Consider the following 144,179-nt stretch of genomic DNA (forward strand, 5'->3'; position numbering starts at 1 on the left):
AACGCTAAAAGAAAAAGGGTTCCAACCAAGAATCATGTATCCAGCGAAATTAAGCTTCAGAATTGAAGATGAAATAAAAATCTTCCACGATAAGTAAAAGTTAAAAGAATTTGCAGCTAGAAAACCAGCTCTTCAAAACATCCTTGGCAAAACATTACAGGAAGAGGAAATGAAAAATAACAATGAAAATCAATAACGGGAGGTAGTACAATAAAGGAAAAACTAAGCATAGAGGAAAAACAAATCATGTTAAGTATCGTACATAACCAAACATGGCTGGAAATACAAACCATATCTCAATAGTAACCCTAAATGTTAATGGCTTAAATGCACCAATCAAAAGACATAGGCTAGTAGAATGGATTAAAAAAAAAATCCAACAATATGCTGCCTACAGGAGACTCATCTGATAGGAAAAGACATACACAGACTGAAGGTGAAAGGTTGGGAAAAATCATATCACTAATACGGACCCCGGAAGCAAGCAGGGGTGTCCATACTTGTATCAAATAAAATAGACTTCAAGCCAAAGTTAATCAAAAGGGATAAAGAAGGACAATACATACTGCTCAAGGGAACCATACACCAACAAGACTTGACGATCATTAATATATATGCCCCAAACAATGGTGCAGCTACGTTCATCAAACAAACTCTTCTCAAGTTCAAGAGTCTAATAGACCACAACACAATAATCATGGGAGATTTTAACACACCTCTCTCACCAATGGACAGATCTTCCAAACAAAAATTGAATAAAGAAACCATAGAGCTCAATAATACAATTAATAACTTAGACTTAATTGATATATAAAGAATATACCACCCAACATCAAGCGGATACACTTTCTTCTCAGCAGCACATGGATACTTCTCAAAAATAGACCATATATTATGTCACAGGGCAAAGCTCAGCAATTACAAAGGAGTTGAGATACTACCATGCATTTTATCTGATCATAATGGAATGAAATTGGAAATCAACAATAAAATGAGAAAGGAAAAACCCTACATCACATGGAGATTAAACAATATGCTACTGAATGAACAAAGGGTTACAGAAGACATCAAAGAGGAAATTAAAAAATTCTTAGAGGTAAACAAAAACTCAGACACAACATATCGAAATCTTTGGGACACTATGAAAGCAGTACTAAGAGGAAAATTCATTTCATGGAGTTCATTCCTTAAAAGAAGGAAAAGCCAACAAATAAATGACCTCATACTACACCTTGAAGCCTTAGAAAAAGAAGAACAAATCAGCAGCAAATACAGTAGAAGGCAAGAAATAATTAAAATTAGAGCTGAAATCAATGAAATCGAAACAAAAGAAACAATCAAAAGATTGACAAAACTAAAAGTTGGTTCTTTGAAAAAATAAATAAGATTGATAGACCACTAGCCACGCTAACAAAGAGAAGAAGAGAGAGAACCCAAATTACTAGCTTACGGGATGAAAAAGGCAACATCACAACAGACAATTCAGAAATACAGACGATAATTAGAAATTATTTTGAAACCCTATACTCTAATAAAATAGAAGATAGTGAAGGCATAGATAAATTCCTTGAGACATATGAACTACCCAGATTGAATCAGGAAGATATAAACAACCTAAACAGATCAATATCAAGGGAGGAAATAGAAGAAGCCATCAAAAGACTACCAACCAAGAAGAGCCCAGGACCGGATGGATATACAGCAGAGTTTTACAAAACCTTTAAAGAGGAACTAATACCAATACTCCATAATCTATTTCAGGAGATAGAAAAAGAGGGAGAACTCCCAAATTCATTCTATGAGGCCAATATCACCCTGATTCCCAAACCAGAGAAGGACACCTCAAAGAAAGAAAACTACAGACCAATATCCCTAATGAATTTAGATGCAAAAATCCTCAATAAAATTCTGGCAAATCGTATACAAAAACATATCAAAAAGATTGTGCACCATGATCAAGTAGGATTCATCCCTGGGATGCAAGGCTGGTTCAATATACGAAAATCAATAAACGTTATTCACCACATCAATAGACTTAAAGATAAGAGCCATATGATCATCTCGATGGACGCAGAAAAAGCATTCGACAAAGTACAACATCCCTTTATGTTCAAAACATTAGAAAAACTAGGGATAACAGGAACTTACCTCAAAATTATAAAAGCTATATATGCTAAGCCTCACGCTAGCATCATTCTAAATGGAAAAGAACTGAAGGCATTCCCTCTAAAATCTGGAACAAGACAGGGATGCCCTCTCTCACCACTTCTATTCAATATAGTTCTCGAAACACTAACCAGAGCAATTAGACAGATGAAAGAAATTAAAGGCATAAAAATAGGAAAAGAAGAACTTAAATTATCACTATTTGCGGATGATATAATCCTATACCTAGAAGACACAAAAGGGTCTACAAAGAAACTACTAGAACTAATAAATGAATTCAGCAAAGTGGCAGGATATAAAATCAACACGCATAAATCAAAGGCATTCCTGTACATCAGCGACAAATCTTCTGAACTGGAATTGAGGAAATCTACCCCATTCACAATATCCTCAAAAAAAATAAAATACTTGGGAATCAACCTAACAAAAAAGGTGAAAGATTAATACAATGAAAACTACAGAACCCTAAAGAGAGAAATAGAAGAAGATCTTAGAAGATGGAAAAATATACCCTGTTGATGGATAGGCAGAACTAACATCATCAAAATGGCAATATTACCAAAAGTTCTCTATAGGTTCAATGCAATGCCAATCAAAATCCCAATGGCATTTCTTGTAGAAATAGATAAAGCAATCATGAAATTCATATGGAAAAATAAAAGACCCAGAATAGCAAAAGCAATTCTAAGCAGGAAGTGTGAATCAGGAGGTGTAGCAATACCAGATTTCAAAGTGTACTACAAAGCAATAGTAACAAAAATAGCATGGTACTGGTACCAAAACAGGCGGGTGGACCAATGGTATAGAATAGAGGACACAGAAACCAATCCACAAAATTACAACTATCTTATATTTGATAAAGGGCCTAAAAGCATGCAATGGAGGAAGGATAGCATCTTCAACAAATGGTGCTGGGAAAACTGGAAATCCATATGCAACAAAATGAAACTGAATCCCCTCCTCTCGCCATGCACAAAAGTTAATTCAAAATGGATCAAGGACCTTGATATCAAATCAGAGACTATGTGTCTGATAGATGAAAAGGTTGGCTCCGATCTACATATTGTGGAGTCGGGCTCCAAATTCCTTAATAGGACACCCATAGCACAAGAGTTAATAACAAGAATCAACAAATGGGACTTACTCAAACTAAAAAGTTTTTTCTCAGCAAGAGAAACAATAAGAGAGGTAAATAGGGAGCCTACATCATGGGAACAAATTTTTACTCCTCACACTTCAGATAGAGCCCTAATATCCAGAGTATACAAAGAACTCAAAAAATTAAACAATAAGAAAACAAATAACCCAATCAACAAATGGGCCAAAGACCTGAACAGACACTTCTCAGAGGAGGACATACAAACAATCAACAAGTACATGAAAAAATGCTCACCATCTCTAGCAGTCAGAGAAATGCAAATCAAAACCACCCTAAGATACCATCTCACTCCAGTAAGATTGGCAGCCATTATGAAGTCGAACAATAACAAGTGCTGGCGAGGATGTGGGGAAAAGGGTACTCTTGTACATTTCTGGTGGGACTGCAAAATGGTGAGGCCAATATGGAAAGCAGTATGGAGATTCCTGGGAAAGCTGGGAATGGAACCACCATTTGACCCAGCTATTGCCCTTCTTGGACTATTCCCTGAAGACCTTAAAAGAGCGTACTACAGGGATATTGCCACATCGATGTTCACAGCAGCATAATTCACAATAGCTAGACTGTGGAACCAACCCCGATGTCCCTCAATAGATGAATGGATAAAAAAAATGTGGCATTTATACACAAAGGAGTTCTACGCAGCACTAAGAAATGACAAAATCATGGAATTTGCAGGGAAATGGATGGCATTAGAGCAGATTATGCTAAGTGAAGCTGGCCAATCCCTAAAAAACAAATGCCAAATGTCTTCTTTGATATAATGAGAGCAACCAAGAACAGAGCACGGAGGAAGAGCAGGAGGAAAAGATTAACATTAAGCAGAGTCATGAAGTTGGAGGGAAAGGGAGAGAAAAGGGAAATTGCATGGAAATGGAAGGAGACCCTCATTGTTATACCAAATTACATATAAGAGGTTGTGAGGGGAATGGGAAAAAAAAACAAGGAGAGAAATGAATTACAGTAGATGGGGTAGAGAGAGAAGATGGGAGGGGAGGGGAGGGGGGATAATAGAGGATAGGAAAGGTAGCAGAATACAACAGTTACTATTATGGTATTATGTAAAAATGTGGATGTATAACTGATGTGACTCTTCAATCTTTGTAATGTTTTGAATAACCAATAAAAAAAAATTTTTAAAAAGCAAAAAAAATTACAAGGTATTATATATACACAGTAATTTATATAGTAATGTACAAATATATGTAGTAATGGAAAAAAATTATCTTTAAAATATCAATTAAAGGAAAAATGGTTAAAAGTCAAAACAAGTTCTAGTTTGAGTTAGTTAAGTTCTCCTACATAGAAATAAGTAAAAGAAAAAAAGAAAAAATCCAAACTGCATAAGTCATACAACACAAGATATGGTCTAAAGTTCCAGTTAGCCTGTGGCCAACAATCAATTGGACAGATGGGTATTTAGAAGATCCTTAGAAGCTTCAAAAGCATAAAAGTCATTCTTATAAATAATGACAGAAGCAAACCTGGGAAATGAAGGTTTGAAGGGGCTTTCCTAGGGTCTCATAATATAAATCTTCATGCTTCATGCAATGACCAAAGAGAAAATTTCCCATGAGGCCTGCTGTTAAGTTACTGAAAAACCTTAATTAGATTGGGTGTAATGGTGTACACCTATAATCACAGCGACTTGGGAGGCTGAGACAGGAGGATTCCAAGTTTGAGGCCAGTCTCAGTGACTTAGATAGACCCTAAGCAACTTAGCAAGATTATCTCAAAATAAAAATAAAAAGAGCTAGGGGTGTACCTCAGTGGTAGAGTACCCCTAGATTCAATCCCCAGTACCACAAAAAGAAAGAAGAAAACTAATTAGAAATTACAGAAAAGAAGAATATAATTATTGAAATAAATAATACAACAAATAGGGTGAATTTTAGACCAGGCATATTTGAAGAATAGTTAAATAAATTAGAAGCTAACACTGAGGACAGGGGGTATAGCTTAGTAGTAGAGTGCATGCTTAGTACCCACGAGGCCCTGGATTCAATCCCTAGCACCAGGGAAAAAAACTGGGTGCAGTGGCACAGCTTATAGTCTCAACTACTTGGAAAGCTGAGGAAGAACTGCTTGAGTCCAGGAGTTCAAGGGCAGCCAGGGCAACTCATTGAGACCCCTTCTCAGAAAAAGATAGAGGAGGTAGAGAAACAATATTTGAAGAAATAATTGCTGATAAATTTTCATATTTGAAAACAGATGTGGGTCTTACATAGGAAATGAAATGAAAATTGAGCAAGATAAATAACTATTCAACAAATCACAGAAAACTGGTAGAACAAGAATATAAAAGGAATTTAAAAGCTTCTAAGGAATAAGGACAGAGTATCTACAAAGGAAAGATAATTTGACTGACAGCAAACTATTCACAGGTAACAAAAAAAATGTTCAAATTCAATAGTATCATAGTATCATGCTTCAAAGTGCTAAGAGTAAACAACTTCTAATTGAGACTTTTTTTTTGTACTAGGGATTGAATCCAGGGGTGGTTTATCTGAGCTACATCCCTAGTCTTTTTATTTTTTTATTTATTTTTAATTTTTTTAAAAAAAATTTAGTTTTTGATGGACCTTTGTTTTACTCATTTATATGCAGTGCTGAGAATCAAACCCAGTGCCTCACACATTCTAAGCAAGCACTCTGCCACTCAGCCACAACCCCAGCCCCTTTTTAAATTTTCTTGAGAGGGTCTCATGAAGTTTCTGAGGGTCTTGATCACTTATTGAGGCTGGCCTTGAATTTGGGGTCCTCCTGCCTCAGTCTTCTGAGTTTCTGAAATTATAGACATGCACTACCATTCCTGGCCTAAGAAAGAATTTTATATTGAGCCAAACTATTGAGTGCAGCACATTCTAGAGTTAACAATCAATAGACCCTAACTTAAAAGAAATATTAAAGAAGTACTAAGAAAGGTGAACCCAGATGGAATATGCAGATAGAAGAAACAGAGGTAGGCACAAAAATTGAAAAAAATAAGTCAGTATATTAAATTAAGTATTCACTATTAAAAAAAAAAACAACTAATGAAAGAAAGAAAAAAATGAAACAAACAAACAAACAAACAACAAAAAAAAAACCCCACCCCATCCAAAGCTACCAAACTAGGAAAAAACCTTAAAGAAGAAAAGAAAACATCTTTGTTTTCTGTGGTTATAATAGAATGCCACAGAGTGAGTAATTTATAAGGAATAAAGGCTTATTCAGTTCACGATTCTTGGGGTTCATTCAAGGTTGAGGGCCTACCAGCTGGCAGGGACTTTGCTAAGTCCTGAGTTGGTGCAAGACACCATATGGCAAGAAAGAGCAAAAATCTAGTCTTTTTATTTATTTTTAAATTTTTTTAGTTGTTGATGTACCTTTGTTTTACTCATTTATATGCAGTGCTGAGAATCAAACCCAGTGCCACGATACCATCACGGGGACCTCACTCTGATGAGCTCATCTGATTCTAATTTTCTTCCAGAAGCCCCAACTCCAAATACCATTAACACACGGCTTTGGGGAGTAAGTTTCCAATACATGAAATCTGGGGGACACATTGAAACTGTGACTGAAAATGATACGGGAGCAGAAACTATCAAACTAAAAAACAAAAATACAACAGAGAGGTTCAATGGGATCAAAACTAAATACACTAGTTGAAAAGATTTGTTCTGCTGGGATTATGGCTCAGAGGTAGAGCGTATGCCTAATACATGCAAGGCATTGGGTTCGATTCTCAGTACCACATAAAATAAATAAAATGAAGGTATTATGTCCAACTACAAATATATATATATATATATATATAATTTACAATGGAATATTACTCAGTTTTATAAAGAAAATAAAATTATGGCATTTGTAGGTAAATGGATAAAGTTGGAGAATATCATGCTAAGAGAAATAAGCCAATCTCAAAAAATCAAAGGCCGAATGTTCTCTTTGATAAATGGATGCTAATCCATATAGGGGAGCATGGGATAAATGGAGGAACTTCAGAGAGGGCAAAAGGGAGGGCAGAGAGGGCAAATGAATAGCAAAGTCAGTGGAATGAGACAGGCATCATTACCTTGGGTACATGTATGCCGCAGTCTAGCTGGGTACAATTCAGGAGTCACTTGTCACACACGCCAAACAAAACAGCTCCTCAGGAAAACCTTCAGAGCCCAACTGCCACCACTGGCTTCCCACAGCCTCTCTCTCAACCACAAGCCTCTCCACCTCCCACAATCCTCCTTCTCTTGAGGCCGATTGGCTGGGTCGCATGGGTGGAGCCAAAAAAGTCCCCCAATGAGAAGCTCCGTGGCCTGAAAGGGCAGGGAAACAGCCCAATGAGCATCACCGCAGAGGAGCCAATCAGCTAGATGTTGCTGGGGCCGCTGTGAGCCAATCATCAGCTGGCAGTCTGAAAGTTTGCTGGGGCCCCTTCGGCTGTGGCTCTCAACACATGTATGATTGCACAAATGGTGTGACTCTACTTCATGCTTAACCAGAGAAATAAAAAATTCTGCTCCGTTTGAGTACAATGAATTGAAGAACTTTCTACTGACAAGTATAACTCATTAGAAATAATAAATAAATAAATTATACATATATATAATTTATTTATTTAGGAAGACCAATAATTATAAAAGTTTATCAGGAAGATTGCAAGTTTGAGAACAGCTTCAGCAACTTAGTGAGATCCTGTCTCAAAAAATTAAAGGACTGGCAGAATGGCAGTTAAAAAGAATATAAGAAATAACAAGTGTTGGTGAGGATATGGGGAAAAAGGCACACTCATATTTTGCTGGTGGGACTGCAAATCGGAACCACCACTTTGGAAAGCAGTATGGAGATTCCTCAGAAAACTTGAAATGGAATAATCATTTGACCCAGCTATTCCATTCCTAGGTTTATACCCAAAGGACTTTAAATCAGCATACTATAGTGAACAGCCACATCAATGCTTATACAACAGCTCAATTCACACTAGCTAAACTGTGGAACAATGTAGATGTCCATCAATAGATAAAGAAACAATGGAATATTATTCAGTATTAAAAGAGAACAAAATTATGGCATTTGCAGTTAAATGATTGAAACTGGAAAATATCATGCTAAGTGAAGTAAGCCAATCCCCCAAAACTAAAGCTGACTGTTTTCTCTGATTAGTAGATGCTGATCCATATTGAAGGTGGGAATGAGAATAATGGAGGAACTTTGAATTGGGTAAAGAGGAGGGTGGGGAGGGGTGTGGGCATGGGGCAGGAAAGATGGTGGAATGAGATGGACATCATTACCCTAGGTACATACATGATTGCACAAATGGTGAGACTATATTGTGTATAATCAGAGAATTGAAATGTTGTGCTCTGTTTGTATAAAATTAATTGAAATGTATTCTGCTGTCATGTGTATATAAGTAGAACAACAACAACAACAAAATGACTGGGATGTATGTAGCTCAGTAGTAAAAAGCACCCATGGGTTAAAAAAAAAAGGCCAAAAAATGCATAAATGTAAGGGCAAGGCTGATGGGCTGGGGATATATCTCTGTTGGTAGAGTGCTTCCCTTGTATGCACAAGCCCCTGGGTTCAGTCCCCACCACCACCACCACCACCACACACACATACACACACACACACACACACACAAAGATGAGGCTGATTTTTTTAAACTATAAGAGAATATTATACATGTTATCCAACAAGTACAAAACTTTTGATTCATATAAACTGTTAAATAAACAAACAGGCTGTTGTGTCATAGCTAGTCCAACTAGAAGGGGCAGTATATGAGAGTACATTATAGCTAAATATCTACATGCAAAATTCTTTTGTTTTTTCAGTGGGGGCGCTGGGGATATAACTCAGTTGGTAATATGCTTGCCTTAGATGCACAAGACCCTGGGTTCGATCCCCAGCATCACAAAACAACAACAACAACAAAACCACCTTAAATACTAGTAATTATAAGTAGACTTTAAAATATTCAATGTAATATTTATAAGGCTAGATTTGTATCAACCATTTGTTTCTTATTTGCCTCCTGCTTTTTTCTTTCTGTTTTACTGTCCTGTGTTTTCAAAAAAATGGTTATTTAAATATTTTTTAGAATTTTATTTCAGCTAAACTTCTTGTGCTTTTTATCTCATGATTGGTTGATACAAATCTAGCCTTATAAATATTACATTGAACATTTCAGAATAAACTCTACAAAAAAATAGAGATTATCAGAATAAATAAGACTCAGCTCTCTGCTACCTAAAATAAGTCCATTTTAAATATAAAGATACAGATAGGTTGAAGGTATATAGATGGGAAAATATATACTACGTAAACAATTAGCACAAGGAGATGGAAATTGCTGTATAATCAAATAACAGATTTTAAGAGAGAATTACCAGTTTAAAAAATGGGTATTGCATTATGACTAAAGGATAAATTCATCAGGAAGAGACAACAATCAAAATAATACACATGCTGGGAATTACTGCGCTTAAAATACATGAATCAAAAACAGAATTCAAGGGCTGGGGATGTGGCTCAAGCGGTAGGTAGCGTGCTCGCCTGGCATGCGTGGGGCTCAGGTTCGATCCTCAGCACCACATACAAACAAAGATGTTGTGTCCACCGAAAACTAAAAGATAAATATTAAAAAAAAAAATCTCTCTCTTAAAAAAAATTCAAGGGAGAAATAGACTCTAAAATCATGAAATTATTTTTTTTCTTCTCTTTCCCCTGTGCCCACTCTTTTTTTCTTTCTTTTTTTGGTATGGGGATTGAACCCAGAGGCCTCAACAATTAGATACATCTCCAGCCATTTTACTGTTGAGATAGGGTCTTGCTAAGTGGCCAAGGCTGGTCTCAAACTGGCTATCTTCCTGTTTCAGTCTCCCAAGTAACTGGAATTATAGGTGTGTACCACTGCACCTGGCTATGAAATTGATTTTAACAGCTTTATTTCAGCAACTAATAGCACCCCCCTGCCTCAAATCAACAAAGGTACATAAGTTCTAAATGATAACATTAACATTATATACAGAACACTTTTTGATCAACAAAGGCAGAATATACATTTTTTCCAAAAGCATATGGAAAGATTATCAAGAGATGCGATGCATTTATACATGAAACTGTATAAATGAAGGAAAATTAAGAAGATCTAAACAAATGCAATGATTTTTCATATCCACTGATGAGAAGACTCAATACAGTTAAGCTGATGATATTCCCCCAATTGATTTATAGATTCAATGTAACTGCAGTCAAAATTTTAACAGGATGTTTTGAAGAAAATGACATGATGATGAAAAGATGAAGGGCTCAGAAGAGTCAAAATTTTGAAAAAGAAGAGCATGGTTCAAATGGTTCTAGGTCTTACACTCCCTAATTTTAAGACTTTTTTTTGTGTGTGTGGTACTGGGGATTGAAACCAGGGGTGCCATACCACTGAGATACATCCCCAATCTTTTTTACTTTGAGATAGGGTCTTGCTAAATTGTCCAGGCTGGCCGTGAACCTCTGAACCTCATGCATCAACCTCCTGAATAGCTGACATTACAGTTGTGCACCACCATAGCTGGCTTAAGATTTCACTTAAAACTGTAGAAATGAAAATGTTGTGGTACCATTGTGAGCATAGATATATGGACCAACGTACAAGGAAGGAGTCTAGAAATAGACACATACTTATATGGTCAACTGATTTTCACAAAGGTGCCCATGTAATTCAAAAGGAAAACACTCTTCACAATGAATAGTATTGAACCAACAAAGTATGGAACCAAAACTTTGATCCTTGTGAGTACCACACAGAAAAAAAATAACTTGAATTAGACCATAAACATAAATATTAGCGCTAAAACCATTTAAAATGTAGGAAAAAATATAAAATACTTGTGACATTGGAGTGAGCAGAAATTTCTTAAAAAGATCACACAAAAGCACAACTATACAATTAAAAATTTTTGCTCTTTGAAAGACTGTTTAAAAAACATCAAGGGGCTAGGGGATGTAGCTCATTGGTAGAGTGCAGGTTTAGCATTAGATGGCCTTTGGTTTAATCCCTAGCACTCTCATTCACACTGCTTCCCAAAAGGCAAGACATAGACTGGGAGAAACTATTTACAAAACACCTCTGACAGTAAAAAAAAAAAAAAAAAAAAAAGAGAGAGATTCGGCAAGAATAAAACAAAACAAAACAAAACAACAACTACAACAAAAAAACACCTCTGACAAAGGACTTATATCCAGAATATAAAAAAGTTATTTCTACTCAGGTAGAAAACAACCCAATTAAAAACAATGGGTAGGCCAAGTGCGGTGTACATGACAGTAATCCCAGCAACTTGGAAAATTGGATTCCAAGTTTGAGGTCAGCCTGGGCAATTTGGTGAGACTCTGTCTCAGAAAACAAAAACAAAAAGCAACCCAACAACCTCTCCCACCCACCAAAAAATCCCCCAAAACAAAACCAACCAACCAAACAATAAAAACCCAAAGGGCTGAGGATCCAGTTCAGTGGTAGAGTGCTTCTGGGTTCGATTCTCCGTACCACAAAAACAAAACAGAACAAGGGGTAAAACATATGAAGACATTCACTAAAAAGTTTTACAAATGGCAAATAAACACGTGAAAAGATGCTCAAAATCATTAATCACTTGGAATGAAAATTAAAGCCACCATGAAATACCATTATAACCACTAGACTAGCTACAGTTAAAATGAATGATACATACTGCTGGTGATGGTGTGGAACAACTCAAATTCTCATTTGCTGTTGGTGGAAATACAAAATGGTTCAGCTAGTTTGGAAAACAATATCTAAAAAGTTAAGTATACATGATATCATTTGAATGTATGTCTCCTACAAAATTCATGTTGAAACTTAATTCCCAATGTGGTGACATTAAAAAGTAGGTAAATGATAAAGAGGGTTGTGCCCTCATGAGTCCATTAGCACCTAATGAAAAGGCTGAAGGATGCTGGCTTAGGTCCCCCCCTTTGTTTTGCCCTTCTGTCTCTTCTGCAATGTGAAGGCAATATTTATCCCCTCTGGAGAACACAGCAAAAAAGTGCTATCTTGGAAGGAGACACATAATCCTTCATCAGCCACCTGTGAGAAATAACTTTCTTTTGTTTCAGTACTGGATAGAATCACATGCTAGAAGGCCACTCTACTACTGAGTCAAATTTTTGTTCTTTATTAATTACTCTGTCTATAGGATTTTATTACAACAGCACAAATGGACTAAGAACAGCAATCTATTTTTTTAAGAATCAAAAAAAATATTTTTAGTTGTTGATAGTCCTTTATTTTATTTTGCTTATTTATATGTGGTGCTGGGAATCTAATGCAGTGCCTCATGTGTACAAGGCAAATGTTTACCACTGAGCTACAACTCCAGCCCCAAGAACAGGAATCTTATGACTCACAAATTTCATTCCTACTGTGTTAGTCAACTTTGTCTCTGTGACAAAATACCTGAGAAAGTCAATTTAAAGGAGGAGAAATTTGTTTTGGCTTATGGCTTCAGGGATTTCAGTCCACAGTTGGCTACTTTCATATTTTAGGCCTGTGGCAAGACAGAACACTATGGTGGGGTTCATGTGGTAGAACACAGCTGCTTACCTCATGGCAGCTGGGAAGCAAAGAGAGAGAGAGCTTTATAATGAAACTCATTTTTCTCTAAAATCCATTAAATAATGAATAATAGGTGGCACTGAAGGTACATGCCTATAATCCCAGCAGCTCAGGAGGCTCAGACAGGAGAATCATTAGTTCAAATCCAACCTCACCAATTTAGTGAGGCCCTCAGTAACTTAGGGAGACCCTATCTATAAATAAAATACAAAAATGGGCTGGGGATGTGGCTCAGTGGTTAAGTACCCCTGGCTTCAATGCCTGTTGAGGGCCACAGCCGAGTGGGGATGACGCATGGCATTTTTGCCAGAACGGAGTGCTTGAGAGGTGATGCCAGCAAGCCATTGAGTTGATGATGGTTATGTTAAGCTGTGTATTCAATTGTATATTATACCCCTGCTGTCTGCCTAGGCCTGCTACTTTGGAGTTCTCCTGGGGATTCCTGGGAAGTTCCTGTTGGTTGGGGAAGTGCTGGAGGTGGGATTTCCAGAGGAGGGATTTCCGGTTGGGGTGTGGTGTGTCCAGGGAGAAGTCCAGTGCCTGGCGTTCCTGGGAGTGAGAATAAAGGAGTTCCTGTTTTGAACCTAGGCTGTGTGGCAGCTCAGTTATTTTGTGCCCAGCCAGACTGCGGCAAATGCCTGGTAGCAAACCACCCCCCCCCAAACAAACAAACAAACAAAAACAAAACAAAACCCAAAAGCAAAACCATATAGATTAAGATGGATTAATCTATCCATGAGGTCAGGATCCCCATGATCCAATCACCTCCCAAAAGCCCCACTAAGAACACTGCTGCATTGGAGACTAAGACCAACACATGAGCTGCGGAGAGACATTTAAGATTTAAACCATAAGAACCTGGGTATCAATTCCAAAGAAGTGAAAATATTAAAAAAAAAATGAAAATATCTATACAAAGACTTATAAGTGAGTAGTCATAGCAGCAGTATTCATTATAGATTAAAAAACTAGAAGCTTACCTAGATATGCATCAACTGGTGAACAAATAATGACATATCCAGTCCATGGAATACTGCTCATCAATTAAAAACCCCCACTCTTAACACATGTAACAACAAATTTCATATTGGACAGTCAGAGTGTTTTACAGTCTCAGAAATTTGGGTACATTAAGCAAAGAAGGAAGTATACTGGAGTCAAGCCAGTTATGGAAGCAGCAGCTACAGTAGCACTGGATCATCACAGAGGGAGAACAGAGGGAAAAACAGATTTGGTACAGAAAAACCTGAAACCAAAAAAAAAGGCCTGAACTTAGCTGATCCAGCGGCTGCACTGTACACTTGAAATATGCTGTTTGCCAACTGGCCATGGAAAGCTGAGGAGGGTGTCATCTTGAAGTGAAAGAACTGCAGCTATTGCTGCAGGAGCTGGGAGATCATAGTAAACATTGCCACACTGTCCTGTCAAGTGCATTCTGTGTGAAAGAATGGGAATGAAACAGGCACAGAGAAGACTGTACCTAGGGGGATTAAAATCAGAAAAGAGAAGGAGAGCCCAACTCACTTCTTTGAGACTGGTGGCTCACATGATCAGCTAGAGCAGGTTGGGAATCTGAACAGGAGGGTGTGAATACTCACAGAAGCAAAGAATGGGAAGGCTTGAGTTCTTGGGTAGCAGAGTGTGTAAAGAATTGGCCCCCTTGTTCCACAAGTGGAATTTTTGGGAGGCTCCTGAGATCTAACCGCTGACAGAGATGGGAAACTGCCAGGCCCTAGGGGAGTGTTGATCTAATCTCTCCAGAGCGGACACTACCCAACAAAGCCCCCAAGGCCTGATTAGATCTAAGCCCCACTGGCAGGATCTCTCTCATAGAACTCTGCAGCAACCCCACCCAGGGAGTGCACCCACCTGGTCAGATCAAACAGAACTCCAACTGACAGTATATTCCACTCTGTCCTACTTCATATTGGTGAGAAGGGAAGCTGAGAATTTTTTCAACCAGTTTCAGACTTAGACCATTCCAAATGGCAGTTCAGAGAGCAACAGAAAAAAGGGTTAACAACCCACGGTCCTTGATTTCAGTACATAAGTCAAGAAGAAATGGAGAGACAGCTGGGCATAAGACAGTGACCATACATTCTTGTCAACTATTTCTACCACCTCAGTGGAGACAATTCCATATGTTTTTTTTTTCTTTTTTGGGGGGTAGGGGGCTACTGGGGATTGAATTCAGGGGGACTTGACCTCTAAGTCACATCCCCACTTTTTTTTCTTTTTTTTGTGTGGTGCTGGGGATTGAACCCAGGGCCTTGCGCATATGAGGCAAGCACTCTACCAACTGAGCTATATCCCCAGCCCATCCCCAGTCCTTTTTTGTAGTTTATTTAGGGATGGGGTGTTGAGAGCCACAGCCGAAGGGGCCCCAGCAAACTTCCGGCTGCCAGCAAATTTCCAGCTGCCAACTGATTGTCTCCTCTGTGGTGATGCTCATTGGGCTGTTTTCCCACCCTTTCAGACCACAGAGCTGCTCATTGGGGGACTATTTTTGGCTCCGCCCATGCGACTCAGCCAATCGGCCTCAAGAGCAGGAGGAGTGGGGGAGGTTGAGAGGATTGTGGGAAGCCGGTGGTGGCAGTTGGGCTCTGAGGGTTTTTCCTGAGGAGCTGTGAGGTGTGGTGTGTGTGTTCTAAAAACAAAGTTCATGGATTCCACCTCTTGGGTCCCCTTCTTCCTCCAGGAGAAGTCTTTTCTGCTGTCGTTTAATAAACTTCTAATTTCTACTCTGACCTTGCCTCAGCGTGCTTCTTTGGTGTTATTCTTCAACATCGGGGAAGCAAGGACTCGTCACCGGTCAACAGCAGTATCATATTGGAGGTCCCATACCGAGATTCTACACTGAGTTCCTTCCAGATCTCAGCCAGCACTTAAGTTGATATGCAAATAGAAGAAGCCTGCAGCTCAGCAGGAGATAGATCTGAGGTCCAAGGAAAAAAAAAGAGTAAAGGATAATGTCTCTTTAGCATCATTGCCAGAATTCCTATCTTCATCCCAGTGCCGGTGAACACAAAGATAAAACCAAACTACAGCTTCTATGATAGCTATCACAGTAAACTGTACAAACTGATGCATCAATGAATATAACTCAACAAGTAATGCTCAATCAAGAACTCGATTTACTTTGGGAGAAAATGGACATATTGATAGACTCCTCCACTTTGAACTGCTTGCAAAACTTGCCCAGACTATGTATCACTTGTATACATTTGAGCTATCGTTTGGTGCAGCGAATTGTGGTAGTGCTGGCATATCTTTGCTGATGGTGTCACCAGTGATGCAATTTTTCCCAAAGAGCCGTCAATTGGCTTGGTGTCGTGGCATTTCTGTATCCTCCTCCCTTCTGCTAGTGATGGTCTAAAATTTGGGGGCCAACAGAGGTGAGGCAAAGAACCTCACCCCCCCAACTGGCACCAAGGCCAAATTTGGGGGCCAACAGATGTGAGGCAAGAACCTCACCCACCCACTGGTGCATAGGCCTATCCACAAGTTTGGCTGTATGCTGGACCAGTAGTCAGTGACGGGTATGATCCAATTGCAGTGGTATCAACCTAAGACAGGAGGCTGACGCCTAGAGGTCAGTTTTTCCCATGACGGGTAAGAATCATATGTTGAATTGGACAACCTACCAGGCACGGTTCTTAAGTCACATTGCTTGTTGTTTAAATCAGAAGGGAGGAGATGCTGAGAGCCATTGCCAAGTAGGTATGACGCATGGCATGACCCAGGTCATTTGCAATGACATTGCATGAAAGGTGACCTTGCTCAAGGACCAGGGTGGATCCAGGTTTAGGGTGTATCCTGCTGGGATTAGGGAGTGTCCCGCTCCTTGGGTTTAGGGCGGTTCCAGGTTTAAGATGTACCCTGCTGGGAATAGGGCATATCCTGCTGCCTCAGGTGGGCTCGCTCCTCGAGTTCCCATTGAGTTATCCCAGGATTCAGAGAGTATTTTGGGATTCAGAGCCCAGGGGAGAGTGTGGATTTTGCCCAGAACGTGGATTTCCCCAGAACATGTGTAGAGTGCCGGTGTGAGTTTGGGAATAAAGAATTGCTGTTTGAATCTAAATAAATAAATAAATAAATAAAGTTTGTTTCTTTTGACAAGTGGCTTCTGAATTGTGCCCAGCCACACTGCGGCATTTGGTGGCTCACACGGGGAGTGACTGAGGGTAAGTGATAAGGTAAACTGCTCGCCCCTGAGGGCAGGGTGAGAGAATGGTAGCCATTTTAAGATTCTTCTTTTGTTTTGCTTCACTTTTGTTTGAAGTTGCCTGTCCCTGGAGATGTGTAAGATGGAAGAAAAACCGCTCACATCTGAGGAACAGATAGGGAGAAAGGATGGATGGACATTTCAGGAGGCTATTATAATGACTTTTTGTTGTTCCAATTTTGTTTCACTCTGTTTCAGTTTTGTTAGGCATTATCTTGTTGGGTTGTATTATAGTTATAGTAGAAAAATTCAAGTAAAAGAGAAGGTCTCTTGAGCTAGTCAGACAGAGGAAAAATTTCAAGTAAAAGAGAAGGTCTCTCGAGCTAGTCAGACAGAGGAAGAAAGTTTAGAGCAGAAAAAGCCATCAGGGGGAAAGTTACAACAGGAGACTGCTACTAACACCTTTCTATCACCAGAGGACGTAAGTGCCCAATCAACAAGGCCACCTCCATATGGAGGGAGGCCCCCAACCCCCCACAGTTGATAGATGGGATCCTGAGACAGGATCTCAAACATTAACATGCCCTGTATTTGAGGCAGGAAGGCAGCGAATTCACAATGCTTTAAATTTCAAAACAGTGAAGCAGCTAAAAGAGGCTGTAACAACCTATGGTCCTCAAGCACCCTTCACTGTAAGCACGGTCAAATCCATTAACAACTTGAACATGACGCCAGCAGATTGGGCTAATATGTGTAAAGCTGTGCTAAATGGAGGGCAATACCTGTTATGGAAGGTTGCCAATGAGGAATTTTGCAAGGAGACAGCTAGGCGAAATGCAGCAGCTGGTTATCCTCAGAGAAATCTAGATATGTTGTTAGGAAAGGGACCTTATGAGGATCAGCAGCAATAAATTGCATATGATCCTGGCATATACGCACAAATTGCTGCAGATGCAGTTAGGGCATTGAAGACTTCACAAGGACATGGAGGTTTACAAAGTCAATTATCTAAGGTAATACAAGGAGCTAATGAATCTTATGCTGAATTTATAGATAGGCTTATTCAAATAGCTACCAGAGTTTTTGGGAATACAGAACAAGCAATGCCATTAATAAAACAAATGGCTTATGAGCAAGTGAATTGTTGGTGCAGAGAAGTCATTAGACCATGGAAACATGAAGATTTAAACACATATATTAAATTATGTAGAGACATTAATGAACAAGGGCAAGTTGTGGCAGCTGCAGTACAACAGGCTTTAGATGCCAGGCCAAGAACATGCTACAATTGTGAACAAACAGGACATTTTAAAAGGAATTGCCCCATAGGAGGAGGGTTTAACAAAACTAGGTATCAAAGGAGTAGAATACCGGGTATTTCCCCACGATGTTGTAGAGGGAGACATTGGGCTAATGAATGCTGTTCTCAAACCACCATAGAGGGTACTCCATTATCAAAAAATGAACAAGGACCAGGTGTTTATCCACGAGGCATCACGCTCCGTTGCCAAAAAATGGACAGGGGGGCCCACATATATACAGAGCACTGGAGGAACCCAGCAACCCCATCAGGGTAGTGCCCAGGACACATTGTCCATTAGATCCCTCATCAGACAAACCAGAGGGAGTGCAGGGTTGGACATCTGCGCCTCTGCCAGAGCAGTACTAACTCCAGAGATGGGAGTTCAAATCATTCCCACAGGGGTAAAAAGACCTCTTCCCAAAGGAACAGTAGGCTTATTATTGGGACGCAGTTCTTCTACTCTAAAAGGACTTGATAAGTCCTGGGGTAATTGATCTCGATTATGAAGGTGAAATAAAAATTATAGCCAGTTCTCCAAAGGATATATCAGTAATTTCACCAGGAGATAGAATAGTACAGTTACTGTAGAAAGAGGTTCCAAGGGATTAGGCTCCACAGGTGTAGATTGGGCTATGCTGTCTTTAAATTTAGATTCTCACCCCATGATAAAACTAAATATTCAAGGACATGAATTTAATGGGCTACTGGATACAGGTGCAGACCTTAGCATCATCTCTCATCAAGAATGGCCAAAACATTGGCCATTACAACAAGCCACTCAAAAGCTTCGAGGCCTAGGAGTGGCGACTAGTCCCCATAGAAGTGCAATGGTATTAGATTGGAAGGATCCTGAAGGATATGAAGGAACTATACAGCCATATGTATTGGATCGTCTTCCCATAAATTTATGGGGATGAGATGTCCTAGATCAATTAGGTTTGATATTAACAAATAACATCAACCAAAATGCACCCACTATTATGACTAGACAAGGTTTTAGGAAAGGAAAAAGATTAGAAAAACAAGAACAAGGTATAGCAGCACCAATACAAATAGATCAAGGAATGGACAGACATGGGTTGGATTTCAGAAAGGGCCACTGAGACAATAAAAATTACTTGTAAATCAGAAAGACCAGTATGGGTTCCTTAGTGGCCCCTGACTAAAGAAAAGATACAAGCAGCCCATGACCTGCTCAAACAACACTTAGTGGAAGAACATATACAACCTCTGTATCTCCCCATAATACTCCCATTTTTGTCATCAAAAAGAAAACTGGTAAATGGATATTATTGCAAGATTTAAGAGCCATTAATAATGAGGTGTTTATTATGGGACCTGCTCAATCGGGGATTCCTCAATTGTCTGCTTTGCCAAAAACTTGGTATGTTTTAGTTATAGATATTAAAGATTTTTTTTTTCAATTCCAATTCATCCTGAGGATAGTCCACATTTTGCATTTACTATCCCTGCACTGAATCATGAAGGTCCTGATCAGAGATATGAATGGAAAGTACTCCCTCAAGAGATGGCTAACAGCCCAACTATGTGTCAAATTTATGTTAACAAAGTAATCCAGCCACTTAGAAATCAAAATCCTTAACTATAAACATTTCACTATATGGATGATGTATTATTAGCACACAAAGATCGAGTAGATAAACTGAAATCACTTAATGACTTTCAAAAGTTATTAGGAGACATAAATGAGATAAGGCCTTACCTAGGTATACCAACAGGAGAGTTGGGACCTTTATTTGATATCCTAAAAGGTCCATCAGATCCAAATTCACCCTGAATTTTAACGCCTGAAGCAAGAAAGGCACTAAAATTCATTGAAACATATATGGAAAATATGCATTTAAAAAGAATTGATATATGTTTGCCTTTTTTATTTATTGTACTACCAACAAAAAATATTCCTACAGGAGTATTTTGGCAAGAAGGTCCATTATTGTGGATACATTTATCTTATTCTCCTAACACTATTCTTACTAGGTATCCTGAGGCTTTAGGACAATTAATACTCAAAGGAATAAAAGCAGCAAAGGGAGTGTTTGGAATTTCTCCCAATAAAATTATTACTCCATATACTATGAATCAAATTGATGAGTTAGTTAATGAGTTAAATACTTGAGCAATAATCACGTGCAAATCTAATGTTTCATTTGATAACCACTTACCATCTAATCCTTTATTGTCTTTTTGGTCATCACATCCTGTAATTTTTCCAAAAATGACAGGAAAAACACCTATCATGAATGCTCCAAATATATTCACTGATAGTTCAAATAATGGTACAGCAGCAATAGTTACACCTGATCAAACTTTTACATTTTTAGTACCCAAACAATCAGCTCAAAAGGTAGAGCTTAATGCAGTATTACAAGCTTTTGTGATGTTTAAAGATTCTGTATTTAATTTATTTTCCGATAGTCAGTATATAGTTAATGCTATAGTATCCCTTGAAGATGCTGGTAGGATTTCCCCTTCCTCTACTATTTTCTCTTTGCTTTCCAATATACAAAGTCTAATCTGGGACAGAAAAGATCCGTTCTTTATAGGACATATCAGGGCACATACAGGATTGCCTGGGGCCCTTAGTTTGGGCAATGATTTAGCAGATAAAACTACACATGACATACATATTTTCTCTACACTAGAAGAAGCTACAAATTTTCATAAAAAGTTCCATGTCAATGTTAATACTTTACAAAAGCGTTTTAAAATAACTAAGGGAAAAGCTAGACAAATAATAAAACAATGTCAAAATTGTGTGACCTTTTTACCACACGTTAATCTTGGAGTCAATCCTAGAGGACTGATACCTAACCATATTTGGCAGATGGACATCACACACTTGCCAGAATATGGAAAATTAAAATATTTGCATGTTACACTTGACAGTTGATACTTCTTCTGGATTTTTGATGGGCTTGCTTCATGCCGGAGAAAAAACTAAAGATATTATAGCTCATTGCCTGCAAAATTTTGCCACTGTGGGCGTTCCAAAACAGTTAAAAACAGATAATGCCCCTGGTTATACTTCTACATCTTTTAAACAATTTTGCTCATCATTTGGCATTACTCATATAACAGGAATCCCATACAATCCACAGGGACAAGGCATAGTTGAAAGAGCTCATCAAACTATTAAAATGTACTTATTAAAGCAAAAAGAGGTAACTGGGAAGGGGTATATATTCCCCAGATAAACTTAAAATAACCCTTTTTACTCTAAACTTTTAAAATTTGGATTCATCAGGACTTAGTGCTGCGGAAAGGCATATGTGTCCAAAAAATGTACATAAACCCAAGGTACTTTGGAAGGATATTCTAACAGGACAATGTAAAGGTCCTGACCCAGTAATTGTCTGGAGTTGGGGGTCTGTTTGGGTGTTTCCACAGGGAGAACAGCAGCCAATTTGGATTCCACAGAGATTAACTAAGGTCCTGACTCAGTGATTGTCTGGAGTCGGGGGTCTGTTTGTATGTTTCCACAGGGGTGGTGGGGGGTGGGGGTGGGGGTGGTGACGAATAACTTGTGTTCGTTGATACAGCAGGGGTGGAAGCCGTTTATTGTAGGACAGGAGCAGTATATATACATTCCACACAGCCTATCTTAATTAGCATAAACTAGATACAGCAGTGAACCAATAAGGTATCTCCACACTTAATGGCTTGCTTTTGTTACTTCACAAACCACTCCCTCTGGCATTTTGCCAGGTGCCATCCAGACTTGTTTACAGACTCTAACACCTCCCCCCAGTACAGCCACCTAATCCCCAAGTCCCTTTCACTGAGTTGTTGGAATGGAGGGGCTGGGCTCTATTGCCCCTGCCACCTCAGATGGCACATTTGAGGAGCCCAGGGTCACATAGATGGTGAATGGCCATGCAGTCTCATTTGTGGTTGATAGTGGGGCAAGTCTTTTGCTCCTGAATAAATGGCATGGATTTACTTTTAAATCAAATATCCCAATTATGGGGGCTGGGGTTGTGGCTCAGAGGTAGGGCGCTTGTGTAGCATGTGAGGCACTGGGTTTGATCCTCAGCACCACATAAAAAATAAAATAAAGGTATTGTGTCCACATATAACCAAAAAAATAAATTCAAAAAAATCCCAATTATGGGAGTCTCAGGAACCCTGACATACCCACTGCAGACCCCCCTCCTTTTTGTATATTTGGATGCCTTTAATTATCCCATTCCTTTATAGTTTTACCAAGTTGCCCTGTCCCCCTATTGGATGGAGATCTCCTTCACAAATTAAAAGCCTCCATTATCAATCCTCCTTTAAAGTCCACTACCATCTTTTTAGTACATTCTGGCCCAGACCTGTCCCGGCATCCCCCTAAGCCTCCTAAAATGCCTCTTACTTGCTGTGACTAACCCCACAGTATGGAATTCTTCTCAACCCAAAATAGCAAGTCACCATTCTCAAGTTCATATCCAACTGAAAGACTCCACTCATTATGTAATCCTCCCCCAATATCCTTTAACCCCTTTAACCCTCAAAGATTTAAAGCCCATTGTTTATTACAGGCCAAACTCCTCATACCAACTCAATTGCCTCATAACTCCCCCATTCTCTATCATCCATAGCCCTCAGGAAAAGTTGAAAAGACAAGTAGGACCCTGAAGGCAACCTTAACCAAATTATCTATTGACAATCACTTGTATTGGATTAAGCTCCTCCCTTTTGCTTTCTGGATCTGAGCATTGCCCAAGAAGCCCCTTATGATCAGCCCCTTTGAACTTCTCTATGGATGACCCCTCCTCCCACCCACCATTCAACTACAGTCACCTAGCATTCCTCCTGATGTCCAGAAACCCCTCATAGCTCACCTCAGGACTACCCTCTGGAAGTATGCCCACATCCATCTTCCCCAGCCCTAATCTTCAGGCCCCCCCTCCTATTACTGCAGATTTAGTTTACCTCTCCCTTTCCCAACCTGTAGCCCCCTTATAAGAAAAGTGGACAGCTCTCCCCACCCACTTCAAGGTCATTTTAAGCACTCCCACAGCAGCCAAATTAGAAGGCCACTCCTCCTGGGTCCACCTAAGCAATTTAAAACTCATTCCTGCTAGTACATTCTGGCCCAGACCTGTCCCCAAATCCCCCCTAAGTTCTAACAGGCCCCACCCAACTTCCAGCCATTCCCAAGGAAGCTGCTGAGCCTTACACCTGAAGTTCCTAACAATACTTTATCAGGCCTCCTTTTCACTTTTCTTAATAGCCCTCAGAGACTAATTAAATTTATTATATTCACTCCTCCTTCATTTCTGTCCTCCTCAAGCATTAGACCTCATTTGGGATCTTTGGCTTCAAGGGATATTCATTGACTTAACCCCCACCCAAATCTCTTTCTTCAGTGTTTTCTGCATATCATCTTTAATTTCACAAACAGTGATCCTGGACCAGAAACAGTGGAAACAAAGATGGCTGAATGAAGTTTGGGACAATTTAACTTAAGTAATTTTTTTCTTTGAACCCTTTTAAATACTTTTCTATACATGTAACTGAATTATTACCTATAACTATATTGTTAAATTTTGTTTCTGTTCTTATTTTGCATAATTTGTCAAGAAGATTGGAGATTAAAGAACCAGAAACTAGGATTCCACAGTTAATCATGCTTGCTATGCTCCGAATAACCTACACTTCTGGAATCATAAATCTGAGTAGGGTTCATGTCCCTAACTAAGGACAATAGGGTCCCAATTGTATTACCTGCTGGAATTATTTTCTTAGTAATGTCAAATCAATTAATTGTCACCTTTCTTATAATTACCTGATTTCACCAAACTTACAATAACCTTTCCTCTGCCTATTATTGATTTCACATAGGAACAATATGCCCAGCTCCAGCTGCTTCTGACTCACTGAGACCATCTAAAGAACTTGGCTTTAGATGACCTCAAGGTGCCCTCCCCCACACCTCTCTCCACCAAGGTCTCCATGCTCTATTACAAAACTCTGTAAGGAGGGTTGCCCCCATTTTTCCTATTCTCAGTTGGAAGCAGCCAGATTGGACCAAAACCCAATTTCTTTATCCTTTCAATAACTGTGAAATTTTTAACAAGTTCATAATTCATGCTATGTCCCTCATTTGAATAATTACTTAAATATGCTTCAGTTGGATGCTTGACTTTAGCATTAACAGAACTAATTTTTTTTTCTTCAGTTTGCTGGTATTAAAGGTGTGTGCCACTATGCCCAGCAACACGGAATTCTTTCATAATTTTGAAAATAAAATGCCAATTAAATCCATAAGGGAGTAAATAACAAACAATAAGTAAATAAACAGAAAAAATAAACAATTTTGAGGGATATAAAATACCAAAATGTTTTACTACTGTTATGGACCAGGCTATACGGGCAATGACCAACAGACTCCATTTTACTCTGAGACTCCATATCATCTAAGAAATGCTTTTCCCATGGGAAAGTCCTGCCTCTGTACCCATTAATAGTTACTTAGCATAGCATACTTGGCAACACAAAATAGCAATTCTTTTATACAATGTTAAATTGGTCTCTTTGGTTTCCATTTTTCTTGGGCAATGTACCTTGTCAGAGATTGACTGTCTAGAGGTTAGTAACCATTCTCTAACTTGTGCTGAACTAGGGTCATTCTGACCCACTTCTCATCTGCTTGCTTGCTGCTATGCCATCCTGGAAAGTTCCATGGGAAATACCAATGTAACCATTGCATTGTCCCGCTACAACCAATTCAGCTTCCCTACCTGCTTGCTTGCAGCTATGTCAACCCTGATGTGGTTTTTGTCTTTAAATATCCTAAAATGCTCAAGCTTGGGCTGTTCCTTGCACAGACAGTTATGAATCCTGTGGGGAGCAGTTGCCAGCTAGCCGGCTAAATAAAGATTCTTCAATTTGGACACAACTGGGACTACAATTAAGAAAAGGAAAGAAAACCAAAAAATGAAGAGGTATATACCACATTTTGGGAGGCTAAAAAGAAGAAAATTTCAAGTCTTGTCACCTTTCTTAAAATTACCTGATTTCACCATACTTACAATAACCTTTCCTCTTGATAATTCAAATAAAAATCCCAGAATCAACATATAAAACAAACCCGCAAAACAATACTAGACGCTTACAGAAACACATTTTGTTAAAAAATCTAAAAACTTGGTGAAGCCATTGAATTCTTTTAGTAGTTACCTATATGGTAGGAGGAAACATAAGAAGCCTTAACTGTATACATAATTTCTTTTCCTTTTTCAAAAAACTGAAAATATTTGAGGCAAATAAGACAGTGTTAATATTCAACGAGGCTGCATGTTGAGAATAGGGTATTTTATCATGGTATAACCTGGCTGGCAAGTTTGAAATACTTCATAATATAAATAGATAAAAAGTTATTATTTTAATACTTCACAAATAATTTATTTTGAAAGAAGCTGTAATTATATGAAATTGAAAACACTGGCGTTAGGGCTATTATTATTGTATTATTTTAGGGTCTGAAAAATATAAAAATCAGCGGGTAGCAGTACATTTTATTTTTGGTGCCAATTAATTTATGAAACACTGTGAGGTGTTTACTATACTCAGGACACCCTGGTATGATATGAAAAAAAGATATAAAAATTGAGTTTGGGGCTGGGGATGTGGTTCAAGCAGTAGCACGCCTGGCACGTGTGCAGCCCAGGTTCGATCCTCAGCACCACATACAAACAAAGATGTTGTGTCCACCAAAAACTAAAAAAATAAATAAATATTAAAATTCTCTCTCTCAAAAAAAAAAAAAATTGAGTTTCTATTTTTCAAAGAGTTCTTGATCTAGATGGTGAAAAACAATGTAATGGGCAGTTGTTTATGGGCTAGTGGCAACTTCCCATCTTTTTGGCCTTCTTTTTTACTTGCATATTATTTTTTTCTTTATAAGAAATACTTGTATTACATTGTTTTCCTTTGTTTATGGTAAATTAGCACTGATACATATAATAACCTAGAAGATAACTGTTCCTAATTGTAATATTTACACAGCGATTTCTTTTTGGTGGGCAAGATGGAAGTGCATTTTATATATTGCAAACAAAAAAACCAGTTCTCATTGGTTTCTAAGCATTCACTTAAACTTATGGAGTATTTTTTTCTTTCACCGAAGTAAAAATGCCAGGAACAAGTTATAAATCAGAATGCCACAAAGTTACACAAACACAAACTTTAATTAGCTTTAAAATTTATTGAAATTCAGGCTTAGCATTTAACAATTTAATATAGCATTATTTTAATTATTTTCTAGCTAGTATTTTTACCCACTTTACATGATTTCTGGATATACCTTTTAAGAATTGATACTAATTTTTCATGAGATGCCAATTATATACTTGTTAAAATCTTGGGTATTTTTCTAATTGTTCTTAATGTCAAAAGTTAAAAAAGTAAGTTCAAATACTGAAAATTTAAGATGTTAATACTGGGGCCACTGTAATATAGAACAGAAAAAAATGTTCACAATCATAACTGTTTAAAACTCTTGTTAACATTTATTGTAGTAATGGAATATGATTTTTAATAAACTATATGAATTTCTTTTTAAAACATTCAAGCATTTCCTACTGAAGTATGTCTGAAGTTATAAAAATCTTCTGTTCTAAAGTAACCTATACTGAATTAATTAAAAAACAACTGTGGCACTTTAGATAAGACAATTATTCTATTGCATATTTTAAGTACCTAAGGTACAACCTGATCAATAGTAACTTCCTGAAAAGAGTAAGGAGAATGGTGGCTTTAAGGAGAGAGTCGTTTATGGTCACGAGGGAACATTGAGGTCTGACGCACATTATGCAGTCCCAAAAACAGCATAGTCACGCGTTCCAATCCTGAGGAAAACAATATTATGGTTAATTTCTTTCCTGAAAGACCTCTCAGGGTCTTACTTACTTAACTATAAATATAATATCACTGTTCAACTAAGTGCTTTTTCTTATAAGGAAAGAAAATAATATGTTAATTTGAGTTTATACAAAACTGAATGTTTTGGGTATTAATTCAGAAACAGAAATGTTGCTTGGGGTGATAGTCTCATGGAAATGAAAAGGAGACCAATAGAGGAGAGGAAAGAGAGCAGGGGGAGGGAGAGGAAAGGGGAAATAACTGGGGAACAATATGGACCAAATTATATTGTTATATAATCTCTATGTGTGACTATGTAGTAAATTCCACTATTATGTTGAATACAATGTACCAAGAAAAAACATGGGGAAAAAAAAAAAAGAAATAAAGATGCTGCAATATGGGTGAAAGACTAAATGAGATATCCTTAAGTGGCATGAAGTTTAACAAGTTCATACATAAATGAACAGAATCTATGATTTAATAATATAAACACTTAAGCAAACCACTTAATAAGCCAATATGTTTCAATGATATCAGATTCTGATTCTGCAGTTTAGGCAATGAGTATAAGAGTCATAAACCTGTTCAAAGAAGCATATCAAAGGAAGTACTAAAATATTTATTGTGATTTTATAGTCATTTAACATGGTGGTACTTAGCATAGAAGGGAACAGAGTACACAACTGAGTGTAGAAAAGATACTGATTTTTGGTCTATGACTTAATTTTTAAAATTTGATACTGGGGATTGAATCCAGGTATGCTTTATTTCCTGAACCATTTTTAATTTATTTTGAGACAGGGTCTTGCTTAAGTTGTCTAGTTGTAATTATGGGCATATGCTACTGTAGTTAACAGACATTGGCTTAAATATTACTGACACAAGTTAAGATCAAGTACAAACTCTGAAGCAGAGAAAAACCAACACATAAAACTTCTGAGGGCTGGGGATGTGGCTCAAGTGGTAGCGTGCTCGCCTGGCATGCGTGCGGCCTGGGTTTGATCCTCAGCACCACATACAAATGAAGATGTTGTGTCCGTCAAAAACTAAAAATAAATATTAAAATTCTCTCTCTCTCTTTAAAAAAACAAAAACAACTTCTTGAGTGCATTTTGATTCATTATTTAACTATTACTATTGAAGATTAACATAGCACACACACAAAGCAAAAGTCAAAAATTATTTTTATGTGGCAATGACTTTTCAAAGATTTTAAATAAATATCATAAATATAGCTGGATGTGATGCACATGTATGTAATCCCAACAACCTGGGAAGCTGAGGCAGGAGGATCAAGTTCCAGGTCAGCAGGAAGACTCTGTCTCAAAATAAAAAATAACAAAGGGGGTTGGGGCTGTAGCTCAGTGGCAGAGCATTGCCTAGCATGTGCAAGGAACTGGGTTCAATCAACAAATAAAGGCATTCTGTTTACAACTACAAAAAAAAAAAAAAAGAACAACAACAACAAAAAAGGTATGGGGATTAGTTCAGTGACAGGGCACCCCCGGGTTCAATTCCCAGGACTAGGTACACCCCAAAAATTATAAACATAAATGAGAGAACTAATGTTTCTAGTCATATTCTTTACCAAAAAACACCTGTAGACAAAAATTTGAGCCTTATATTATAGTGATACAGATTAACCTCAAACATGAAACAACATATTCCTTTTCCTTCTCAAATGTTAAGTTTTTTTTTTTTTTTTTGGCAGGAGGAGGGTACTGGAGATAGAACTTAGGGGTGTTCTACCACTGAGCTATATCCCCAGGCCTACATTTTAAGCTGAGACAGGGTCTTTCTAACATGATTAGGGTCACACTAAAGTTGCTGAGGGTGCTCTTGAACTTGTAATCCTTCTGTCTCAGCCGCCTGAGACTTTGGGATTACAGGCATGTGTGCCACATGCCTGGCTAAAAAACAGGTGATATTTTGATAATCATCAAGCATCTTCTTTTTAAAAAATACTTTTAGTTGTCAATTGATCTTTATTTTGTTTATTTATATGGGGTGCTGAGATTCGAACTCAGTGCTTCACACATACTAGGCAAGTGCTCTACCACTGAGCTACAACCCCAGCCCCATCAAGCATCCTTTTACATAATTTAGGTTAAAATTTACATTGCTTATCATTGTAGAAGTCTGAAAAAATTCATTCAAAATGCACATTACTGAATGAGAGAAAATAGCCATAATTTTCCCATTAAAATTTAGACTATATATTCAATGTAGCATTGTTTATAATAAGAAAAGTCTGGTAACAAACCTACAAGTTTGTCAATACAAAGCTGGTTAACAAGATTATGGTATAACCTTTCAATACATTCTATATAGAGATTTTAAAACAATGAAAATCTCTTAATTGATAAGGAACAGCTATAAAATATTATTATGTAAAAGATGCAAATTACTGAATGGTGTATGCAGTATGTTATGAAAAAAGTGTATGTGTTTGTTTGCATATGCAAAGAATATCTTTGCAAAGGTCAGCTGAAAACTAGAAACAATGGTTTCCCTTAGGGAGATGAATGTACACTATTTTGTGTCTTTCTTCCTTTTTAAGTATACAGTTCTGTGGTATTAACGCTCTTGTTCCATCACCTAGATGTGAAACAACATAAAAACTTAAATATTTAGTCTGTAATCTGTAACCTAATTATACAATATAATCACATAACAATAATATACAATTATAGTATAATTATAATATTTATTAATAATATATATAATCTCTAGCTTATGATTTTGAACATGTCTGAATTTATCTGTGTTAATTTCATTCAAATATTCACAGAACTGAAAATCTGAGATTTAATGGGTTAAATAAATACATTTATCACATTGTATAACCACCATCATCTCTATAACAATTTTTTTTTTTTTTTTGGTGGTACTGGGGATTGAATCCAAGTGTGCTCTACCACTGAACTATATCATTAGTCCTTTTATTTTGAGAGAAGGTCTCACCAAGTTGTGGAGCTTAGCTTTGAACTCTTGATTTTCCTGCCTGTTTCCCAAGTCACTGGGATTAAAGGTGAGTGCCACTGCTCCAGGATTTTCTCTTTTTTAAAAAAATTCTTATGATCTTTATTAATGCTATTTAATTATTTTTAATTTAAAAATTTTTTCTAGCTTTACTGGGTTATAAATGACCAAAAATTGTCTGTATTTTTAGAATACAATGTAATATTTTGAGATATGAAAACACTGGGAAATGATTAAAGCTAAATAAAATACCTCTCTCTCACACACACATACACACACACACAGAGCATCCCTATTCTGAAAGTTCAAAATTCTCAAAATTCTGAGACTTTGAGAATCCTGCAGCACCCCAAAATTTTCTGATTGAGTTTTTTTAAAAATGTTGAGTTTTAGTAATTTTATATTTCTTCAGGATAGTCATCTCTTAGCAAAGAATCTGCAAATATGTGTACCTATTATGTGAGTTGTACCTTTTTACTCTATCCCCATCCCTATAATGTTTTAGAAATATAAAAGTTAGCTGTTCATTTCCTACTTTGGAAATCAAATTTTTACTCAGTCATAACTCACTTAAAAATATTCTTATGGTTCAAATTTATATTACACTTAGTATTTATAGACTTATTTGTAAGCAATAACAGTATTACCAATGCCTCCACCAGCATGAGGAGTGGCTCCAAAATGGAAGGAATCAATGTAAGCCTTGATTTTCTCCAAATCTATAAAAATAAATAAAACAAAATTTATCATCTTATTTATCTTGAAAAATTAAAAATGCTGTTCAAGGAAGACTTAAAAAAAACTTTGAAAAGTCTTTTACAAGGATTTGTTTCAGAATAAATATTCTGCTAAATACATTTTAAATTATTTAACAATTCCATGATGTAAGGCTCTCTCTGTTAGCAGCTGAGGATCATGTATTCTTTGAGCTCCTGACAATATTTCTTCTCCTCTCATGAACATATCATAAGAGTTGGACTGTTTCTGTAGGAAAAGCAAACCACTCTTAAAAATATTATCATTTTTTCCATTATAAGTATGTAGAAAAAAAACTACACTGCATGAAAAGTCCATCATTTTCTACAATTAATGATGCAACTTTCTTTAAAAAATAAAATATAATGAGCTTCTTTTAACGTAGAGGTGCTGAAGGCTCAGTAATTTCTTTCTTACTTGTATCAGACTTAGCCTTCTCCTTCCACATACCCCAGCAACAAATCGGAGTTCCACATCTAAAATTAAGAAATGGTACAGATATTTTGGAGGGGTGGGGTAGGGTGGGTACTGGGATTTGAACTCAGGGGCACTCAACTACTGAGCCACATTCCCAACCATTTTTTTGTATTTTATTTAGAGACAGGGTCTTACTGAGTTGCTTAGGGCTTTGATAAGTTGCTGAGGCTGGCTTTCAACTCACAATCCTCCTGCCTCAGGCTCCTGAGCTGCTGGAAGAACAGGCGTGTGCCACTGTGACCAGCAATTTGACATGGTGATAATAAAGTTATTTTCTTCCCACAAACAGGCCATTTAAAACTAAATTACTTACAGGATTTCTTGGGTCAGGCATGGTATAGAAAGGACTTACAGCCAATGGATATTTATCAAGAATATAAAAATATGTATCATACTATAAAAAGAATAAAGGCAATTAAAATACGTTTTTAAAATAAACTTTTTTGTTAAATTAATATTTTTAAACATGTATATTTTTGCTCTTCAAAATTACTATATTTACATTATAAATATCTTGCTTTTTTGAAGTAACATTTACATCCTACAGCATTTTGTCATGTGTTATAAATAACTGCAGTACCTAATCTTTGGAAGCTATTTACCAGCTAAAATTTGAGCCATGGTTCAAAATTTGAATCAAAGTCCAATTTATTGCTTTTTTGAACATGTAATCTCTAATTGCTCCCCCATCATAAAATATATTTGAATAAACATCTTTGATTTTCAGTACTTTCCCTTTGTTATTCTAGCTTATCTCAACATTTCAGATATATTATATAAATTGTTAGGTTTTACAGAAAACAAGTTAAATCTATGGATTATTTTGGGAAAAAAACTGACATCTCTTACAGTATTAATCTTTTTTTATAAACTTTGGTTACCTTCTCAATTTTTAAAAGATATTTAAGTAAAGTTTAGTAGTTTTCTTCACATGAAAACTACAATAGAAAGGAATAAATAATTATTAACATAAAATGATGACATTTTTGTTAGAATATTTACTATGTGACTTAGATTTAATTTTAAAGGAACCCATTAAAAATCAATTATTTTTGACTTTAAACATTTTTGCTAAAACTGAAGAATAGAGAAAATGTCTACAGAGTTAACAAGCTAGAAGAATTTGCCCTGCTGAAAAAGCATTTTAAAGGTATAAATTCAATATTGTATGGTTTCAGAAATATCTGAGTTCTTTAGTAAGGTTAACCATGTTAAGTGCTATTATCTAGAGGAGTTCAAGGACTGTTTCATTTCATTAAATCATTGTCTTAATTCTTTTAGAAAGACCATAGTAAGTTTTAACTTTTATTCCATTTGTTGCTTTTAGTTTTAGAAGATGAGATAGTAAAGTAGCAGAAGAAAGCTCATTTATCTTCAAATCTCATAAGAGAGTAGGGATACTCAGGAAGACTTTAAAAAAACAAATGCAAATAATTTTGAAGTCCTTTCTAACTAATCTAACAATGACTTAGAAGAATTTTTTTTAAAAAGTACCATTCCCCTTTTATTTATTCTGGAAGGTTACCACTGTAGAAGAGTTTTAGAACCTTCTGCAACTATCCTCTTGTACAAAGATATTTCAGACAGAAAAAAAGTGCAGCATGCATAAGAGAGTCTTACCTTTTCCTTTACCAAACGACCCAATAGTTTTTCATTTGGTGTACTGAAAATGAAAGATGAAGTCAGGTATTTGAAGATTAAACAGCAACTTAAAAAGATTTTAAACTAGCCAGGCATAGGAGAGCACATGTCTTTAAACGCAGTGGCTCCAGAGGCAGAGGTAGGAGGAGATCAAGTTCAGTGCCAGAGAGGCCCTAAGCAACTCAGCAAAAGCCTCTCTCAAAATTAAAAATAAAGTAGGCTGGAGATGTGGCTCAGAGGTTCAGCATCCTTTGGTTCAATTTAAAATTAATATGGCACTCCTTCCTTTAAGTCCTTAAAGGACAAAAAATATGGCCCAAACAGTTGTTTATCATGTTGCTTTTCAAAAGGCAAGTACTACAGAAAACCATTTATGAATGAAACTTAGCATTTATAGGTGCTGCTCCAATAATTAGAACCAAAGAGATTTTAGAAATTAATTAATTAAGAAGCATCATGGAATAATTTTCTACAATTTCATATAATAAAACTTCACTAGACCAACGTAAACTAATCTTGACCTTAAATGGTCCCCTCTGCCTTTTTCCCCCCTGGTGGTGGGAAATTGAACCCAGGACCTCAGACATGTTGAGGACCCGTGTCTCCACTTTTTGGTATTCTTTATCAAAGGTCTGTAAAATAAAACTCAATATTTAAAAGTATTTAAAATGTAATAGTATCTACACAGATACATTAAATTTCTAAAGTCAAGAAGCAGTTTCTTTAGTGTCTAATTTAAGGGCAATTTCCAAAATCCTTAATATTGCCAATTTAGAATAATTATAAAACATATGGTTTGCCTTTAAATGTCATCAAGCAGTATAGGGGATGCCCAAACACACACACACACACACACACACACACACACACACACACACACACAATACATATAATAATTATAGATACACACATAATATACAAATACATTGTCTATAATTAAATGCATATTTCTTGTAAAGGAACAAAAATAAATAATGGGTTTTAAGTACAATTTACTTTAAAAAAAATAAAAATAAAAAATGCCAATAGTATCCTTTCTCTCCCACATGTGATATTGGTTGTGATAAGCTGATAGTAATTTTTAATTTTTACTAAACTACATAATTTGTTTCTAAATTACAAGTTGTATGATCTGGATTTAGATTACATAATATCATGCAATCAAATAAAAAACAGTATCTCCCTCCCCCATTCCAATACTAGGTATTGATCCAGGAGTTCTCTACCACAGAGATGAGCTACATCTCTGCCTATTTTATTTTTGACTTTGAGACAGGGGATTACTAAATTGCCCAGGCTGGCTTCAAATTGCAATTCTCCTGTCTCATTCTCTTGAGCAGCTGGGATTACAGATGTGCACCACCAAGCCCAGATAAAAATAATAATTTCTATAACTTTGGGAGATGTTAACATTTTTATGCCCTGATTTTGTATGAGGGTAGACTGGGACAGAAAACTAACATATTAGGTGATAAGATCAAAAGCAAAACTCCCTATCTCTTGAAAGGGATATAAATATGAGTGGGGGGAAATGATGTTTATGAACAAAATTTTAGAAGCTTATGCTTTCTATATTATAGTTTAAACATAATATTTTATTTCAGATTATACATTCATAAAATAGTATCATACTATAATACCAAAGTTAATAAAATTTATCAGGTGAGAAAAATAATTTGTTAATATGTTCATTCTCTTATATATTAAAACTAATTATTAAAGGTTTTGAAAATTCATAAAAACAAACCTCAGATCTTCTTCATCTCCCATTTCAACTCCAGCTTCTCTAAGCATAGCCAAAGCTTCACAATACTCTAGTCTTAAAGTTGGTTCCAAAAATTTGAAGGGTTCACAAGGAACTGTTTATTCACGGTTTGAATTTCAGTCTGAAACCTATATGTACAATGATTTAGTTAATAAAGCTTGTGAGATAAATGTTTTCCCCACAAGAGGTCACTGTGGCAATATAAAAAAAATCATTATTTGTATCAGTATACACACCAGGAAAATCATTATCAAATTATTAAATAATAAATTAATACTTAAAATACTTAGTAACACTTCTTGGTCTCATATTTTTGTAAGCAGAGAAGCATTAAAGGATTCAAATTTTCTTTTGTGACTCAATAATATTAAGTACTGTTAGAACATAAAATATCTATTTTTATGAAGCATTTAAAAAACTGACTTTTAAAACCCTTTAACAAGACCTTTATCTTCAAGGAAGACCAAATTAATGCATACTTGTTCTACCTATACCCTGCCTCAATTCCCATTATAATTTAGAAAATTCATTTAGGACAGTGCTAATTTCTTTTCTATTTTGATAATTCCCATAGTATATGCCTACCCTATATACCATAGGCCCAAGACAAATGTTAACTGAATTTCTGATGTGCAAGATGATATTTCATTAAGATTTAAAAAGCGCCAGGCACAATAGCACACACCTGTAATCCTAGCAGCTCAGGAGGCTGAGGCAGGAGGATCAGGAGGATCATGAGTTCAAAGCCAACCTCAGCAACAGTGAGGCGCTAACCAACTAACTCAGTGAGACTCTCTCTAAATAAAATACAAAACAGGGATGGGGATGTGATGTTCAGTGGTAGAGTACCCTGAGTTCAATTCCTGGTTCAAAAAAAGATTAAAAAAGCAAGCCAGGTGTGATGGTGCTTGCCTGTAATCCCAGCAACTCAGGAGGCTGAGGCAGGAAGATTGCAGTTGGAGATCAGTCTCAGCAATTTAGCAAGACCTGTCTCAAATTAAACAATTAAAACAGTTGGGGATATAGCTCAGTGGTAATGTGCCCCAGGGTTTAACCTTCAATACCAAAATACAAACAAACAAAAAACAAACTTTTGCTAAAGTACTTATGGATGAAATGATAAGTGGGAATTTGTTTTGCTTCAAAATAAAATATGGGGTAAAGTAAATAGGTAAAATAAAATTGGTCATGGGTTGACAACAGTTGAAATCAGGTGATGCATACAGGGTTGTTCATTAGGCTAATAGCCATACTTCAGTATTTATTTTGAAAACTTTCTTAATTAATAGACTTGCACCCTCCCCTCCCCTTTGCCCAAAGTTCCTCCATTCTCCCTATGCCCCCTTCCATTATGGATCAGCATCCACTTATCAGAGAGAATATTTGGCCTTGGTTTTTTGGGATTGGCTTACTTTGCTTAGCATATTACATTCTAGTATTCTTTATATAGCATTTGTACCTTAAAAAATACTTCCTTTCTTGGCGGGTACCAGGGATTGAACTCAGGGGTACTCACCCACTAAGCCACATCCCCAGCCCTATTTTGTATTTTATTTAGAGTCAGGGTCTCACTGAGTTGTTTAGTGCTTCATTTTTGCTGAGGCTGGCTTTGAACTCTCGATCCTCCTGTCTCAGCTTCTGGAGCTGTTGGGATTATAGGCATGCCCGACTGCGCTCGGTTTAAAACACTTTCTTTTTATTGTCTTAGAGACTTTCATAGGAACAAAAAAATTTGGTCACAGATTTATTCAAATCTTAATAGAAGAAGTGCCGCAGTCCACAGACTCTAACGAAGAAGGATTAGGAAGACCCTAATAATTTCTTTTTGGTACCAGGATTAACGCAGGGGCACTTAACCACCAAGCCATGTCCTCAGCCCTATTTTGTATTTTATTTAGAGATATGGTCTCAATTATTTGCTTAGTGCCTAGCTGTTGCTGAGACTTGCTTTGAACTCAGGATCCTCCTCTGCCTCAGCCTCCAGAGCTGCTGGGATTACAGGCATGAGCCACCAAGACTAGCTTGCTTTGAATAGTAATCCTCACTCATGTCTAACAATGGTAGTACAAAAATATGACTATCAATGCTTAAAAATTCATTTGTATATTATTCTTCTATTAGGTAAAAACTAATCTGAAAGGAACAAGATGTACCCCAATAACCCAATTTACAAGTGACACAGAATCTTAAAATTTCTATATGAGTCATATAATACATAAAGAAGACTTATTTTCAAATTGCCACCTTAAGAGTACTGAATAAGTTCAGTAATAATGGCGTCTCAGTGTGTAATAAGTGGAGATTGGATTAATCCAAAGGGCCTGATTCATGCTTGCTCTGTTATTTAGAATCAAAGTAAAAATTTCACTAATATTAAATGGAGATGCTATAACTATCTAAAATTGATTTTAGAAACTTTCTTGAATTATATATGTGAAAAGAAAATGAGAAAAACTGCATTCCTGCTTCAGGGTTTCAAAGGCTATTATTTTATAAGACAATATTATTAGTTGTTCCATGGCTATCTGAATTGAAGTTGCTTAAAATAAACAGTATCAAAATATTTCAGAGGACAAAAGTTAAACATACTAACTTCACAAAGCAATGCAGAGACTGCCTAGAAAACACTAGTGCATATGCTACAGTATTTTAATATAAGATCAATGATTAATTTCTGCATTCTTGAATTTATTCATTATCCCTGCAATGTTTAAGTAAAATTCATATTTTTGAACTCTCTTAAAAAAATCTCAAATATGGTCCTTCATCAGCTTTAAAATGCTAGATTAAGTCTGTTATTACCCACCTAATAATTGAAGTATAGTCACCAGGATGGAGAAAGGAAAAAGAGACTTTCTTGGTTTCTTTTCTCTTTGGTGCAGGGTCTGGCAAGTGATAGATATTCCCAAACCCCCAAAAGAAATTCTCTTGACCAACTTGTTCTGATTTTTTTTCCTGTTTTCTCCATTTTAAACATCATCATATTCCCAATCCCCAAAAGACATTCTCTTGATCAACTTGTTTCTGATTTTCTTTTCCTGTTTTCTTCATGTTAAACATCATCACAAGTAAACAAATTTCAATGGTCTTTCAATGATCTTATTTGTCAGTTTAGCATGTATACCTAAAGTGGACATTTTATAAAATTAAATTTTGAGAACATCTAGAACACACCTATTTTTCTATAAATGCCAATTCACCCAGACCTAATCGGGTAAAAACTTCCTTCAGTCTACTAGTTTCTAATTTTTTTAAAAAAAAATTAATTTTTTTTCTTTTTTAGTTTTTAGGTTTTGATGGACCTTCATTTTATTTATTTATATGCAGTGCTGAGAAGCACTGTACCATTGAGCCACAACCTCAGCCCTAGTTTCTAGTCTTTACTGAGCACAAAATTTAAAGTGACTTGATATAGGCTTAATTTACATTAAGACAGGCATATGCAACTGCGCCTTAAGGTCTGATGTAATATTATTTTGATCTAATAGCTGAGGAAACTGAGGCACAGAGATGTACAAGGCCTACATAGAAAAGTAGCAAAGATGGGATTTCAACTTGGGCTACCTAGATGTAGCTCAATACAAATTTTTTTGGGTGGTAGTGGGGAGTGAACCCAGAAATGCTTTAACACTGAACTGTACTCTCAGTCCTTTTCATTTTTTATTCCACGAACTTGCGATTCTCCTGCTCAGCCCCCTTAGTCACTGGGAGTATGGGCATGCACCACCACGCTCAGTGTCAAGTTATTCCATTCAACTTCTCAAATAATAAACTGCTCTAAAGGTAATAGACACTCTAATTTCTTCAGACATTCAGGATGTCAGTAAAAATCAAACAAAAACAAAAAAAAATTCAGCCAAATTGTTCACAATCTGGTAAACTTCACCACTAAAAAGATATTAACTAGTTGAGGTCCCAACTGACTTGGATCCATAGATACTGAGTGTGCATTCTTCTAATTTCTGTCACTAGTTAAGGACAGGGCCACTTCCTGTGCTTCTGTCACTGTGAACATCTCAAAGTGTACTTATACAAAGATGATTATGATGTCATTAGGTGTTATAATCTTATGGGACCACTGTGATATATGTGGTCCTTTGTTGACTAAACCATCTTCATGTAGCATATAACTATATTTAATAGATTAAGGGAAATTTAGTCTACATATTTTCAAGAATTATTATTATCATTGTTATCATTTCCATAGTGCTGAGATTGAACCCAGGGTCTCATATATGCCAGGCAAGTGTTCTACCACTAAGTCACATCCCTAGCCCAAGAATTGATATTATTTTTTAAAGAAGAACCCATGTTGATTTGAAATTAAGGCCAGTTAAGGATATAAAATATTTTTTACCTTTCTTGAAGTCCTTTGAATATTTGTACCAAGGTGTCAGCAATTTCTTCTAAAACTTCATGATAATGATAATTAAAAGCCATTTCAATGTCCAGACCAACAAATTCAGTCAGATGTCTGTGGGTATTGGAGTCTTCAGCTCTGAAAACTGAATTAAGAAAAGTAATGAACAGCAAATAGTATTTTAAGTTTTAGATAAATTGGATTTAAATATAAAACTCCGTTCAGTAGTGCTCGAGCTATACTATTTTCATATCATACAGGGCTGGAATGAAATTTGATAAATCATCTGTTTCAGCATTCTCTTGGATACCAAGTTCATTACAAACTCCTACAGTCCTATAGTAAAAGCTATACCAAATGTGAATTAATAAATCAGGCTCATTGAGAACCCCAAGGGAATGCAAGATCCTAAGGTGCCTTCTCAATAATAACAAACAGATTCAATTATGACCAATACAGTAAGTGCTTCTCAATTTTATTAAAACATGACTCAGGCAAAATGAAACCTGTACAAATGAGGTAACATTATACATATTCTAGTCATTACTTCAGTTCAGTGCTCACTAGCCTCACTGCATTTTCTTCCTTCCCAGGCTTTCTAAGTGTAGCTTAGCTCTTCTTTCACATCGCTGCCAGATTAATATTCCTATAAACACATCCTTGCTCAGTACTTTGCAGTGGTTCCCAAAGGACTAATGTAATAAGACATAAAATGACAAAAGTCTAAAACCTTTATTCTTTCACAACTTAATCTTACCTTGTATATTCCATTTCTTCTTCTTTTTTAAAGTACCTTTATTTTATTTACTTATTTTCATGTGGTGCTGAGGATCGAGCCCAGTGCTTCACATGTGCGAGGCAAGTGCTCTACCACTGAGCCACATCCCCAGGCCCCATTTCTTCTTAATATTAACTATTCTTTTGTTTTCTCCATGCTCTTTACTTACCCTGTTTCCTCTAAAATGTCATCTTTGTTGTTTATATATTCTAGTTTGTCCTTAAAGCCCATTTTGGTGTGAATTTTCTTTTATGGTGACTAGCAAATTCCAATCTTTTCCCTTAGTTTTTCCTTGGTACACAATTAACACCAATCTGCTGACAGTACAGCAGAGTCTGATTATTCATTTTAAAAATCATTTGATTATTCCCTGTGACTGCACATCCTTTTTTTTAAATATTTTTTTAGTTGTGGGTGAACATACTACCTTTATTTTATTTGTATGTGGTGCTAAGGATCGAACCCAGTGCCTCATGCGTGCTAGGAAAGCGCTCTACCACTGAGCCACAACCCCAGCCCTGTATGCACATCTTATTAAGTCTTGGGAGCAGGTACAATGTTTATTCCCTTGTCACTCAGAGCATGATTACAAATCGGCAGCATCAAGCATCTAGTACCTATGTGCTTTTAAGAACTGCAGAATATCAGGCCTTATGCCAGATCTAACTGACTAGAATCTGCATTTTAACAACATCTCCAGGTGATTCATATGCATTAACATTTGAGAAATGCTGGTTGATTCTTCTTTTATGTACACAGTACCTAACATAAGACTATATATGCAGCACGTGTTAAAACAAATAACTGGTTAATAAATTCAGAAAATTAAAGACACTTAATGATCTTGCCAGTTTCTCTATTATCAAGCACCTAATTTTTATTAAGCTATCAAAAATTATATATAACTTGTTAAGTTTTAAAAGAATGAAGGAAATCTGATGTTTTTCTTATAATTAGCTTCATAAAAAATATGCCATATGATTACACGCCTGTACTTATAGCAAAAGTATTTAAAAAATGATATTAGATATAGACATTTCTCAGTAATTTCTAAGAGACTTCAGCATAACACCAAAATTAAGCATATAAATAATAATAAACAGAATGGCTGTGGAATAAAATAATTTTTGTTTTTTAGGGGCACTGGGGTCAAACCTAGGGGTACTTTACCACTGAGCTGTATGCCCAGCCCTTCTATTTATTTTTAAAAATATTGAGACAGGGTCTTGCTAAATTGCTTACATCTTGCTAAATTGTTGCGATTATAGACGTGTACCACCATACCCATCTGGAATAAAAAGAACAACACTGGAAACTTATAAAAGAAGAGGTTATTAAAGACAACAAACTATAATATCTGACAGATTGCACCTAGCTGGGTTTTAGTACTGGGGGGGCTTGAAAGAATAGTTCAAACGTGAATTATGATTTGCTTTAGTTGCATATAGGTAAAATAATTAATATACTTAGGTATATTTCAGACTGAATATTTTCAAAGCATGCATCTTTAAAATGAAATATTCTGATAATAAAAATTTCTTCAGCATTCTTTAGTAAGAATATATAATGCTTATGATCCTATTGACATGAATGATGTTCAAATGTTTAATGAACTAGTGAGTATATATGTATTCTAAATAGTCTAGTTTCCCCCTAAAATGTCTACTCAATCACATTCTGATTTCTACCTCAAAGTCTAATAGTGAGCAGATAAAATAATTTATATTTTTAAAAGCGCCTGCACATCAAACACACACACAAAATGTGTTTCTAACACTATTATTATTATATCATTAATGAACTTGGAAAAAAAATCATAACTGACAAAAATCTTACCTGGTCCAATACAGAACACCTTCTCAAAATCAGCACAAATGCACATTTGCTTATACAGCTGTGGAGACTGAGTTAGGTATGCATTATTTTTAAAATATGATACAGTAAATACATTGGCTCCTCCTTCACTGGCAGCTGAAATGTAAACATTTATATATTATAATGAGTTATAAGTTTATCAATGTAATCCTTTAGTAAAAACAATTTATCCTTTAAATTTGAATAATGTAGTTCAAAAAAGAAAAACTAGAAAATCAAGAGCTGCAGATAAATCACTATATAAATATAGTATTCTTATATATATGTGATTCTACGTAGTTTATATTTAAACCACATTGACTTCTTTGGCTACAAATGCCTCTTTTCTGTACCAATTTCAAATCTATTAAAGCTCCTTTGTAACTGTAAAAACAAAACACAGAAAGGAAAAAGATAACCATTTTCTAATTATCAAGAATGCAAGGCCAGGCACTGACATACACTGGTAATTCCAGTAAATTGGTGGCTGAAGCAGGAGGATTCTAAGTACAAAGCTAACCTCAGCAACTAAGTGAAACCCTGTCTCAAATGGAAAAATAAAATGATTGGGCATGTAGCTCAATGGTAAAGTACCCCCTGCAAGCCCAAAAAACAACATAAAACTCAAAACTTCATTTTAAAATTTTAACTAAATAACATTCATAACACTCTTTTTTAGCAATTCTCAAAAAGGCAAAATAATTAAGACAAGGTTTTTATGTAAGAATAAGAATTAGGGCTGGGGTTGTGGCTCTGTGGTAGATTGCTTGCCTAGAACGTGCAAGGCCCTGGGTTCAATCCTCAGCACCACATAAATGTAAAATAAAGATATCGTGTCCAAATAAACCGAAAAATAAATATTAAACAAAAAGAATAAGAATCAATGTAATTTTCCCATTAATGGATATTCAGAGATTTTACAATACAGTTTGTACAAAACAAAATTATTATACCAATTTCAAAAGATACTTAAACAATGAATAGCTCCTGGTTTAATTTTAGAAACAGGAATTGTGCTTTTTGTGTTACTGTCTCATTTTAAAATCATCATCACAAAAATGGAATGAGGGATGTAAAATTACTGATAGTGGTGATAAATGTCTGCTAATATATAGCATAAGCTTTGGGGAAAAAAAGCTTCTTGATAATAAATCTTAAGGGACAGTTGTGATTCTCCAGTATTAAAGTAAAAATTAATATAAATATTTTGAAGCTTACCTGAAATAATTTTAGGAGTCTGGATTTCCACAAAATCTTTGTTAATTAAAGTTTCTCGGAAAAGATGGCAGATGCCAGACTGGAGACAGAAGATTGCCTGACTAGTTGATGTCTATAAGACAACAAAAAATGTAATAAAATCAATTTCATTCACCATGTGTGCTCAGCACTGCTAGAAACCTAAAAGCACACAAATGTAACAACACAGAAGGTGATAAGGATGCTGGAATGCAATGACTATATATGATCATAGAAATGCTATGAGCAGATGTTTTAATTGTAAGAATTCCATAAAAGAAAAATATTTCTTAACTAATGAAATACCTTACTTATAAATTCTATTCTTTTTTTTTTTCTAAAGGCAACCCATTAAGTGAGCTTACCGATGTTTGTGCAGCATACAAATCCTCTAAGGGAAGATTTTAGCACTGAATAATAAATGAATAAAGCAACCATATACTTTTAATTATTATCAATAATACTTGAATTGCAGACAATCATGTGTTTGTTTCAATTAAATTAAGAAATTAAGAAAAAATAAAAGGGGTAGATATCCTATGACACTTACTTCTCAAATGGCATCTAAAGCACTGTCCACCAGTCACCTTTTGTATTTTTTCTCCCTTCCCCTACTTTTTTTCTCAGTTTCTTTGGTCCCCCAATTTACTTTCAGCCTCAACCAAATCTAATAGTTGCCAGAAAGCTCTAGAAGTAATTGTCTCTGTTCTATACTAACTTTTGATCATTTGGTCAAAAGAAGGTTTCTTATCTGAAAGTCTTGCCTAATACATTAGAAGGAGGGGGAAAAGGCATGAAGAAGTTATTCTGTGACTAGATAGACATTTAGCAAAAAACACCTGACCTTAAAACATTGATAGCTATGGAAAGCTGAGATGGTATTCAGGAATTTCAATTATTTACCCCATGTCAAAGGACTTTACTCTTAAATCAGTGCATACAGCATTCATTCTGAATGTAGACAGTAGCACCCTTTGAAAACGCTGTTAATGATGAGATGGCCAATCTACATTTCCTTCACCACAAAAAATGCTACTTAATAACCTCGACTTTCTGTAGGTGGAGTGAAAAAATTCATGTAAACCAGGACATACTTAAGTAATAGTATTCTATAATTCAAAGTCAAAGATACAAATCAATAATTTCCCACAAAACAACTGAAAACATATAAAAGACTCATATAATTTTTTGGACTATTTACTTACTCATTTGCAAGATGTCTACACTTAAACTAGAGAAAGACTTGTGGCTTTTCTTTTACAATATGTGGTTTAGGGAAACAGGGTTCATTCAATCACAACAAATTATAAAATCTTTTGCTTTCAAAAATATAGTAACCTACAGTCTTCATGTCCTGTGTGAAGATTAAAATCTTATTTAACATTTCAAAATTATAGGCTACTTTGAAGTAGGTATCCTTAATTATTAATTTCACATATGTTTCTGATTATTGATTTCCTTTTCGAATTCCCAGGAGTAGAATATCTCAAAAAAGAATAAATGTAGGGGCTGGGGTTGTGGCTCAGCAGTAGAGTGCTTGCCTTGCACTTATGAGATCCTGGTTTACGATCCTCAGCAACACATAAAAATAAATAATTGAAATAAAGGTACTGTGTCCAACTACAACTTAAAAAAAAGAATGAATATATAGTGCTGAAGACTAGGGAAACTGGGTACTACAATGCTAGTTGAAGTATTAATTATTTCAACCTTTTTGAAGTACATTTGATAGTATATTTTCAGTGTTATTTAACTTTATGTATCTGAATTTATCTGGCCATTTTCTGTGATTTGGGATTTAAACTTAATCCTGTTCTTAGCGGTAATGTAGTTGAATGTATTTTTTTTTTTTTTTTTTTTGGGTACTGGGGATTGAAACCAGGGCTACCATTCTTGACGTCCTGATTACATAAACAAGAATGTTAGTGCAGAACACAGATCCAGGAAACTGGAATTATGTCTCATTTATTAATATATATATAGTGTTTTTCCTCATTAGATACTTCAAGACACTTGCTAACCATCAGAAAGATGGGTACTTAGAATAGACAGTGAACAGTTATTTAGATAATAATTTCAATGTCCTAATTTGTTTGTTTCTTTCTTTCTTTTTTTTTTTTTTTTTGGTACTGGGGACTAAATTCAGGAATGCCCTACCACTAAGCCACTTTTTTATTTTTTGAGACAGGGTCTTGCTAAATTGACCAGGCTGTCCTTGAATTTGTTATCCTCCTGTCTTTGTCTCAAGAGTTGCTAAATTATAGGCATGTGCCACTGTGTCTGATTTTAATTTGTCTACTATTTTCTAATTTCTATTAACCCTTACATACTGGAAAATATTTACTATTTTTAATAGTTTAAATTGAGAATGAGGGTGGGGGAAAAAACAAGAAAAATAAAGTATTCCAAAATAAATCCTGAACTTTTTAAATTATTTATCATATTAACAGAAATTACTACCAAGAAGCTGGGTATGTTGGTACACATCTGCAATCCCAGGTACTCAGGAGATTGAGGCAGGAGGATCACAAGTTTGAGACCAGCCTGGGCAATTTAGCAATTCCCTGTCTCAAAATGAAAAATAAAAAGGGCTGTGCATGTAGATTCATGGTATAGTGCCCCTGGGTTCAGTCCCTAGTATCAAAAGAAGAGACAAATCCCAAACCGAACAAAATTCCCTGCCCCCAAACTAAAAAATAAAATTTAGTATTAGGAGATTTGAATATCACTCTAAGGCAATTTGTCCAGAGGCAAACACTGTCCAAAAGCCTGGATTGTACAGTTAATCTGCTAGAGAAATTGTTCACAGTGGATGAAATCAAAGTAGATACAAATCATTTTGTATCCACTACTGGTTCATCTTTCAATATTTTTTCCTCCTTCAAAAATCATTATCATAAGAGGACAACTCAGAGAATTTAAAATTTAAAATATGGTAAAGGAAATTTCTCCCCTTTCAGCCAAATCAGGTTGTTCTGGGTAGAATATAATTAAACAGCATGAAGAAAAAATTTAAAAAAGAAAAATAATTAAAAAAAGAAAAACTGTTACCTTATTACATGTTGATTACTATAACTGACTTTTCCATCTACATAAAAAATTTATGGTTTAGGGTTAAAATTAAAAATGATCTTCAGTAAGTTTAGAGTAACAAAAGAAATATATATTTAATAAAGTATTCGTGTAAACCTATTTCAAATAAAATGCAACTAAAATATTATGGCACATAAGTTAATGTAAAGTATACTGTGTAATTTGAAAGTATAATTAAACCTTATTTCAATTGGCTAGGTATGGTTAATTTGTAATGGTCAATTTGAACTGTCAACTTGATTGGATTAAGAGATACCCATGATTAAGAGACTTCTGGGTTTGCCAAGGAATGATTGGCATGTGGGAACAGCCAACTCAAGTGGAGACCCTCCCTATGTGTGGATGGAATAAAAGTTGGAAGAACAAGGAAGCAACAGCACATGAAAGCTCTATTCTTATTGAATGGGTTCTTTATTGCTGCTACAATATCTGAGGATATTCGATTTTCACTTTTTCAATCTTCCAAAGTGGACTCTGCCAGTGATCCACCAAGGAATTTTCAGAAGCCTTAGGTCTGACTAGGGTAGCACCATTGATACCTTTTGCTCTGGGGCTTCAGCCTTCAGGTACTGGTTCTCCCAGTTTTCCAGCCTGTAGTTGGCCATTGTTGGACTATCTAGCTTCTGGTCAAGTAAGTCAACCTAATAAACCCCCTCCCCGTTTTTGGGGTACTTGGGATGGAACTCAGGGGCACTCTGCCACTGAGCCACATCCCCAGCCCTATTTTGTATTTTATTTAGATGTATGGGGCCAGGAGACGAAATATGTTTTATTCAGACTGCCTGCCTAGAAAGTTTCTAGAGAAAACAATTCATTATCTAACAGAAACATTAGGCTACAGTAGAATGAACATGAAGATATATCCTGGAATGTTTTATATTATTGGAGAATGTTAATTTTGCCTTTGACTTGCAGCTTCTCCAACCCTTGACTTTTTTTTTTTAAGTTGTAGATAGACACAACTGATTGATTGATTGATTCATTCATTCATTTATTTATTTATTGTATTGAGGATTGAATCCAGTGACTCACACATGCTAGGCAAATACTCTGAGCTACAACCCCAGCCTTCTGACCCCTGCCTTTGCTAAGTTAAGAATAAAACAGCTGCTTTTGTAAACTAAGGTGCTTAAAGATTTAAAGTTATTAATGCACATGCCTCCCTAAATGTCAAAGTACAGGTTAAAAATGAGAATGCTGGGGCTAGGGTTATGGCTCAGTGGTAGAGCACTTGCCTACTAGCATGTGTGAAGAAATGGGTTTGATCCTTAACACCACATAAAAATAAATAAAATAAAATAAAGGTATTGTGTCTATCTACAATTTTAAAAATATTAAAAAATAAATGTGAATGCTTCTGAGGACCAAATAAAATGAATTAAATAACAGAAAGATTTTTAGTGGTACAGGACAAAGCATGCCCCATAGTATGCAAGCTCATGTGGACCCAGTATTGCCAGATTCTTCTCCAACATTTTAAGAAAAGCCACTTAAATTTTAATACAAAACTACTGTCTCTCCTCTAGTCTTTCTTTTCTTTTTGGTACTGGGTAATTCCAAACTTCTGTGCTCAAGTGAGTCTCCTGTTTTTGTCCTCACAAGTGACTGAACTGACTACAGGTGCATGTGCCACTGCACCTGACAAAATTCCTTTGCTTCAATGGTGGCAATGAATTAAAACAAAACAAAACAAAAATAATAAAATCTTTGGGCCAAATTCCAGAGGCACAAAGTAATCAAAACTGTGTGAACAAATAGCAGGGACAAATATGCAAAAACCTGAGATTTCTAGGCAATATCAAGAGGTCTAGCAAAGGGTGGGTTGGGTGGGGGTTGTGCATGTTCTACTGACTTTGGAGGCTAGGACAGGAGGATTACAAGCTGGAGGCCAGCCTCAGGGACTTAAACCCTGTCTCAAAATAACAACAACAACAAAACAAAAAAAGCAAAGAAACTGAGGATATAGCTCAATGGTGGAGTGCCCCTACAAAAATAAATAAATAAATAAAAAGAGGACTTTTGATTACTGCTGGATTTTTCTACATAAATCAAAATGGAAACGGTGAAAGCAAACAAAAAGCAAATAATTAGGAACAACACTGAATGTATTATAAGTGCAAATTAAATTGGCATGATTGCAGAAGAGTTGGAAATAACTCTTAAGGTGACAAAGAATCTGACATTAGGTGGAATATTTAAGGAGGAAGATGTGGTGAAACATTAAAAAAGAAAGATGACACTGGTTTTACTATAATGATGAAACCCCTGAAATCTTTCACTTGCAACCAAACCAAAAGGGAAACAAAAGACCCACGAAACTGCTGTATAAACCACTAGGGCCAAATACTTCTGTATTATTAATTGTGTCCAGATCAAATTCACAAGATTGAAGCATTAATTACTCATCTGCACTTTTTTGTTCTAAAAATGTGCATATAACCTCTTTCACAATTTTGTAGTAATATTAGTAGTTATATTTTCTTGTTGACTAAACTTTTCAAAACAGTTATCACCTGGAACTGACTCTATTTATTGGATTTATGAACACTATCATTTTAAAACAAAGTGAGTCAACATCTTGTGAATCAATACTTGACTGTTCTTGTTGCCAGCAGTTCCTGTTAGAGGAAGGGTCAATCTGAAAGGTAACTGTTTCCTGAATTATTATACATAGGCAAATGCCAATTAGCTTTATAAACTTAAAATAGTTATGGTATTCCTGCCCATCTCAATTTTGACATAATCATATCACCTTAATAAATAAATGAGGCATACCCGGAGATCAATGACTCTGTTGTCTAATCTTGTATCTTGGTTAACATTAGCTTTTCCTTCCTAAAAAACAAAAACAAAATCAAAAACAGAAAACAAAAAAACCTACAACACCAAATTTTGAAGAACACAAAAACCTTTCAAAAGCTGCTCACTTTTAAGTAAGAATGGCTGTGTGTTAATAATATTATGTACAAAAAACAGGGATCTAAAGTCATGGTAGAAATAAGAGGCAGGATCGGAGAAGTTAGTGTTAAAGAGAAAGAAATGTGCATGAACAGATGCTGAGGCTTTCTTTCCTTTTTCCACCCCCCAACTCTGTCTCATTATTGGAACATTAGAAGAATTAACCACCTGCAACTTTATTGATTCCTGGATTTAAGCTGTTAGGCCTACATTGATGGAACAGATAAAAGTTAAAAATAGTAGTCCTCAAAAGTGTGGTCTGGGAACCACTAAAGGTTCTTGAGATTCTTTCAGGTAGTTCATGAAGTCAAACCCATTTTTTTGCATAATAATACTTTTTCACTCTCACTCATAATGAGTGTACCAAAGAGCTTTCCAAAGATTATATGAAGGTAAAGCAGAGTAAATTCAGAAGCAATGAGAATCTAGTTGTATATTAAGACAGACATTAAAAAAAAAGAAAAAAAGAAAAACTTTTGTGCGGCATATAATACCATCAAGAAAGTGAAGCCAAGCACAGTGGCCTGTTTGTAATCCCAGTGGCTCAAGAGGCTGAGGCAGGAGGAACACAACTTTAAAACCAGCCTCAGCAACAGATCAAGCCCCTAGGCAACTTAGTGAGACCTTGCCTTAAAATAAAAAATATAAAAAGGGCTGGGATGTGGCTCAGTGGTTAAGTGCCCCTGGGTTAAATTCCTGGTACCAAAGGGTGGGAAAAGTGAGAAGACAACCCACTGAATGGGAAAAAAGATCTGTGAAACATGTATTTAATAAAACACTTGTATCTGTACTAAATAAAAAAACTCAATAATAAAAAGACAACAATTTAAAATGGAAAAAAAGACAAGACATTAAAGATTTATGCATACGTAACACAATATCACTTTTTTAAAAATTATTTTTATTATTATTTTTTACAATGTCACTTGACACTAAATTACTTTTTGTTTTGGAAAATATAAAATGCTTTTTACTGCTAATTTTATTATTCATATGAAACATACACAAGTTTAAAATACATTCGTATTGTTTTAAACAAATTAATTCTTTCAAATTTGTCTTAACTTCTACTACTGTAAATATTGATAGGTAAACCCAAAAAATAAAAGTTGGGAGTAGGTAGGAATTTTCAATTTTTTTTCTCTTTTCTTTGGTGGTACTGGGAATTAGGCCAGGAGGCCAGGGCCTTGTACATCTTGTGCATGCTAGGCTAGTACTTTACCACTGAGCTATATACCCAGCCCAAAGGACTAGCCCTAGCATGTGTAATGCTTGGGTTCAATCCCTGGCACCTCAAAGAAAACAAACAAAAAAGTGTAAAAGGGATTTTGAGATAAAAATGTTAGAACTGTAAAATTTATTTATATACCTATATATTCTTATGGTGCTAGGGATTAGACCCAGGTCCTTGTGCATAGTAAGCAAGCACATTCCCAGACCCCGTAAATTTAAATGAAAAGTGAGCCCAAATCAATTTACAGGTACTCAGTACAAAACTAGGACATCAGGTTTTCAATGTTTTACAAACTAAATATACAGAGGAAGTGTATTTCATAAATATAAAATACCTCTTCTCCTTCCACCTCAGGCCGAATGGCATCATCCAGCTGCAGGGGCAAGCGCGGTTCAGCCAAACTGATCACATAAATCTGAAAGTGAGAAATGGCCAAAAATAGCAAAGGCACAAAAAACCTGGTATCTTTTGCTTAAATAGAAAAAAAAATCTGCATTTGCTTTTAACATGAAGCAATGTTTGCATACATCCTTAACGGAAAATGCTTGCTAAACTCAAAGAAGATTTTATATATATATTTTGCTTTATAAAATGGAGGTATTTTTGCATACTTCAATGGGTTGTTAAAATAATCAGATAGGAAAAGGTGTAACAAATATTTTGTTATCCCTAGGGTAAACACCAATGTAATAAATAACTAAGGCCTAGATTTGTCATACAAAAGCTGTTGTTAGGGAAATCATTTAATCTCAGAGCTTTAATTAAAATGAGGTTTATGTAAGAATCAATCCATTAATATAAGAATTGCTACTACTATTAACAGCATTTGACCATTGATATTACTAGGATCTGATTCAGTCTAGCTCTGCTTACACCTCTCCTTTCTTTTCTTTTTTTCCCTTAATTGCCTCCTCTCATCAAATATTAACATGTAATTTCCTGATGCTTTCTGGTTGGAAGCTGCCATACAGAATGTTCCTTTACACTGTTAAAATTCTTCAATATCCACTCACTAATTTCACATTTCAGTGGTAAAAAACAATTAGATCATAAAGACTGGGTTAAGATTTTATGAATACTCTTAAAAATTACTATATTATATTCCCAACTGTGGCTGGAAAACTTGCTGAAGCACAAAGGGAAATGCCTTTATTTAGTTAATTCAGGAAAGCGAATTATATTCTTCCAGTTGGCAGATCACATTTAGCATTTAGCTCAGACACTTCAAGAAAAAAAAGTGTCAAAAGGACACTTCAGTCTTCCTCACAGTAAAGCAGAGTTATTTGTCACTATTTCCTATACCCAAGTTTTAGGGTTTCCTTTGATAACAAATTTGATTTCCAATAAAAGTAGACCTAAAGAGCTCCTTCTTTTACTTTTATAATTAGTAGAAATCCATCATCATCTTTATTAGGTTTTTGAGTATTTTGAGCTACAGACCTTCACATAATACTTGGTACAAAGTATATAGTATCAGTGAATGCTGGTTGAATAAATATATACATGATTAGGAAAAGTTATTACTTATGATAAAATTCTACTTAGTCTGTAAAACTATGCTTTGTGAAATACTTTATAACTATTTTTATTAAGGCAAAACTTGTCTGTAAGTTCTTTAGGCTTTATATTTATTATTAACCCTTATTTAAGTTGCCTGCTACATTTTAAGAATATCTTCTTTTATTCCTGGTGCTACAGATTGAACCCAGGGCCCTGTGTATGACATGAGCTCTATCAATGACCTATATGCCTAGTTCAGTTAAGAATTTCTTAAAAATACATTTGTTTGCTCTAGTCACTAAAAGTTTTCTTCAGTAAAGAATTGAAAAAGATTTAGTTAGAAGACAAGAGCTATCTTTCTTAGAAGTCAGCATCAACGGACTTCTTTACTAGGTTACAGACTGCCTGATGGGATTGAATCAAAATAAGACACATAGAAAGAATTCTATCAAGTTAGGTCAGTAAAAATACAAGATTTTCTATGTCTCAAGAGAATTCCATGATAATCAATTTCTGTTAAGTACACTCTTACTCTCAAATTAGTGAGTATGTATGTGTTATTAGTCTTTCTGAATCAGTCTGCCTCATTTTTTTAATATATACTCATGAACATATAAATATACACATACAGAGATAAGGTGAAGGTGAAAGAAACCATCTTGTTTTGAAGACACCTTCTTTAAAAAAAAATATTTTTTTTAGTTGTAGTTGGACACAATACACAATATGTTTTTTATTTATTTTTATGTGGTGTTGATAATTGAATCCAGGGCCTTGTGTGTGTTAGGCAAGCACTCTACCGCTGAGCCACAACCCCAACCCTGAAGATACCTTCTTAAAGAGATATTTAATGATGCATATTGTACACATAATCTAGGCCTCAATTGCAGAGATATAGGTTCAAAATTGAAAGGTTATTTCAATAGTACTAAATGTGTGTGAATTTACTTTTTTTTTGTAGAAATAGGGGCTGAACTCAGGGCTGTGCATGTTAGGCAAGTGCCCCACCATGGAGTTACACCCCCACTCCCAATCCTCTTTTAAAAAATTCTGAGTCAGAATCTTGCTAGATTGCCCAGGCTGGCCTCAAAATTGTGATCCTCCTAAGTAGCTGGTTACCAAGTCAATGAAAATGAGCATTCTCAGTTTCTATGCTTGAGAAGAAAAATAGATGAAGGATAAAGTTATGTTAAAAAAAAAAAGAAAAAGGTAATGGGCTGGGGATATAGCTCAGTTGGTAGAGTGCTTGCTTCCCATGCACAAGGCCCTGGGTTCAATCCCTAGCATCACAAAAAAAAAAAAAAAAAAAAAAAAAATTTACTATTTGTAACGTGAGACCAATGTGGGGTCATCTCTTTTGACTTTTCTATGTTGTGAAAATATTAATTCAATGAAACAAAATGATTAAAGATTGGCATAATTAATCAAACTTTAAAAGCATCATCAGAAGAAAATTCATAGTAAGACCGATTCATAATTGTAAATAAATTTTTAAGATGTGTTTTATATTTTTCCTATGTGACTAAGTACAAAAATGGCTGCAATAATTCCTCTTGTTCCTGTATGTATGTTCTTGCTGCTCCTCCTCCAAAAATTGGAATCTATTTCACTACTGCTTAGAATTGAGTTTTGACTAATGATTTTGAACAAAAGATATTTAATAAACATGACACAAGCTGAAATTTTGAAAAAAGTGCTTGTGCGAGGGGCTCTCCTTACTTGCCTCCCTCTGGGAACTACCCTAGTACCATATCAACACATCTAGGTGATCCTTGATTAGGAGAGGCCATAAGAAGCGATGCTCCAGATACATCAGTGAACCAGTCAATGCCATGTGGAGCAGGTGACCCATTCCAGACCGGCCTATCCTAATTTGCTCACAGAATCATGAGCAAATGTTTGTTGTTCTATGTCATTAAATCCTGAGGTAATTAAAAAACAAAACAAACAAACCTGAGATAATCTGTTATATAACACAAACTGTTGAGGCTGTAGCTCAGTGGTAGAGCACCTGCCTTGGCCGTGTGAAGCACTGGGTTTGATCCCCAGCACCACATAAAAATAGATAAAGACATTGTGTCCATCTGTAACTAAAAAAACTATTAAAAAAATGTAGATGTTGGGGCTGGGATAGTGGCTCAGTGGTAGAGCTCTCGTCAAGCATGTGCGAGGTCCTGGGTTTAATCCTCAGCACCACATAAAAAATAAATAAACAAAATAAAGGTATTATGTCCAGCTACTTCTAAAAAATAAATTAAAAAATAGCTTTAAAAAATGTAGATGTGACATGAAAAGCTGTAATTTATGTCTAGATACCATTTATATACATAAATATTTTTACATATTGTGTGTGTGTGTGTGTGTGTGTGTGTGTGTGTGTGTGTGTGTTTAGGTGCTGGGGATCAAACCGAGGGTCTCAGACATGCTAGAAAGTGCTCCCCAGCCCTCACAATTTCGTATTTTGAAAAGGGTTACCTTCTGAACATGTAACTCAACATCCTGCTGTGTACTGCTTCCAACTTTCTGATTCACTTTTCTCACAACGCCTTCTACATCTACGATGCTTTCCTTGTTGATGCTGTCAAGAGATAAAATTCCCAACTTTAATCAACTCATTAGAGGTGTCAGGATTCATTTGGTGTTTAAGGAATAAAGTTGAACATGTTAAACTCTCTTTAAAACAGTAGCCACTTGAGATAAAACCAGTCTATTTAACCTACTTAAAATAACCTATTATGTTGCACACTTTGTGACATTAAGAGATTATTTTTTAGATGCCATAGTTTAGTTATCATTTATAAGATACTCTGGGCATAAAAGGCAATAGGGCCAAGTAAATTGTGAAAAGTAGCAAAAGGTTTTCAATTATTTATTAAAGAACATTTTGCTCCCCATACTTGAGATTCAGTATGATCAGCATTTCCAATAATGAGAAACACTGGCTTCAATAAATGCAATTACTGGTATGTAATGGTGTTAAATAATAGAAGAAGGTCAACTGAAAAGATTTCAAGAGGACATTAGGGTGCTGTTTTGAAATTAAATCTTCATTGCCTATAGTTTCTGAGTAAACTTTGCCACTGGATTTATGACAGACAGCCTACTGGATTGTGTATTCCTACTAAAAGAATGTCTTTATGAATAAACCTTAATATATGATGACGATAAAATAAATGTACTCCTAGGTAGTTTATTCTTTAAGAAACTTTAATCTTGAATGAGACACTCAAATTCTGAAATAAAACCTTTATGAAGTTATTAAAACACTTGATGTATTTTAAAAATCTCTAGTACATAACCAAGGAGGAAATAGTGATTCCCATACAAAATGTACTAGTTTTACTATTGTGTATATTTAAAAGAAATTTTTTTTAGTTGTAGGTGGACACAATGCCTTTATTTAATTAATTAATTTATTTAAAATATTTATTTTTTAGTTTTAAGTGGACACAATATGTTTATTTTACATTTATGTGGTACTGAGGATCGAACTCAGTGCCTCAAGCATGCTAGGCAAACACTCTATTACTGAGCCACAACCCCAGCCCTTATTTGTGCATATTCTTATACCAGTAGAATGTACCACAATACAGTTGTTGAAAACAATAAGATCTAATGTTCATGGAAAAGTTCTATTCATTCTGATGAAGAACTGGGTCTTTAGTAAAGTTGTGGTGCTATCAAACATTTCAGAAACCCAACAGTGCTTATTTTACACACACCACCACCCCAATCCAGTTCATGAACATTTGCTTAGAGAAGAGATCAAAATGAGGATAACAGATTCAGAATAATAAGAAAGAAAAATTTTCATTTTACTTTGCTATACTGCCTAGGATTCTATGCCTGTTATTAACTCTCAAAAAAAAATTAGCTGGGTGTGATGGCACACACCTATAATTCCAGCAGCTGAGGAGGATAAGGCAGGAGAATCACAAGTTCAAAGCCAGCCTCAGCAACTTAGTGAGACCCTGTCACAAAATAAAAAATAAGAAAAAGGGGCTGAGGATGTGGCTCAGTGGCTAAGTGCTTCTGGGTTTAATCCTTGGTACCAAAAAATAAAAAATAAATAAACAAGAGTAAATCTATTTCTTACATTTTCTCCTGTTCTAGAGTTATGATATAATAGCTAATTAAAATTTCGAGTTTTGAAGCAGCTCAATTTATTAAGGCAAAAGTAGTTGGTGAACTAAGATAAGGCTCTTCTAAGACCTGAAAGAACAAAGAGGTTTCAGTTTACTGTTTAAAACCTTTTCCAATACTAGCACTGAATCTGTCTTAATGTGACTGCCACTTACTAGCTGCCTCATCTGTTTACACAAGTAAACTTGATGTCTGAGTATATGATTCAGGCCTTATGAGAATTTTGTTGCTGTTTCACATGTCTATATTAGCAAAGTTTTCTCCTCCTCATTGGTTAGTGTAGTTCTGCTTTACCAAGTCACCTGCCCTGCCCCACCTGGCTATCTTTTTATTATGTTCCAAACATCTTGATTCTCTTACTTTACCCCTTTTGGCTTTGCAAAAGACCCTTGACGGTCTCCTGGACCTTCCATTACCAGACAGTCTTCTTTAAGCTGACTCAAGCTAAATTTATCTACTCTTATGGACTGAATTTCATACTAGTTTCCTTCCAGAAAAAAGCTGAAATGTGGTCAAAGACATTCTGCCTAGGTCTAGCTAGAGAAACAATGAATGAAAACAATAAATAGAAAGATAAAAAAAGGGGATCATTCCTTGCCTCAACTCCAGCATTAGCTACTAAATCAGATTATTAAAGTCAACATTAGAGGAAAGTCCAGAAATACAGATTTGGATAGGTATTGTATCTTCCTGTTTCCAGACAAATTTCATTTAAAGCCTTTGAATCATTTCAGATATACAATAAAGTATTTGTTCTTAAAATTCTAAGGAACAAGATGTGCCAACAACTTTATGTAACTCATTCAGTTGCTTAATTTATTTAAAATATATTTTTTAGTTGTAGCTGGACACAATATCTTTATTTATTTTTATGTGGTGCTGAGGATCAAACTCAGCGTCTTTGCACCTGCTAGGCGAGTGCTCTAGCACTGAGCTACAACCCCAAGCCCCTCAGTTGCTTCATTTTTATATTCATTTAGTTACAACAAAATTGATCTTTTCAATGAATTGATTAAAATAATGTGATAAAGAGTCCTATGGTACTTAAATCCAAATAGTGAGTCAACTTTTCAGATTAGCATTCGAAGGAGAGATAATTTGGGGAAAACAGTTTACTCTGTATTAAACTCCAATGTTTCTTTCTTTCTTTTCTTTTCTTTTTAAAAATATTTTTTCCCTTAATTGTTGATAGATCTTTATTTTACTTATTTATACGTAGTGCTGAGAATCGAACCCAGTGCCTCACACATGCAAGGCAATGTATTACCACTGAGCCACAGTTCCAGCCACCTTTCTTTTTTTGGGGGTGTCAACGGACGTTTTTTTTTTATTTATTTGTATGTGGTGCTGAGAATCGAAACCAGAGCCTCAAACATGCTAGGCAAGTGCTCTACCACTGAGCCACAACCTCAGCCCCCAATGTTTTTTTTTTTTAAGGAAAAACCTCAAAACTGCTAGCAGTATATGTAGTCTAATAAGGTAAAAGATAAACACCTCAAATTTAATGTCAAAAGTAAATGCTAAGATCGTTATCTACTTAAGATATTAAAAGTGACCTCATATTTTGCCTTTTAAACGATGAGGAAACCCCATCTGGAATAGTAGACTCCCAGCTTTTTAATAGTAGACTCCCAGCTTTTGCCCACCTGGTATGCGGCCAGAGGGAATAGAGTTCAATGTAGGGCCTAAGCAATTAACATATAAATACCATTATTTCTCCCACTTTGTTGTATATGAGTTCACATGTCTTGATGTCTAGTGTCCTTGGGTAGTAACATTAAAAATGGAGACATCTTGAGAATAAACAGTCCTTAGGCACTCCCTAGTAGTAAAGATAATCTCAGGCATTTTATATATAAAGACTGATTCGAGAGAGGCTGAGGCAGGCAGGAGGATTGCAAGTTCAAAGTCAGCCTCAGAAACTTAGTGAGACACTGTCTCAAAATTAAAAAAGAAAAAAGAAAAAAAAAAGGATGGGATGTAGCTTAGTGGTAAAGCATTCCTAGGTTCAATCTTAGCAGTAGAGGGAAAAAATGACCCCAAACAGAATGATAAATAGGTGAGAAACTGAAATGGCTTTTTCCTCATAGACATTTTCTGTGCATACTATTTTCCAAACTAGATTCTGGTAGAATGGTTAGCTAGATCACTAAGCAGCTGATTTTCCAAGTAGAATGTGTTAAAAAATTTTTTGACTCACTTCATGCTTCATTGGTCCTCAAATTTCTAATATAAGCCAAAAACACTTGTAAAAAAGGATTTTTCACTTCACTTAAAAAAACAGAATCCACCAGAATTTCTTTTAAATCATAAAAGAAGGCTGCTGAAATAGTAAGCAATAAAACTCAGTTTTCCAAATTTTTCATTTGTAAGTATACTTAGAAACTAAGGGATAAAGAGGAAGGATCCTGAAGAGTTCAAACACAGGCAGCTTATAATCTTCAATTTTTATTATAAAGTAGAATATATATTACTGGGCACAGCTGATCAGTGGAAATCAATCATTATGCCACAAATCCTACACAATACTCAAACCTCAGTGTGATTATGGAGTCAGAGGAGTCCATAGGACAGGGTAGTTTGAACAGTATTTACAGGACAAGACAACAAAATAGGTGGATAAAAGTGGTGGATAATCATGCAGTTCTAGGAATGAAACATGGGGTTGCATGAGGTCAGAAGGAGGTTGAATATACTGGGAGAAAATGAGAAGACAGATAAAAAGACTAGAAGTCTTGATGAAGTCCATTAGAAAATTAGTAGGCCTGGGAAAGGGAGATTGGTAGAAACTGTCATTAGAAATGGTGGTCACTGGAGTTAAAAATGGTGAAGTCCTGAGGGACAAAACCCACACTATGGCCATAGGAGTGATGTGTTAAAATGGAGTGATGGTGAAGACAATGGAGGAAATACTTAGAATGGAGAGAAGACTCAGGATGAGAGGAACAGAATATTATCAGTAAGAAAAAAAATGATGGTTTTCAGTAAAACTACCTGTTTCCGTCTTGGCTTTTTTTAACTTAAAAGTTGAAACTTGTCTTCAATTTACTCAACACAATTAAAGCTTTGGAAATCCTGTGGACTGCCCATCCAAGCAGAGTTTCAGTCCTGTTCTTATCTTTCCTTTATTTGGCCAGTGCTCTAAGGAAAGGTGAGCTCAGCCCAGTTCCAGAGAGCGGATCTTGTTTAGTACAGCCCATCTTGGCAATTTACTTTAGATTAATATTGTCATATTTACTTAGTTTCTTCAAACTAGAAACTTTGAAGTTATCGTCTACTTTGTTATTTTCCTCTTCCCCACACAAGCAGTAACCAAACAGATAATACCCATGTCTTTAACCCAATCATTGGGCAAACACCATTATCTCTTTCAAGAGACAAATCAATTTTGGTATAAACTTGTTCCGAAAGTGTGAACACAGTTGATAAATTAGGAACAACATAAGCAGAGAATTCTGTATTTGCCTAAGTCAGATTTCATTAGTAAGAAACAATAGGCCAGGGAAGACAATAGTGCTTGGGTGCCCTCAGTCACACAGGAATATTCAAAATACACACATCTATCTCAAAACATCTACCTGTGGCCTATGTTATAAGCCACAATCACCTACATCTGGTGTTACTACTTTCCCTCCAATTTCAGTCAGTCTTCTATTATTTCACAATAGCTCACAGGCTGCATTTTTTTTCTATTTCCACAAGCAAACTGCAGATCTTTTTTTTAAAGGCAAAATATTATATTTATTATAGTATTTATGTATTTTTCAAGTATCCACCATGTATAAAACTATTCAACCTACGTTTAAAATGTTGAGTTCTTGCCTTTAAAGAAAGTGCCACCGATTAAGTTTCTCAGTATCATACCATTAAGTCATTTCTCCATAAATCCTGTGATTTTTACTGTACAAATTGGCACAGTACAAATTGGAATGTATATGCCATATAACAGAGAATCAACAGTGTATTAGCACTATTCTACAAAAAAGTAATCTGAAAGAATACCCATACCCAAATGTTTCAAGATCTCTTATCCCTTGCTGAAGATGGAACTATATGGAGGATTTCAGTTTGTGCAACTGTTTAACAAAGAACTTGCAATTTATCCAGAAAAACTCTTTCATCATCTTCCAGAACCTTGGCAAATGATAACTCCCTATTTTAAATTTTTAGTCTGTGGTTGTATTTTCCACATCAATTATTTTAACTTAAAAGTTGAAACTTGTCTTCAATATACCACACAGGTGCTTTGCTTTGTGCCTTATAATGTGTAAGATGGTCTATATCTGATGGCAGTGCTGATAAGGAAAGGGGGGGGGCGCTAAATAAAACTAGATGTAATCAATTAGTAGATATGCCTAGTGATGTCTAGATTTTATGCTTATAAACACCAAAAATTTTAAATTACTGAAATAACTGCCACTGCAACATGGAACTCAGTTCCAATTTTGTTCCCCATTATTTTTATAGCATGCTTTTAAACAATGGGGTGATTCCTTAGGAAAGCAACTACTGCTTTATAGGAATAGAGACAAACTCAGTATGAGTTTCATTACTTAATGTTTAGAAAACTTAAATCTCTCTTTTGAAATTATTTTTAGCATCAACTTATAATTCAAACATAAAATATTTTATACTAATTTAAAATCTGTTGTATATTTTTATTTATTTGGGGGGTACTCAGCACTTAACCATTGAACCATATCCCTAGCCCTTTCTTACAATTTCTTAGAGACAGGGTCTCACTAAGTTGCTTAGGGCCTCCCTAAGTTTCTGAGGCTGGCCTCAACTTGCAATCTTCCTGATTCAGTCTCCTGAGCCACTGGATTACAAGCATATCTCACTGCTCCTAGCTTCAATGATACTTTTTAAATAAATAGAAAAGAATAAAAACCAAAATCCCAACCAAACCAAAAACCAAAAAACCAAACAAAACACTCTACACCTTACAGAGTTGCTATGAGGAATGGGTGAGAAAATGAAAGTATGGCACTTCACAGGTCTATATTTAGTACATAAGAATAGTCAGCTATTATTGCTATTATGAGCAAACCTCTAATTTCTTGGTATATTAGATGGGGAAGATGCTGGTGATCATTGTACTATGGCTTGGTACAGGTACTATCAAGGAAGAAAACCCAAATAAGTATAAAAATTCATGCTAGACACCAGAAAGCTTGGCATGATATATCAACAGCAGTCATTACTAAATTTTAATTGTAGATTTATTTAGTTTCTTAAATATTAATAGCATTTCACATATAATAAAAACATCAAAGTCTAGAAGTGGAGGTTTGGTTGAGCAGAGTTCAGAAGAAGCCTGAATTTTTGTAACCATTTAGTGGGTAAGCCAAGTCTCTGGGTTCTCTGGTCCTCTATTAAACCAGCTCTCATTGGTGCTTGGCAAAAATGAAAGATTTCGATCATCCTAGTGGTTCTATGATGAATTATTTTATGAACTCATTTTTCTTTACCAAAATCTCAAGAACAGTAAGTTTAAAATAAGATAGGTGAGAAGTATATTCCCTATTCAATATGGCACAGACCAAGAACTGACTCTGAAAATACTATATGGGCTCTCTTTAGTAGAACAAAAGATATAAGGGACCTTCAGTGATCACTTAAATTAATTTTTTATCACTTTACTTAAATACTTACAAGTAGCTGGGGACCCAGGCCTGTAACCCAAGATATTTGGGAGGCTAAAGAAAGAATTACAAGTCTGATAAAGCCAATTTGGGTAACTTAGTGAGATGGTTTCAAACTAAAATGAAAATGAAAAAAAAAAAAAAGGGTGGGGGATGTAGCTGATGGTATAGCACTTGCCTAGTGAGAACCTGAGTTCAACAGAGTGCCAAAACCCAAAACAAACAAACAAACAAAAACTCCCAAACTCTACAAGTATAAAACTAGTGTAAATGCTTATTATTATTATAGCTCTTACCTTTAAAATTAATTTTTAAAGAAGATAAAAACAATTCAAACTTTAAAGTTTTACTAAAACTAAATTGCTGACATTGGTTTACTATATAGACCTTAGCCTTAGTGTCAGTTCTTTATTTAATGTGTTTCTATATTTGATTTCAACATTAGTAATGTGAAGAATGCCTGTTCATAATTACATGAAACTTTGAGGTTGGTTCAGAAAAATTTTGCCTCATAATTAACTAAAATTCTTCAAAGAACAATCTAACAATGACAACTTAAATAAAGTATCAGTGGATTATTTTATAAAACTATGTTGTTCATGTGAAAATTCATAATGCAGCACTATTGAAATTTGTATCATTTTAAATGGATTATCAAATATCTAATCTGATAAACTACTGAAACCGAAAACAGAATATTTTTCCTTGCTACTATACTATTAATGATCTGCTGCCCCTATCAGACAAAAAATATGATTGAATACCAACTGCTTAAATGGTACAGGTTTTTTTGAGTTCAGAATGTCTTTTTACTATCAAGTACCACCTGGTAACCCAGCGGTGTTCAAAGTCTGTATTCAAATTGCTTTGAAATCTTCACCTGTACTGAACACAGATATCCTTGAATTGTGAATGTGAAATTAAATTCTATTGGAGGAACTAAGTTCACACTGAAGTTCTTGGCTACATTTAACCTGGAAAAATACCCTTCCATAATTTTAAGACTACTATTGAAGTGTATAGTAAAATATAAAAAGTATATATAAAAAATTTCCACCATCCTGTGTGGATCCCCAAGGAATCAATAACCATCACAAGGGGCCAGGCGCAGTGGCACAGGCCTATAATCCCAGTGACTCGGAAGGCTGAGACAGGTGGACCAGGAGTTCAAAGCCAGCCTCAGCAGGGCAATAAGCAACTCAGTGAGACCCTGTCTCTCTCTAAATAAAATACAAAAATAGGGCTGGGGATGTGGCTCAGTGGTCCAGAGTCCCTGAGTTAAATGCCCCCCGCCCCCCATACTCCCTTCCCCAAAAAGAAAATCACAAGAGATGGAGATTGTAGGCATGGAGATTCTGCCCAATCTGAAGAGTGTACTGGAAAACAACATTGTAGAGAGGGAACCAGCCATTGTAGAGAAGGAACCAGCAGGCAGCAGGCAAAAAAGATACATCTTAAATTCTAAAAGTTCTTCTGGGCTGGGGTTGTAACTCAGGGGTAGAACACTTGCCTCACATGTGTGAGGCACTAGGTTTGGTCTTCAGCACTACATAAAAATGAATAAATAAAATAAAGATATTGTATCCATCTACAACTAAAAAAAATATTTTAAAAAAGTTCTTAAGAATTTACAGCATCGAGAGATCCAACATGGCAGTGGGCGCAGAGAGATCAAGTCTCTGACCTCTTCAGCTGCGCGAGCATAGGGAGTCGTAAACTATTGAAATGCTGTTTGCTCAGAATCACTAGGTAATGCTGAGCTGACGTGGATCTGGGGCGAACAGTCTGGGCCTCTCAGAACACACACCGAGCCCCGATTGGCTGAATTCAAGCTCCCGTTTGCCTGCTTCTCGCAGACAAACTGCTGTGACTCAGCACTAAACGAACCCGCTGAAACATCTGGTCGGCCCTTCTGATCCTACAGAGGTTAATGCCAACTGAGCTTTCATAGCCAATGGCCACAGGATTGAAACAGGGTTTGGGAGAGACAGTCAGGACCTACCCGTTGCATTGGTCACCCGGCAAAGGGAACGAACTGTCGCCATTTGCATGGGATACCACCATGGCAGAGAACTGACGTCACCAGAATGCGGCGGAGGAGATAACTTCATTGAAACCAGCGGCGACAGGTGTGTAACCCCCTAGCCCTCCCTCTCCACACAGCAGGGAAACCTTAAGGGCCCATCCCACTCTCCCGTGAGTGCGATAGCCAGACAGAGGGAATCAGGAATGGCGCAGGACCGCCGCGTGGAACTCCCAGCTACTGCTCCCACCAGTGCTGACAACTGAGGTCTCTTGCACCAGCTACCGGGAGCGTGGCTACCAGAGGGCTAGCAAAATTCGCTGAGGGTTCTCAGCCCCAAGCTCTACAAACTTAGGGTCTGAGGGAATGGCAAACAGTGAGAGTGTTCCCAGTCATTCATGAAAACAGGGCTCCCAGGAGCAGCAGACCTGGCATGTAGCCAGTATTGTAGTGAGCGTCACCGGTGAGCGGGGCCTGGCTTGAGGAAAAGTGGGGAAGGGACTAGACACAAGAGAAGGCCCTAGGCACTCAGGATTGGAGACCTGCCCAATCTGGGAGGAGGAGCTGTTACACAGTGATTGGTTCCCACATATTGAGAGGAGAAGCTTGGCCCGGTGGCCACAGCTCCACCTACTGGAAGAGAAGTTAATCAAATTCTAAGACTGCATTTATTAATTTTTTTTAATCTTTTTTTTTTATTTTCATCTTTTTGTTGTTTTTAAAATTTTTTTACTTTTAATTTTTTTATTATTTTTCTTTTTTTTATTTTCTATTATTTTTCTTTTGTCTTTTCATTTCTTTTCAATTTTCTTATTCCCCCTTCCTTGAATTCTACCTGCTTACTCTCATTCTCTTTCGTGACTTCTTCCCTTCCCTTCTAATACCTTTCCTCCCAAGCATCAAATAAATTTATAGGAGTAAACAGTAACTCAGCAGTCAAACAGAACAAGAAGTAACATGAGCAGCATGAAAAAGCAAGGCAGAAAAGAAGTACAAACAATGCAGGACAGCCTAAATATTCAGGAGGACCTAGAGTCATCAGAAAAATGGTCAAATAAAGATCTCAAGGAATACCTTAGACAGATGGAATGGAACCTTAAAGAGGATATGAGACAGCAAATTCGAACAGTGAAAGAACTCATTGAAAATGAATTACATAAACAGATAAAAGATAGAGATTATAAGAACAAAACAAAACAAAAAAACAATAATTCTAGAAATGAAGGAAACTATAAACCAAATTAAAAACTCAAATGAGAGTATCACTAACAGAGTGGAGCAAGTAGAAGCCAGAACGTCAGATAATGAAGACGAAATATATCATCTTGAAAAGAGTCTACCCAACTCAGAAGGCTGGTAAAAAAATCACAAGAAAAACATCCAAGAGATATGGGATAACAAAAAAAAAAAAAAACTTAAGAGTCATCGGGATACAGGAAGATATAGAGGTTCAAACCAAGGGAATGAGTAACCTGCTGAATGAAATAATTACAGAAAGCTTTCCAGAAATAAAAAAGGAAATGAATATACAAATTGTAGAAGCATACAGGACACCTAGCATACAAAATCACAGTAGACCAACGCCAAGACACATTGTTATGAAGATATCCAATATACAGAACAAAGAGAAAATATTAAAAGCTACAAGAGAAAGGAGGCAGATTACATTCAGGGGTAAACCAATAAGGTTAACAACGGATTTTTCATCACAGACGCTGAAAGCGAGAAGATCCTGGAACAACGTATTTCAAACACTGAAATACAATGGATGTCAACCAAGAATTCTGTATCCAGCAAAATTAAGCTTCAGGTACGACAACAAAATAAAAATCTTTCATGATAAACAAAAGTTAAAAGAATTTGCAGCCAGAAAACCAGCATTGCAAAGCATCTTAAGCAAAACACTACACGAGGAAGAAATGAAAAACAATAACCAAAACCATCAGTGGGAAGAGCCTCGGTAAAGACAGAGGGCGGCGGGGGCGGGGGGGGAGCTAATCATGGAGAAACAAACTAAATTAAAAAAAAAGATAAATAATCAAACATGGCTGGAAGTACAAACCATATATCAATAGTAACTCTAAACGTTAATGGCTTAAACTCTCCAATGAAGCGACATAGGCTGGTAACATGAATTAAAAAAACAAATCCAATAATATGCTGCCTCCAGGAGACACATCTGATTGGAAAAGACATACACAGGCTGAAGGTGAAAGGTTGGGCAAAAATATACCATGCACACGGTCCACATAAGCAAGCAGGGGTAGCTATCCTCATATCGAATAAAATGACTTCTAGACTAAGTTAATCAAAAGGGATAAGAAAGGACATTATATACCGTTAAAAGGAACCATTCACCAAGAAGACATAACAATTATCAATATTTATGCACCAAATAATGGTGCTGCGATGTTCATAAAACAAATTCTCCTCAAGTTCAAAAATCAAATAGACCACAACACAATAATTATGGGTGACTTCAACACACCTCTCTCACCATTGGACAGATCCTCCAAACAAAAGTTGATTAAAGAAACTTTAGAACTCAATATCACAATCAATAACCTAGACTTAACTGACATATATAGAATATATCAATCATCATCAAGTGGATATACTTTTTTCTCAGCAGCACATGGATCCTTCTCAAAAACAGACCATATATTATGCCATAGGGCAACCCTCAGTAAATATAAAGTGGTGGAAATAATACCATGCATTTTATCTGATAATAATGGAATGAAACTGGAAATCAATGATAAAAGAAGGAAGGAAAAATCCTACATCACATGGAAAATGAACAATATGTTACTGAATGATCAATGGGTTACAGAAGACATAAAGGAGAAAATGAAAAAATTCTTAGAGATAAATGAAAATACAGACACAACATATCGGAATCTATGGGACACAATGAAAGCAGTTTCAAGAGGGAAATTCATCGCCTGGAGGTCATTCCTCAAAAAAAAAAAAAAAAAAGAAAAGAAAAAACCAACAAATAAATGAGCTCACACTTCATCTCAAAGCCCTAGAAAAGGAAGAGCAAAACAACAGCAAATGTAGCAGAAGGCAAGAAATAATTAAAATCAGAGCGGAAATCAACGAAATTGAAACCAAAGAAACTTGAAAAAATTAACAAAACTAAAAGTTGGTTCTTCGAAAAAATAAATAAGATCGACAGACCCTTAGCCATGCTAACGAAGAGAAGAGAGAGAACTCAAATTACTAACATACGGGATGAAAAAGGCAATATCACAACAGATGCTACAGAAATACAGAAGAGAATTAGAAATTATTTTGAAAACCTATATTCCAATAAAATAGAAGATAGTGAAGACATCAAAAAATTTCTTAAGTCATATGATTTGCCCAGACTGAGTCAGGAGGATACACACAATTTGAACAGACCAATATCAATGGATGAAATAGAAGAAGCAATCAAAAGACTACCAACCAAGAAAAGCCCAGGACCGGCTGGGTATACAGCGGAGTTTTACAAAACCTTTAAAGAAGAATTAATACCAATACTTTTCAAGTTATTTCAGGAAATAGAAAAAGAGGGAGCTCTTCCAAATTCATTCTATGAGGCCAACATCACCCTGATTCCGAAACCAGACAAAGACACCTCAAAGAAAGAAAACTACAGACCAATATCTCTAATGAACCTAGATGCAAAAATCCTCAATAAAATTCTGGCGAATCGAATACAAAAACACATCAAAAAAATTGTGCACCATGATCAAGTAGGATTCATCCCTGGGATGCAAGGATGGTTCAATATACAGAAATCAATAAATGTTATTCACCACATCAATAGACTTAAAGATAAGAACCATATGATCATCTCGATAGATGCAGAAAAAGCATTCGACAAAGTACAGCACCCCTTTATGTTCAAAACATTAGAAAAACTAGGGATAACAGGAACTTACCTCAACACTGTAAAAGCTATCTATGCTAAGCCTCAGGCTAGCATCATTCTGAGTGGAGAAAAATTGAAGGCATTCCCTCTAAAATCTGGAACAAGACAGGGATGCCCTCTATCACCACTTCTATTCAATATGGTTCTCGAAACACTGGCCAGAGCAATTAAACAGACGAAAGAAATTAAAGGCATAAAAATAGGAAAAGAAGAACTTAAATTATCACTATTTGTGGACAACATGATTCTATACCTAGAAGACCCAAAAGGGTCTACAAAAAAACTACTAGAACTAATAAATGAATTCAGCAAAGTGGCAGCATATAAAATCAACACGCATAAATCAAAGGCATTTCTGCATATCAGCGACAAAACTGAAAAACACTCCATTCACAATATCCTCAAAAAAAATAAAATACTTGGGAATCAACCTAACAAAAGAGGTGAAAGAGTTATACAATGAAAACTACAGAACCCTAAAGAGAGAAATAGAAGAAGATCTTAGAAGATGGAAAAATATACCCTGTTCATGGACAGGCAGAACTAACATCATCAAAATGGCGATATTACCAAAAGTTCTCTATAAGTTTAATGCAATGCCAATCAAAATCCCAACGGCAATTCTTGTAGAAATAGATAAAGCAATCATGAAATTCATATGGAAAAATAAAAGACCCAGAATAGCAAAAGCAACTCTAAGCAGGAAGTGTGAATCAGGTGGTATAGCGATACCAGATTTCAAACTATATTACAGAGCAATAGTAACAAAAACAGCATGGCACTGGTACCAAAGCAGGCGGGTGGACCCATGGTACAGAACAGAGGACACAGAGACTAATCCACAAAGTTACAACTATCTTATATTTGATAAAGGGGCTAAAAGCATGCAATGGAGGAAGGATAGCATCTTCAACAAATGGTGCTGGGAAAACTGGAAATCCATAAGCAACAAAATGAAACTGAATCCCCTCCTCTCGCCATGCACAAAAGTTAACTCAAAATGGTTCAAGGAGCTTGATATCAAATCGGAGACTCTGTGTCTGATGGAAGAAAAAGTTGGCTCTGATCATCTACATATTGTGGGGTAGGGCTCCAAATTCCTTAATAGGACACCCATAGCACAAGAGTTAATAACAAGAATCAACAAATGGGACTCACTTAAACTTAAAAGTTTTTTCTCAGAAAGAGAAACAATAAGAGAGGTAAATAGGGAGCCTACATCATGGGAACAAATTTTTACTCCTCACACTTCAGATAGAGCCCTAATATCCAGAGTATACAAAGAACTCAAAAAATTAGACAATAAGATAACAAATAACCCAATCAACAAATGGGCCAAGGACCTGAACAGACACTTCTCAGAGGAGGACATACAAACAATCAACAAGTACATGAAAAAATTCTCACCATCTCTAGCAGTCAGAGAAATGCAAATCAAAACCACCCTAAGATACCATCTCACTCCAGTAAGATTGGCAGCCATTCTGAAGTCAAACAACAACAAGTGTTGGTGAGGATGTGGGGAAAAGGGTACACTTGTTCATTGCTGATGGGACTGTAAATTGGTTCGGCCAATTTGGAAAGCAGTATGGAGATTCCTGGGAAAGCTGGGAATGGAACCACCTTTTGACCCAGCTATTGCCCTTCTCAGACTATTCCCTGAAGACCTTAAAAGAGTGTACTACAGGGATACTGCCACATCGATGTTCATAGCAGCACAATTCACAATAGCTAGACTGTGGAACCAACCCCGATGTCCCTCAATAGATGAATGGATAAAAAAAAAATGTGGCATTTATACACAATGGAGTTCTACGCAGCACTAAGAAATGACAAAATCATGGAATTTGCAGGGAAATGGATGGTATTAGAGCAGATTATGCTAAGTGAAGCTGGCCAATCCCTAAAAAACAAATGCCAAATGTCTTCTTTGATATAATGAGAGCAACCAAGAACAGAGCAGGGAGGAAGAGCAGGAGGAAAAGATTAACATTAAGCAGAGTCATGAAGTTGGAGGGAAAGGGAGAGAAAAGGGAAATTGCATGGAAATGGAAGGAGACCCTCATTGTTATACCAAATTACATATAAGAGGTTGTGAGGGGAATGGGAAAAAAACAAGGAGAGAAATGAATTACAGTAGATGGGGTAGAGAGAGAAGATGGGAGGGGAGGGGAGGGGGGATAGTAGAGGATAGGAAAGGTAGCAGAATACAACAGTTACTATTATGGTATTACGTAAAAATGTGGATGTGTAACCGATGTGATTCGGCAATCTGTATTTGGGGTAAAAATGGGAGTTCATAACCCACTTGAATCTAATGTATGAAATATGATACGTCAAGAGCTTTGTAATGTTTTGAACAACCAATAAAAAAATTTAAAAAAAAAGAATTTACAGCGTCACTTGATTTATTATTATATATGAACAGAGGAGGTAACAGTTTTCAAAGTACAAACTTTTTCTTTGAAAATTAGTACTTTGAATACAAAGATCAGATTACTAGCTTTCTGTAAGAAAAGATGTTTTCTACCACCAAGGATAAGGATTTCTGAGCTACCTTAGTAGTCCAAATATAAAAAAGACAAGGTGAGTGATGCATCTGGAGCTGGAAAATTATCTTACCAATAAACCAACCCCAAAAACTAAAAACTCATCATTTATCACAGTTTTAGTTATGAGACTTTTCCCTTTTCCCAAGTTATTAAAAGCCATTAACAGGACTATTCTTAATTACTCTAGTTTAATATCTTAGCATATTACTGCTAAAGTTACATACAACTGTATAAGGTACAATTTTTAGGGGACTAAAAATAGCTTTTTGTTTAAAAAACAAACCCAAGTTACAACTTAACTGTTAAGCCTAAGTTACAACTAGATTTTGATTTTCACTTTAGAAATTATCTAAATTCTTCCTTTGTTTAAAAGTAAGATCATTCTAATACCATCACATATCGATGAAAGCCTGTCTTTCTTTTAACTTACATGTGAAAACATCAGTTAACTAGATTCTGTTTGGGAGACCATCTACAACTAGTTCTTCAGCTAGTAAGTTGTAGTTGATGTTTGATATGAACAACTGTTGTTACTAATTAGAATAACTTTTCTGTGGACTACTTTAATGTATCTACTTTTTTAAAAAATATATATATTTTCAGTTGCAGATGGACACAATGCCTTTATTTTATTTATTTATTTTTATGTGGTGCTGAGGATCAAACCAAGTGCCATGCAAGTGCCCTACCAATGTGCTATAACCCCAGCTCTTAATGTGTCTACTTCTAAAGATATCATATAGACTCACCACTTGTTGGTAGAATGTCTCTTAGTGAACATTAATGATAAATGAGGCAAGACTTTTAATTAGAATGCTATGAATGTAACATTGAGGTTATAATTCAATTCAATTAAAAAAATACCTTCTATGTAAAATGCCAGTTTCACATATTTCAAAACTTGTGTGTATATATATATATATATATATATATATATATATATATATATATATATTAAAAACACAAAAACCAAAATTTATTTGCTTGGCTGGGACTGGTAGCACATTCCTGTAATCCTTGCTACTTGGGAAGCTGAGCAGGAGAATCACAAATTTGAAGCCAGCCTGTGCAAATTAGTAAGACTCTGTCTCAAAACTAAAAAGAACAACTAGGGATATAGCTCAGTGATCCAGTACTTGTCTAGCAGGCATGGGCCCTGGGTTCAATCTGTAGTACCTATCATGCATACACACCCCAACATACACTATTTGTTTGAAGTTAATAAATTATATGTTCCAAGTTAACTTTTCCCTAAAAATTTCTAGTATATTAAATATAATTTGGCATATATGTCTGTGAATTCCATGACCATCTTTTTTTTTCTTTTTATAGATAAAAGTTTATTTCTAGTGACCAAACTCATTTATGTCCTATTTCATAGGAAATACACTGATCTTAAGTCAGAATGACAAATGATTTCACAAGCACACTTACTATCTAAGAAATGAAAATAATGGGATGGGGTTATGGCTCAGTGGTAGAGCACTTGCCTAGCACTTGTGAGGCTCTGGGTTCAATCCCCAGCACCACATAAAAAATAAATAAATAAAATAAAGGGACACACACAAAGAAATCAAAACAAGCCAGCCTAACCACAAGAAAATACAGGCAGAAGACCAGAAGACATGAAGAGGCAGTCTCTGGGCAGCAGGTCTAGGAAAGGGACAGGTAGAGCTGCCATACTAGTAACACTAAAACTACTAAATTCATCAGTGAGTTGATGTAATTCATGGCACTGAAATTTTAAAACCCGAGTGCAACTATTACTATGAAACAATAAAACTGAATCTGATAAATAAATCTTTAAACCACAACCAGTTGTTCACATCCACTATGTGTAAAACACTATGGTAGGGAATCAGGGAAGGCTCAAACAAAAATTAGAATACTAAGTTAAATCATTTTTAAATTTCTTTCTAATTCTAGAATTTGTAATTCATCTATATTATTAACCCACCTTTGAAAGTATCCATCTAAAGAACATCCATCTTAAAAAAAAATCAATAGGAAAAATATAGCATTTATTCTAAACCTAATTTCTTTCTTTAAAAAAACATTTTTACACCTATTAAGTACTCTATTTAAAAGTAACAACCATCAATTTTCCTCTGTCATCTTTGATCATTATCATGGGAATAAAATTCCAATGAAATTGAGAAAAACATGCAAACAAAACTAACCATGTCACCAATAACAAATAAAACTACTCTCATTACCTCAGAGCCACAGCATGCACAACCACCATTCTTTTCTCTTTCTATATCCTGTCTCTTGCACAAAAACAATGTGCTTCTGCAGGAACTCTGAGCAAGAAGGCAAGACCTGTAGACCATTTTTTGCCCTAAATCCTTTGAGTATCAAAGTTAAAAGCTGTAACACATTATGACATTAGCTTACTTCCTTCAGGAGGGAATCATTTGCAAACAACATTCTTTTATTTTATATACTTTTATTATTCAGTTAGGAAACTTGTTGCTCAGTAGGCACATCTCAAACTGAGGGAGGGAGGGAGGAGGAAAGGAAGCTCAACAAACACAACAAAATAAAGTTGCTCTGCTATGTTGAGGCTGCCAGGCTTTTTGTTACTCTACTTGAAAGTAAATGTGACTTGTCTGTAAAGAGTGCTGCTTCAGCAGTTTCAAATGAATTTCAAGCCTGTGCTCCATATTTTCTCTTTTGTAAGTTTAATGTATTCAGCAACACTGAACTGACAATTTAAATAACTACATTTTTAAACAAACGAAGCATTGATGTTAATGTATGAAAATGGTCCAAACCCTTGGGACTCTTGGTTCCCACCATTGTTTATTCTGACAACAGGATATAATTGCTTACTTACTTGGCAGCAAATTTAACCATCTGCTTGCTTGCATGGTCTCCCACAGCCACAAGAGCCTGGACATTAAACTGCTGCTGACGTAGAACTAAGAAGCATTGCTTCCCTGTATAAAACAGAAAAAAACACAAGTGCATTAAGGACATACTACTTCAGGTTTTACAAAGAAGGAAAATGCTTCTCTACTTTAAAATTGGGCCAAAATTTACTACACTCATCAGGCATGTACACACATAAGTATCCACCCTGTTTTCCAGTCACAGTCAAAATAATCAATGAGCTTTAGAGAAACCAAAGTTCTCACCAATGAGTAACAAAAAATGATTTTAACATGTTTTCTATAAGAACATAGGCAAATCACTAATTAAAAAAATAAACAAATCTCCAAGATTATTTTGTTATATTACACAAATTTCAAGTAACTTCAGATCACTTTCAACATTCATTCAATAGCTAATATATTCTATAAGCAAAGGCACTGCACAAACTACCATGGAAGCTTCAGTGACACAACCACCAAAATGCTAATAAAGTGTGTAATAACAAGAATACAAACATTCCACGAGGATGGTCTGTCTAAAACAGTTCTTCCAATCAATCTGCATTTTAAAGAACATTTAGATTGATAGGTTAATTTTTCATATTCTGATTTCCTTTATTATCTTTCCATTATTTTTTTTTTGAGACAGGGTCTTGCTAGGTTGCCCAGGCTGGCCTCAAACTTGTGATTCTCCTGCCTCAGTCTCCTGAGTAGCTGAGATGAGACATGCACTATCATGCCCAGCTCTATAACCAGTTTTATTTATTTTTTTATCCTGTAACTCTTGATTTTCCCTCCTTTCATAAAGAGCTGTCATTCCTTATCTTGAACCTAAAAAAATATTATTCACAATAGGTTTCAGTCATTATGTATCCTTGTGACATCCTTCTTAAGTCTCTGATCAAATACTAGAAAACTCCTTTTTTATAAAAATGAGTTAAATCTCTTCAAAACCACTTTTCTCATTAGACTGTCTTGCAAAACATCAAAAGATTTTGATTTTTAAGTTTAGAATTATCTTTCACATTAAGAATTATCCTTGCAAAAAGAAAAAGCAAAAATGCAAGCAGACTTACAGTTATTATTTTCACTGCACAGTATTTTGAAATGCAAATCAGATAGCAATCATGAATAAAAATGACAAGTTGCAAACAAAGTGCTGACATGGATACAATCTACTGACTCTGGAGTCATATATGACTGACAGGTTTTTATCTCTAAAAAGACATTATTTTTCCCTTTTCCTCTGGAGTATGATCCAGTCACAAAGTAAGATCTTCACACCACCCCCTCGCCCACTCTTGCACTACTGGGGATTGAATTTATGATCCTCCTGCCTTAGCCTCCTGGGCAACTAAAATTAACAAAGCAAAATCTTGAAGAAAGTTGTTTAAATAAATTCAAAGGAATTTTAAGATACTATACAGTAAAAACTATCACAGGGACTCTTATGGGTGGGTTAGAGTGACACTTACTAAAAACCAATAGAATAGAATCCAAAGTCAGATACTATTCCACTTAGCATAGAATGTTAGTGAAAATGGAAGGTAACGGGTAATACAACATTATTAAGCAAAGCCAGAATTTAATCAGAATATTTTAGCTGCTCTACAGGTTCAGACTGAACCACCACAGGCCTAGCCGCACTACAAAGCCATACAGTGAGAAACTCTAATGCTGCACAAAAGACCTCCTTTTGGAGAATGGAGGGGAAAGCTCTATAGGACTTACAAGGCATAAGCACAGTAAAATGTCTCTGGGTTAGCACAAGGGGGTAACAATTAGTTTAATGGTCTGGTAGAGAATAAAGTTTTTGAAATCAAAAGGCTTGGGATATCCTATCACATCCTATGAAGGGCCTGTGGGAAAAATTGAGTCACTTGGGCCTGGGGATATAGCTCAGTTGGTATGGTGCTTGCCTCGCATGCATAAGGCCCTGGGTTCAATCCCCAGAACCACAATAAATAAATAAACAAACAAACAAAAACAAACCATTTAATGTCCTCATTTCCAAAATGGAGAAAATAATAGTCTACTGCTCACAGGGTCTCTTTTTACATTTGGAGGATTATATAGTATGTTTAAAGCTGAGACACAGCCCTATTAATGTTAACAATTAATTCTTGTTATATTATTAATAGCATCACTACTACTGGTTAGTTATTTAAGGATTGAGTATCACTATTTTGTAGTTGGATAATGCACAAATATGCTGGATGCTGAGAACACAAAAGTAAATAAATATCTGGTAAAATAAATATCTGGCTACCATATGAAAAGTGATAAAAACCATACGTAGGGCGCAGGGGTGCACACCTATAATCCCAGTGGCTTAGGAGGCGGGGGAAGGAGGATCGTGAGTTCAAAGCCAGCCTTAGCAATTTAGCGAGGCACTAAGTAACTTAGTGAGACCCTGTCTAATACAAAATAGGGCTAGGGGTGTGGCTCAGCGGTCAAATACCCGAACAAACAACAGCAACAGCAAAACCATATGTAGAGTATAATTCCAATTTTGTCTGTGTAGAAAATACATTGAGATTGAATATTTAGGGGAAAAAACACCAAAATGGATCTACTTAATGGTGAAGTTATAGGAACTTATTTTGTGTGTGTGTATGTGTGTGTCTTTTTCTGTATTTTGAGGCCTTTCCACAATAAACATAAAGTTTCCTAATCAGAAAACAAAAATTCTATTTTTTTTTTGGTAGCTTATTCGATCAGAGAAGTAGGTATAGAAGAAAAGTAAGGGTTGACAAGAAATCTTGGCCACATTCAGGATTCAACACAAGTAGAACCTGGGAAGTCCTAGGAAGCTTAATGCAGAAACAAATGAATGTCCCCAAATTCAGCATGCCTGCTAGGGAAAAGAAATAATAAAATCAATGATTATGAATGAAGTGCAGCCTGATCACTGTTCCCTTTAAATGTTTATGTGTCTATTACATGTAATTCTAAAAATTAACTTTGAAAAAGGTAATGTATTGGAGAGAAAGGGAGTGAAGTAGCTGAGATCAGTCCCATGAGCCTATGATAGTGAAGCCAGATTTAAAATTAGGTAGTTAGTGTAGTTAAGTAAATCGGGTCTAATATCATATTGAGTGAAATCTAAAATGGAGGCCATGCTGATAATGATTCTGGGAAATGCAGGACAACTCATGGAATGTTAATGAAGTCCCTAGGCCAAAGTCCACCCCAAAGAAATGTTAATGGAACCCAGGAAACAGCCCCCAACAGATTTGGAGATAGCCCATCCCAAGAAGTGATAATGAAGTCCTTCCTGCCCAGATTACTTGTTTGGCCCACCTGTGTCCCACCCCTCGGGCCTTCCAACCTACATTCCATCACCAAAACTATAAAAAGGGGAGACAACCGCACTTCCAAGGATTCCACCTCTTGGGTCCCCTTCTTCCTCTGGGAGAAGTCTTTTCTGCTGTCCTTTAATAAACTTCTAATTTCTACTCTGACCTTGCCTCAGCGTGTTTCTTTGGTGTTATTCTTCAACATTGGGGAAGCAAGGACTCGTCACCGGTCAACAGCGGTAACAATAGTAAAAGCCTATGTAGTATGTAGAAATGTACAAACACAAAAAATAGCCAGGTCAATGCAGTATAAGAAAGAGCAGAGAATAGTTTCTATTAGATATAAGAGGCCCTGGGCTCAATCTCCAGGCCCCAGCCAGAAAACAGTTAAAAGAAAAATAACACTTGGAAAACACATTTGATAAATGACATATAAGCTACATAAGAAGATCTTAAAGATGACAAAAGAACATTAAGATCCCAATAAATAAACGGGCAATAGTTCAGAATCGGCAATATGATGGAAAAAGACGAAAACCATAGCAAGTAAATGTGTAAAGGAACAAAATGTTACTGGTGATAAAAGTAATGTAAATTGAAGCAAACATTTATTTTGTATTAATTACCTTTTAAATGAGCAAAGATTCTTTAAAAATATAATATTAAATACTTGGTAGAATTAAGTAAAAACATTCTATCATAACTTGCTGATTGCAAGGTAAACTTGAAAAACACTTCTAGAGAACAATTGAGCAATGAGCATAAAAGACTTAAAAATGGGGCTGGGTCTGTAGCTTAGTGTCAAAGCGCTTGCCTGGCATGCGTGAGGCACTGGGTTTGATCCTCACCACTGGATTCAATCCTTACCACACAAACATTGACCAATAAAATAAAGGCATCTACAACTATAAATAAATAAATAAAAACAAAAAGCCTTAAAAACGCTCTCTTGACTCAATATAACAAATTTATAAATATATGTTAAGGTGAAAGAATTCCCCACACAAAGACACTTTGCCGGGAGAATTCCAATTTTATTGCAAAAAGCTGTGTGCTTATATAGAACTAAGGGGGAGATAATAGGGCTAAGATAAGTGCCAGACAACCCGTTTAATGGCAAGTTCTTCCAGATATCAGCTTTGAAGCTCAGGAATTAGTTCTCATTGGAGCTAAGGTTCCCTGCCAGTGAGGTTTGAAATTGGCGCCGGCGGGAGAGTTCACATGGGTGGGAACTTTTGGCGCCACTACAGAGAAGAAGAAGGTAGGAAGAAGAGGTCCTTAGGCGCCATGTTGGGGTTTGTTTTTCTCTGGGGTATGGCTGCCGTTTATACTTTTCCCAACAAAGGTAACTGAACATGGAAAGTCTTACTATTTAGTTAGCATTTTTTGTTGTGACCAACATCCTTGACAAGAATCTAAAGAAGGAAAAGTTTATTTGGGGCTCAGGGTTTAAGTCCATAGGTGCCAAGTCCATTCTCTGGGCCCAAGATGAGGCAGGAAATCAAAATAGAAGGGCCAGGTCGAAGAGCAGTGCTCCACTCAGGGCAGCTAGGAAGCAGAGAGAAAAGGGCAGGGAGTATGGGGTCTTAGAGAAGATACACCTACCTATCCAGGGCACACCCTCAATCTACCACCCAATTCTTCTGGGAGACAGCTCAGATCCAAGTTGGAATAGTAACACATTTTGTAACATTTTTATTAATATACTAGAATGGAAATTCTGTTATTACTTCATATATTTGTAGTCTTCATTACTGAAACATTTACATGTGATTCAAGTGGTAGGGTCATCAAGCTTTTTATGTTAAAGCACTTGCAAATACTAGAGCTTTAGTGTTTAATGGTCCATTTAAAAGGATTTTTAACCACACCAATTAGGCAATGTAAGAAACAAAAGGCATATAAATAGGAAAGGAAGAAGTCAAATTACCCCTTAATTCTATACAAAGAAAAACCTAAAGACTTCACCAAAAGACTAGTGGAACTGAAAAACAAATTCAGTAAACTATCAGGATATAAAATCTACATACAAAAATCATGAAAGCACAGCTACAAAAAAAAAAAAAAACACCAAACTCCACCCACCAACCAAATAAAACCCTGGAAATACACTAAGCAAGTGAAAGATCTTTTCAATGAAAATTACAAAATAGGGAAGAAACTGAAAAACACTAAAAGGAGAAAAGACCTTCCATATTCATGGCCTGGAAGAATATCGTTAAAATACTCCCAAAAGTGATCTACAGTGCAATCTCTTAACAAAATACCAATGAACTCTTCACACAATTAGGGGGGAAAAAAAATCAAGCATATGTATATCCTTTAACCTTGAAATTTCACTTTTCGATAACTTTCTTGGAGAAATGCTAACCATGGAGATCTACAACTAGAACCATGGAAGGATTTCCTTTTTTTTTTTTTTCCTGGTACTGGGGATTAAACCCAGGGTGCTTAACTCCTTAGCCATATTCTCAGCCTTTTTTATTTTTTATTTCGAGACAGGGTCTCACCAAGTTGCTTAGGACCTTGCTAATTTGCTGAGGCTGGTCTTTAACTTTGAATCCTACTGCCTCAGCCTCCCAAATTCCTGGGATTATAGGCATCTGTCACCATGTCTGGCTCATGGAAGGACTTCCAAGCAGTATTGTTGGTTCACTAACATTTAACTCAGGGCCAAGAACACTTTAACTCGTGGCTGAAGAAAGTTTTCTAACAGGTATTTTCTTTGGAAGGTATAGCATAGCCTTCTTGTGCTCAAAGACACACACACACACACACAAAATACTTCAGCAGTATAATTGGGGACCATTATAAAAAGAAAAATCTTCACAATTACAGAAAAGTATTAAAAAACATAAAAATAATTCTGTATTTTTCTATTCAGTGTTAGTTATCTCTTAATCCATGGTATGTATATACCACAAAATTGTGTTATTCATACGATATACAATTTTCAATTCTTTTAATTATGCACAGGTTCTTAATATTTTTGAAAAATTTTATTTTACCTAACGAACCTGCAAACAACTATATGGAGACATCAATATTCATTTAATTTTTTATATTTCTGGGTTATTAGTGTTTCTAAATTTTTGCCATTAAAGCCATCATAAATATATAGATTATACACATCCACACCCCAAAACCACCAACTTTTAAAAAGCACAAGAACATGAAAAATGTGGCATTAATCTATTTAAATAGATTTTGAAAAGGACACTTTATAGTATAAGAGTTGAAACAAAAAGACAGAATAACCTTGTGGAAATTTCAAACACAAAAACTGAGTGAGTAGTAAAACATCCCTCTACATAGTCATTCTTCCCTATCTGTGAAAGATTGGTTTCAGGACCCTTGTGAAAGTGAGTATCTACAGAGGCATAAGTCCCTTACATAAAATGGCATATACAGTATTTGCATATAACCTTTTGTACATCCTCCCATATACTTTAAATCATCTCTAGAATATAACACCTAATACAATGTACATGCCATACAGTTATTAAATCTGTATTGTTTAGGGAATGATGACAAGAAAAAAATGTACATGTTCAATACAGATGCAATTTTTGTTTTTTTTTCTGAGTAGTTTTGATCTATGGTTGAATCTACAGATGCAGAACTCACAGACATGGAAGGTTGAGTGTATATATATACATCAGTCAACACATATTTTGAAAAAAAAAATTCTGGACAAAGGTCTGACAGATAAAGTAAACATCTGCTCCCAATAAATAGAAAATTTAGAAGTATTTTAAATTTGACATTGTTTTCTAATGACATTTTCTTCTCTTTATTTGCCACATGGGGGATTGAACCCAGGCTTAAAGCATGCTAGGCAAGTAAGCACCTTACCACTGAGCTACATCTCCAGCAATTTTTACTGGGTCTCCTTCAATTGCTCAGGCTGGCCTTGAAATTTGCAGTTCTCCTGCCTTAGCCTCTTTAGTAGCTGGAATTACAGGCATGTGCTACCATATTTAGCTCTAACAACTTTCTATGTAGAATTCCTAAAGTCTTGAAATCCCCAGGATGTTAAATTTGAAACTATTTGAAAAAAGTTTCACTATGTAAATCCCTGCAGTACTAAAGAATCTATTGATTACTACAAAAGGAAACAAGAAATGAGATATAAACATTTGAAAGAAAAGGACAAAATAATCAATATTTGTAAATGATACCACTCTCTACCTAAATCCCATGTTCTTCACTAATTATCACCCTATGGCCATTCTTGTTTCAACTTTATTCCAACCCACTCATCTTTCAATTCCTATACTATTCCGAAAGAGTCTAAGTTATATTGTTCCATCTGTACATATTTTAGTATTCATCTCTAAAAGATCAGATCATTTTTCCAAAACATTCATTTTTTGTAGTTGTAGTTAGACATAACAACTTTATTTTATGTATTTATTTATTTTTATGTGGTGCTCAGGATCGAACCCAGGGCCTTGCACATGCGAGGCGAGCACTCTACTGCTGAGCCATATCCCCAGCCCCAAAGATAAGATCTTTAGGGGAAAAAATGATACCACAGTATTATCTCAAATAAAAAATTAGTTCTTGCTGGGCGAGGTGGCACACGCCAGTAATCCCAGGGACTCGAGTTCAAAGCCAGCCTCAGCAAAAGCTAGGTGCTAAGCAACTCAGTGAGATCCTGTGTCTAAATAAAATACAAAATAGGGCTGGGGATGTGACTCAGTGGCGGAGTACCCTCTGAGTGTCATGGGCCAGCCATGGGCTGTGTGTGTGAACCATGAGCATTTGTGCATATGGGAGGACTGGCCTGATGTTGAGTGCTCTTTGGGCCATGCAATACACCTGTGTACTTTCCTCTTGCTCTGCCTGTATTCCCACACAGCATCTGAGATGGGTGTGACTTGCCAAGATGTAAATCAATCTACTGACCACAAGACATCAAGAAGCTAGACTCAACCCCCTGAAACTGACTCTTTGCCTTATTTGGAACATTCCACCTCGCATGTCACAGCACTCGAGTCCAATCCTCGGTATCCGCCCTCCAAAAAAAGTTCCTTAACATCGAATATTCAATGTTCAAATTTCCAATAGTGTCTTTCCCTATTTTGTTTATTACTGTACTACTTAAAGCAAGATCTAAATGAATAATTGGCTCAGATGTGTTTTAATCCATAGGTTCTCCCTTTCAATTTATTGAATAATTCAGGTTGGTTTTGCCCAGTTGGTTCCGGTAAGTCTGAGTTTCACTGATTTTATCTCACTGTCATTTAACATATATATATTTTTTCTCTATGTTTTTCGTGTAAGTTGGTAACTAGACTTAAAGGCTTAATGAGATTTGGGCATATTTTTAGGGAGCACGATTATTTACTTGGTGGTATATTCTTCCATGAATAGACATGAAATATGCCTGATTGTATTCTTTTGTGATGTTAGCAATCATTAATGACCCAATGCTTAGATCATAGGGTCAAATGATGATGTTTTAACACTCCTTTTTTTTATTAATCAGCTGGAGTATTTCTCTGAGCAGATACTTCCTTAACTTCCTTAATTCTACTATCTGGTTAGTTAATTTTGAAAACAATGAACTTGTTCCATTGGTGCCAAACTTTTTTGTGTGCCTTAATATGTAAGGGTAAAATTTCTAAGCTGTTTCTGAGCCACAAAGCCTGAGTTAAAGTGTAAAAGACCGGGCATTGTAAAGCTACAAGGCTTGGGTTAAAGAGTAAAAGACCAAGTATTATTAAGTTCCCCTGCTACCCCCCAAAACTGTAATCCCTGTAGTTGTTAAGACAATACCCGAATTGCCCAGTAAATATTTCCACTGACTCCCGGGTTGCCTAATAACTTGGGACTCTGTGTAGTATGTCACGTAGGCATTTAGGCCCTAAAACCAATCAGTTTGAATGTGTACCCGGCTTAGAAGTGACCAATCACCCATGCCCAATCTGTTCCCGCCAATGAATGTACTAATCAGGTCTCAGAGTTGTTGTTCAATTTTCCCGTGCCTCATAATGATTTGTTCTGATGTATGCAAAGCCCCCACCCTCCCCAAAAAGTGTACTTAAGCACTGCCTGACCTCTGCTCTGGGCTCTGGGCTGCTCTCCCTTTTTGAGCGAGCCTGCCTGGAGCCTCAGCGCGCTGAAATCGGATCCTCAATAAACTCCCTCTTGCTTATTGCATAGTCAGTCTCTTGGTGGTCTCTTCCTCCAACGCTTCGCCTGACCCTTACAAATATTATTATAAACTTATGGATTTAATATCTAACATGTATCAATTCCAAATTAGCCTTATTGATACTCAAATTATACTAGTTTTAGCACATGGTAGCCTCTTAAAGTTGGTCTCCACTCCTTTTCACATAACCTAAATCACCTTTTCTAGTTTCTGTGCTACCTATTATGACAAATATTCCAGGCCTACCTTGTACAATTCCTGCCTCAAACCTAAAATCTGCTATTTCTCCAAGTAGTTTGAGTTTCCTTTAGGGGAAGATGGCATTTCAAAATCACAATATGATGCAACTGCTTTCAAAAAGTGACACCTTTTTAAACAGTTAAACAAATATCTATCCATCCTATGAGTACAATTCCACCCTACAGAAATCGAAGTATATATGTAGATAAATATTAAAAAAAATTTTTTTTTGTAGTTGTAGATGGACAGAATGTTTATTTGTTTATTTTCTATGTGGTGCTAAGGATTGAATCCAGTGCCTCACTTATGCTAGGCAAGTGCTCTGCCACTGAGCTACAGTTCCAGCCCAATGATTATTTTACATAACAGTAACTTTACTCAAAACAGCCCAAACTTGGAGATGTTTAACTAGAATGTCCATTAATACATGTTTGGATAAATAAAGTATAGTATAGGCATATGATGGATATCACTCTATAATTAAAGTGCGCATCATGCCGGGCATGGTGGTGCGTACCTACAATCCCAGTAGCTTGGGAGGCTGAGGCAGGAGAATCCCAGTTCAAAGCTAGCCTCAGCAACTTAGTGAGATCTTAAGCAATTTGGCCAGACCCTATCTCAAATTAAAATATGAGGGATGGGGATGCAGCTCAGTGTTTAAGTGCCCCTGGGTTCAATCCCTGGTACTGGGCAAAAAAGAAAGAATAATCTACCAATACATATAATTTGTACCAAAGAGTGAATAATAAATGATTCATTTATATAAAATTCTAAAGTAGGCATTATCAGGGCTTTTCTCACCTAAAATAAAAAACAAAAACCAAATCAGACTTACAGAAAAATATTTGTTCTTATATAATAAAAATACAAACAAGGCAAGAACAAATAACAAACAAAAGAAAATTAAAACACCTAACATCAAGAAAAGAAATCTAATTTAACCAGGAAGTGAAATACAAATTAGAACAACAATGAGTAAAACTAAACCTTACACAAATGGGATAATAAATAAATAAACACAATCTGTGAAACCACTTTTTTACTGGTTTAGTTTATGCACATATAATACAGTGTTGTCTTCTAGGTTTTATACTTACTGTCTAATAATTTACTTTAATTGAAAAGATTGTGGTAGTGGTAGCGCTACCACAAAGAAAAACACAGAGAAAAACCATATACACACAGACATGGAAAGATGTCCAAGATAAAATGAAAAACAAAGTGCAGGTTATAAAACTGAATATTATAAAACTCTTGGCTCAAACACATATACACACCACCTCATGAAAACAAATCTGAGGGCTGGGGATGTGGCTCAAGTGGTAGCGCGCTCGCCTGGCATGTATGCGGCCCGGGTTCGATCCTCAGCACCACATACAAAGATGTTGTGTCTGCCAAAAAACTAAAAAAATAAATATTAAAAAAATTCTCTCTCAAAAAAAAAAATTTTTTTTGAAAGGTTTACAATGATTTTCTACTATAGTCCTGATTTAATTCCATATAGTTGGAGTATTTCATAACAATTACTACTTTTTGACCCAAAATAACAAGTATTTTTATTTTATGAATTAAAATTAATATGAATGATATAGAACTACATGAAAACTGATATAGAGTATAAATCCATTTTTGTAAAAGAAACAAACATGTCAGGTTTACTTTAAAAAGATTTCTAAATATCATTTTGAACTTTATAGTGTCTTTATTCTCTTTAGAGTAATAAGAATTACACCTTGTTTTACTCTTGAGCTTCTAAAGTTTCAATTTTAAAATACAGTGGTTTTCGATTAAAAGGAGAATTCCCACTACCCATGATTTATTTACTGATATATATTATAATATAGATAGACAATACACAAATAAAAACTGCACAAGTAATTCCTACAAGAAAATTCTTTTTCAAGGGAGTTTTAAATCCTTTGGTCTGTTCCTACACTGAAATTCACAGGCAAGACTACATTCCCTGTATTATCTTACAGCGCAACTACAAAGTTCTTGCAATTTGTTTTAGATTTTAGGCAGAGACTATCAATTAGGAAACCAAAATAGTTTGTTACAAATGGAAAAAAAATTAGCTGATGATCTATTTTTTCACTTATGTGATGCTTTGTAATTGTCTTTTAGTTTCTTAAAATACATGCTTGATCTTTTCTTCTTTTTTTTTAATATTTTTTTAGTTGTAGATGGACATAATACCCCTATTTATTTATTTTTATGTGGTGCTGAGGATGGAATCCAGTGCCTCACACACACCAGACGAATGCGCTACCACTGCCACTACCATGATCTTTTCAACTAGAGTAAATTACTAGACAGTAAGCAAAAGACCTAGAAGACAACACTGTATTATGTGTGCATAGGACACCTAGCTTAGAACTTATTTATTCAATTATTATTTACTACTGTTTTTTAATACCTTTATTTTTTGTTTTATATATTTTATTTTTTTTATGTGGTGCTGAGGATTGAACTCAGTGCCTCACACGTGCAAGGCAAGCGCTCTACCACTGATCTACAACCCCAGCCCAATTTACTACTGTTTTATTAGGTGTTGTGCACCAAAGAAATAAAATAAGCAATAGTAACTTCCAGCAGTTTACAAGAGGAAATAAGACACCTAAAAACTTACAATGAAAGACAAATAAGTAACTATCATACTCATTGTCCTCACAAATTATTGTAAGGCTATATATATATAGAGAGAGAGATAGAGAGAGAGAGAATTTTAATATTTATTTTTTAGTTATCGGCAGACACAACATCTTTTGTTTGTATGTGGTGCTGAGGTTCGAACCCGGCATGCATGCCAGGCGAGCACACTACCGCTTGAGCCACATCCCCAGCCCCTGTAAGGCTATTCTTAATGCAAAAGATTTACAAAAATTGTTGTATAATATCTATAAGCTAGGTGTTATTACATTCAGATGTTTTAAAAACATTTATTTTTTTAGATGTAGATGAACACAACACAATACCTTTATTTGTATGTGGTGCACACAACACAATACCTTTATTTGTATGTGGTGCTGAGGATTGAACCCGAGTCCCGCCTGTGCTAGGCGAGCGCTCTACCGATGGGCCACAATCCCAGCCCCATTATATATTGATTTTAAGAGAAGACATTGAAGAAGAATTAGGCAATTGCTTAGGGTAACAGATTATAAGTACCAATCCAGGATTCAATCACAGATCTGTCTTATTCAAAAATCCCTGTTATAATCTCTGGAAAATATAACTCGTGGAGAAGAGAAATATTACAGATATTGGTAAGAAAGAAAGTATTCATGATTTAGGCTTATTATGTGTCCTGTATTCTTTTCAACTGCTAAATAACTATGTTTAGGAAACAGAGTGTCCAATATGGACAGGAAAAAGGATCTCAATCTAATGGGATAAAGACATGTAAATGAAAAATTACAGTGTGATTATCTGCTTATAGAATAAGTGGCCCAAACTTTCAGAAAAGCAAATCAACGTTATTAAAAAAACTTAAAATTCTCCTAGTACCTATTTAAAATTCACAAGTATTCATATGTTTTGGAGCCATACAGTGAAAGAATAAACAATACAGTAGTGATCCTAGAGAGTGAGATATATGTATAAAAGGTTAGAATTCACCAGGCATGGTGGTATATGCTGTAATCCCTATGAATCAGGAAGCAGAGGCAGGAGGATTGCAAGTTCAAAACCAGCCTCAGCAATTCAGTAAGACCTTGTCTCAAAATAAAAAGAGGGCTAGGGTTGTGGCTCAGCAGTAGAGCACTTACCTAGCACGTGCAAGGCCCTGGGTTTGATCCTCAGCACCACATTAAAAAATAAACAAACAAAATAAAGGTATTGTGTACAACTAAAAGAGCTGGGAATGTGGCTCAATGGTTAAGTACCTTGGGGTTCAATCCCTGGTACCAAAAAAAAGAAAAAGAAAAAATAAAGTTGCAATTTTAACCTCAGTAACTTGGTGAGGCTCTAAGCAACTTTAGACCCTGTCTCTAAATTTAAAAAAATATATAAAAAGGGCCGGGGATATGACTCAGTGGTTAAACAACCCTGGGTTTAATCTCTGGCACCAAAATAAATAAATTTTTTAAAATGATAAAAATACTCTATTTGTGCTTTCTGTCCAAAAGGGAATATAACTTAAAAAACACAGCTAGTGTGACTAAGCTACTGAATTTAAATTTGAACATTTACATGTGGCCAGTGGCTGCTATATAGGACAGCTGTCTTAGCCTTGTCTCTCTTCTACTTCTTTCCTCATCAAAATAATTACAAATATAAGGGTACTAACAAATGAGAAGCTTCTCAAATACACTTTTCACTTAAATTATTAAACTTCTGAAAGATGCTAGAGAAGAAACTTAAAGTCCTAAGATTTCATTGAAGTCTTCAGGGTCAAATTAATTTTAAGGATGGCTCACAGGAACTTAAAACTGATTAATTATGTTGTTTTGTTCAGTTTTATTTTGATAAATTCATTTTGGTCTGTGAGGAATTTGAAAGACAAAAAGTTCAATGTCCTTTTCATTATATCAATCTTACCTTTAGCTCTACTTGTATGAACTCTTGCACGTACCCAAACAACTTCATCAGCTCTTTGTACTGTCAAGTCTCTAACCAAAACCAAAATTCAATCTGCAAAAATTGGTAAAGCAATTTTTAAATTCAGAATTTAGAGATCTTAATTATTTGTATGGCAGGTAATCTAAAAATTTTGTATCATATTAAACAATTCTCAATCTTTGGTAACAATTCCTTTTTTATCACCTTCAATATGAAATTTGCTTCAAGTTTTGTGATTGTATTTTCTAAATAATCTCCAAAATCCATCCAATTTTCTACCATCATTACTGCCACCATCCTAAATCAAGTTATTATTTCTTGCTTAAACTATAGTAGCAGCCTCTATACTGGTCCTCTTCTAATTCATTCTACATTGCAGTCAAAGAGATAATTTCAAAATGCAAATCTGCTGAATACTTTATGACTTCAAAGGTCAAATACAGCCTGTCCTCATCTGCCTATGCCTAAGTGAATATGGCAGTTTGCCTGCCCACCATACACAGTACGTTAGTCAGCTAGCCATCAGGGAGGATTCTCTACCTGGCCTACAACAATGACTGATACAGGGAAGGATATGTCATTCAAACTAATCATAGTATTTCTCTGGAACTTAAATACACATGCTGGGAATAAAGCTCTTATAACCCTCTTCTCTAAGCTGAGATGGTGTAGGCCCAAGGCTGTCATCAGTAGCTTTCTCACTAGCATGAGTTTGCAGGAGGAGAGAATGAAGCTAATATTTTACAAAAAGGAGAGCCAAGAGATGGAGAGAGAAGATCCTTGAACCCCGAAATACAATCATGCTTGATGGTCATTTCACACTGTTTCCTACAGTTATGTGAACCTCTTGGCTACTATTATGCCCAACTATTATGCCTCCCTGATATTAAACAAAAAACTACAGTCATCTAGAGTTCCCCTAATAGAAAAATGGTGACAAAATAACTATTACATAAAGGTAGCAATATAAACCAACATTCAGAAATCGTTCTAAATATATAATCAATTGATTAGGGGAAAAACCTGAGATATTAAGTAAGAACACAGTAATAGATGACACTACAATAGCAAAGATAATACCTTATAGGACATTATAATAAAATCCAATCACAAATGTATTTTACTTATGTTTTATCTAAATATAATTTGTCTCTTAAAGCAAAGATGCAGCTGTAAATATAACATGATTTACATTGTTCTCATGACTAAAAGGAAAGAGAATGGAAGAGGAATTTCAAAGCCATTGGGTATCATAAGAGGATTTCTGCAAAACACTGTCTTTATGAATATGCCAACTTCCAAGTCTGCTGTGTAAACTCAGACCAAAAAAACATGTAAAAGAAAATCAAGAGACAAAGCAGCATAAGATTTGAAAAGGCAGATGTGAAAATGCCAAGACTGAAAAAGCACATGACTAATTAGCCAACAAAACTCAAAACTAAACAAAACAGAAAGCATACATTTTAAAAAGTGAACTTATACATGAATGTGATAATTAGGATAATTTTAATAGTATTTTGGAAAAGAAAAAAGGGTAATAGCCCTATGTCCTATGGCATCCCATTAATTAGCGTGAGGGTTTTCAACTTTTAATATACTGCAACATACTTGAGACACAAGTTATACTCCACCAGTAAAACTGGCTAACTGTGGAAGTGATCCACAGTATTAGGGTTTCAGTTCAAAAATTACCATCTATTCTATATGGTTTAACAGACACTGGCAGTAGAGAAGAAGTTTGGAGAAACTGAAGCAGATGGGAAATTATTTTGAGCTAAGTATTAGGATTTTTATACAAGTGTTAAAGCTCAAACTGCAACACTGTCAAGGGATCTAGGTATGGAAAGAATCATGAGCTCTAGGGTCAGATGGTCTCAGTTTTAATCTCAGGTCTGGTAGATAATGGCTGCATGAGATAAGTTCCTTATCTTTCAACTTCAGTTCCTTAGAGTCTTTAAGGATTAAGAAAATAAATTCTTGGAAAGAATCAAGCAGAATAGGAATTTAATAAATAGTAGACAAAAACAGAGAAGTTAGGAAGAAAGTAATAGAGGTAGCTTCATGAAAACATACAAAAACTCCAGGTGATAAAAGCAGTTATTAACCACTCTTCTCCTATCCCCTAGTCCAGAGTTAAATCTTATTGGATTACTGAGGAATTTGATAAAATCAAATAAAATCATTTAAAATACACCATTCAGGGCTGGGTTGTGGCTCAAGAGGTAGCGTGCTTGCTTGCACCTGAGGCACTGGGTTTGATCCTCAGCACCTCATAAAAATAAAAGATATTGTATCCACCTAAAACTAAAAAATAAATATTTAAAAAAATAAAATACACCATTCACAATTTCTAGAAATCCAACATGTTGGATAAAAGCTAATTATAATACTCATTGGACATATTTTCTTTCTTATCTAGATTTGAAACACTAAACTAACAATGTTTACATACAGTCATGACATCTATTTGGTTTATGAATGCCATTAAAGTTTTTCAAAATTATTTCTTCAGTGTTATGCTGACCCTACTTAAAACTTCACATAGCTACTAACCTGGTTTTTCCTGTGATTGTATCATTGAAGATATTCCATATCTTTCTTTAGCATAATCCTACAAAAAAAGTTTTGCATCATGACTTTTCATTTAAACACATAAACACAAAAAAACAGATTAAAAAATGAACTTGTCTTAACTTTCATAATCATTTCATTAACTCAGGTACAGCAGTTTTTAGATATAGAAATCTGTTATTTATTTATATATGTATCTACAGAAGAAAAAAAAAGCATCTAGCTTCTGGTTAGTTTATTTCAGAGACCACCAATCCTGGATGGAAATAACATATATAATAGTCTTCAGATAAAATTTACACACATGTACAACACATCTTAACTACCTTCTTCAAAAAGATCAAACTACTTCAAAGTAGAATATAAACTTCCTCTGTGAAGGGAATAAGATGAAGTACCAGTTTTATTAACTTCCTATTACAGGAAGAGATGTTCAAAGACAACCAATGCTTTGGTAAGCTTTCCAAGTAACAGATGTCTTCAGTTTTCAGAAATCTGAGATGTAAGACATAAGCTAACTACAACTTTCCTTTTAATGAAATATCATTAAAAAATTCACCAGCTTCCTGGTTTCAGCTTCAGGACAACAGGTTACAAGGTTAGACAGTGACAATTTATCAAATTTCTTGTAGATGTAGAGTTAGGAACAGAAAATAGCAGACCAAGGGTCCAGGTGATTAACAAACTAAACATTAAATAGATAAGTGTCCTCTTAATCTTACTTTACCTCTAAAATGATCTCAAAGATCCTTCTAGCTGTAACTCTTCCAAAATATTTACCTTACATCTAGATCCATGCTATTTGCAATGGGGCACTACTAGTTTATATAATAAATCAGATCAAGAATACAAAAATAATTTTCTTAGATTTTTGCAAGGTAACTTAAGATCTGTAAGAAACAATTCGTTTTTGTAACTCAACAGCTATTTGTTGGAATCCTCTTAGATTTGGAGAATCCTGAATTCTCTGTCTATACCAAAACAGATATGTTAAGGTATTGAACAACTGCTTTTTTTTAATATTAAAAAATACACATCAAGGACAAATATCACTAGGACCACAGTGGAAGGATGCTGTCACACAATGAAGCCTAAAGGCAGCATAAAATACATGAGAGTGAAGATAAAGGTGTCACCCCTTCTAATTAGTTCTATTCATATTTCAACAACCGTTCTTCAATTTATTATTCTGATATGTCTTATTATGTTCCTTACCAAAACCTCAAAATTCCTCAACAGAGAAACTAAGAGACAGGCATTGATTAAAGCTCATTATTACTAGAGCACACATAACTGGATATTTGGGATGGTTTAAAACTTTGATACTGAAAAACCTGAATGACTGCCTAGTGTTTATCTCAAATGCATCTTCCACAAACTTCATTACCTACCTCATTGGGTCACTGACAGAAAGTAAATTAAAATAACGTGTGTTCTTTAATGCTGTCACATGGAAAAATGGTCATTTAACATAATAGCAAATGGTTTTACTTAGTACTGTTATTATTTGGCAAAACATTAGGAATACGAGAGCTGAGAACGTATCGATTACTAGAGGTCATCAAATATTCCCGAGGCGGGGGTGGAGTGAGGCGTGCATGACGTGTAGGACGTGCCTAACCCAGACACTAGCTCAATGTGACACCGCCGCTCCTCCTTCCATGGCAGTGGGTGCTTCACGTCCACCCTACCCCAGGAGCGCCCTCCTTGTAGGCCAGGGCTCCCAGGCGATCCTGTGAGAAATGCGGTCTGGCCACGATGCTCAGGCCCTGGCGGCCCCATGGAGGTTCCAGAGGCCTGGACGCTAGGCCCTCAGCATCCAGACAAAGTGCTCAAGTAAGGAGCCGGACAGCAGGGCCCCGCTTACCCTATTCCCTCCCTCAGCACGTTCCGGCCCAGATTCTGCCCTCCCAAACCCAGAGAAGGAAACCCACTTCCGCCGCGTCCATGATCTCCCACGGCTTCTCCTGAGTCTTGCGACTGGCGCTGGCGCTGGGCATCGAGACACTGAATCGGGGAGTGGACACCACTCTTCCTCTCAGGCGTCTGTAAGGGCAAGCCAAGGGGCTTCTCCCTCCCGCACAGTCCCCGCCCTCCCGGCCCTCCTGCCTTGGTACACGCGCTGGGACTCCGCGAGGAAGTTCGGCTTCGGAAAGATCGAGAGACTTCCAGCTCTCTGGAGATTCCGAAGCGCCGAAAGGCCAGCAGCAGAGCGCCGTCGTGTACTCTTCCCCCCTCGCTCTGCCTCTACGGGGTTGTCCCGGGGTTGGAAGGAATCCCCGGGAATTTGGTACAGTCTCGCGGGATTGGCTCTGAGGGGCGGGGTCCTAGGGTACTTGCTGTCTTTATTCTCCTTAAGCTCGTCTCAACTGTGGTTTTTCCTCTATTTTCTTCACAACCCTTTCTTTCCTCTGGACTTTAAACGCAAACTAGTCACCAAAATACGCACGAAAGTTCAGCCCTCAGCTTTTTCCTCTTTTGTACATCCCCGCCTTTATTATCCCCAGCGAGGTTGCCTGCCTGGGGAAGAGGAGGCCTTTTGGCAAAATGGTTGTACTCCGTATTGGGGCACAGGGGTTCTGTGTTATAGGCAATTAAGTTGCTAAGGCAGGTGGAGAGCCACTACGTAAGTGAAAAGTGAAGGGGGCACACAATGACAAGAAAACCCACACAATTGCCTTGACCAGTTGCATTGTTGGATACAGTATGTAATGTTGATTTCCGATGGATGGCTTTTTTTTTTTTTTTTTTTTTTTTTTTTTTTTTTTTTTTTTTAGTACCAGGGATTGAACTCGGGGGCACTTAACCAGTGAGCCACATCCCCAGCCCCTTTTGGTATTTTATTTAGAGACAGGATCTGAGTTGCTTAGGACCTCGCCTAAATTGCTGAGACTGGCTTGAACTCATGATCCTCCTGCCTCAGCCTCTTGAGCTGCTGGGATTATGGGCATGCACCACTGCCCCAGTGCCTGGCTTAATGGATGGCTTTTTCTAGAAAACACAACTTGTTAATAAGTCTTTATTGAAAGTAATTTGAAGAGTTGGTTAAATACTATTTCCCCTGTAGATATTTTTTACATTCCATTAAGTTTCAGCTGTCTTTGTAGTTTTACCCTAGCACAAAATGACAGTTAATACTGGTGAAGGGGTTAAGGGGCAAATGAAAGGCCTCTGGAGGTTCCTTCATTCAGGTCTTGAGAGAGATGGTCTGTGCTTAACTAATTTCATGTGGGGTAAAATTTTGTTCCTACTTATTTGATAAATGATTATTTGTAGGTATCTCCTTTATGCTAATCATATCAGGCACTAGTAATCACATGATTAGTCATGATTCTTGCTCTTTTTTCTTTTTCTTTTTTTGGTTACTGGTGATTGAACTCAGGGGCACTGAACCACCTATGGGAATCCCCAGCCCTATTTTGTATTTTATTTAGAGACAGGGTCTCAATGAGTTGCTTAGTACCTTGCTTTTGCTGAGGCTGGCATTGAACTCGAGATCCTTTTGCCTTAGCCTCCCCAGCCACTGGGATTACAGGTATGGGCTAACAGGCCAGCTTATGCTTTCTCTTTTAATACTATACAGGGACCTAGGCTGATAGATCCTCTATTTTGATACATGCTGCCATGATCTCAGAGGCAGGAAGACAACCTACCTCTTAAAGTTTTTGCCTAGAGGTAACATATTTCACCTTCTGCTCCTGTTTTCATTGGCTATTCCTGATTCAACCCGACAGGAGAATTCATTGATTCTTTAGGGAGTGACATTGAATATTTGTGATTAATAATACATTCCATTAAAAAACACAAGCAGGGTATTGTGGCACAAGCCTGCAATCCCCGCAACTCAGGAGGCTGAGGCAGGAGGATGGCAAATTAAAAGCCAGCTTCAGCAAATTAGTGAGGCCCTCAGCAACTTAATGAGATCCTTCTCAAAATAAAAAAATAGAAAAAGTTGGGGATGTGACTTAGCAGTTAAGCCCCTCTGGGTAAAACAAAAACAAAAACAAAACAAAAGAACACATTCCAGGGCCTGGGGCTGTAGCTCATTGGTAGAATGCGTGCTTCACATGTGTGAGGCACTGGGTTCGATCCTCAGCACCACAATAAAATAAATAAATAAACAAATGTATTTTTTTTAAAAAAAAGTCTTAAAAACAAAAAAGAACACATTCCATTATACCTTTAGAATTCCAAATAGGAGTCTGTGAGATTGCTGTGTTTTGGTATTTTTAAAGATTTTTTTTCTCAATTAGGGTGGTATTAATGTATGAACTGATTGTCAAAAATCTCAATATAAATTCCATCAGTTGTCCCTTTACTAGGGCAGGGATCTTATTTTTCAATCTGTCTATGAGGTTTCTTCATGTCCTTGAGGTTGTCCTTACTTTGGCCCCTTTGCCTTGATAAGTATTTGTATTTTGTATTTAGGTCATAGCCTGGAATGAGGCTTCTGGTCCTCTTTCCTGATAGTAATACAAAAGAAATATTTACCAGATCAATGGCCACGTTCTATGTGCCTGAGGTCTTGTGAATCTGCTCTAGTACAAATAACTACAACTGCAACTGAGGCTATGATTTGGACATTGACAGTATGGTCAAATGTCTGGTCTTTGAAGGAACCATTCTTAAAAATAGGAATAGGATAAAGAATATTAACCATTAGGCCTTTAAGGGTTGCACTAATTTTTGCCATCCCCCAGAGAACCTAACAATGTGATTTACTCTCCTAGTTGGGAACTGGGGAAGTGATTTCAGGGGTTTCCTTTTATCCTTCTGCAGTATAATAGCCCTATCCCAAAGGCCAAGGAACTGTAGAGAAATAGCTCTTCCTTGTTTCCCCTGGTACCTTGCAGGTATCCAGATAAGCCAAGTGGGCAAGGACTTGAACTACAGCAAATGTGAGTCTTCAGATCACCTTGTGATTCTCCTGGGACTTGAGGGGATAGGAGACCATCTCCCATTCACTTTCCTATCTACCTGGGAGGCTGTCATGGGATGGTTTCTCATCTCCTCCAGGAGGGAGTCTACTGATGTATGGGACTTCTTGTCTCCCTCCCCTGTGGAGAAACAGGATATAAACATGCTTAGTAGTAGTCTAAAAGTGGCTCATCAGCAACAGGGTGCCCTACAATTCATGTTGCAGTCATCTGGTCCATTTTGTTTCAGTGTTGTCATTTTTGATGTGTGAGACAAGGATCACCTTTGGCTCATTCTTCTTTTCACTCTTTATGTAAGCAATAAACTGTCTTAATCTACAAATGGCTTGTTAAATAAATCAGTGAGGCCCTGACCTTGGCCTTGCTTGTTTTTGTCTTGATAGGAACAATGTGGGGTTCTTACAACTGCCAGTATGTCCATTCCAAAATAGACGTTTTAGAGACCAGGAAAACAACCCCCTGAATTTCATGTTGCTTTTGAGAGATCTGAAGCACCATTGTGATTCTTGATTCTTCATGTGTGATTTTTTTCCCCCTGGAAAAAAAGAACCATATGTCAGTATATCTGCTAAGTAAGCTATCATTGGTCTTTCTCTTTGTTCCTAATGCTCTGAAATCTCATAATGTGTGCCATCCTATGGGTCTAAAGTCATCAGTGTGCTGGACCTCAATGGGCCTTTCAATCTGGAAACTCATTTAGTTCTGGGACATTTTCTTGAAAAATGTTCTTAATTATACTCTCTTCTTCTTTGCTTGAATTCTTATTATTCAAGGAGTGGCCTTTCTGAACTGGTCTTTTAGTTTTCCTATTATTTCTCTCCATTTTCCATCTTATTGGCTTTTTGATGTGCTTTTGGGAGATTTCTTCAACTTTATTTTCTAATCTTTCAGTTGATATTTTATCATTTCTGCCATTATGTTTATAATTTCCTAAAGCACTTTTTTGTTCCATGAATGGAACGCCAGACTAGATCCCCAATCTTTTTTGGGGGGTACCTGGGGTTGAATCCAAGGGGACTTACCACCAAGCTACATCCCTAGTCCTTTTCTGTTTTTTTTTAACCTTTATTTTATTTATTTATTTTTATGTGATGCTGAGGATTGAACCCAGGGCCTCACACATGTTAGGCAAGCGCTCTACCACTGAGCCACAACCCCAGGCCTCGGTTTTTTATTTTGAGATAGGATTTCACCAAGTTCCTATTGCCTCACTATATTGCTGAGGCTGGCCTTAAACTTGTGATTCTCCTGCCTCAGCCTCCCAAGTCATTGGGAGTAAAGCCAGCATGCCCAGTTATAACCCCAGTTTTTTAACATGCATGCAGTATTTTCTCATCTTACTGAGTATAAAAATAAGGCAATTTGGGGGGTAATTTTAAAATGTGTTCTCTCTACATGATGCATTTTTATAAGGTTTTTTTTTTTTTTGGTTTGGTTCTTTTTGGTTCAGTGCTAGAGACCTGCCTCAGCTAGTTGATAAAGCCTTGATTGTCTGCTTTATGTTAAAGTGGGGACTAAAAAACTGATTAGAACTGGGTGTGGAGGTATAGACCTATAATTCCAGTGTCTTGGGAGGCTAAGGCAGGAGGATCACAAACTTGAGGCCACCCTCAGCAACTTAGTGAGACCCTACCTCAAAATATAAAATAAAAGGACTGGGGATGTGGCTCAGTTGTTAAGTTTCCCTGGTTCAATCCTTGATACCAAAAAAGAAAAAAAAAGCTGATTAGAAGTGTGTACTTACGTGGGGTTTGTCAATTTTGAGTTTTGCTGTATGATATTCTAGCCCAGTCATTTGACAGGAAACTCAGGTGGCAGTATCTTTAGATCTTTCCCTTTGGCTGGTCAAATTGTTCAGGATAAAACCCTTCTGATCTGCCTGAAGAATAAAGATATAATTGTCAGCATTCTGGGAATATTCAGCATTTAATATGTATTTGGTATCTGAATCCCTCTAGTTTTGGAACAGTGCCCAGTTCCTGAAGTCGAAGAATGCATGCTTTAACCCTCTCCAGAGAATATATTATGTCAGGGTGGGAGAGAACTCTTGCCAAAAGAGTAGGGTAGGAAGGGATCAGGGATTCCTCTTATGTAGACTTCCCCTCAAATTCCTTATTTTAGGGGCTGGAGATGTGGCTCAAGCGGTAGCGCGCTCGCCTGGCGTGTGTGCGGCCCAGGTTCGATCCTCAGCACCACATACAGACAAAGATGTTGTGTCTGCCAAATACTAAAAAATAAATATAAATAAATAAATAAATAAAATAAAGGTCTGCCAACAACTGAAAAAATATTTTTAAAAAAATTCCTTATTTTAACTCCTACTCCCACTCATTTTCAGAGGTACTTGGTGTTGCTTGTTCTGAGTCTTTGAGGTTTCTTTTGTATAAATTAGGTTGTTTCTTAGTCTTCCTGGCTGCTGTCTCAGGATTTAGCTTTTCATAACTGCTAAGTAGGTTACCACTGATCTGTCTGCTTTCTAGCATCCCACATTTGGGTACTATTGTCTCCTTTCCTGTTCTTCCATCCTCTTGATCATAATTTTTGTTGGATTAGGTGTGTAAGCAAAGTTAGATCTGCTGTCTTAGTATAGAAGTCTTATTTTTTGTTTTATTTTATAATGTCAGTGTATACAGGTTTCTAGCAGATAATTTGTGGTTATCAAAATAAATACCAATGCTCACTCATTCTTTATTTTTATTTGTTCTTTTTTTTTAGATATACATAACAGTAGAGTATTTTTTGACATTATGCATACATGGAGTATAACTTATTCTAATTAGGATTATATTCTTATGGTTGTACACGATGTGGAGTTTTACTGGTGGTGTATTCATATATAAACATAGGGAAGTTATATCCAAATAATTCTGCTGTCTTTCCTATTCTCATCCCCCTCCGTTCCCTTCATTCTCATTCATTCTTTCAATGAATATTTACTGAGCGCTAACTATGTGCCAACCATTAGTCTAGGCATTTGGAATATGTCCAAGAACAAAGAAGATAAAGATCGTGGTTCTTGGGATCTTATGTTTTGGAGGATGGAAGCAGATAATAATAAACATAACAAGTAAATTATATAATGTGTTAGAAAGTGATAATAAAAAATGGAGGAAAAGTAGAGCAAGGCAAGAGAAATGGGGTACACATTTTAAATGTGGTATTCAGGGTGGACCTCACTGAGAAAGTGATTTTTAAAGATTTGAAGACAGTAAAGATGTGTCCATGTACACATCTTGGGGAAGAGCATTCCAGACAGGGGAACATCCAGTGCAAAGTCTTTAAAGTGGGAAGAATAAGGAGGCCCATGTTCATATAGTGTAACATGTTTACAGTATCTGAAATGTTCAGGGTTCCTTGTCTCTATACTAAATGACTCCAGTTTGCAAGCCTTTTAAAAATTATGACAAAACACTCATGTAATATAATATTTCTTAATCTTTTTAAAGTATATAGTTCAGTGGTATTAACTATATTCACATTGTTGAGTAACAGATCTCTAGAACTTTTTAATCTTATAATACTGAAACTCTATACTCAGGAGCTGTGGTTTGGGAATGGCTTGTCCCCAAAGGTTCATGTATTAGAAGTCTGATGTTGAGGTGGTGGAATCTTTAAGAGGTGGAGCCTAATGGAAGGTAATTAGATCAGGAGGGCACCACCTTGGAAGGATGTCAATAGTTCTCACAGGGTTAGTTCCTGAGAGAGAAGGTTTTTATTAAAGACTGAGTCGAGTCCCTCCTAAATCTCTTTCTTCCTTATTTCCCACTTATTATACCTTCTGCCTGAAGTTCATTTCCTTTCCTCTTCTTTGCTTTGTTGTGATGCACCCAGACACCAAACACCAAGTTGTTTGGATTTTCCAGTGGTCACCAGATTTATGAGCCAAATAAACTTGCTTTTTTTTTTCATTGTTGATGTTTGGTACAGGGATTGAACTAGGGGCACTTAATCATTGAGCCACATCTCTAGCCCTTTTTTATATTTTATTTAGAGACAGGGTCTTGCTGAGTTGCTTTAGGACCTCGATAAGTTGCTGAGGCTGGCTTTGAACTCTCAATCCTCCTGCCTCAGTTTCCAGAGCCTCAGTTTCCAGAGCTGCTGGGATTACAGGCTTGTGCCACCATGCCCTTTCTTTATAAAGTATTCAGCTTCAGTTATTTTATTATTAAAAAAATAAAATAAAATAAAACACCATGGAACAACTTCTCATTTCTCTGTACCACCCCAACCAGCCCCTGACAACCACCATTCTACTTTCTGTTTTCATGATTCTAACCACTCTAGACAGCTCATGTAAGTGGAATTATAGAACATTTGTCCTGTTGTAAATTGCTAAGCTTTTTGAGTCTTGGTATTGACAATTCATTCTGGCTCCAGCATTGCTGTCATGCTGAATTTAGCTATTTCTTCTTTCATTCCTGCATATAATTCAAATCTTAGCACTCCTATTTACCAATGGAGTCAGGTGGAGTGCCTTTGGTTGTGAGGGAGAAGGACCTTGACTCAGTTCCAAACAGTAAAGGAACACGAGGTAAGAAGTATGGAAAACAAGAGAGTCCAGGTTTAGCCATTTGGCAATGTCATCAAGAACTGGGGAGCAGTTCTTTTCTTCTCTCAGCTCTGTAGGCTTCATCCTCTGTTTGGTAGCAAGATACCTGCTACTAATTCAGGTATTACGTCCAGTCATGACAACATCAGACAAGCACAGAGACCTACCTTCTTGTGCTTCTCTTTTAGACAAAGAGGCTTTTCCTCAAAATCCTTGTGGCAAGCTTTCCTTCACATCTCATTGGCCAGAACTGGATCATATGACTGTGCTTGAACCAGTCACTAGTAGGCAAAATGGGACCAATAGGGTCAATCAGGCCTACCCCAGGATTTTTGTGATGGGATAGAGGTGTTACCTCCACTGAAGTGCATGGATGCATTAGAAGATGGGTGGACATGTAAATAAAAACAGATTCTGTTAGGAAGGGGAAATGAATACTAAATAGACAGCCAACAGTATCCACCACTTTAGCCCGGTGACATAAGGTAAGTCATTTGACATCTCTAATCCTTTTTTTTTTTAAGAAAATGAGGATAATTTTCTCATGTGAGAATTAAAATCTCCTTGCTCAAATCTGTCCAATGGCTTTCATTATGTCAAACAAAATCCAAGTCTTTACAAAGGACTGGCTAACTACAGCCCATTGACCAAATCTGGCTTGTTGTCTGCTTTTGTACAACCCATCAGCTAAGAATGCTTTCCATTTTTCTAAACAGATGTTTGGGAAAAAATTTTTTTTAAAAAAGAACAGTTTTGTAACAGGTAAAATTCTATGAAATTCAAATTTCAGTGTTTATAAATGAAGTTTATAAAGTTTTACTGAGACATAGCCATGGTCTTCATTTGTTTAACTATTGTCTGTGGCTACCTTTGTGCCAATATGGCAGGGCTGAGTGGTTGTAAAACAGACCATAAGCTCCATTAAAAAATATTGTTTTATATGTACTAATTTAAATTTGAAAATATACATAAAAACTCCCAAGATAGTTCATGCACATAGTATTGTTTAGTTCAGTTTTCTCAAATTGTGGTCCCTGGACCAACAAAATCAATATAAGGATGACTTAGTATTGTGAGTTGAGTTGTGTCCTCCCCTTCCCTACCTCATCCCATTCATATGTTGAAGATCTACCCTCTGGTACCTTTTTAGAACAACTTTTTCAGCTAGGTACTAATAGTGCAGATGGGAAAATGAAGGTACAAAAAGTCAGAATTAACATGTTTGAAATCAATCAATAAGTAGTGGAATCACCATCAAAACTAAAACATCAGACCCCAGAGCCATGTGCTCAGCTACTGTAACATCCTGCTTCCCATAAATGATGCCTCAAGCTTAGAAAAGCTTAAATGTTTGGTTATTACCATGTTCCTAGTTCAGGGTAGGCTAGAGCCTACGTCCAGTTTTTCCAGCATCTCATCCCTGTTTGACCACCGCAGAGGGCAGCAGAGTGACAAGGCCAGCAACCAGAGTTGGGGCTGGTGGAACAGCCCCTGTGGTGTGAGTGCCAGCTCTTTTAGTGGCTTCTCTGAGGCCAGTGCCATGAGGGAACTCAGCTCCAAGTCCCTCACTACCATCCCATTGAAGGACAGGACAGCTTCTTTTTATAACAGGGCCACCAAAGTTGTGCCAGTCAGACTTTGTGGCAGAAAGCCTCAGTACTTGTTATGCAATTGCAGCCTTAAGATGAGCCTCACCTCTGGCCACTTTCCAATTGTACTCTGGCCCTCAGGGTCTTTCCTGGGTAGACGTTCTGGAGTTAGCACTGCAAGGGGGTGTGATTTTGCTTCCACTCAGCCTGCTTCCTATCTGCCTGAAAACTACCTCAAGGATTCCACAGGGCAGAAATGAATTAATTATAAAACTCAGTAGGCCTATGTTCTCATAGTATATTAAAAGCAAGGCCTTTGGAGATAGGCAGCCCTGGGTCAGGGCCCCATCTCTGCTGCTGTGTGGCTTTGGGAAAGTTGCTTTCTTCTCTGAGCCTCAATGTCCTTAGCGATATTTACCTTTGTGCTTATTGCAGAGAGTAAGTCAATCCTATAGTCCAAGCCCTTGACTTCATATATACCAAGCAACCATATTTACATATACAGTACATATTGTTTATGTATAGGACCATTAACATACAGTGTGGCTTTAGAATGCAAATTGCAAAGAGTAAAGCTGGTGTTTCCTTCTCAACTATACCATGTTTTCTCAGGAAAAAGACAACCACTATCATCTATTCCAGAAAAGTATTTTCTTTTAAACTCTTTTCTTTTTACTTTATTATTTTAGTTTCATTCTTTAAATGCTTAGGGGATATATGGCATAAAATGAACTTCTATAAGTTTTAAAACTACCTAAGTCTAAATGAAATGTTCTTAATTTGAGGTTTACAGTTTCCAGGAATCCATGAACCCCTTGAAATTGCATAATGATATTGTTTCTACATGAATATACATTTTTGAGGGGAGATGATTCATAATTATCAACAGATTCTCAAAAGGGTTTATGCTTGGACAAAAGACAAAAATAAATAAATAAATAAATAAACCCAACCAAATGAACAAACAAAACCCAATATAAGAACAACCTTTTAAATCTTCTTCTACTGAAAGTAATTTGGAGAACTTCCCTGACTTTAAGACAAAGCAGACACTGCTTTGGAAAGCACTGGAAATGGATCCTGTCTTTCTCAGCCAAGAACCAGTCTCTTTCTCCCAAATGTGTCCCTAACAAAGTGGTAAGGAAGGCTGTTACCGCTGGCACAGGTAGTGCTGGAAAGACAAACCACAGGGATGAAGAGGCAGTGCCTGCTGTAATCATGGCTAACAAAGACCAAAGCCTAACCTCAGCTGCACCTTCTGTCTCTGGGAAGTCACTTATGGGATAGACTCATAATTAGGATTGGCTACCTGAAACATAATTCTCAGGATAATGAATATCTAAATTATGTCCCTAGATACATACCTGAAGAAAAACTCTAAGGGCTGATGGCAATAATGAAGTGCATATGATATTCTTCATTCAGTGGGGACTAATAAATGAAGATGATATCACTCAGAGTCTTGGAAGTGGCAGGTGTCCAAGAAGCCATTTTGACTCCTGCAATGGGGCCTGACAGCCTGTGCACTGAGCTCTATGAATAATGTCTGAAGCACAGAATCTGCACAAAACAAGAGTGACTACATCAGCATTTTAGGATTTAAAGCTAGCTTTTCTTATCATAGACCCTTTCCCCAAATTGTAAGGATAATTCAGTTCATTGATTTACTTGATTTTTAAAAAAATATTTACTTTTTAGTTGTAGGTGGACACAATATCCCCATTTCATTTTTCTATGTGGTGCTGAGGTTTCCACCAGTGCCTCACATGTGCTAGGCAAGCACTCCATCATTGAGCCATAACCCCAGCCCAGATTTACTTGATTTTTAAGAAAAATTACTGTTGATGTGCAAAGCAAATAAAAATTCAGTAAGGGTAAGAGAAGAAAGTGTAATTAAAGTAATTTAAGAGCTTAATGGATGATGATTATTTTGCAATTGCAATTATTATATCTCATCAATCAACATGATTCGTGCATTAAGGAGAACACAATATAAGCCTCATGCAATATATTCGGGAAATTTAAAAAAAAATTGGTTTTTAGTTGTCAATGGACCTTTATTTTATATATTGATATGTGGTACTGAGAATTGAGCCCAGTACCTCACACATGCTAGGCAAGCACTCTGCCACTGAGCCACAATCCCAGCCCGGGAAATATTTTTGATCTATGAGAATAATAGCGTTAACTCATAGGTGCACCTGTTCCTAGTCATGTCCTGGGAATATGTGAAACTCCAGTACCAGATGAATGACTGTGGATGTCAGTCTAACAATAAGAAAACAAAGTTGGCAGTCGGGTAGGGAAGTCTTAGGTGGGCGGGGAGCCACTGTCTGCAGCCGCTGGCTGCGTGTTCTGATGCCCATCAACCAGGAAAGGAAGTCTATGGCTTCCAAATGATTTTCTCCCTCACAAAGCTGTTGTAAAATAAAATACAAATCCTTCCTGAATGTTCCTAGCTTTCCTTCCTTGAGGAAGTTTTCAGTCAATGGGAAACAAAGCCTTATTGAAAGGATTAAAGCCATAGTCATTCTATTGTTTACAGCTTCAAAAATGTGACTTTCCTTCCACTGACAAAATTTTCAATTCAAAAATCATCTAAAAAACAGGAAATTTGGGGGAAACACATCCTTATGATAACAAACAAGGGATCCATCATGTGGTATAGAGGTTTACGCAAAGAGGCATCCGATTTTAAATATTTTTGTTTTGTTTTTGACTGTGCTGGGATGCATTCTAGGAAGATCATTCCTTAAAAGAAAACACATGTGGGTTTCTAACATAAAACTACTCTGTTCCCATTCCCACCTGCAGAAAAGCATGGAGGAGGGGAAGCAGATCCCTCTGAATTTTCATGGTTGCACTCAGGCAGTGCTATAGAGGAGGTCTCTGAAATGATTTCTTCTTCCTCCCTCTGTTTCCCTTTCACTCCATCTAAATTCTGGGCCATTATTTAAAGACACAAGAAGGGCCAGCAACATTGGTAATCAGGGCTGGAGAGAACATTTAAAGGTCCAAAGGCAGGCAATAGCCATAAGGAGCTACAGAAGGTTAGAGAGGGTTTAGAAACAGACATTACATTCTCAAGCAAGGTTGGTGGGGGGTGACAGCACTAAACTGTGAGCAAATTCTCTTTGGAAATCTATACCAGTTTTTTCTAAATAAACCACCAAGAGAATTATTATTTAGCTTTCTCATTTTGGTGACAGTCTTTTTGATCCTTTGATATGTAAGCTAAAAGGGAACATCCTAGATCTTCCTGAATAATAATTTTTAGGGTGTAATTCCCCAACATTATGATTTTTCCTCAGTCCCCATCTTCTCATATTTCTTTTAAATTGTATCCACATTTCTCTCTAATGGAAGGAGGATTGGACCTATTTCTTCCTAACATTTTCTTCTATGGCTCTTGCCGTTCGAAGTGTGGCCTAAATCCCAGTTTCCTGCTTGTGAGAAACAAAAATCCCAGGATTTACCGTATGACTACCTAGTCAGAATCAATTTTTAACAGGATCCTTGGTGATATGCATGCACACCAGAGTTTGGGAAGGGCTGATCTATACAGGCATTATGTACAGACCTGACTCATAATAATCTACAAGGCCTGCAAAACCCTGCATTTCTCTGGCCCTGCACACCTCTTTATCCTCATCCCACATCACTCTACCTCTCAATCACTTTTTCCAGCCCATTCACCTTGCTTGTTCCAGCTTCCAAACCTTTGCCCTCACTGTTTCTCCTACCTGGAATGCTCTTGCTCCCTCTCAGCATGGCTGATTCCTTCACTTCATTGTGGTTTCAGCTTAAAGGCTACAACCTTAGAGAAGGATTCTATGACCACTGTCTGTGAAGAATCAACATCAGTTCAGCCTCTTTATCCAATTACTTGGTTTTTAAAATTTTTAATGGCAGTTATTATTATCTGAAATAATTTCATTAATTCATTTTGGGGTCTGTTTTATTCAGGTAATATTTTCAGTACCCAGAACAATGCCTGCCACATTGAAGATACTCAGCATATATTTATTGGATGAATGAACCAAGTTTTGGGATCAGGAACCATGAAAACCTGGGCTCAGACAATTGTAAGGCAACATCTGGCACCCTCTGGACCAACCCAACAGCTTTCAACTAATTGACCTAAATAAGACCAATGTTTTTGAATCTCTAGATTGATGGTTCTCAAAGCCCAGTCCCCAGATCCGTAGCCTTAGTATCCCCTGGGAACAGGATAGAAAGAAAACTCTCAGGCCACACAACAACCTCTCGAATGAAAACCTGGTAATAGGTGTTAGCAGCCTGTGTTTTAATGAGTCTTCTGGGTAATGCTGAGGCTTTGCCCCAGACAATACCATTTTATGTGGATGGAGAATCTATTGTGTCCAAAGCCCTTATTCATTTATCACTGTAGTTCTGGACTTCAAAAAAAGTGCTGAGAAATTTTATAGATGAAGCAATTGAATCCTAAGGGATGATTTGGTCTGTCTAAGGTCATACAGTTTTATCAGAGTCACCTGAGATGCTTTTTAAACTTGCAAATCCCTGAGATTTCTCCCAGATCCAGATCCACTGGGGCTGGGGCTCCAAATGATCAGCTCTGTAGGAAATGGTAAAGTTTCCAAAAGTTTGAAAACCAATTGAACCAATTGTGACAAAAAAATTATGCAATGGGGATTAGGACTCATCATCCATTATTGCTAATGTGCTTGTAGAAGGTCTTGAGAGGTATACTACAAATGATATTGATCTTTAAAGAAAATGCTTAAATCAAACTTTCAGTAATTTTGTTAGCTTTATTAGGCCCTAAACCAATTTCCTACCTTTGTAAGCTAGGTAGAATCAAATTCCATGACAATGGGCTGGTTTTTGTAAAGTTTAGTTGTGATTATTTGGGATTAATTAAATGGTCAATGTGTGTAGTCAGCTTTCTGTCACTATAACAAATAGTTATAATGGAGATAATCAACTTAAAAAGAGCAAAGCTTTATTTGGGCTTATAGTTTTGGAGGTTTCAGTTCATGATTGGTAGTTCCTGTTGCTTTGGATCTGGGATGAGGCCGTACATAATATCAGGAGCACGAGATGGAAAAAAATGGCTACCTCACGACTGGCAAATGAAAGAAAGGATGAGGAAACTGCTGATCTCATGACTGGCAAGGTCCCACAATCCTCTTAAGGGCATAGTCACCAAAGACCTGAAAACCCCCCCGCCCCCCGCCATTAATCTCTACATCTTAAGGTTTCTACCATTTCCCAGTAGCATCAAACTGGAGACCAAGACTACAGCCCATGAGTCTTTGTGGGATATTCAAGATCCAAACTATAGCAGGCATCAACTAAGGTTTGACAGGTTTTGTGTCTCAGTGTGTGAAACAGGAGTTTTTTATGTATTTTTTTTCTGCTGAAAATTATAAGTATTTGACCCATTTGCTTTGTTCCTACAGTCCTTTCCTAATCAATGTTCTTGCTTGCCTTTTTCTAACTAAAATGAAAAATTTAGAAAAAGAAAAAGAGTTTAAGATCCATAACCTATGAGTGTTTGAGCAATCATTACAACCACAGATATCAATAATTTATCTCGGTCACTGGAAAATATTAATTTTTGAAAAGACTACTCCAAATTGGCAGGGAACTCCCAAGTCCTCCCTCTCTACTCAACTGACTCTCCCAAATTCCAGACCCATAAATTCAACTTAGAACAATTTTCTTTTAGATATCCTGTGGGTATCTTAATCTTGGTGTTTCCAAAACCCAATTAATTACCTTCTTTCCCCACTCCATTCATTCCTCCTCCTTAATACACTCTATTAGCTAATGACTATACCATCCTCTACATCATCTTAGCCAGAAATCTAAGTATTGTCTCTGGGTTCTTTCCATCCTCTCTCTGTAAAGACAGCCAGACCTTTCATTTTACTCCTTACATCTCATTCTACTCCTCCCCTACTTTTCATCTTTTCTTGGCTCTACCCCAAGCCCTCATCATCTTTTGCTTAGCCATGATGGATTCCAAAGTGCCCCATGACTTCATTTCCGTCTTCCTTGCTTCTCACCCTATGCTTCAGCACTGTCAACTGCTTTCACTTTCTAAAAAAAAAATTTCCATTTAAATTTCTGAGACACACTACGCATCTTTGTCAATGGTAGGTTTGTGAAAGTTTCCATTACTTTCACAAGGCCTGTAGGACTCTTTTCTCCTAGAAGTGGAAAATTCAGATCAAAAGAAGAAGAGAGCTTCAAGGAATACTGTTGTTGCCTAGTAGAGCTTTAGTTTCTAAATGTTTTGGCTCTCACAACATTGAAAACCACCAACAATCCCTGCTTCTCTGACACCTGCATGTTGGTCTTTTTATTTGGGTGATGGGTCCTTTTGTGCCAGTGGGGAGGGTAGGATGTTGAATGGAGCTTGGTTGGCATTAACACAGGTTTCTCTTACCCACAAAGATTCCCCAGGCACTGGAACACAATAAAGTCCATTTCCAAGGTTGGTGAAGAGTTTAAATCAACTTCTTGATGATTTTCCTACATGGCTACTTCTCTGTATTTTATGTGTTTCAGTTAACTATTTCATAAACTCTCCTGTAAAACTGCGGGTCATACAAAATTTTACAAGATTGTTACACCTCAAATAATGAAGGGGAACTTCATTCAATGATGGTACCCATTTAGAAGCATTATTTTCCTTCATTTTTTTCCCTAAAATATTCAGTGACGTTCTTTTCCCCTTTTAAAACAATTTCCCCCATTCTGGACTCTTTGTGAGAAAGATATCACCATACCTTCACTGTCAGTCATACATCATGACTAAGATGCTTTCACTTCTTAATGACGCTGTATGCTCCTTTGCCTTTGCATATGCTACTTCTGCTCTGTTGATATTTCTCTCCCCACTTCATATATATGGCAAATTCCTATTTGTTTGTTTTTGCCATGCTGGGAATTGAACCCAGGGCCTTGTGTGTGCTAAGCAAATGCTCTACCACCAAGTTATACCCCAGCCGCCCCCCCCTCTACTTTTTTTATGATTCTGCTCAGGTATTCTCTTCCCTGTGAAACCTTCCCCAAGGCCTCCTGTATTGAGTAGACTCTCCTTTTTTTTTTTGCTCCCAAACTAGCATGTGTCTGCCTTCATAATAATAGTATGCTCATTAGGTTGCATACTTTGTTCATATTTTGTTCTCGTTAGAGCATGAGCTCCTTGAAGGTGGCCCATCAGAGACATTCAAATGCATGTAGAGAATACCTGTTGAGGGGTCCAGAGTCTAGAGATGGCTGAGGGTAAGAGGAGCTAAAACGTATTGAGTATCTAATATGAGCAAAGAGCATGATGCCCATTACTTATGTAATTTAAATGACATAACACCTTGAAGTAGATGTTAGTAGATATTAATCCAATTACCTACCCATTGCACCTCAGGTTCCAAATAATTAAATTACTTGCTTGAGGTCTCACAGTTAGTACATGGTAGTGGAGTTAAATTCAAGCCTTTTTTTTTTTTTAAACTCCAAACTCTATGTTCTTTGCTGATACCATGCTGACCCTAAGCACAAATCATTGATCTTAGAATGATTGCCCACACTTTGTTTTCAAATTGCTAAAACATTTTATCTCTAAAGAGTAGTGGTATTATGAAGTAGTAGGTAATTTCCAAAGATGATCTCCAATGTGCCCTGCCTCCTGATATTCATGCCTATTTTACATAGTTCTTTGTATCTAGGCTAGTCCTGTATGTGGGTAGCAGAAGGAATGCTGCTGCTGCACTTCCAAGGTTGGGTCATAAGAAGCCTTGCAGTGTCCACCTGGAATATTTGCTCTGGAGGAAACCAGCTGCCATGTAAGAAATTCGTCTTCCTGCAGTTACCATGTTGTGAGGAAACTGGAGCTATCCACATGGAGAGACATCTGGCCAGCCTCCAGCTGTCCCAGCTGCTCTAGTTCAGGCACCAGACATGTGGGTTAAGAAGTCATCTGACTGCAACTGCACAAATGAGAGCCACCTAAAGAAGCCCTAGTGTTATTCTCTATTATTACCATGACAGGTAATAATAAGTGTTTGTTGGAGGCCACTTCATTTTTATTAGGCACTAATAGTAAACTAGAATGCCACAATTTTTTTTAAAGAAAATAACCTGATATTCATGAAGCTTCTTTTACTATTTTCCCTTTTATAGAAGCATACTCTGCAACATCAGGAGATTTCTAGCTCAGCTTTTAACAAGGTTGATGACCTTGTTTACAAACCTTTAAGAAGTCTCTTTATAATAATGTCAGTGAGTATCACTTGCTTCAATTCTAAAATGAAGGGTTGGACTAGTGTATCACTAAGGTCCATTCTAGCTCCAAAATCAAAGCATTCTATTCAGACTACCAGGGAAAAATTGAGTTTGATATATTTTAATCTTGCAATAAAATTTCACGGGCACAATAATTTCAAGGGAAGCGCTGAATGCCAGGGATGTGCTGACTCAGCACGATGCTGAGAGCTGACTCATCCACAGGCTGGGTTGGCAGGTTAAAAATGGAGTCAGGAACAACTTTAAATCTGATCCTTTAGTTCCTTCTCTCTGAAGCAAAAAATTCAAAGTAATGATTATCTGTGACAAAAATTTTGAAAGAGGATTGTCACTGTTCCCCTTAAAATCTGTTACTCAAGTTTGCAGGCAACTTCAGGATCTTTGACAGACTATTTACATTTGCATAGCTGACTCAGTCTCCGGAAGATCCCTGCACACACATGCTAAGTTTAGGGTAAATGAACTGGGTGATTCCTAGAGGAAATAAACTCTCGCCTGAGAACAACAGCTGAAATAAAATCCCATAAGCCAGGAAAATGGCCACACAATCACAGTAACAGGTGGTCAGTTTCAAAACAAATTTCTGCTCAGGAGCTACAGACAGCAGTGTGACTTTGTCTGGGCCCAAGTCAGGTCATCCCTGCCAACTATAAGGAAGATTAACTACCTTTATTAGCTTAGCTAAGTCATGGTAGTTAGATGACTGTTCTCTGTGGTGGTCAACCTGGTGCTCCCTGTCAGAGAGGAAGAGTGAATGAGAGAATCTGAGAACCAGAGGGGACCTTGGCGATTAACTAGTTCAATCCCCTTAATATCTGAGCAAAATGACATCCAGGCAAGCTAAGTAGAAACTTGTTCAAGGTCACAAGATCTATGGGAGCAGAATATTCCCTCTTCCCCATTTTATTATGAAAAAATTCAACCCCACAGCTCTTGAAAGAATATCAACAGGGAACACCTATATACTCACTTCCTGAATTTTACTGTGAACATTTTACTAAACTCATCTACCCATCCCTATTTAGTTCTATCTTATTTTTTGGAAGCCTTTCAAATGAGCTGTTGACATCTGTTTTCTTTCCTGTGTAGCAGCATAATTTAAAAACAATTTTTCTATTAATTTGGTACCTCAATTTTACATATATTATAGAACCAGAAAAAAATCACAAAGGAAATGACTAGACCCAATAAATGTCTGGGTCTATTCTGTGTTAACTGATGCCAATTGGTAAGACCAGTTTCCTGAGGTCCTACCTCCAGGCTCTTGAGGATTTTTACCAAGAGCAAATTCCAGAGATGGCAGAAATACTAGTTGATACACATTACTGCTATGTTGTAAATTCCTCCAGGAATCCTGCTTTTTCCTTTCCCACTCCACCTGTTGAAATCCTCTCCATTCTTTCAAGAATGATCTCAGGTATCTACAAAACACAAGCAGATATTATACATGTATTCTGGTTTTTAAAAATTTGAAATGCACAGCTGGGGGCTGTAGGTTAGTGGTGGTGCACTTGCTTGGAATGTGTGAGGCTCTGGGTTCGATTCTCAGCACCTCATATAAATAAATAAAATAAAGGTCTATCAACATCTAAAAAAAAAATGAACTGGGTGATTCCTAGAAGAAATAAACTCTTGCCTGAGAACAACAGCTGAAGTAAAATCCCAAGAAAAAGAAAACTCTGAAATGCTACCTCCCTCCAAATGACTTTCCTAAACTCAGAGTTTTAATCATTCTCATGTGAACACCCACAAGCCTTTATTGCTGCTTTTCTAAACTCATCTAATTTGTTGTAGTTAAACATGTATTTGTTTACTTGTCACTACTACTGCTACTATGACCATTACTTATGGCTGATACCTCTTTGAGAGGGACTCTAACTTAAAACTTACTTTTGTATGCCCTGTAGTTTTCTGTGAAATGCCAATGTTGAATGTGAAGCAACTTCAAATTTTGAATCAACAAAACTATGCTTATGCAGATTTCTGATAGTAAGATCTTAAGGACTACCTGTATCAGAGCCCCTTTTTCTGGACCCCACCTTTAGGTTCAGTAGGTTTAAGGTAAGGATCCAGGAGGCTGTAGCATTACTTTGGCCTCTGGTGTTGGTGACCCAGATAGCAATGGGGATAGATCCTGGAGAATCACTTCATAGGTAAGCATTAACAACCTCACGTTACGTTAAGTGTTTGATCACTTTTAAGCCAACAACTCTAGTCTGTCTTTCTCTTGAATGGCTCTTGGATAAAGGTGTGGAAAAAAAGGCACCAGTAGCAGAGGAGTAACAGTCACAGCATCACCCTCTCACCACATTATGTGCTGCCAGTCACCACTTCTGCTGTTGCCACCAACCCTTAAGTTTTCCCTTTGTCACTTCCCCTCTCCACCACCAACTGCCACTACCCTCTTTCTCCTCACTCTCCAAGGCTGAGTCAGATCATGTGTTGAGCACTTGAGGAAGAAGTCATTTAGGAAGATGGGATGAGAGGGTCCCCCAGTTCTACATTTACAATTCCAAGTCTCAGAGCAAAGGAACACCTACTTCTGATCCTAGCTGCTTAAGAAGGTCTGCAAAACTAGTTAGAAAGTTGGGCCCATGGTTTGCAGTTCCTGCCACCTTTATTTTACAATGTGTGAAGTTGTGTAACAGGTCTCTTGCCCAAGCATTAAGGGCCACCACAAAATTTACAGAAGGGGCTGATGACTTGTGGCTGGTCCTTCTTCTGGGCCAAGTATCTGTGTGCATCAAATGCCAACTGCAGTCATCTTGAGGCATGGCCTTAGCAGAATGTTTTTATTTTTATACTTTACATATGCTGAAATTTACTGTCAGGTGCCCAAAAGGTTAGCACTAAGAATAATTAGGGGCTCTAGGGTCTAGAGAGTTGCTTCATGAAGAATAATCTGCTTTATGTTTTGAGTTTAATATAGTTGAACTTAGTTTTTCTAAGACATCCACATCCTGAGCCTTTTTTTCTTTTTAGTTGTAGTTGGACATAATACCTTTATATTTATTTATTTATTTATTTTTATGAGGTGCTGAGGATCGAGCCTAGGCCCTCACATGTACAATGCGAGTGCTCTACCACTGAGCCACAACCCCAGTCCCAGGGGCCTGGGCCTTTTTAACAAAGATCGCCAGATGATGCTAATCGGCATTCAGGATTTCGAACCATAGGCATATAGCAAACACTGGCCCTATCCTGTGTTAACTTAGGATTCTCATTTGACAAATACATATTCACCACCTAATGTATGTCCTAGAAAATGATTAAGTGTATATATAAGAAATGGTCCCTGACTTCAGGCAGAGATAGATCACATGCCCACATGTTTAAATAAAAGGCTGGTCTGTGGCAAGTGCCAATTAGAGGAATAAACCATTACTGATAACAGAAGGCTAGATGATCCAAGGTAAATCAATGCAGCACTTGGTCCTCACTTGGTCCTGTTTGTGATAAGTTATGTATGCCTCTGCCACACATGAAACATGTTCCTTCGGTGGGGGAAATTGCTCATTTATTGGTTCATTGGGGATGTTCCAACTGATTCACCATGGTAGGTATGATTGAACCATGGAATGATGGAACATTAAATCAATAGCTAGTCAGCTGGTGACTTCTCCTTTGCTAAGTATGCTATTAAGGTTTTGTATCAGAGAGCCTGTGCTCAGTGGAGGTGAACCTTTTCAGTGAAGAAATACAACATGATTTAGAAAATGCTTTAATCTGAGGTTTCAAATACACATTTCTGTATATGTAAAAAAATCCAAATTTATTTGCAAATCAAAACAAAAAAATAGACATATTTAATCTACTTAAAATATGTTCTTATTTACCTCCACTAGAATTCAAAGTAATTTAATGATTCAACAAAACCTGGCCCATTAAAGGGAGCATTTCTAGAAAGGAAGAAATATCTTCTTTGAGGATTGTTTATGTATTAATGTCATTTTTTAATTCATTGTTACTTGATTGGGAATTGGGTTATATCTGTTTTTGAGATTTTTATTTTCATGTTGGCAAATTTTTCCAAGAGTAAAAAATCCCAATGACAACAAAGGAAAATAAAGAAAATAAGAAAAGGAAATAAATACTTTTTAGACTGTTATATTTATTTCCATTAAAAAATACTGGAGGAATTGTGTTAGTCATTGCAGGAGATAACTTGATAAAACAAAGTTGCTCTCAAAGAAACTTAGATCTTTGAAGGGAAAGATAAATATCTATTTGAAGCAAAATATTATACATGCCTTTAGAGAGGAATAAATTTTAATGAGGCTTCAAACAGCTGAAAGAAGAGTAGGTCAAGGTTCAAAGAGCCCAAGATAAGGTGTAGAGCTGGAGTTATGGTACAATGCATTACTGCATGGCCAATTTTCAAAGGCCAGCTGTTCCCAGTCAAACGAAGGCTGAAGATGAAGGTAGGGGCAATCAATAGGAAAATCAGGCCACCCTTCCCTATTTTCCTGGAGATGCAGTTTCAGGATCAATAGTTTTACAATTTAATTTCAGGAAACAAAATGAAAATGAATCTGATGCATTCTTTTTAGTTCACTTCGGATAAAATCCAATTTAGAGAATTTTATATATTGACTAGATGGCCATCAATATTTGATAAAAATGTTTAGACTTATTAGCAATCAAGTAAGTAAGAATGACAATTTAATCATTGTTTTTGGACTATCAAATCAATAAAGATTTAAAATGACTACCAAGTGTCAGGGGGTTAGGAGGAACAGGACTCTGCCTGGGGAGTGTTCCTTGGTTCGCTAGGGCTGGAGGACTGACTATCTTCTATAGTACATGAAGTCTCCTAGGAATATTTTACAGGGAAATAGTATGGATATGTGCAAAAATGCTTGCACAAAAATGTTCCTCAGAGCTGTGCTTATTATTTGGAAGAATGATTAAAGAAATAAATGCCCAAGAAAAGGTTTAATATATATTCTAATAGGAAGAGAACACTGGTTGTCCACTACACCTAGAAACCATTCCTAATGGTCTGGAAAAAAAAATCTTCCTGGGTGTTTTAGGTAAATTTGTCAGTTCTACTCCAGGTCAACCCTACCCTTCACCCATTTCCTTCTCTTCAGATAATCTGTGCCCCTGCTGAATAGGATCACTTATTATTTGTGTCCTGATCTCTCCCTATGTACTTTCTTGCCTCTCTGCCTTTTACCATGCATTTCCCACAATCAAAATGTCTTTCCTTCATCTCTGGGGTCTCAGCTCTTCAAGAGCCAGTTTTATAAGTAAGTCACTTTATATGATGTTACCATGATGTTCTCCTTTATCACCTAGCCAGAAGAGTTTACTCCTTTCTTTGTACCTTCAGAAAAATTTATATTCTATGTTTTTTCTTGCCCTTTATCTTATATTAAAATCGTGTGAATATGTATTGTACTTTCCCAATTAGATTTTGAACAACATAAAGGTAGGGAACAATCTTGTTCAGATTAATATCTCCTTGTAGTTATAAAGCATGCTGGTTATGTGGTTACTGACTAAATGAATAACCGAGTGAATGCAGAAATTTGGAGCCAAATGCAGATGTTCTCTGCAGACATGGAATGAACTTGACAAGTATTAAAGCTGCTCTTGAATTTTTGTGTGGCATGAGGACTCAGTTGAAACTTCACATCTGAGCCATTCATGGAGATGAACCCAAGGAAAACCAGGACTGAGAGGGAGGGGTCTGAAAAGGGGAGACCAGGATTGAAAGGTAAGCCAAACCACAGTCTGCCCCAACTTCAACTCCCCCAATCCCAGTTTCAGTGCAATTGGGTAGGTTGGAATTTTAAAATAATGTAATAATCGTACATATTTATAAGGTACAGTGTGATATTCCAACATATGTATATAGCATGAACCAATAAGGGTGATTAGCATTTTTTTTACCTTAAGAGACTTTTGAGTTCCTTTCTTGGAGTTCTTCATAAACCATATAATAATTATCATGGCTATAATCACCCCACTGTACTATGGAACACCAAAACTTCTCAGAAGGGACTTGATGAAGACCTCTGCAAAGGAGTTGGCACTTCTGATTGCTTTTTAATCCTTTCACTGTCTCAACAACATCTGTTATAATCAGCAGGTCTAAAAGGCAGCATATTTATCCACAAGATGAAGAAGTAAGGATTATTCAGTTAGTCTGAGGGGAAAGATAAAAATAAAATGTTTTCGGTGGAGAAAAGAAGAATTTGAAAGAGTTTTTTAAAAAATAATTTTTAGTTATTGATGGACCTTTATTTTATTTATTTATTTATATGCAGTTCTGAGAATTGAACTCAGTGTCCTACACATGCTAGGCAAGAACTCTACCACTGAACTAAAACCTCAGCCCTTGAAAGAGTTTTAATGGTGCATGTGGATTTACACTTTGCCAGATTCAAACAGTACTTCTGTATGTGATGGTGCAAATGCCTTGACACTGTCAGTGAGAAAATTACCAAGCTGAAATGCTGAGCCATTATTCAATATAATCAAGGTTAAGTCTTGATAAGCCATTTTCTGTCTCCAGCAGATACAACCCATACCAACATCCACTATTATACTTAGCTATACACCTGCTGGCTTCCGGGGTCTTTCAGGAAATGCCTTTACTTTCTGAAGAATGCAACAAACTACAACAGAAAACACCATGAAAGCCCATTGATATGAAACTGTGATCTTTGGTCCCTTTCTGACAGGGTTAGAGATTTGGGTGATGAATATTTGCAGGTATGCTATGGCCAAGTTCACAAGAGAAATTCTTATATAAATTTGTAGAATCTACATAGCATCGATTCTACTGTGGCTTTAGGTATAAATCCCTTCATGTACATGGAGTTTTGGGGATGTGGGAATTTTTACATTTTTTTTTAAAGATTCCCTAGGGTGGTGATAAAATTAAACCTCATTGAAATAAAACTACTTTTCATAGAAGTTCCTCCCCTTCTTCCAAGCAGCAGTGATTTATACACCCGACATGTGAGTGGATGGGAAATACTGTATTTCCAGACTTGGGTAATGAATAACCTCTCAGGGCTTGAACTTTTCTCTGTTCCCACAGACTGTATCCACAGAGTGGTGCTCTTGCTCTGAAAGGAAGGATTTGCCCCGGTTTGGAAGGAAGTGGAATAAATAGAACTGGAAGTGGCAAGGTCACCTTTAATATCATAAGAACGGCCACTTAACAAGCTTCACAATTGCTTTGTTTCTTCCTCCTCAATACTATAAACAGACAGAGTCAAAGCAAACTCTCAGAGCACACACTGCGTTTGGAGGAAGCTCCCAGAGTGCTGAGGAAGGGAGGCTGTGGGCTCAATGGGGCCCATCAGGCACGCCAGGGTTACAATTGTATTATGCTATGTTAGCCAGAAAGGAAAACTGCTTGTTTTGAAAGGAAGGAGTTATATTGTCCTAAATTCCTGTGTTTAAAATATAGGGCAAACAAGTTACAGTGGGAATCTTTCATTGGAGTATGTAGAATATATGGAAATTTGTCTTTCTATTTGGCCTTTCCCTACTACAAGTATCACATGGTAGTTTTATATATATAGAAAAAATGATATTTAAAAATCCCTTTTCTTTAGGACAGTGTTCAGTTGGTATTCCAAACACAGGGCAAGATTTTCATGGACATTCTGCTTATTATTATTATTTTTTCTTTCCAGGCTCTTTTAGGCATATCTGTATGGATTTCCTTATGTCCTTCCCACCTGTTGTTTCCAGCCCCCCCATCCCCACTCTATTTAACATATCCCTGTTGAAGAGAGGGATGACTAGCCTGGAGATGTGGAAAAGGCACTAAAAGGTTTGGATGCCAAACAATTGGGTAATAGACTTGTCTGAAATATCAGCGTCCTGGCTTTCAGGAATTCTTAGGAAGTTTAATATGTAAGTCATTCTGTAAGACTGTTTGAAAATAGCACTGTCATTATAAAAATAATAATTAAAACCCCCACATAATTTAGTCTGGGCTTTGAATCAGAGATGATCTCCTAAGACTTAAATGCAGGTAATCAAAGGTAGCATAAACCAAACAAAATTGAGTTGGTATTTGTGAACTGGTACTTATCCCTCCATATGGATTCTTCACATACATCAAAGGTGTTCAGGAAAACCTTGTCCCTGATAATTTGAAAGCACCATAGTGCTACGAACTGTTATCATTTCAATAAGTGTGATTAAGAAGATGTAAGAAAAAATGCAGTTAAAATCTTTAATGGGCAGGAAGAGAAACCTAAAGGAGTCTCTGTCTAATCTGAATTTTAACTACTTATTTTCAATTCAAAAATGGTATTCTCAACATTGCAGATAATGGATCAGAGCAAGCTACTTTGGAAACTGCTAGATGGATCTAGCGTTGTTACCTGACCAACTACTTTGATCTGTAGATAACATGTAATATCAAGAGATTCTGATTTCTTTTTGGTAGATGTGCTAAATTAAGTTTCTGGGGAGCAGACTTTGAGGATTAGTCTAGAAATTCTAACAGATGTGCTGTACTAAAATGCTATGCAAGAATGGGCCTGACCAGGTCCATCACCCTCTAACAGTTCTCACTGACTATGTGAGGGCTGGGCTAGCAGGAGGATGAGCTCTTTCCTCTCCTTTGAGCACCTAGAAGAGCATGGCTAATTTGCTATTCTAGCAATAAGAAGTCTCACAATATATTAAGCATGTGTGCTGACTGCACACATGTGAATTCATACAAGTGCTCACACTCACTTCATACCTTAACCATTTTTTTTCCCAATTATGAAGTGGTGAGTCTAGATTGAAGAAATTGCCAAACTTTGCACTCAGACATTCTATTATCTCTGAGGACAGCAGGACCTCATTCAAAACCATCAGCGGTACAGTTATCATTTCAGGTGACAAAACAGCAGCTTGTTTTCCTATGATATGAATGCCAGGATACTTTTTCCCTTTTCCCTTGTGTCTCTGTCTCTAGCAGGAATGCAACACTACTTATTCCTTGGGCAGAAACTGCCTCAAGTCTGAACATATGATGACATAAGCCTTGCTCCTTGTTCATTAAGACTGCCCCTATGAAATAGAATTGACGAGTGTTCAGTAGCCATTTGTAGCATTTGAGATCCATAGGCATCAGGGCTTGATGCATGACCTCATCTCCATGGGTTCCTGTACATTGATTCTCATCTGTCTTAGTTAGAAAGTGAATTAATCTTGACCTTGTCCCATGGGGTGTGGTTCTCTGCCCTCTCACACATCAACTTGCTTCTTTATCAGAAGAACTTCTGTTTCAGGCCCAGGCACTCTCAATTTCAATCATGTCTAGCTATTTGTCTTTAAATTACACTACTTTGATTTTAAACAAAAATCTATATTTCTAGCATTATATGCTTCCAGAAAGTTCTCATTCTGAATTGTAATTTAATTATAAGGATCATTAAGGATTTGAAAGATGCTAGTGGGTAGAAAGGGTCTTAACAAAAGTTATTATTAGGAATTACAAATCACTTCATATTTCAACATTTCTCCTCGGATGTGGGCATTTTGTTGAAAGAGACTTTGTTTTGAACGGTGACAGTGCAGAAATCCTCTGGAAGAAATGAGCTCCTAATTTGATTTCTATTGTCACAGCGTGCAAAGCGAATCATCAGTTACACTTTATATTAATAAGGTAATGGATTTAGAAACACTATTACCAGAAAACTTGATATATTAGGCAGTGCTACACACCATTTCAGTCCAATCACTCAATTGCACTTATTTCATCCATACTTTCTTTGGATGTAAATGAAATGGATATTTCACAATGAAAGTAAAATTGCCAGATATTCTTGTTTATGTCTTTGGTGGGCTAAAGAGTTGAATCACCATAACAGCATTGTTAATTAGGAGGGTAATGGAAATTTCAGTTAGATTAGGATAATTCTCATTAGCAAAGATTAGTTGAATGTTAAATGTAGGAAGCAGTTACCCAAGTATTAAAAGTATTTGAATCATGCTATACTGCATGAGGTTAATAATGAAACATTTCATGACTGCATTTGTATTTCTACCAAATTTCATTAAGTTTGCATATTCATTTTTTTTTGGTGCCTTAGGCAGTGGCACATTGAAAGTAATGCTTGTCTGAAATCAGGAACAGAAAAATATTTCAGTTATACAGAAAGTAGGCATGGCTGGGAAATCGCAGATAAGTGGTTAGTAATTCATGTCGAGTTTAAAGCTCTCAGGTTCTGTTGACAGGCCATGAAGAGCAAATGAGAGAAACACAACACTCCTAGCTGATTCCTGCTCAGCGTGCTTTAACTTAGGTGAATGCCTTCACCCAGGCCACAGCAGGGAAGGCTGCTGAATAAGAAGGAGAGAGCGCTGCGTCCTAGCTGTCACATTTTACCATTACTTCTTCTTGATATGGTTACAAATTAGTATATGTTGAAAACAATGGGGAGCCAGGTGCAAATGGCAGGAGAATCACAAGTTCAAAGCCAGCCTCAGAAACTTAGTGAGGCCTTAAGCAACTTAGCAAGATCCTGTCTCTAAATAAAATATAAAAAGTGCAGGGTGTGTGGCTTGGTGGTTAAGTGCTACTGGTTTTCTTCCCTGGTACAAACAAAACAAAACAAACGAACAAGAAAATAATGTGGATTGGGAGATTATTAATATTGAGTTGTAATTCATTAGTGTTATTTTCTGAGGCGTGTACAAGTTCTACGATAACATATCCACAGAGAGAAAAGAATGCAAATACATGTAATGGCACATAGAAAAATACCCTTGTACTATTCATTTTGCACCATGCAGGTCTATGAGAGGGAGAAAAACAGGATCAACCACGGTGGGAAGTAAGCAAATAGGGAGAAGGGAAAGCAAAGAATTTGAGCGGGGCCAGTGAAAAAAAGAGGGAAGAGTAACCAAAGGTATAAATAGAATCCTCATAAGAAGTGATTTTCTTAGATGCATAAGAATTATAATTGTTTTTAATTGTATAGTTAATTATGTATCCAAAAGTTGTTACTATGCCATTTTACTACTCTGGATGATTTGTCTTTAGATTATCTTAATTTTTAAAAATTGTGAACAAGTAAATAAGTGCATATTAATGTGTTAATCTTTAAACTCATCTACACCAATCTTCTGTTTGATATTTTAAATATTCTTTGGGTGACTTTTTCCCCCTGGTTTTAGAATTTTCTTTATTAAAGATCTGTGGGCAGAAAATTCTCAATCTGTCTTATTAAATGATAATGAATATAAATAAATGTGTCCAGTAAAAAAAACAAGTGATTTTCTTTTGAATAAAAAAACACAGATACCTTCTAAGTATAAAAGGAATAAGAAAACATTGGAATGTACAGTTATCCAAAAGAAGAGGCAGAAAGTTGAAAGAGGCAAAGTGTAAAGCCCACATAAATAACTTTTTAGTGGAAGGTTTTTCTTTTACTTATAACTTATTCCTTAGAAAAAGATTCCAGCTTTATTGATTCAGTGACCAAAGAGCCATCTAAAGACTGCTGCCTCCAAGAAGACATGAATTACATGGCATCTTCTCCTTTCAAACTAATTGGTCTAATTAAGTTAATTAAAAATTGAGCCAGAGTGCATAATTTCCCCCAACATCTAAGTTCTGTTAAACTACTTCGAGGAACTGAGAGTAATTTTTTAAAAAAATATAACTATATGCTAGAGTAATCTGTGGAGCCCTGAAAGGGAAATATGAGTTGTGATGGTATCTCAGCTGGAAACACACACTCAAGCTTGAAGCGGAACTAGTGACCACACTCAACCTGTCAGGAATTAAAGGAAGCAATTCCACTTGAAAGACCTTAATGTACATCAAGACAGGAGGACATAGGTCCCTCCCTGGAGGGGCTAAAAAGGGAGAATAAAGATAGATGGATGACCAAGATGGAAAACAATCATATGTATTGTGCCTGGGCAAGTGATAATCCTGTTGTGTCCTAAATTCTGAAACTGGATGTCATTGATATCCTGTTCCAACTTCCTCTGAATCCATTAAACTGTTGAAGCTGGAGCCTGGTTCCTGCACCTAGCTCACAGTAAAGGTTAATATATGTTTTTATTGGACTGGGATCTCTGTTGTTGCCAAGGCTGACAAAAAACAAGCTGAGGGGAGGTGAGATTGATTCCAGGCGGCTGACTGCAACCCTTCGGGGAACACTGTGTTGTTCTCTGTATCCCCCACAAAGATCTTCCCAGGAAATTCACCAGCAGCAAGCTCTTGCTTTTGTCATTTGAAATGCACAGACTGGGTTTGTTACCAGTTGTTCCTTTTCTGCTCCCCTAGATCCTGTGTATACTTCTCTTATTCTTCTTCAAGGCATCAGGTCCCTGAAGGCTTATTAGAAAAAAAGTTACCAAACTGCCTTATCAAAAATATGGTTTCTGAAAGCAGATGACCTCAGTTCACATATAGGTTCACCTAACCCTAAACATATGGCTTTGGGCAAGTTACTTCACCTCTCTGTGTCTCAGTTTTCACATCTGCAGAATGGAGATGCTCAAAATATCTGCCTCCTGGAGTTGCTTTTGGCCTAATGAGTTAACATGTTTAATGAGCCTGGAGTAGTGACTACGAGGTTACCGATTAATATTATTTTAAATCTTGTCTTTTCTACTCAAATGTGAGATTCTAAAAGGCAGGGAGAATTTGTCTATCTAATCCCTAGCATAACCGAAGAGTCAATTTTATTGAATATTACAAGATAATTTAGATAGGTTTGGTTTTAGAGCTATGAGTCAATATTCAATCATTTATTCATGTAGTCCATTACTCAACAACTGTCTCTTGAACTCTTACTAGGTGCCAGGCATCTGGCTAAATGCTAGGTATAGACAGCAAATCAGAGGGAGACCTTTGCCTTTAGGGAACTTAGTGGTAGAGGTTATCATAAAATAGTAAACCCCAAATAAATTTATAATTCTACTTTGTCTTAAGTACTTTGAAGGGAAAGACTAGTGAGTTATAAAAGAAAAGAACCTTTTGTTGTCTTCAATATATGTTGGTATAATGGGAAAAAATACTGGAAGGTGGAAGATAATTTGTGTGTGTGTTCTTCATATTATGTTTAATAAGTAAGGATGATGAAGATAGAACCATTTATGTAACTGATCTTTTGTTGCATCTTCTTATGCTTTGGTGTAATCAAAATATAATGCGCTCTGATATTCTTGGGTGGTTACCTCATTTGGTTAGCTAATGAGGTCAGTGTCAGAGGTCAGCATGGGTCAGCGAGCTTTTCTTCTTTCTGTGGCCAGATTGCACTCTTAACCTCAGCCATCTTGCAAAGGTGAATGCTTGGTCACATGAAGACTGGCCCAGGAGAATGTGGATGGAGGAGTTCCAAATCTGCCCCCAATATAAACATCCCTGATTATAGGCCTCTGATGGCATTTTCTCATACTAATAAGAGCATGTTATATTTTATTGTTCTTTGTCATTAGGGAAAGATTAGCCCCTCTTTTGACCACTACAGCAAATAATTTCTACAATTATTTTCCCCAGAAAGGAAAACTGCTGCTTCAAAACATCATCTCTGTTAGATGTATGCCGTAGAATAGAGCATGCCTTCTCCAATAGTAATGTTCAAGTTACTTGATGATTTCGTTAAAATGCACATTCTGGATAGGCCTGGAGATTGTATATTTTTACAATAAACATCCAGGTGATGTTGCTGCTGACCCACACCTCACAATGTAAAGATAATACTGAATCAAAGCTAAATTTAGATTTTAGAAATACAATCAATACTAAGGAGAAGTAGAGTGAATTTGACCACTACCACTGATACAGTTTGCTGGAACTGTTTGGTATTTAAGACACTTCATTATTTATAAGCTCACCACAAACAATGTTTCCCTTCAGTCTTTTTTTTTTTCTTTATTTTAATGATATTCTATTTTCCTGGGAGGGAAAGTATAAGAAAGAATTCTATATACTTTCATTTTAGAATATATATGTAATGCTCAAAGAGCTGGAGCTAATTTCATATCATGCAATATAAAATGCCTTTGAAACACACACAAAGCCTTTTGTTTTATGGTATAGATTTGAGTTTTATCTTCAACTTATTCTACCATATGTGACAAGTGTGGTAAAAATCTTTTGTGTCTTCTGTATTTAGATTTTGGAAATAAAAGCAGACAGCTCCTTTTTACCTTTGCCCAGAAGAGGTCTATTCTCCTGCTGACATGTCTGCATAACTTCTATTGATACTAAGATGATCAGAAGCATGGGGTTGCCAAAGAAACTGCTTCTCTGAAGAAATTTCCATGAGTGTGAAATCATGGGAATCAAAATTGATGGGAAAGTCCCACCAAACTTGTGCACATTGCAAGTATTCTTATAGGAAAAGAGCCTAGAAATATCATATCTCCTTCACCATTTAGTATGATACATTTCTATTACTGTGGGAGAAAATTGCCAAGTTCTGCTCAGTGAAAAATGCTTCATTGATTTTTCTTCAAGTATTTTGGATGGAGATATTTTTGTAAAATGTTTTTTGTAGTTTAGATGATTAAGATTCCGTCTACCCTTCACACTTAATGGAAAAGAAAGTCCAAGTACAGGGAACATTTTTTTTTTGTACCAGTACCAGGAATTGAACCCAAGGGCACTTTACCACTGAGCCACATCCCCTGCCCTTTTCATTTTCTTATTTTTAAGACAGGGTCTCATTAACTTGCTTAGGCCCTTGCTAAGTTGCTGAGATTGGCTTTGAACTTGTGATCCTCCTGCCTCAGCCTCCTGAATCACTGGGATTATAGGTATGTGCCATTGCACCCTGTATAAACAACTTCCTTCGAGTTATACGCAGAATAGGACATGAGCCCCAGTCTCCTGCTCCTTCCCAATGTATCTCCATGTCTTGGACACTTTATTCAGATAGTCACCAGGGCAGAAACTGAAAACATATTGATTTGAAGGAAAGCTTAGGATTTACACATCTTTGTTCCTCAATTTATTTAAGCAGTCAGTCGTTCAATGAATACTCAATTAACTTCTTTTGTGAGCCTAGCACTGTTTTACATAATGTAAAGTAATTTAATATTTATTTATTGGTTCAGATTTTCTGTCAGAAACTACTCAGGAGTGGGTTAGGCATTTTGGGATGCTGAGTTAACTCCTTTAACCTACTTGAGAGCTTTTTAGTATAATAAACTTCTGCATATTTGAAGACTCCACCACTTTTGACTCTTCTATTTCACATCCCCCACATATATCAGTGGCCAAGATTGTTTCCCAAGTGCCTCTTACATCACTTTTCTTTCTTCATCTGCGTCTTGAAGGCCTTATTACCTAACTGCTACCTCAGGTCTGTGGTTGAAACTTGGGGCCCCATCTCTCAGGAATCCCCCATAACCCTGACATTCTTTTTCCTTTTTCTGCAAAACATAATTACCTTGTTTTTGCTCCCCTGAGCTTCCTAGGTAACTAAAATTAGTCACTACCATAATCCTAGTTTCCTTCCTCTAATCTTTAATTTAGATGTGTCCAAACTTCTAATCGGTGCTCCTGAGCACAACTTTTCTTCCTTCTGTTTGTCCTACACATGGCTTAAAGTTCTAAAGTATGGTCATTTGTATGCATGATCTATCTTGCCTGGAATTACACCTGAAGCACTATAGGCAGTTAATAAATGCCTTCTCCTTCTCCTTTTGTCTCTCCTACATGTATAAAAGCTGGAGCAAGAAGTCTCCAATGATTCTTTGTTTTTGTATAGATAAAATGGAGATAGTAATAATTTTAAAAATTTCATAAGGTTGTTGTGAAAGTTTAGGTATTATTATTAATGATAAACTCTAGCTATGAATAGTTATACTTGGGATCATTCCATGTATGAAATTTATATTTAGAATTTTTTTTAGTGGAATAACAATAATCTTGAGAAGAAAACATAATTTATTTTTGAGGATTCCTTTCAACCCATTTCCAATTCCCTAGCATGGGGATATGATCCCAGTAGTCATCAAGAGAGCAGTGTTTAGTTGTTTCTCAATGGTAAGCATCTGCTCTGAGGGGTCAGGGTTTCTGCCACATCTGTAGACAAATATTTGCACATCATCTGATTTACTGATTTATGGTAACTGCAATTTGCTATAGATCAGCTGAAAGAGGTAAAACAGATGAAAAGCATACAGACTTTTTGGGTCTCTCCCTGCCACCCCTATAATACGAATTCTATATAAAAATTAAGTTACAACTGCAGTTTGAATCCCTCTTATGGTCTTACTTACTACTTTGTGCCTGGGGTTTAACAGCATCTTATGGAGACAGTAATTGGAATTATGAGAGATGGCAGGATGTTGTCAGATGCATGGTACACTTGGATTCCCAGGCTGGCAGGAGCCAGTGCTGAGATGTGGGGCAAGGGCCTGTGCTTTTGCTTCTGGCCTGCTGAAGGCACTGAGAATAGTGCCCACTCTTTGGAACCTGAACAGCAGATATTTCAAAAAAAAAAAAAAAAAAAAAAGCCAATTATCTGTTACCTTCATGCACTTCTTCCTCAGCAAATAAGATGTGATAACAAACAGGTAACATAACGGTACTCTTTGTCTATTTTACACTGTTGAAAATTCTTGGGATAGTTTTCCTTTGGAGGGAGACCCTTCCAGCTTTTACATACCCTTGCTCCTAGGCATGAAAAATTTCTTTTCCCAATTCACCACTGAACTTCCCAGAATCCAAACACGATGTTGAAAACTGGTTTGTGGAGTAAAGGGTGGTGGGTTAAATGTAATTTGAAAGACTGCTGGACAAGGGGAACGTTGGAGAATCCCAAGGACATCCCTCTGTCTTCATTCTCTAGTTTTGGGAGGAGGGTTGTCAGCTACCATAGAAAACTTCCCTTCAGCCCTCAAGTTGTTTTGAGTCCCATGGCAACCGCAGCCTTAGAAACTTTGAGAGGGATGGGGGCGGGGCGGGGGTAAGATGGCTGAAAAAGAGATAAGATGACCAAAGAGGCCTGGGACTTTATAGGCGACGCTTACTTTGAGCGCGAAGGCGCGGGTGGGGAGGGAAGACTGCCCAGGGCCGCCGCCGGAGTGATCTCAGAGCCGCCAAAAGGCAAGCGAGGGCCTGGCTGCCTGCTGAAAGGAACAAAAGCGGTAGGCGGTGGGTAGGGCGGAGGCAGGGAGGGAGACCCCTCGCAAACGGTGGCGAGGCGCCAAGCCTGCCAGTGACAGGTCCGGAGCTGTGCCCTGGAGGGGGCGCATCTCGGCCCACAAAGGCTCCGGCCGGAAAAATGCCCTGGCGAGTGATTCATCGCAGCCGAGGTGACCACACTAGCGGTGTAGCCTTTTGTATTAGCTACAACAATGGAGGGGGGAAATCAGGCCACAGGCTCCTGTCGCAGATTGGCTGGTGCGGATGTGTCTCGGCCCTGGCGGCAACGTGAGCTGCCTTTCAGGCCTTTGCCTGGCAACCAGACGCCGCCCGCCCGCGCTGCGAAGCCCGCTGAATGCAGCAGCCTAGGGTTAAAGCCGCGTTGTTCACAGGCTCGGGTGGGGGAAGAGGAAACAAAGGACCGGGGCGCTGGGGCAGAGACTGCGTGGGGCCCGAGGAAGGCCTCATACCGTATGAACCAAGAGGGTCATTGGGAGCCCCCTTTTCTCAAGGGGCTGAAATGGTCCCTTTTGCCTTGACCCGGCGCGTGGAATGCTCGAACAAATATAGCTCTTCCTCCATCTTCAAGTTCACAGCGTGCCTAGCCCAGATGTTGTTTTCAACGGTCTGCCTATTGTGTAAAATACTGTGTAAAATACGTAAACAATTCCAAACAAACAACAAAAAACAAGCCCTGTTCAAGTGGCCAGCTGAAATTCATTTGTTAGGCAGGAATATTTTCCAAAGTAGGATGATCATACACCTGCTCACCATACAAAAGCAATTGTTAAATGCAACGTGGTGGTTCGTGGTTCCTGGATTGCATTGTGAAACATTAGTAGGAAAACTACTGATTCGAAGCTCATAGTTTGATTAATAGTAATGTAATAATGTTCGTTTCTTAGTTCAGACCAGAACTCAGCAAACCTGATGGTAAAGATTTTGAGTTTTGTAGGCCAGATGTTCTCTGATGTGTCTGAGTAACCAGACAATATGTAAAGGAATTGCCATAATTGTATTGCAATAAAACTTTATGGAAACTGAATTTTGAATTTGACATAACTTTCATGTGTCTTGAATTACAGCCTCCCCCTCACCACTATTTAAAATATGAACATATTAGTCTTACGCAGCGAAAACTTACACAATGGACAGAACCGAACCCTATGTATAATATGATTTTTTTTCTATACATACATACTTATGATAAAGTTTAATTTATAAACCAGGCACAATAAGAGATTAATAATAACTAATAAAAATAAAAGAATACTAACAATATACAGTAGCAAAATTTCCAACATTACTACCTATGCATTTGAAGCCATTATTGAGTAAAATAAAGGTTACTTGAACACAAGCACTTCCATACACGGAGTCTGATATGTTAACTAAAAACTCATGAATGGGAGGGTAGCATATACATCATAGATACCCCGGAAAAAAGGAATGATCCACATCCTGGTTGAGATGGGGATGAGACAGCCTGAGATTTCATTGTGCTACTCAAAACAGCTGCATATGAAATTTACAAATTATATCTGGAATTTTCCATTTAATATTTTTGGACAGTGATTGACCACAAGTAACTGAAACTGTGGATAATGTGGGACTACTATACTTTGTTTGCAGGCCTTACAAAAACAGACAACTGGATTGATCTGCTGTCTGCTGCAGTTTGTCATCCCCTGATTTAGACAAATGGGCCAAGATTATGTAAGATTAAGACACTGGGAAAAAATGATGAAAGGTATAATGAGAACTCTCTATACTCTTTGGAAAATCTAAGCTTATTCCAAAATAGAAAGTTTATTTTTAAAAAGTTTTTAAAGTGGTAATCTTTTCTGATGGTTTGGAAAAAGATTTGTTGTAGGGAGGGAAGTAGGTCAAGTTTGGTGTGTGTGTGTGTGTGTGTGTGTGTGTGTGTGTCTGTTGGAGATCTGAAGGAATGTTTTTTCTTAGTATTTGTTGACATATGGTACTAAGACCTCCCAAAATCAAACAAACTTGCTACATCATTATATTGATAATTAAATCATTAACATCACAGAGCCTGGAAAAATAATAGCTTTCCAATAACACAGAATTCTTTGACCTGTGGGTTGGGTGGAAGAATATTCTCAGTTCCCACTGAACCAGGATGGGAGAGATCAGGACAAAGAATCAAACCCATTTTGCTCTAATAGGAAACTAGAAAAATCTTGGCTAGCTCATATTTAACCACACACCCACATGTGTGTACACATACTCCTTTATTTTGTAATCCAGCTAACATCTATACCAAAGAAAGCATAATTGAGACTTTGCTTTAAAAACAAGGATCTGTATTCCTTTCCCAATTGTACTAGTTGTATGAATATAGACCTTCCTTTATATTTGTGTAAAAGTAGTAGGATATTTCAAGCTGGGCACTACTAATTATTAAGAATGGATAAGGATTAAGTTCTAGAGATCTACTGTACAACATAGTAACAGCAATACTGTATTGTGCACTTTACAATATGTTGAGTCTTTCCAGCGGTGACGACCTCCCCACGAGAACCTGCCTCTCGCAAAAGATCTCCTTCATTCCTCTCCGGAAGAGGAGAAGCGAAAACATAAGAAGCGCCTGGTGCAGAGCCCCAACTCCTATTTCATGGATGTGAAATGCCCCGAATGCTATAAAATCACCACAGTTTTTAGCCATGCACAAACAGTAGTTTTGTGTGTTGCCTGCTCCACTGTCCTCTGCCAGCCTACGGGAGGAAAAGCAAGGCTTACAGAAGGATGTTCCTTCAGGAGGAAGCAGCACTAGGAGCAGCCTGAATCAAGATGAGTGGGAAAACATCCCAATAAAAACATTTTGGATATAAAAAAAAATATATTGAGGAAAATATGTTGAGGATGGATCTCATGTTAAGTTTTTTTTTTTTTTTTTGTGTGTGTGTGTGTGTGTGTGATGGTTGTACTGGGCATTGAACCCAGGTACTTGCATATTCTAGGCAAACAGATTACCATTGAGCTACATGTTAATTATTCAGGAAGAAAGGAAGGAAAGAAGGAAGAAGATGAGATTTTTTGAGATGGATATATTTAGTACTATGATTGTGGTGATGGTATGGTGGCTATATGCATATGTCCAAACTAACCAAGAAGTGCAGTATGTATACTTTTTTTGTATATTACACCTCAAAGCTAAAACAACTAACAGCAGCAGTAAAAACAAAAGAATGGACAATGAGAAAGTACAGGGAAATATTTAACATGAAACACACCTTTTTTTCCTGACTGCAACACTAGAAGGTGTGGTATGCAGTATAAAGGTGATAGAGAAGCCCCTAAGTATATTGGTATAACCTCAGGAATGGTGGGCAGAGGGAAGCTCAGTACAGGGAGCTGATGCCCAAAGTGAAGAAAGCAAATTGTGAATTTCTTGGTAAATTGTGAAGCAACTGGAAATTTGACTTCAAGGATTTTCCATCACTCCTGCCTTCTAATTTCTTTTACTGCTCTCTTACTAAGATGTTTCCGGACTTATCCCTTAAATGACTTTTACTGAACTTGGATTTTCTCTGTGTAGATCCTGGCCAGGAATGAGGATATAAAGGTGAATTAAAGATGGCTTCTAGTTTGGAGTATCAGGGGGCTCAGCATACAGACGAAGCCAGTCTCTCCAATGTGGTTGAACGCTAGGCTCGGAATAGGAAGGAAAATGTTGCATGATATCACTTATATGTGAAATCTTAAAAAGTTTAATTTAGAGAAACAGAAAGTAGAATAGTTGTTGACAGGGGAGAGAAGTAGGGAAATGGGGAAATGTTGACAAAAGGTACAAACTTTCATTTAAAAGATGAATAAGTCTGTAGACCTAATGTCCAACATCGTAACTATACTTAATAATGATGTATTATATTCTAGAGATTTGCTCAGAATAGATTTTAAATTTTCTCACCACACACACAAACACACACACACACACACACACAAGTAACTATGTGAGGCATATTAATTAACTTGACTGTGTGAATCTTTGTGCTTGGTAGGCTTTTATCTTTTTTTTTTTTTAATTTAGTATCACTCCTAGCATTTCCCCCTCCCTCCCACCTCCTACTCCTAGTTCCCTTCCTTTATCAGTTTCCCTTTGATTTTCATAAAATACCCCTGACCCCATCTTTCTCCTTTGCCTTTCTTACTTTCACATGAGATAATACATATGACCCTTGACCTTCTGTATTTGGCTTATTTCACTTAACATAATGGTCTCTCCATCTATTTTCCTGTGATTGGCATAATTTCATTGCCCTTTATGGCTGGATAAAACTCTTTTGTGTATATAAGGTATACTTGTATCTAAACACCACATTGTAAATCTTAAAAAAAAAAAAAAAAAAAATATATATATATATATATATATATATATATATATATATATATATATATATATATAATTTTTAATGTGTCAATTATGCCTCAACCAGGCTGAAAAAAATCATAAAAAAAGAATTATTAGGGAAGGTTTTATTTACTAATGTAGTCTCTTGGGCCTACTCCACAATTACTGAATCAAAGTTTGTACCGAGCAAATCAATAAGTATTTTAACAAATTCTTCAAGTGAACATTTTGCTCACTAACTTTTGAGATCTACTGGAAAAGTGAATGGATGTGAAAAGGTCTTCTATATAATAATGATGATGTTATGAACTGATTACTATGGAAGTACAGAAATGGGGTGGGGGTAGAATAAAAGGAAGTTCCAAAAATGACACCTGATCCTATCTTAATAAAGAGGAAGACAAGAGTGGGGATGAAGATGAGGGACAGAGTGTTGTCCACTGAGGGAATAGCATGATAAAGGGAATGGGGGTGGGAAACAGAATCTTGAAGTGTGAAAAAATCAAACTTCCTGTGTAGCTGGAGTGTCAGGGGCAGGGAGTACCGGGTCTCTGAGGATGAACTGTTAGCTTTGTGATGGACAGGAGGAAACTTATTGACACTCCTTTATGTCACTCTGTTTAATTATAACTTTTAAATTCCTTCCCAAATAAGGGTATATGGCTTTCGGTAAAGATATACAGCCTTTCCCCTCTCATTTTATTTCCTGCAATCCAGCAATTCATAATAAAAATGTGCTCCATGTCACAGGATGATAACAGATAAGGGCTTATCAGGTAATTTAGATAACCCTGCTTCCTGACTCAACTATCCTTGGGAATCCTATCTTTTGATTAGAATATGGCTGTGAGCTTTTTGATATGTAACTAGAAAGGATGTGGATTATACTTTGGCACTTTTAAAGAAAGCAGGCAATGCCTGCATTCTGGAGGATGAGTATAAAGTAGTTATGGAAAAGAATGTGGCCTCATCTTTCTTCCGACCTCAATTTCTAGTTTGGCCTGTCTTTGCATTATTATTAGCATTTTTGTCTTCTTCCATGTTTCTTTTTCTGGACTATAGCAGGTGACGTCTGGATTTTTCTGAAAACAAGATGATTAGGTGGTCAGTCTTATCTTCTTTCCAGTGGTTTCATGTTTCTTTCCAGGTTCATCTAGTGTCTTTGACCATCCTAATTTAGGAATGAGACATTTTGCTTGGTCAAGTGCAGGAGTTGATGTAGCCAGGGCAGCTAATCTAGACAAAATAAACAAATAAACTGACAAACTTCCCAACAGCTGCAGAGACCATTATCTGGGTTGTTTTTCTTCACCAGCTATAAAAGAAGCTCTATTCATCAAAACAATTGAAGTCACTTAAAAAGTTAGCACTTACCATTTGGCTTCTGGAAGACAGCAACATTTGTTTTGTTCTAAAAGTCACCCTTTGTGTAGGGAGCCAGGAATTCAGGTGAAAAGAGAAGAGTGAACAGTTACAAAAAGGTAGAGAAGAGGACTAGGGAGGCTGAGGCAGGAGGATGGCAAGTTTGAGGTCAGCCTGGGCAACTTAGCAAGACCCTGTCTCAAAATTAAAAATAAAAAGGGCTGAAGATGTGGCTGGATTCAATCCCCAGGACTGGGGGAAAAATGAAAATAGAGGAGGTGTTGACGTGGAGAAATATGGGGACAAATAAATACATTCCTACCCCAGTCACATACATGCTCATTTCCACAGAAGAGTTGTAAAAAAAGAAAAGAACTCCAGTTTAGAGGTTCAGAGTATTCCACTCTCAGCCCTATTGACATGGGCAAGATTTTTGTTTGTTTGTTTGCCTCCCCTCCCCAGTTGTTCTTTGCTTTGTAAGATGTTTAGCAAAATCTCTGGCCTCTACCCACCACTGGATGACAATAGTAAGCCCCTCCTCACTATCCCCTCCATTATAACAATCAATTGTTCTCAGACATTGCCAAATGTCCCTTGTGTATGTGTGTGGGGAAATCAGCCCCATATTGAGAACCATTGTTCTAGTAGAATCACTCATCATATTAATAAGTCAAGCAGATCCAAAGTGTTTGTGATGGGAGGTCAGGATGCTCCAATGGCTGCATATTTGTGGTTGGTAGTTTTCATAAGCAGATCAGGCTTAAGTGGACTTGGAGCATAGTTTCACCCCAAAAAATGTGACAGTCACAGCTGCAAGTTGACGGTGGAAAGAAGCAAGTCCTTTTGGATAGGATATCCTGTGAGCATAATATGTGACATTCATCGGTTTTTTAGAAGTGACTTTAAAATTTTTTTTTTTTCTTCTGGGATTCTGTGCAGTTGCTGTCCTCAGGCATAGAATTTCAATTCATCACAGTTGAGTGGAGTTGTAGGAGAAAATCTTTTTTCTCCCTTCATGCAATCTGAGGGTCTTCTCGACAACATGCTAGTGTCCATGAAATAGAAATTCACCTGAACTTCTAACTTGTGGTATTTGATTTTACCTTGAGTTGAGAGTGCTCCATCCTTTGGTCTCATCAATCTTATAGTAAAGGTTAAGTTATAGGCTGGTACATGCTACAGAAGGAAATTCCCATGGTTCCAGCCCCCCCGGGGTGGGTCCTAGTGCTGGTTTTAGAGGAAGTCCATATTGCCTTCTCCAAACTGTGCTAAGCCTTTCCTTTGCTCTTATCAGACTTGCCCTGCCCTTTAATACAATAAGGGCCAAACAATGAAAAAGTAATGGTGAGATTTAGACCAAAAAAATCACAAAGGAAGGAAATTTTGAATTACTGCTTTCACTCAGGCTCTCATTCAATGGTCCAAGTGTTATCAAAAGATCAGGGAATCATGTTATACATCCCACTGTATATAATCACCTATAAATATGCCATTATAGTCTTAGATTCTTAAAATATCTCTATTCTTGAACCGTTAGGTAAAAAAATTTCAAAGTACTAGCCAGGATGTCTTGAAGCTCTTGGAAATAAATTATGGATACAATTGCAATTAAACTTAACAGAATGCATTTAGATTGGTAGTTATAATGTTTCTGATCTTTGATCAAATTTAATTTGGTCTAGCCTCTAAAGCCTCTAATGTTTGGATATCCTGATTTCCTTCCATTTTTGTATTATTGCCATACTTGGATATGCACTGGCACATTGGCATTGATATGTAGGGATCAATTTGCTTTCATCTTTCTAGTGCTGACATCAGTTACATCTCTTTTTGAGAAGCAGTTCAAGTCTGTGGGTTTTTGGTTGCAAGTCAGTTGTAAGCTGGAGATTATTTTTGTACTCCATCCCCAGGAGTGTAACTTAACACTGTTGGGTTTATCTTGGCATGTGAAATAGTCATAATAACATTAAACTTCAAAATCTCTAGGACAAAATCTAGGGTTTGAGTTTCCCTGGCCCTTTGCACAGCTGAAACTTAGCTGGAAAATTACATTTCAATTGAACATTCTATAATGCTCTGAGGTATTGCAATAAATGAGTGTGAAAATGCTGAGCACATCCCGTCCTAGCACTTCTTATTAAGCATCTAACATTCTTGAGTGAAAGTAATATCTCACAGTAATTTAGTTATTAAGACAATAATAGCATATCTTGTCCTGGTGATAAAGTTACCTTTTGTTAACATGTTTTTATCCCCTATTTTAATAGCTACATTAAGAAAGGTGCATAATGAATTTTTTCTGAACAGACTGTTTCACATTACTTTCTTCTATCTGATTCTACAATTATATCAAAGACTAGATACAAACTTCTATCATTAGGGCTGGTAAATTCAAAGATTTTGTATAAATATATGATGAACAAGAAGATTCTTAAGTCAGATCTAGAAGGATATATTCTAAGTGTTATTGTTATAAACAAAGGTGGTAGGGTTATTGGTAACTTAAAAAATGTTTTCCTTTTGTGTTGGTACTTTCAAAAATTTCTAAAACTAACATATACTACCATGTATTTCAAGTGTTTTATCATAAGAGGGGAATGGATTCAGCTCCTAGCTGTTTCAAACTAGTCAATCACAGAAATTGAGTCTAAATTGTTTTTATCCCAAGAAGATATTAAAATATTTTTTCATTGCTTAAAAATGCATAAAGGCTGGGGTTGGGAGGGAGAGCAAGAAAGGAAGATTACCTTTAGATAGGGAATAGGGGTGGGAGGGAAAGGGAGGGAGAAGAGGAATAGCATGGATGGTGAAAGGAGACCCTCATTATTATACAAAATACATGTATGAAGATATGAATTTGGTGTCAGCATACCTTATATATAATCAGAGATATGATAAATTATGGTATAATTGTGTATTAAGAATCATAATGCAAAAATAAATAAATAAATAATTTTAAAAAATGCATAAAGGTGGGCTGGGGCTATGGCTCAGTGGTAGAGCACTTGCCTCGCATGTGTGAGGCACTGGGTTCAATCCTCAGCACCATATAGAAATAAAAACAATATTTTATCTACAACTAAATATATATTATATATCATATTATGTATAATATGATATATAATATATTATAATACATGTTACTATATCTAATAATATATTATATATTATATGCATTATAATACATATATATTTAAAAAATGAATAAAGGCAATAGATTTACTCCTAAATTTTGTATAACAAAGAAAGGACAGAGTTATTCTTAGCTTTTGGTTTAGGGTATTCCAAGGGAGATGAGAGTGTATTATGTATTCATTTAAGCATCTCAGGTTGATCAAACTGAAACAAATGAAAAAGTTTATAATGTATTCAAGAGATATGATTTTTTAGGATAAATGATGCTTGGAATGTATTCAGATAAGTGTTTTTAATTTGATTAAAATGATTTAAGAAGGTCACATCTATACAAGAGAGCCTTATATTGTAAAGCTTTAACAAAATGAGCACAGGTATTTATTCTGAACTTTCATGTTCTTTCACCACATCTATTTTTACCCAAATTAAAAAAAAAAGACAAGAGGGAAAAAACATAGGCAGAAAGCAAAATGCATATTAATAGCCAATTAGTTAATAATATCTATTTGACTTAGAGTTGAACAATGTGTCCTTTGCCTAAGTGGTGTGGGCAGATCAAAGCCATATGAATATTCCACCATCACCATACCTAACATAATAGGCGCTTAATAAATATTGGAGTAAATACATAGATTTATTTGTTTTGTGGTACTTGGGAATGAGGGAGAAGGGGAATAGCATGGATTGCCTAGAACTTGCTAGGCAAATGTTCTATCACTGAGTTATGTTCCCAGCTTAAATGCATAGATTTAGAAAAGATATATTATGATAATGAATTTTAAAACATGGAAATTCAACCCTGTGGGTGACACATAACTGTAATTTCAATGGCTCAGGAGCCTGAGGCAGGAGGATCTAAGAAAAAGTGAGGCACTAAGAAACTCAGTGATTACAAAATAGGACTGGGCATGTGGCTCAGTGGTCAAGTGCCCCTGAGTTCAATCCCCAGTAACATGGAAATTTAGAGTAGGAAAGCTTAACTATAAGATATTTTTTATATATAATTTTATGGTTTAATATAATCTCATAATCACTATGGGATATACATATATGTATGTACACACATATATAATAACCTGTAGGTCTTCACAAAATTTACCCAGTTGGTAGAGTGCTTGCTTGGCATGCACAAAGCCATGGGTTTCAATCCCCAGGACTGAAAAAAAAAAATCCAAAAACAAAACAAAAAAAAAACTACCCTAAATAGTACTTATCCTAATTCCTTATCCTGATTAAGTTGGATACACTCAAATACAGTCTATTTTCATTTTAAAGATACTCATTATAATTCAATGTACTTATTTCACACCCCACAATAGGTTTACCCAAAGACTAATGGCTTTCCTCAAGGTTCTCAAATATCAGTGTACAGTAGAAATATTGGGAGGTTTTCTTTAAAACTTCCTGAGGTTTTTTCCCCAATGACTTTGATTTATTACCTCTTTTGGTGGCCCAGGAATCTACTTTTTTTTTTTTTTAATCAAGTACCTCTATGATGGTCTATCCACCATGTTTTTAGAAACATGTCATCTAGAGATTTTTAAAGAATTTATCCTGAGAGCTAAGGTTGTAGCTCAGCAGTAGAGCACTTGTCTAGTATGTGTGAAGCACTGGGGTCGATTCTCAGCACCACATATAAATAAATAAATATCCATTGACAGCTAAAAAATATTTTTTTAAAAAAAGAAGAATCCATCCTGAAATTAAGCCAGATCAGACAGACGCATACCATTTTGCTTTGGAACCTCTCATTTCTAGTATCCTCACTGATTTTTTGCATCCAGTCTCCTCCTCCCATCCCCATATTATGTAATCAACTGCCTTCATTATTGGATGTATTTACTCTAAGAATATTTCTGAAGGCACTTGTTACTCATCAAACAGCATAATATCCTTTGTTTAAATACCTCAGAGACAAATTTTTCTCTGTTTCTAGGACTGAAAACTATTAAGCTTATCTTTAACAAATGGTTTACCTTATTTAGGCAATGATTCATGGATCAGATTGTGTTCTCCACACAGCATAAATTTTGTAAAACAATCTCACTCTCAGTTTTATCTAACCATAATTAGATTCAGTTTTATAACCTTCTTATTTAAAAATTTATCTGGTATGAATTTTTATGAAAATTCCTTGAAGTTTTATTTATTTATTTTTTTTTAAATTTTTTTTTTTTTATTCAAAACATTACAAAGATTTCAGAATCACATCGGTTACACATCCACATTTTTACATAATACCATAATAGTAACTGTTGTATTCTGCTACCTTTCCTATCCTCTACTATCCCCCCTCCCCTCCCCTCCCATCTTCTCTCTCTACCCCATCTACTGTAATTCATTTCTCTTCTTATTTTTTTCCCATTCCCCTCACAAACTCTTATATGTAATTTTGCATAACAATGAGGGTCTCCTTTCATTTCCAAGCAATTTCCCTTTTCTCTCCCTTTCCCTCCCACTTCATGACTCTGCTTAATGTTAATCTTTTCCTCCTGCTCTTCCTCCCTGCTCTGTTCTTGGTTGCTCTCATTATATCAAAGAAGACATTTGGCATTTGTTTTTTAGGGATTGGCTAGCTTCACTTAGCATAATCTGCTCTAGTGCCATCCATTTCCCTGCAAATTCCATGATTTTGTCATTTCTTAGTGCTGCGTAGTACTCCATTGTGTATAAATGCCACATTTTTTTTATCCATTCATCTATTGAGGGGCATCGGGGTTGGTTCCACAGTCTAGCTATTGTGAATTGTGCTGCTATGAACATCGATGTGGCAGTATCCCTGTAGTACGCTCTTTTGAGGTCTTCAGGGAATAGTCCGAGAAGGGCAATAGCTGGGTCAAATGGTGGTTCCATTCCCAGCTTTCCCAGGAATCTCCATACTGCTTTCCATATTGGCCTCACCATTTTGCAGTCCCACCAGCAATGTACAAGAGTACCCTTTTCCCCACATCCTCGCCAACACTTGTTATTGTTCGACTTCATAATGGCTGCCAATCTTACTGGAGTGAGATGGTATCTTAGGGTGGTTTTGATTTGCATTTCTCTGACTGCTAGAGATGGTGAGCATTTTTTCATGTACTTGTTGATTGATTGTATGTCCTCCTCTGAGAAGTGTCTGTTCAGGTCTTTGGCCCATTTGTTGATTGGGTTATTTGTTTTCTTATTGTTTAATTTTTTGAGTTCTTTGTATACTCTGGATATTAGGGCTCTATCTGAAGTGTGAGGAGTAAAAATTTGTTCCCATGATGTAGGCTCCCTATTTACCTCTCTTATTGTTTCTCTTGCTGAGAAAAAACTTTTTAGTTTAAGTAAGTCCCATTTGTTGATTCTTGTTTTTAACTCTTGTGCTATGGGTGTCCTATTAAGGAATTTGGAGCCCGACCCCACAATATGTAGATCGGAGCCAACCTTTTCATCTATCAGACGCATAGTCTCTGATTTGATATCAAGGTCCTTGATCCATTTTGAGTTAACTTTTGTGCATGGCGAGAGGAGGGGATTCAGTTTCATTTTGTTGCATATGGATTTCCAGTTTTCCCAGCACCATTTGTTGAAGATGCTATCCTTCCTCCATTGCATGCTTTTAGCCCCTTTATCGAATATAAGATAGTTGTAATTTTGTGGATTGGTTTCTGTGTCCTCTATTCTATACCATTGGTCCACCCGCCTGTTTTGGTACCAGTACCATGCTGTTTTTGTTACTATTGCTTTGTAGTACAGTTTGAAATCTGGTATCGCTACACCTCCTGATTCACACTTCCTGCTTAGAATTGCTTTTGCTATTCTGGGTCTTTTATTTTTCCATATGAATTTCATGATTGCTTTATCTATTTCTACAAGAAATGCCGTTGGGATTTTGATTGGCATTGCATTGAACCTATAGAGAACTTTTGGTAATATTGCCATTTTGATGATGTTAGTTCTGCCTATCCATGAACAGGGTATGTTTTTCCATCTTCTGAGATCTTCTTCTATTTCTCTCTTTAGGGTTCTGTAGTTTTCATTGTATAAATCTTTCACCTCTTTTGTTAGGTTGATTCCCAAGTATTTTATTTTTTTTGAGGATATTGTGAATGGGGTAGATGTCCTCATTTCCAGTTCGGAAGATTTGTCGCTGATATACAGGAATGCCTTTGATTTATGCGTGTTGATTTTATACCCAGCCACTTTGCTGAATTCATTTATTAGCTCTAGTAGTTTCTTTGTAGACCCTTTTGTGTCTTCTAGGTATAGGATCATATCATCCGCAAACAGTGATAATTTAAGTTCTTCTTTTCCTATTTTTATGCCTTTAATTTCTTTCGTCTGTCTAATTGCTCTGGCCAGTGTTTCGAGAACTATATTGAATAGAAGTGGTGAGAGAGGGCATCCCTGTCTTGTTCCAGATTTTAGAGGGAATGCCTTCAGTTTTTTTCCATTTAGAATGATGCTAGCCTGAGGCTTAGCATATATAGCTTTTATAATTTTGAGGTAAGTTCCTGTTATCCCTAGTTTTTCTAATGTTTTGAACATAAAGGGATGCTGTACTTTGTCGAATGCTTTTTCTGCGTCCACTGAGATGATCATATGGTTCTTATCTTTAAGTCTATTGATGTGGTGAATAACGTTTATTGATTTCCGTATATTGAACCAGCCTTGCATCCCAGGGATGAATCCTACTTGATCATGGTGCACAATCTTTTTGATATGTTTTTGTATACGATTTGCCAGAATTTTATTGAGGATTTTTGCATCTAAATTCATTAGGGATATTGGTCTGTAGTTTTCTTTCTTTGAGGTGTCCTTCTCTGGTTTGGGAATCAGGGTGATATTGGCCTCATAGAATGAATTTGGGAGTTCTCCCTCTTTTTCTATCTCCTGAAATAGATTATGGAGTATTGGTATTAGTTCCTCTTTAAATGTTTTGTAAAACTCTGCTGTATATCCATCCGGTCCTGGGCTTTTCTTGGTTGGTAGTCTTTTGATGGCTTCTTCTATTTCCTCCCTTGATATTGATCTGTTTAGGTTGTTTATATCTTCCTGATTCAATCTGGGTAGTTCATATGTCTCAAGGAATTTATCTATGCCTTCACTATCTTCTATTTTATTAGAGTATAGGGTTTCAAAATAATTTCTAATTATCGTCTGTATTTCTGAATTGTCTGTTGTGATGTTGCCTTTTTCATCCCGTAAGCTAGTAATTTGGGTTCTCTCTCTTCTTCTCTTTGTTAGTGTGGCTAGTGGTCTATCAATCTTATTTAATTTTTCAAAGAACCAACTTTTAGTTTTGTCAATTTTTTCGATTGTTTCTTTTGTTTCGATTTCATTGATTTCTGCTCTAATTTTAATTATTTCTTGCCTTCTACTGTATTTGCTGCTGATTTGTTCTTCTTTTTCTAAGGCTTTGAGGTGTAGTATGAGGTCATTTATTTGTTGGCTTTTACTTCTTTTAAGGAATGAACTCCATGAAATGAATTTTCCTCTTAGTACTGCTTTCATAGTGTCCCAAAGATTTCGATATGTTGTTTCTGAGTTTTCGTTTACCTCTAAGAATTTTTTAATTTCCTCTTTGATGTCTTCTGTAACCCTTTGTTCATTCAGTAGCATATTGTTTAATCTCCATGTGATGTAGGGTTTTTCCTTTCTCATTTTATTATTGATTTCCAATTTCATTCCATTATGATCAGATAAAATGCATGGTAGTATCTCAACTCCTTTGTAATTGCTAAGCTTTGCCCTGTGACATAATATATGGTCTATTTTTGAGAAGGATCCATGTGCTGCTGAGAAGAAAGTGTATCCGCTTGATGTTGGGTGGTATATTCTGTATATATCAATTAAGTCTAAGTTATTTATTGTATTATTGAGCTCTATGGTTTCTTTATTCAATTTTTGTTTGGAAGATCTGTCCATTGGTGAGAGAGGTGTATTAAAATCTCCCATGATTATTGTGTTGTGGTCTATTAGACTCTTGAACTTGAGAAGAGTTTGTTTGATGAACGTAGCTGCACCATTGTTTGGGGCATATATATTAATGATCGTCAAGTCTTGTTGGTGTATGGTTCCCTTGAGCAGTATGTATTGTCCTTGTTTATCCCTTTTGATTAACTTTGGCTTGAAGTCTATTTTATTTGATACAAGTATGGACACCCCTGCTTGCTTCCGGGGTCCGTATGAGTGATATGATTTTTCCCAACCTTTCACCTTCAGTCTGTGTATGTCTTTTCCTATCAGATGAGTCTCCTGTAGGCAGCATATTGTTGGATCTTTTTTTTTAATCCATTCTACTAGCCTATGTCTTTTGATTGGTGCATTTAAGCCATTAACATTTAGGGTTACTATTGAGATATGGTTTGTATTTCCAGCCATATTTGGTTATGTATGATACTTAACATGATTAGTTTTTCCTCTATGCTTAGTTTTTCCTTTATTGTACTACCTCCCGTTGTTGGTTTTCATTGTTATTTTTCATTTCCTCTTCCTGTAATGTTTTGCCAAGGATGTTTTGAAGAGCTGGTTTTCTAGCTGCAAATTCTTTTAACTTTTGCTTATCGTGGAAGATTTTTATTTCATCATCAATCCTGAAGCTTAATTTCGCTGGATACATGATTCTTGGTTGGAACCCTTTTTCTTTCAGCGTTTGAAATATGTTGTTCCAGGATCTTCTAGCTTTCAGAGTCTGTGTTGAAAGATCAGCAGTTATCCTGATTGGTTTACCCTTAAATGTAATCTGCTTCCTCTCTCTTGTGGCTTTTAAGATTCTCTCCTTATTCTGTATGTTGGGCATCTTCATTATTATATGTCTTGGTGTGGATCTCTTATGATTTTGTATATTCGGTGTCCTGTAGGCTTCTAGTATTTGGATTTCTTTTTCATTCTTTAAGTCTGGGAAGTTTTCTAGTATTATTTCATTGAATAGATTACTCATTCCCTTGGTTTGGACCTCTGTACCCTCTTGTATCCCAATAACTCTTAGGTTTGGTTTCTTGATGTTATCCCATAATTCTTGGATGTTCTGCTCATGATTTCTTAACATTCTCGCTGAGCTGTCTATGTTCTTTTCAAGTTGAAAAACTTTGTCTTCGTTGTCTGATGTTCTATCTTCCAAGTGTTCTACTCTGCTGGTAATACTCTCATTTGAGTTTTTAATTTGGTTTATTGTTTCCTGCATTTCCAGGATTTCTGTTTGTTTGTTTTTTATATCCTCTATCTCCCTATAGAGTTGATCTTTTGCTTCTTGGATTTGTTTATGTAATTCATTGTCCAAGTGATTTTTCATTGTCTGAATTTGATGAATAATGTCTTCCTTGAGACTCCAGATCATCTGAAGCATGTATATCCTGAACTCTTTGTCTGACATTCCATCAGCTGCAGATATTACCTCATCTAATGTTGAATTGACCTGTATTGTTTGTGGTCCTTTCTTTCCTTGTCTTTTCATACTGCTCATGATTCTTTCTAGCTTTGTGAAACTGTTGAGTTAATGTTTTTCCCCTTATATATTTGTATTGTTCTTGAATAGCTCCAATATCCCTCTTTTTCGGAGAAAGACAATGTTAACAGATCCCAATATCAACAGTACATTATCTAAGGACAAGTTTTCATTATTAATACATTTATAGTTAGAGTCTAAGACTATAGATGTTGGATTTAATTATTACTTAAGAATATATTCCTTAGTTTCATAAAAGGCGTACCATATCTGGTGGCATATAGAAAACTTAATTTCAGACGAAGGATGTTATACTTAAAGAGAAAGGAGTGAGGGAATGAGGTTAAACTAACTTAGCACCTTTGGAGAACTCTAACCACTCGACTGGTAATTTATGGAAGAATGTATAGACTCAACCTCCTATTTAGATAGTTACCCTATGTATAGATAGCAAAAGTTAGGAGATTGAAAGTGGTATAGAGAGAATATGAATTAAAAAAAGAAAAGAAAAGAAAAGAAATAACAAGGAAGAAAAGAGAAATAAGAGAAGGGAAAGGGAAGTAAGATAGAAATACAGAAAAAAAAATGGGGGGAGGTGGGGTATATGCAATTCCTCTATATTATATTACTTTGGTAATTCAGTTGTTCATGCTCAGTTCTTGGTTTCACATATGCTGAAGTTGTGGAAGAGAGAGAAGAAAAGAGAAAGAGAGGAAAAAAAAAAAAAAGTCTCTCAGAACACTGTTTTCCTTGCTTCCAGTAGGTGGCGTTGTCTATTCCTAGTTTGAGCCTCTGTATTCAGGGTGGTGGGTATAGCCAGTGTGAAGGGAAATGAGCTTCCACCTGTATCTTCCCTACTCTAGTCTCTGAGGTAGAAACCAGGTGCCTCTAGAGTTGTTGTTTTGTGTTGATAGCTACAATCCCCAAAAGCTTGTGGGAAATATTTTGAGTTATCGCAGCTAAGGGTGGGGGAGTTGGAAACCGGGTACCTGGATCAGCCGCAACTGTGCTGGTAGCCACACCCACTTTGATGGGTTTTAAGGGTTGATGGGCTTCCTGGAGACTAGCGCTCTGGGCAGGACCGGACTTCCTCCTCTGGTCTGGCTGAGCGGCTGGCGCCTTCCTGCTCCGGTCTGGCTGGCGGCTGGCGCCTTCCTGCTCCGGTCTGGCTGGGCGGCTGTCGCGGCTTCCTGCTCCGGTCTGGCTGGGCGGCTGTCGCGGCTTCCTGCTCCGGTCTGGCTGGGCGGCTGTCGCGGCTTCCTGCTCCGGTCTGGCTGGGCGGCTGTCGCGGCTTCCTGCTCCGGTCTGGCTGGGCGGCTGTCGCGGCTTCCTGCTCCGGTCTGGCTGGGCGGCTGTCGCGGCTTCCTGCTCCGGTCTGGCTGGGCGGCTGTCGCGGCTTCCTGCTCCGGTCTGGCTGGGCGGCTGTCGCGGCTTCCTGCTCCGGTCTGGCTGGGCGGCTGTCGCGGCTTCCTGCTCCGGTCTGGCTGGGCGGCTGTCGCGGCTTCCTGCTCCGGTCTCCTTGAAGT

At 36.7% G+C, this 144,179-nt stretch overlaps 1 protein-coding gene and 1 pseudogene across 1 annotated transcript; one reads left to right on the plus strand and one right to left on the minus strand.

Annotated features, from left to right (window-relative positions):
* Nucleotides 1–26,880: 26,880 nt before the first annotated feature.
* LOC143390236 (aspartate--tRNA ligase, cytoplasmic-like) lies at nt 26,881–91,917 on the minus strand. Its single transcript, XM_076842741.1, is given in 17 exon segments — nt 26,881–27,273; nt 30,919–30,995; nt 31,149–31,255; nt 31,818–31,898; nt 33,125–33,167; nt 34,893–35,004; nt 35,007–35,038; nt 39,268–39,415; nt 41,885–42,019; nt 43,121–43,232; nt 49,007–49,066; nt 50,758–50,838; nt 54,399–54,501; nt 73,048–73,150; nt 87,326–87,418; nt 89,900–89,957; nt 91,852–91,917. Coding segments are annotated over 17 exon segments (1,503 nt in total). The 3' UTR covers nt 26,881–27,181.
* A 37,061-nt stretch (nt 91,918–128,978) lies between these two features.
* On the plus strand, nt 128,979–129,190 carry LOC143640674 (small ribosomal subunit protein eS27-like pseudogene; annotated as a pseudogene).
* Nucleotides 129,191–144,179: the final 14,989 nt, after the last annotated feature.

The sequence above is a fragment of the Callospermophilus lateralis genome, unplaced genomic scaffold (assembly GCF_048772815.1).
Source record: "Callospermophilus lateralis isolate mCalLat2 unplaced genomic scaffold, mCalLat2.hap1 Scaffold_52, whole genome shotgun sequence".
Taxonomy (NCBI): domain Eukaryota; kingdom Metazoa; phylum Chordata; class Mammalia; order Rodentia; family Sciuridae; genus Callospermophilus; species Callospermophilus lateralis.